The sequence below is a fragment of the Chiloscyllium plagiosum genome, chromosome 6 (genome assembly GCF_004010195.1).
Source record: "Chiloscyllium plagiosum isolate BGI_BamShark_2017 chromosome 6, ASM401019v2, whole genome shotgun sequence".
Lineage (NCBI taxonomy): Eukaryota > Metazoa > Chordata > Chondrichthyes > Orectolobiformes > Hemiscylliidae > Chiloscyllium > Chiloscyllium plagiosum.
The window spans coordinates 14,796,953-14,941,131 of NC_057715.1; the positions used below are offsets into that span (position 1 = coordinate 14,796,953).

Sequence of the window (144,179 nt, forward strand, 5' to 3'; positions counted from 1 at the left end):
CACAAGAACCCCTCTGCAAATAGATGTAACCTTGTGTTCAGGTGAAATGCAACAACTTTCAGAACAAACATGGTTACTTTTATGGTAGAAAAATCAATTCAAAAAAGTGATGTCAAACTTTTGATTAATAGAGAATGATTTTCTTGATAAACACTGGACATAAACTTTCTGCAATAAAAAAAGGGCAACGCTAATGTATTATCCCCAATTTTGTGAAGCAGAACGCCTGAGCCATCACAATACTCATCCGTAACCAATCCTTACCAACTACTCATTGGCCAACAGTGAGATATTACTGCTTACTCAGAAATGCTTTTACTGTCCCGTATTGACTGCTTTGATCTCAGAATGCAGGTTATTTTGGATGTTTGTCTTATTTCTGTTAGTACCACAAAGGAACCACAAATCAATGGCCCTTTAATACTTTAAAGTGAATCAAACTTGACATCCTTCCATGATTGTGTTTTCTGCATCTTGTGCCCGAAATTTCTTATGCTGCTCAAAGTCTGGCCTCAAGCACATGTGATTTAAATAGCTGCTCCTATTTGTGGCTGTGCATTGAGCTGGGTCCAGAATTCCTTCCTTTAACTTTTTGGCATATCTTAAAATGCTCCTTAATCCTATTTGACCAAGCTGTAAACCTGGGTCCTATTACCTCTTTCTGTGATTTGTTTGATTCAGGCTACTGTAAAGCATCTTATTTCATTCAGGTAAGGCCACTATATAAATGCAAGGTGTTTTAATGAACATTAGCCTAACTTTTCATAGCTAAAAAAAGGAACATGGAGTCTGCTTCTTGACGTTTATGCCAATTTTGTGTACAACATCAGGATTTTATAGGTCATGAATTTCCAGTTGGAACTTGTCAATTGATTATGTTACAGGACACTCTGGGTCATTTGATCGCAAACCTGACATTTAATTGAAGTAATGTTGAGTGAGCACTAGAGGGCAATGTTTGTACATTTTTGCACTAGATGAAGGCTAACTATAGGTTTTGACCTGAAAAGGATCAGTCTGTTCAGAGATGTTATTACACACCTTTAGGTGGGATATGAACCTGGACCTCCTGACACTAACACTGTGGCACAAGAGCCCTTTGAATCTTTCATTTCTGTTTCTGGTTTGTCTTTTCCACGTATCCTCGGAATTTGCATTCACACTGAGAAATTAGAAAGAAGAATCATCAAATCTGAGACCCGTTCTTCCCCCAGCTGGGTGTAAAAAAAACTCCTATGGCATTGTTTCAGAGATGGGGAGTTTTCCTCAATGTCATATTGATCACTGAACCAACATAATAAAAAAGCACATTACATGGTCATTATCACATTTGTTGGAAATTGCTGCCAATGTGACTGATGATTTCAAAGAAACATGGGAAACATTTTGGCACAGTAACCCATTCTGTCCATCGCATTCTGACTAGTGGAAAATGCTATCTAGCCAAATTCCTTTTTTGACCTCTTGGTTACAACATCTCAAGTGCAGAGTCAAGTGTTTTTTTATAAGATGATGAGTTTATGTTTGTATCACCTTTTGAGTTCCAGACTGTCACCAACCTAAGGCTGGAGAAGTTACCTCTTTACCTCTATCCTTTTCATTTTGCCAATCACTTTAAACCATGCCCATTGGTTATTGACGTATGTGATGGTATTACATGCTCCTTTGTCCAGGTGGTGCACTGAATGACATCCCTGCCTCTGAGTTCAAAGCTCAGGGTTCAAGTCCCACCATAGGACTTGTTGTCCAAAGAAGGTACATGTTACAAATTGAGGACTGCAGATGCTGGAGATCAGAGTTGGGAGTATGCTACTGGAAAAGCACAGCTAGTCAGGCAACATCCGAGTAGCAGGAGAATCGATGTTTCGGGCATAAGCCCTTCATCAGGAGTACAGGAAAATTGATGAAGGGTTTATGCCTGAAGCATTGATTCTCCTGCTACTCAGATGCTGCCTGACCTGCTGTGCTTTTCCAACACCACACTCTCGACAAGGAAGGTACATCCATAATTTAAGCAAACAGATTGATTATCAATCTACAACCTCTTTCAACACGCACCAAAAGCAGGTGGTAGGAATGGGAGAGATTCCTGGTCAACCACATTAGATTAGATTAGATTACTTACAGTGTGGAAACAGGCCCTACGGCCCAACAAATCCACACCGACCTGCTGAAGCGCAACTCACCCCCGTACATTTTACCCCTGCACCTAACACTACGGGCAATTTAACATGGCCAATCCACCTAACCTGCACATTTTTGGACTGTGGGAGGAAACCGGAGCACCCGGAGGAAACTCACATGATGGAAATAAAGTGGAGCCTCTGCCATCATTATTCATTGGGAGGGTATTGTCACAGCAACTCAGATTTAGAGGCAGCTCCATCCAGTCCAGGATGTTTTTAAAATTTTACACATCACAATTAAAACTACCCTCAGCCTCTTTCATTCCATAAAAGTTATATACTTTGTACCAATAACTGCACTACAAAAACAAACTTAATTGGCTATAAAACAATTTGCAATGTCCTGAGATAGTAAATGGGTGCTACTATAAATGTTGTTCCTTTACTTTACACTAATGGTAGTGTCCATTCTACTTATTGACTTCTCTCCCTGTGATGAAAAATTTGTGAGTATGGGTCCTGAATATCCTCTTTATTTCTTTGAATCTGTGTCTCTCATTCTTTTCTCGCTTATAACTCAAACGTTTTGATTTACCTTTTCTACACTCCTCATTTTGGGAGATTGATGACCATTAACTTACAATATTTTAGTTCCATTTTCGAGCTCTCAAATCAATATCAATTTCTGGCTATGTAACCATGTTCGGCTGATCAGACTTATGGCGACATGCCAGCAGAGTAATGGCCTCAGAATGTGAAGTAAGTGCAAAAGATAGATTTTGAAGTTGCTTTACAATTTCATTGGTCTCAGCGTGAACTTTTCAAACAAGTTGGAGAGGTGCACTGCATGTAGGTATAAAATAAAGCAGACTTTTTATGAACATACAAAACTAAGGGCACTTTGAGGGGTCCCTATCCTTCACTCGTCTACAGCACATGATTCACAGCCTAAGTCTTTGGGATAAACTGCTTAAATGAACAGAATAGTGCTGGGATTTCTGAATAGTTACATATTCAACAACACTACCAAGACAATCTTAAATTACCGTTACGCCCAAGCATTTAGGAATGATATCAGGAAGCACTTTTTCATACTTAGGATGGTGGAAATCTGCTCCCAGAAAGCTGATGGAATAATTGGAACTTTGAAGGCTGAGAGTGCTGGTTAAGGGCTGTCAGGGAAATGGTACAATGCAGGACTAGATCAGCCAAGACCTAACTGAATGGCATGCTAATGTTCTTATGAAACAATTGAAATACAAAATTAATGAGAACCAGCAGCTAGACTTTATAGCCATCACATTCATAGGTCTCCGATAAACCCATCAGCTTCAAACCACTACAACTCCATGGCAGTATAAGACATTGTACTGAATTCAACCGACAGGCACCTGAACATGTTCATCTCTTGCATTGTAAGTTTAAATAAATGGTTATAGCAACATTTATATATCAAATGTTTAATTTGAACTAGTAATGTGGGTTAGGTGCTGTATATCCATTGACAGATATTATACAAACCACCTAAAATATTCAGCTCCAGGTGAGCAGGACTGCACCCCACATTTTGTCTGTCTATATTAGGGAGGACTTTGAGAATTCAAATTCCATTACTTTACTAAGAGCATTGGGATCAGAAAATGTTCTGGCAGATTGCTCCTGGTAAAATTGTTTTATTGGTTATACTATACCTACCCCATCCAACATTCACTGGCCTGTTCTCATAGATCTTTGAGCCAGGGGTAAAAATGTCACCCAATGAACAATTCTAGATCCAGAACTTGTTAAAACTCCCTGTAAAACTTCCTGATTGTGGCTGGAACAACTATTCCCAAACTAGTGATCACTGCTCGGAGGAAGTCAGGTCAGAAATGCACCAGGCCTAGGTTTGGGCAAAGACTAGGTAAGGTACTGGAAGGTGATCAGCATTTATGGAATTACCTATACCCAACGATCATCAGAGGAGTATGTCTTTCGAAAGTGGAATGCTTGCATGTTTGGTTACTGCGGTGAAAGAGGTGTTTTTTAACCTCTTATCATAGGAAGTGAGTAAGCTGATTGACCAACTAATACTTAGTGTAATGACCGTGTAAAGAGCCTGTTTAAGAATACTGTAGTTGGAGAAGGCCTATAAGTAATAAGTTCTAAAACTTTAAAGCAGATACCTGTAACAGTTATCTGTTTACATATTGAATGTACAAGTTTTGATTATGATTGAAGACACTTAATAAATACAGTAAAATTGTGACTAAGAGCGTTAATTAATTTTATATGGCTGATTAATTTAATGAATCACTTTTAATTCATTAGTGTTGTGTGGCAGCTGTGAGAGCCTCTGAACCTTGAAGTGATCCAGGATAGCCATATTTGTCTAAAACCAATAACACAGGATTATTGAATTGGAGATGGATTTGAAGAGATTATAACGTGCTAAGTTCGGCGGGGGTGGGGGAAGTTTATCATGCGAAGCTTGTTCGAAAAGGTGCTCACCTCCCTTAGGATAGGGCGACCTCATTTCTTCAATTGTAAGTGACAGGAAGGTGTGACCAAGAGTGAGGCAGGTGAGGGGCGGAGAATGTTGTGGTGTAACAACCTTAGCCCTTGCAATTATTGGACAAATATGAGGCACTCACCTGTGCAGAGTAAAGCAAGGTGTGTAGGGAGGAGGAGAAAACTCACCGGGGGCTCCTTGAATCAGGATGCCTTTTTAACGGGATGAATGAAAATGAATGTGGTGGAATAAGGGGATTGTACAGTAAAAGAAGCAGATATCGAAAACATAGAAAAGTACAGCACAGAACAGGCCCTTTGGCCCATGATGTTGTGCTGAAGATTAATCCTAATGTAAAATAACATAACTTAACCTACGCACCCCTCAACTCACTGTTATCCATGTGCATGTCCAGCAGTCGCTTAAATGTCTCTGCTTCCACCACCACCGCTGGCAACGCATTCCATGCATTCACAACTCTCTGTGTAAAGAACCTTCCTCTGACATCCCCTCTATACCTTTCTCCTAATATCTTAAAACTATGCCTTTTCGTGCCAGTCAATCATGCCCTGGGGAAAAGTCTCTGGCTATTGACTCTATCTGTGCCACTCAGTACCTTGTATACCTTGATCAGGTCACCTCTCTTCCTCCTTCTCTCCAGAGAGAAAAATCTGAGCTTAGTCAACCTCTCCTCATAAGGCAAGCCCTCCAGTCCAGGCAACATCCTGGTAAACCTTCTTTGCACCCTCTCCAAAGCCTCTGTATCTTTCCTATAGTAGGGCAACCAGATTGGACACAATATTCCAAGTGTGGTCTCATCAAGGACTTGTAGAGCTGTAGCAAAACCTCACTGTTCTTAAACTCGATCCCCCTATTAATGAAAGCCAAAACACCATATGCTTTCTGAACAATCCTATCCACTTAGGTGGCAACTTTGAGGGATCTATGTACTTGAACACCAAAATCCCTTGGTTTGTGCATCCATAATGTTCAGTCCAGAGGGCTACGTTACCATTGCGTACCAGGATGTGGGTCATCTGCTCAGGGCTGAACAGGAACTGGAGTGCGAAAGGGTGAATCCAGCTATCATGGCCTATAGGTAGAATGAGGAAAGGGATTTGGCTTAAACAATAGAGGGAACTAGGCATCAAACTGTAAAGTGAATCATCAAGACTGATAATCTTGGGATTATTGCGGCAGTCGATTGGCAGAAGACATATAGATTAGTGAAATGAATACATTGGCTCAAATATTGAGGTGAGAGAAGTGGGTTCTGGTTTATGGGGCACTGGGGTTAGTGCTGGGACCAGAGTTCTAGCACACTGCATAACTTGAGACATGGAGAAGGCTTCAAACTAAACAATGAGGAGTAAGATCAAGCTTGGGTAAATGTATCAAGGAGTAGAGGTAAGGTAGGAGAACAAAACAGTAATGTGGAAAATAGAAATCAGAGATTGACAGGAAAAGATGGAGAGAATAAACCTAGAAACACGTCAACAGATAAAATAGATGTTATACAGGTAATAAAACATAAAACTAAAGGCCCCATATTTGAATGTACGTAGCATTCATGCAAAGTAAATGAACTGATAGCACACATGTGACTGCAGGATGACAAGAATTAGATCCTGAATATTGGGAACATATGAGATGGAAGGGTGGCATTTGAAAACAAAGATGGAATTTGTGGCCAGGGCTCTGAAGGATTTGTTTGAGTGGTGCTGAGGGATACTAGGAGAAAGAGTGGGTATGATCATTAGGCCTCCTAACATTAACAGTGTGTGGGACAAGTAGACAAGAAGAAATGTTGGGTGCTTATGCTAAAGGGATAGTAATAATCATGGCTGATTTTGATCTACATATAACTGCAAAAATCGCATTGAAAATGTTAACTTGGATGAAGAATTTGTAGAATATTTTCATGGTATTTTCTTAGAGCAATACGCTCTGGAGCTAACCGGGGAGAAGGTTAAACTAGGCTCAGGTATTTTGTAATGCAGGAAGATTAATTCACAACCTTCGAATAAAGGCACCTCTATTACAATGCTATATAATTTTACATTTAGTTTGAAAGGGAGAAGGGTAGGTCCCAGATGAGTATTTTAAGCTTAAGTGAAGGCACCTATGTCACCATGAAATCTGAACAAGCTGAAGTGAACTGATTTACTAGGTTAGGGCCTAGATCAGTAGAGACAACGGCAGACATTTAAAGATTTATGTTAAAACACTCAGTTTCAGCTTATTCCTAATATAAAGACAAATTTTAAAGAAGGAACCATCATCAATCATTTACTGAAGAGTTTGCAGAAAGCGTCAAACCTAAAGAAAAAATTCATGACTGCATGTAGATAAGTGGCAGCTCAGAGATTGGTCAGAATATAAAGAACAGCAGAAAATGACAAGAACGTTAATCAAGAGGAAGAAATTGGAGTAGGTAGGAATATATAAACTGATAACAAAAGTTTTGATCCTTATTTAAAAAGCAAAAGGGTAAGCTAAGTGAGTATTGATTATCTAGAAAGGTGGGGGGGTTAATAGCCGATAGTAAGGAGATAATAATCTCCTGTAAATCAGGAGATGGAAGGGATAGAGGAACTTGATGAAATTACAAGCACCATGGATCCAGTGCTGTCTAAACTGATAACTTTCTGGGTTCTGGTAGACTTCATTCCCAGATCTTATGAGAGATGACAAATAAGAAAGTTAATGCATTGGTGCTAAGTTCCAAAAAACTTTGCCAGATTCTGGAACGTTTCCATCAGAATGGAAAGAAGCAAATATCATCCTTTTATTCTATAAGGGACTGTGGCAGGAAAAGAATGACAGTTAGCTTGATGTTTGTCATGAAGTAACTGTTAGCATTTATCATTAGGGATGTTATGGCTGGACACTTAGAAAAGCTCAAGGAAATTGGGAAGACTTGGTTGTTTTGTGTCCAATTTATTGCTATTGTTTGAATGAGTAACGCGCTGTGGATAAAGGGGAACCTAGAGGCCTGCTTTAATTGGATTTCCAGTGTCACGTCAAAGATTATTAGGGCTACCATATGGATAGAAGATCAACTGGCCAACAGAAAACAGAGGGTATGCATAAATGAGCCTTTTCCTGATTGGCTGGAAGCAATGATTTTAATGCTGTCAGAGTATATACTGGGGAGTCAGCATTTTGCAATTCATATCATTGATAAGGGAGCAAAGGCACAGTAGGATGTTGTGAAGAGAATGTAAGGAGGTTGGAGATTGATATAGATAGGTTGAATGAGTGGGTAAAAATCTGGCAGATGCTGTTTAATGTGGTTGCTCACTTTTGCAAGAGGAATGCAAACAAAAAAGCTAAATGCTATATTGCAGGTAAACTAAGTCCCCGCTTGCTCTCTCTGGTAGGCGTATGTCATTATTTCAAAGAAGAGCAGGAGAGTTAATCCTCAGCAGTCCTTCGATGGGTGTAAAGTGCTTTGGAACATCCTGACATTGGGGAAGGCTCTGCAGAAATATAAACTCTTCAGTCAAATATGGCCATTAATTCCAACAACATAACCGAACATTTCTAATTTTCACCGGTATTTATGATCAATCTCTGTCTGACCAGTTTAACCAAAATCTGTAAGAGTAAATTACTGCAGATGCTGGAATTTGTACTGAAAATGAAAAACTGTGGAGATCACAGCGCATCCATGGAGAAAGAGCAAGCTAACGTTTCGGGTCTGGATGACTCTTCATCAGTTTAATTATGTATCTCTAATTTCTCATATATTGCCTATCTTTTTGGAAAATAAGAACGAGGAGTGGGAGTAGGCAATTCAGAAACTATTCCACCATTCAGTAAGATCATGGATCTCACCTCAACCCCAACTCCTTACCTGCCCGCTCACCAACATCCTTCAATCCGTTATCAATTAAAAATCTCTCTCTCCTCCTTAAATGTACTCAATATCCTGGCATCCACTGCACTCTGGGATAGTGAATTCCACAGATTCATGACTCTTTGTGATAAGTATTTTCTCCTCATTTCTGTTTTAAACCTGCCACCCCTTATCCTAAAACTATGATCTCTTGTTTTAGCTTGCTTCCCCTCCATCAAGAATCAACTACACCAAATTAATTTCATTGTGATCATTTTAAAAAAAAGTAGGCATATTATTTCTATGGGAAAGAAATAATTTAACATTTCTAATGTTTAACATTGACAATTCCAGGAGTTCTCAAGTGTTTTGCACTTAAATAAAGCACTTCTTTAAAAAAAAAATGTGCTCATGGTTGTAAATGTTGAAAACACCACAAGTGATTTCTGCACAGCAAGCTCTCACAAATGGCAATGTGATGATGATAGGACTATCTTTTGGTGATGTTGTTCGAAGGATCAATATTGATGAGGACACCAAAGGACAATGCTCTGTTCTTTTTCAAAATGGGCTCCTTTAAGTTTACCAGAGAGTAGAAATGGAGTCTCAATTTATGAGCATAAAACAGAAGGGAAACATTCAGGTGCCGTGATGTTAGCCCAGAAAGGTGTTGACAGTGCTGCATTCCCCTAGCCTACATGTGTGCAGGCCTCTGGAATGGGTGGGTGTAGGTCTCGCATCCATGGGCTTCTACTTCAAAGGCAAATGTCCTAGCCACCAAACCACAGATGTAGCACAAATTAGCTGCTCTGCCATCAAAAAATAATTGCAAATATTGTGCTAAAATTGCAAATACACATGATATTCATGTTCAGTTTGAGTTGCCGCTGTGCAAACCTCAAGCAGATTGTGTGTTGAACTAAACTAACCACACGACACATTGTACCATGTGTTCATGCCTTGAAGCAAAGAAAAAAAGAAAATCCCCTTAAAAAGTCATACAACCTTTGACAGGCAGCCCAATCCTTGCGCCATTCATTTTGAAGCAAGAAGCTGGGCAATAAATCTGTTTACTGCATGGCCCTTAGTGAAACTGGCATTGCTACAGGTAGCACACACAAGTTTAACTTTATAACATTCACTATCCAATGCATTAAGGATTTCCTATCGCCTGCAATACTGCAACCTGACATACCCATGAGGGAAGAGATATGCAGTCAAGAGCACTGTTACCTATGCTGTTTGTTGGTAAAGCTGAAGTTGTAACCTTTGCAGACACCCCCTGCAATTTGTAAGATGCGAGGAAACAGGCATGTCAATGTTTAAGCAGGACGATTGAGCATCTTGTTAAAATATTGCAAGTAAAATCAGATTTGGAAGTTATACTAAATATTTATAAGTCACTGCTTCAGCACCAAATGGAATATTATGTCCAATCTGGGCTGCACTTAGAATCCCTATAGTTTGGAAGCAGGACATTCAGTCCATCAAGTCCACACTGATCCTCTGAAGACCATCCTACCCAGACGAACCTCCTACCCTGTCCCTGTAATCCTGCATACCCCTTAGCTAATCCACCTAACCTACACATCCCTTGACACTCGGGATAATTCAGCACGGCCAATTCCTGATGAAGGGCTTTTGCCCGAAACATCAATTCTCCTGCTCCTTGGATGCTGCCTGACCTGCTGTGCTTTTCCAGCACCACTCCAATCTTGAATCCACCTGACCTGTACATCCTTGGACTGTGGGAGGAAACCCACGCAGACACGGGGAGAATGTGCAAACTCCACTTGCTGTGAGGCAGCAGTGCTGACCACTGAGCCACCGTGCTATTTCAAAAGGATTGGAAGGATTTCAAGGCCTAGGAGAGGGTTTACAGGAGAAATATTAAAATGACACCAGGGAGGTGAGCTGAAGGGAGATCTGAGAAACTGGGAGTCTTTTCCTTTGTGTAGACAAAGTTAAAAGAAAATTTAACAGAGATTTTCAAAATCATGTGTAAATACAGAGAGACTGCTTCCAGTGACAGGAGATCAGCAGTCAGAGGGATACAGATTGAAGGACATTGGCAAAAAAAAAAGAGGTGGAGCTGAGGATTTTATTTAATGCAGGAGTTTTTTTGATCTGAAATGGCATCCCTGAACAAACAGGGAGCAGGTTCAATGCTGTGGTAACTTTCACAAAGGAATTGGACAAACATTTGGAAAGGCAATATTTTCAGGGTTATGAGGAAAGAAAAGGGTGTGTGAGAGCAATAGCATAGCTCTTTGTAAAAAGCTAGTCCAGACACAATGGGCTAGCTGGCCTCCTGTGCTGTAATGGTTCATTTTGTCAAAATCGGCACCACATTTTAGCCACGAGGGATCTGATATCTCACTGGCCAACAAACAAAAAGTGTGAACTATTTTCAGGTTCAGCGCTTTCAGAGAGTTCCATAAGCATCAAGAATTCTGGGGATGCACAAAACCTTGATTTCACATTTAAATTCCTCTCTTACCTCTGTTCCAGTTCTAAAGGAGACTGATATAAACAAGCTGAATAGGGAAGGGAAAAATGGTGGTTCCAATCCTGAATGAGCCTCTGCTATCCCTTCCTCACTTTACTCCCATTTTGCACTAAGAAGGGATATTTACCGATCATTTCTGATGATCTCCATCCGAATTATTCCTCTCAGTGTGACGATCGTGCAATTTGAAAACATGAGCATTGAAAGTAAGCATCTAGTGGAGGCAGGGAGAAAATATAAGATCGGGAAATCCCAAGCCAGCAATGTATCCTGACTTAGATGCAGAAGAATCTTCGAAGTATAGATTGACATTATTGGTCACCTATGTGTCCACTAAAACCCGACCAAATACCCCAAATGACCAAAATGTTCATCTTCGGCTCAAAGGACAAATTAAAATACAGTTTACAGGACTGAGTCCTAGATAACTACAGAAATCTGGAAATGTTCAGTCATTGTTTGGAGGTGGCTGTAGACATCTCTCTCTGTCAGAGACAGGTTAGGGCAGGCAATGACCTACTGGTTTTATTGTTAGATTGTTAATCTAAAGACCCAGGTAATGTTCTGGGTACCTGGGTTCAAATCCAGCCACGGCAGATGGTGGAACTTGGATTCAATAAAAATCTGGAATTAAGATTCTAACGATTACCTTGAAACCATTGTCAATTGTTTGGAAAACAAAACATCTGGTTCACTTATGTCCATTGGGAAAGGCAAGTGGCATCCTTATCTGGTCTGGTCTATATGTGACTCAGACCCTCGATAATGTGGTTGACTCTGGGCAATTAGGGATGGGCAATAAATGCTGGCTTAGCCAGCGATGCCCTCGTCTTGTGAATTAATTAAACAAAAGACAAGTGGCTATGTCTTGATAGTCACAGTTCCAGATTAACTATTGAACATGGTTGTGCAGGACCTTCTCCTGCTCATATTGCCTGCCATTCAAAGCAGGTTAATTATCAACCAGCAGGAGGCGACTAACTTGAAACTAACTGCTGGGTCTCAAGCTAGTTTATTTATAGATGCCAGGTGTCTTGGCTTGCAGCCCAAAGGAACTCAGATTCTGTTACTGAACCAGTAAAGTTAGTAGGTGGTTGAAGAAATTACTGAGCGGATTGTAAAAGCCGTGTTAACCAGGATATTCTCAGTTGTTCTTTCATCCAGTTCCCAATACGTTAAGTGTAAGGTTGCCAACTCTGTTTGCCTGTAATCCTTTCTCAAGGTTTCTCAAAAAGAACCCCCCACTCCCAAATGATCCCAATTAAACTGCCTGTTCCCCCATAGCAGAGCATATTTATGTCAAACAAATAAAAAATACGCAAAGAAAATGAAATGGGGTGAAAGCTTTTATTAAACACTATTTTTTTTCCCCTGCGTTTTTCTCACAGCAGTGAGATTTAGTGACCCCTCAGATTAAAATAAAACAAAGAACTGCTGGTACTGGAAATCTGAAACAAAGACAGAAACTGCTGGAGAAACTCAGCAGGTCTGACAGCATCTTGTGGAGAGAGACAGCAGAGTTAACTCGGTGAGCCCAGTTCTGAAGAAGGGTCACTGGATTTGACACGCTAACGTTGTTTTCTCTCCACAGATGCTGCCACACCTTTTGAGTTTCTCCAGTAATTTCTGCTTTTGTCCTCAAGGTTAAATTTTAATTTCGGAAGATTCCAGAAGACTCTTGTCGATCTTGGAGGATTGGAAACGTACATTTGATGCTAAATCCGAAGAATTTTAAAAAACAGTTATACTGATAATTCCATGGCATATTTTAGAGAAGTATTTGTCTATGCTTATTTCAGATTTCCATCTTAACACCATTATGCGGTAGCTACTGCAAATGGTCTGAAGCAGTCAAAAAGGCAGCTTACCACCATCTTCTCAAGGAATGGCCAACAATTGCTGACACTGTTGACCATGTCTTCAGAGAGTCAGAGAGTCATACAGCACGGAAACAGACCCTGTGGTCAAACCAGTCCATGCATAATTCCAAACTAAACTAGTCTCACCTGACTGCTCCTGGCTCATATCCTTCCAAACCTTTACTATCCATGTACTTCTCTCAGTGTCTGTTAAACGTAACTGTGCCCGCATCCACCATTTCCTCAGGAAGTTCATTCCATCTGTAAACACCCTCTGTGTGAAACATTTGCTGCTCATGTCTTTTTTTAAATCTCTCTCCTCTCACCTTAAAAATATGCCCCCTTGTCTTGGAATCCTCTATTGTAGGGAAAAGACACTTACCATTCACCCTATCTATACCTTCATGGTTTTATAAATCTTTATAAGGTCACTTCTCAACCTCTGTGCTCCAGTGAAAAATTCTCAGCCCATCTAGCCTTTCTTTATAACTCAAGCCTTCCATGCCCAGTAACATTGTGGTAAATCTCTTCTGAACCCTTGCTGGCTTAATGATAACCTTCCTATAACAGGGAGACCAGAAACTGCATTTTTCTTGTCTATATTCTTTTAAATATTCTGAAAATTGCCTTTCTGCATTTCCAGTAGAACCCTACAGTAATCCATCTCTATTTAATCAGTGCAAATGTCACTTCTTTAACGTGTTAGAATGGTTCCTGTGATGGAAGACTTCAGACCTTAGGAGACACTGGGTAAGCTGGGATTGTTCTCCATGGAGGTTAGGGAAGAGTTAATGGAGGTATTCAAAAACCATGAAGGGTTTTAATAGTAAATAAAGAGAACCTGCTTCCATTGGAATGTGGGTGATGAGTTTTGGATGAGATGTTGGCTCAGAATTTCCTGTTCTTGTATTTTTCTCTGCCAATATCTCTTCATTTTTCAGTAGCACAGAGAACTTGGTTCAAAAATGGACAAAACCAGAGGTGAGGTTAGAGAGTGACTGCCTTTGACATCAAGGCCGTATTTGACTGAATGTGGCATCCGGAAGCCCTAACAAAACTGGTGTCAATGGGAATCAGGGGAACATTCTCCAATAGTTGGAGTCATATCTGGCATAAAGGAAGATGACTTTTGTTGTTGAAGGTCAATCATCCTTCCTCCGAGACATCTTTGCAGGACTTCCTCAGGGTAGTGTCCTAGGTCCAACCATCTTCAGCTGCTTCACCAATGTCCTTCCCCACCATCATAAGTTCAGAAGTGGGGATTTTTGCCGATGATCGCACAATGTTCAGCACCATTCGAGGCTCCTCAGATATTGAAGCTGTCCAAATTCAAATGCAACAAATCTGGACAATATCCAGGACTGGACTGATAAGTGACAAGTATCTTTCATGCCGCACAATTGCCAGGCAATGACCATCTCCAACAAATGGGAGTCTAACCGCTGCCCCTTAACATTCAATGATGTTACCACCATTGAACCCTCCATTATTAATATTTTGGGGATTACCATTGACCAGAAGTTGACCTGGACTAGCCATATAAACACTGTGGATAAAAAAAAGGTCAGAAACTAGGAATCCTGCAGTGACTAACTCACTTTTCCTGACTCCTTAAAGGCTGACTTATCTACTAACCATCACACTCCACAGAAGTGTGGTGGAAAACTCAAAACTTGCCTGGATGACCACAGCTCCAACAACACACAAGGAGCTTGACACTATCCAGAATAAAGTGGCTTATTTGATAGGCACCACATTCTCAACCATTTATTCCCTCCACCACTGATGCTCAGTAGAAGTAGTGTGTACCATCTCTAAGAGGCAGAAATTCAACCAAGCTCCCTGAATGGCACCTTTCAAACCCATGACCATTACAATTGAGAAGGACAAGAGCAGCAGATATGTGGGAATTTGAATTTAATTTATACAGAGATTGGTGCACATACCATCAAATGCTCTTCTCTATGAGGGCAAGACAAGGTTTTCCTGAGAGTTTAACAAGTTAATCCATTGAGACATTGCACTAAAGATTCTATGTTTGTTCCCAGACAGTATTGGGATATCATAGGGATTTCACAACTGGCTGCAGTACCCCTGTATTCGAGAGGGAAAATTGCATCATATTGAATCTTGCTGCAAGGACATGTGAAGAACAACAAGGCAATTTGTTTTTTCTGTGGCATAGCACAATAGTTTCCAATATATCATGTCAATGTTCATATGATTGAAAAGAGGAAGGGACTCATGTTTATTTCGCCCTTTAGCAACTTGAGGGCATACATTTTAAAACAATGAAGTATTCCTCACATTATAGTCACTACTGGGATAATGTAGGAAACTGGGCAGCCAATTTACTCAAAGCTACAAGTCACAATTAGCAATTGTTCAGATCATCTATTTAATTGATGCGATTGAATGATAAAAATATGACAATGGTGAGAAACCCTTTGTTCTCCTTTGAAATATTGTCAAGGGTAGGTTTACAACAGCTGTGAAGGCGGCTGGGGCAACAGGTTAAGATCTCATCTGAAAGACAACACCTCTGACAGTGCAGCACTCCCTTAACATAGCAGTGGGAGTGTCTGTCTGGATTATGTGGTCAATTGTGGGATTGAACCTATGACTCAGAGACACATTCATTCATCTTGCAAATGAAGTAATAATTTCTCTATGCGAGAATAATAATTTCTCTACTTCTGCCCACACAGTCAACTAGGCCAACACAGGTTTGGAACCTGCAAACAATACAGGCTTGGAGTATGCTTTTAAAATAAAGTGCAATGCTTTCCACAAAGGAACCATCTTGATTAATGTTCCTGCTTCCTGTTCCCACCTGAACAGTTTTCCCACTAGCATGATGACTGGCAGATAAACTGTGGTTTGTGCCTGCACCCACAGTCACTAAAGGCATCGTTTGAAGCTATTGTATGTAATATTTCCACTTTATACTCAAGGGTGGCATGGTGGCTCAGTGGTTAGCACTACTGCCTCACAGTAGATTCAAATCTAGCCTCGGGCAGCTGGCTGTATGGAGTTTGCACATTCTCCCTGTGTCTGTGTGGGTTTCCTCCCACAGTCTAAAGCTGTGCAGGTCAGTTGAATTGGCCATGCTAAATTGCGCATAGTGTTCATAGTGTAAGTTAGGTGCATTAGTCAGGGGTAAATGCAGAGGAATGAGTTTGGGTGGGATACTCCTTGGATCTGTTCGCCAAGCTGGGAATTTGTGTTGCAGACGTTTTGTCCCCTGTCTAGGTGACATCCTCAGTGCTTGGGAGCCTCCTGTGAAGCGCTTCTGTGATGTTTCCTCCGGCATTTATAGTGGCCTGTCCCTGCCGCTTCCGGTTGTCAGTTCCAGCTGTCCGCTGCAGTGGCCGGTATATTGGGTCCAGGTCGATGTATTTGTTGATAGAATCTGTGGATGAGTGCCCATGCCTCTAAGAATTCCCTGGCTGTTCTCTGTTTGGCTTGTCCTATAATAGTAGTGTTGTCCCAGTCGAACTCATGTTCCTTGTCATCTGCATGTGTGGCTACTAAGCATATCTGGTCGTGTCGTTTCGTGGCTAGTTGATGTTCATGGTTCTCTCACAAATCTTCTCACAAACTTCGAATATTCCTTGGAGGGTTGGTGTTGACTTGTTGGGCTGAAGGGCCTATTTCCATACTGTAGGGATTCTAAGGTATTAAGACCAGGCACTCTGACCGATATGGAGAAACATGAAACACAGTTAAAAGTTCACTTTTTACTTTCAAATCCATGAAGCTGCAAAGTGGAATCTGTGTCTTGGTGTGTCATGAAGAGAAAGGCAACTCGAAAAATATCCAGGCAGTAAGGCACCAGTAGGGTCAGGAGCAAACCATTCAGGCCCTCAGGTCTTTTCCATTCATGGTTTCAATCATAGCTGATCTGCACATTAATTGCACAGAATCAGACAGCACGAAACAAAAGGCTATTCAGCCCATCATGCCCGGTGCTGTCTCTTTGAAAGTGTGATCCAATTAGCCCCACTGCCCTGATCTTTCAGCATGGTTTTGTGAATGTTTTCCTTCTCCGCTACTTATCTCTTTCAAAAGTTACTATCGAATTTACTTCCATTGCCCTTTCAGGCAACCAATTCAAGATCTCTGTTCCGCCCACAGGCTCCATCTTGTCAAAAAGTTGCAGTTTTTGAAGTTAAACTCAACTAAAGTGTTAATTGAAAGTGCAAAAAAATGCATTTTGTTCCAGCAAAAGTGCTTCATGCCATGCAGGAAATCTCCACCCTTCATTCTGAAAAAAGGTGTGGCACGGTGGCTCAGTGGTTAGCACAGCTGCCTCATAGCACCAGGGTCCCAGGTTCAATTCCAGCCTCAGGCAGACTGTCTGTGTGGAGTTTGCCCATTCTCCCCATGTCTGCGTGGGTTTCCTTCCACAGTCCAAAGATGTGCAAGTCAGGTGGATTGACCATTCTAAATTGCCCATAGTGCTAGGTGCATTGGTCAGAGGGAAATGGGTCTGGGTGGGTTACTCGTCGGTGTGGACTGGTTGGGCCAAAGGGCCTGTTTTCACACTATAGGGAATCTAATCTAATCTTCACTGAGGACATCTGTGAGCCTTTACTCATCACGATGCTACTGCCATCCATTGTGGCTTTTGGTACATGTGCTGTACTAAGATCAAAATTTGAGCGACTGACTTGCTGTGTCTCAGGTGAATGTGAAACATGAAAGCTGATCTATCTGAAATGTCATCAACAGAATGAAGTCCCACAATATAATTACCCCATGAAAAATCAACACCAGGTTTCCATGGCTTGTTGGGGAATAATTTGTAGCTATAAAGAATTTTTCTGGTTAGGAAAGGGAACGGATGCAAGACACTGGGTAGTACAAATATGATCAACATAATTTCCTGGATTCATCATGTAAGCGTTAAAAATATAACAAGGGTGAGAAGCCCTTTGTTCTTCTTTGAAATAGTGTCAGGGGTAGGTTTACAAATAGCTCTGGAGTCATTGCTGAGGTATTAATTTTGATTTTCTTATTTGCTGGTGGGGAGATAGTGAAAAGTTAACAGAAAGAGTGAACGTGTCTTTCAATAGCATCTTTCACATCCTAAGAATGGCCCAAAGTGATTTACAACCATTGAGACACTCTATCTTTGGTAGTTACTGGTGTAAAGTAGGGAATGTACCAGGAAACTTGCACACAGAAAGATCACACAGGCATCAACGCAACAATGACCCGATACTACTTTTCTTCAGTAATGTTGATAAGGAATAAGTATTATCCAGGACAACGAGGTGAACTCCTTCTCCTGAACCCCACTCTTTATCAAACTGTGGAGCTGCCAGTATTGGAGTGGGTTGGACAAAGTCAGAAGTCACACCACATTAGGTTATAGTCCAACAGGTTTATTTGAAATCACAAGCTTTTGGAGCTCTGCCCCTTCATCAGTTGTTTTCACCTACTGAAGGAGCAGATGTCTGAAAGCTTATAGAGCTATAGAGTCAGAGATGTACAGCATGGACACAGATCCTTTGGTCCAACCCGTCCATGCCGACCAGATATCCAATCCAATCTAGTCCCACTTGCCAGCACCTGGCCCATATCCCTCCAAACCCTTCCAATTCATATACCCATCCAAATGCCTTTTAAATGTTGCAATTGTATCAGCCTCCACCACTTCTTCTGACAGCTCATTCCATACACGTACCACCCTCTGCATGAAAAAGCTGCCCCTTAGGTCTCCTTTCTATCTTTCCCCTCTAACCCTAAACATATGCCCTCTAGTTCTGGACTCATGACCCCAGGGAAAAGACTTTGTCTATTTATCCTATCCATGCCCCTCATAATTTGTAAGGTCACCCCTCAGCCTCTGACGCTCCAGGGAAAACAGCCCCAACCTATTTAGCCTCTCCCTATAGCTCAAATCCTCCAACCCTGGCAACATCCTTGTAAATCTTTTCTGAACCCTTTCAAGTTTCACAACATCTTTCTGATAAGAAGGAGACCAGAACTGCATGCAGTATTCCAACAGTGGTCTAACCAATGTCCTGTACAGCCGCAACCTGAACTCCCAACCCCTGTACTCAATACTCTGACCGATAAAGGAAAGCATACCAAATGCCTTCTTCACTATCCTATCTACCTGCAACTCCACTTTCAAGGAGCTATGAACTTGCACTCTAAGGTCTTTTTGTTCAGCAACAATCCCTAGGACCTTACCATTGCTTTCCCAAAATGCAGCACCTCGCATTTATCTGAATTAAACTCCACCTGCTACTTCTCAGCCCATTGGCCCATCTGATCAAGATCCTGTTGTAATCTGAGGAATCTTCTTTGCTGTCCATTACATGTCCAATTTTGGTGCCATATATTCCAGATAAACCTGTTGGACTATAACCTGGTGATATGTGACTTCTGACTTTATCGATCTGGAATCTTTTATATTTACCCGAGAGGATAGATTCAACTTCATTTTAGCATTTAGTTCACTCTAATTTACACAATGTAAATTCTTTCAGTATTCATGCATTTAATATTAATTAGTAAAAATATTTGCTTTAAACACATTTGTTAAATAATTATTATGTAAGAAATCCAAATTTAGCGCAGGTATCTGTAAATCATTCTTCATGTGACAAACGTTTTACAAAAACAATCAAAATCACGTTAAGTTCCATTCATTGTCTAATTTAGTTATAAAAACTTAAAATATACAAATAGCCACTTGACACAAGCCATTGTTCCTTTGAAAGCAGCATTCTGTGCTTTGAAAATAAGTCTCTTGTGTCAAGTATCCGAAACCAGTGCAATAAAATGTCCTTCTCTGGTTGAATGGTAGGATTAGTTGGAATGAGAGTAAGGTGACATTTGCACTCTTCATGGTTGCTACTGCTCATTGACAATGGGCTCATTAAGTGAATTGTAAGGGGGCACATCCTTTATAAATCCGGAACATCTCAGAATTAGTCAGATTATTTTGAAGATAGTACATGGAGCAAAGCACCTGTAAAGAGAGTTAGGATGACCAGGTCCAGCGTAAGTCTTAAAAACAATAACAGGAAAAGAGCTGTCCTTCACCTTTGGTGTCATCCTTCTTACAAAAAAGAAACATTGTTTAATTTTTAATATTTATGGCAGCATATTCCGTATCTTCTTCATTAGAGGCAGTGATAGATGACTTTCTGCATAACATGGACGTGTTCAATGAAGCATAAATAATTGTACAATTTGAATCAGTGTTGGAGCAGCCAGCATCATTTCTGTGATTTTCAGGAGAATTGCAATTATCAACAGTTAAGGAGTTTGGAAATGCAGAGCCAATGCCTTCAGAACATTCATTTGTGTTTTCATAGATTGTAGATTTGCCATTAGCTTCAGTCATAGCCTTAAAATGAGAAGAAAAAGAAGCAATAATTTTTTTAGAGGTTAATGAAACTGAGTGTGTAATGAGAACTGTCAACTTCGATTAATAAATATTTGCTTTTCAACAGAGTAATAAAAGTTTCGATATTAATTTTCAGTACTGACATCTATGTACTCAAAGTCCATGGTAAAACATAAACCTCAGGTAGTTCAGAAAATATGGAGGATTTTTCAATTAGAAACCATCTTTCTTTCTGTCAGGTGGCAGACATGAATTTAGGAGTAGGGGAAGGCCATTCAGCGTCTCAATCTGGTTCTATCATTTAATCAGTTGGTCTGCATTTTAACTCACTGAGATCCTGGGAGTGGAGGACTGCGCGTTGTGAAGGTGAGAGGTTGGAGTGGGTAAGAGGGGTAGGAAGGTTCAGGTGGTCAACGTCATGGCAGCAGTTGGAGATGAAGAGATTGAGGGCGGGTAACAGAAGGGCTTATGCCCAAAAGGTTGACTCTCCTGCTCCTTGGATGCTGCCTGACCTGCTTCTTTTTCCAGTGCCACACGTTTTGACTCTGCATTTTAACTCAACCTATGCACATTGTCTGTGTAATCCTTGATCACCTTACCTAACAAGAACCTATCAATCTCATTTTTGAAATTTTCAGTTGACCCAATTTAACCTCAACCCCTGGGAGACAGAATCTTAGACTGACATTCTTCTGGAGATGGTATGGAATATGGAGTGGATAGATACATTTCCCTCAGAGCAGGTACACACCATATTATGGACTTCCCCAAGCACTTATGCTAAAACTTTTAACAAAAAGCCAGAAAGCTCCTGGGGAAGGAAGTTAAGCAAAATTCGAAAGTAACCTAACAATTTCATTCAACACAATCAAGGGTCAACAGCAGACGATATTTTTTATTTAGGAAAGGAATACATATAGGCATAGACTGCGAATGATCTGTGTCCATTTCTAACCTGATAATGTTCCATCCCTTTTGGTGTGTGTATGTATGTATGTATATAGGAGATACGAGGTACAATTCTCCTGCTCATTCCTGAAGAAGGGCTTATGCCCGAAACGTCGATTCTCCTGTTCCCTGGATGCTGCCTGACCTGCTGCGCTTTTCCAGCAACACATTTTCAGCTCCTGCTCATTTCCCCCACCCTTCAACATCCCACTCCATTCTCACCTACTACTCCCTGGGGAGATGGTGGCATTGTCATGTCATTGGCCCTATGACTCAGGACCCCAGGTTAATGTTCTAGGGCCATATGTTCAAATCCCACTTTAGCAGATGGGAGAATTTGAATTCAACCTGAAAAAAACAAATTAGCCTCAGGATGGCTATGTTAGTTGCTGTACAAACCCATCTGGTTCACTGTGCACTTTATGTCATTCTTATCTAGTCTGGTCTACATGTGATTCCAGATACACAGCAACATGGCTGAATCTTCTGTGCCCTCTGGGCAATTAGGGATGCCTAAAAAACCTTGTATCCTTCACTCCCCATACCCTTTTATATCCCAGCTCATCAAATACCACTCTCTTCTCACTACCCATACAGTCAAAGATTCCATTTTCCAGACTGTTTCAGTTTCGTAGCTGAGATTTTTGTGTGTCTGTCCTGACCCTATATGGAAAGTATATTGGATGCCATGGTGGCACAATGGTTAGCACTGTTATCTCAGAGCTGGGATCCAGGTTTTATTCTAGCCTTAGGTGACTGTTTGCGTGGAGTTTGCATGTTCTTTCTGTGTCTATATGGGTTTTTGCTGGGTGCAGCAGTTTCCTCTTAAAGTCCAAAAGTGTGTGGGTTAATTGGATTGGCTAATGCTAAATTGCACTGTAGTATCCAGGGATGTGTAAGCTAGTGGATTAGCCATGTTAAACACAGGGATAGGGTAGGCTGCTTCTTGGAGAGTCAGCACAAACTTGATGGGCTGAATGGCCTCTATCTGCACTGTAGGAATTCTATAAAAAGGTCTTCTCAATTCTTATTGTGATTATGGTCAATTTGTACCTTCTTGTAATCATCTGTGGAAATGATTATAATTTGTCTATCAGAACTCTTCATAGTCAGTGAGCCTTCTATTAGATCACTCCATAACTTCCATTAATGAAAAATTGATTCAGATTTCACCACTCCTTCCTCAGCAGCTGCAGTGTGAATCAGTCTGATTTGTTTGTGGCTGTCTCAACAAAGGCGTAATCAGAACAACTAAACATATGAATACAGCTAAGTATCGTGTCTAAGTGGCTAACCACTATTATCAAAGACCTGATAGATGCATTGTGCTGAATCTCCCTCAATTCTGTGCCTCAGATTTACAGCGATGTAACTGGAAGTAAATTTCATAAGTATTATTATTTGTTTAACATATAAGTTTTCACAATATAGTTAAGCAATAATGAATAAGAATTTAACTTGGGAGCACTCTTATCTGCATACTGATTTAGGATAAAGGTCATTTGTAGCCTTCTAAACCTTTAATATTCTCACACTGACTTATTTCTCATTTTGTGATGGAAACGTAATGTTTTGTTCCATATAATGTGTGTTGCAAATCAATACAGAAGTGGGGTTTGGTGTGAATCGTCAATAAACTATTCAACAAGTCCAAGAGACTTGTTGAGCAGTTCAAAATGCACAGGTCATTGAAGGAGTCTGACAAGCAGAATTGTTTAGCTGGACTGCTGAAAAGGTGGTTAGAATATATTATACTTGTGTGGTTGGGAAGTCAATGAGAAGTTAAAGATAATTCTGTTGATAGAACTCAGGCATAAATTCTAAGAATTGGTAGGAAGCTAAGTGTTAAAATTATGGCTCTGGAAAATTCCTGGGGACTGTAGGGCGCAGAAGAAGCTGTTTGCCACTCAGAGTGAGGACAGCAGAGAGTGGGGTTGAAGGCCACCAGCAGTAATTGTTTGATGCAACTGAGCCAGTTTAGAGCTCACTGAAATCAATTAAAACGTCCAGGATCTGTATTGGGTTTGTGTAGCTCTTTGTTTGCATAAACTTGTGCCTGTGAGGATGTGTTAAAATGTGGTTTCCAATAATCCAAGTGAAGAAGGGCTTATGCCCGAAACGTCGATTCTCCTGTTCCCTGGATGCTGCCTGACCTGCTGCGCTTTTCCAGCAACACATTTTCAGCTCTGATCTCCAGCATCTGCAGACCTCACTTTCTCCTTAGTTTCAGCAAAGGCAAGGGTTAATCAGAACATGACTAGTCATCGAGACAGTTCATGATACAATGATGTTTGAGGGAATACTGCAGCAAGATCCTTGAAAGAAAAGGATTTGGAATCTCTGATGTTTAATGAGATGTGGTGAGCCACTAATACCTGAGGAATTGCTGAGAAAACTGTGGGTTATGGCTTGTCCACATTCACAATTTAATGGACTCTATACTGTGTTTGACCACAGTGTGTCTGCTATTCATATTTGCCTCAGGTTAATTCTGGATGTTAGAGTACAACTAGTATGTGTGGTAGATTATATGACAGGTCTAACTTTGTATAATAACGTTTATTGCTGTTTGTTCAAACGTTGGAACCTTATGACTCCATTCTCTTGGTGAGTACATGGGATCTCAGACTGTGTTTACTTTTTTTGAAACATTAGCCAGTTTGTAATATAGATTTGGATGAGTCTGTCTCAGTTCTAACAATTCCATCAAAGTGAAACTCCACTTTGTTAGAACCACAGTCTCACCGCGCCAGGGAGCTAGTTCAATTCCGGCCTTGGCTGACTGTCTGTGTGAGGTTTGAACATTCTCTCCATGTCTGCGTGGGTTTCCTCTGGGTGGTCTGGTTTCTTCCCACAGTCCAAAGATGTGCAAGTTCGGAGGATTGGCCATGCTAAATTGCCCATAGTGTCCAGGGATGTACAGGTTAGCCATGGGTAAAAGCCCTATGTGGGATGATGGGGTGGGAGTTGGGATGCTCTTCAGGGTGTCACTACAGACTTGATGGGCTGAATAGCCTCTTTCTGAACCGCAGTTTAGTTTTCTTTTTGGGTTTTTAAATCTATTTTATATTGACTGGTTCTTAACTTTGACCTCACCCACAAGTGAAAGCATCTCTACAATGGCCTAGTGAAACCTTTCATAACATTAAAGACCTCAAGCAAACCACTGCCTCCTGTCTTTTAATGAGAATGCTTCCACCCCCCAAACCAGTTTAATCTTTCCTGGAAGATCACCACTTATTAAAGGGCTGTGCTGCCTCTGGAGATGAGAGAAATAAGGGAGGGGAAAAAGCCTTACAGGGTTCTGAGGAATGAGAATTTGAACATCAAGGTTTTTCTCAGTGGAGAGCCAGCCAGTGAGCACACGGGATGCTGGTTGAATGGGATTGGCTGCAAGGACACAGCTCTTTGGTGAGCTGAAGCATCTGGAAGTTGGAGGGAGGGGAAGGGTACACCTTGGGTTGTGGGGCAGGGGCCTGGTGTTGGAGACAAACAAGAGAACATTATAATATTTTACCGTCGATGCATTAAGATAGTTTGATGTGTTTCATCAACAGATGACTGCAGTTGGGGTTGAGATGTATGTGGAAGACAACTTTTTTAAAGCAGGAAATTGTATCCAGACATCTTATAGGGCAACATGGTGGCTCAATGGTTAACACTGCTGCCTCACAGTGCTAGAAACCTGGGTTCAATTCCAGCTTTGGGTGACTGTCTGTGTGGAGTTTGCACATTCTCCCCGTGTCTGGGTGGGTTTCCTCCGGGTGCTCTGGTTTCCTCCCACAGTCCAAAGGTTAGGTGAATCGGCTGTGTTAAATTGCCCATAGAGTTCAGGGAGGTGTGGGCTGGTTGCATTAGTAGGAGAAATGGAGAGTATTAGGACAAAGGAATGGGTCTGAGTGGGTTATCCTTTGGAGGGTTGGTGTGGACTTGTTGGGCCAAATGGCCTGTTTCCACACTGTAGGGATTATATGATTCAGGAACAGAAGCCTATTTGCCCTAATCAGTTTCAGTCAAAATTTCAGCCTTGTGATTTCATTCAGACTTTTAAAGGATTAACTCGAAATGTTTATAACTCACTGTTTAGGCCTCAGCTGGTTAAAAACGGGCAGGAGCTCGAGGCCAGATTTGGAGGAAGACAGAGATTTCCAAGGGTTTGGGGATATGAGGAAACAGCAGGAGAGTGGAAGTAATTGCATCGCTCCTTCAAAGAGAGCAACCTCACTTCGATTTTCAATTCTAAATTATCTCCCTAACATAAATGAAACATTGAAAAAATCCAGACTTACATGACATTCACTTCTTTCACACTTGTCAGTAGGTTCTTTGGTTTCTTGAGAATCTAGAGAAATGATGAAAGGCCAGTTATGCATCAATGCCAGGGGAAGCGTGTTTGAAAATGAAATTGTTATCAAATGGAAATGGCAGTGATATTTACTGCACTGGTATTCTCACCATGAAAGTTTTTGATGCAGAAATATGTGATCAGTACAAGAAAGAGGACTGTGCCAAAAATTCCCATGACGATAATGCTGTAAAAGATCCAAATCGGAGTACCGAGAGGATTGTGTCCCTTCATTGTAGAGTTTGTGGCGGTCACTGTAAACACAAAACATAGACAATTTATACCAAGCTGACCACGTGTGACCCAAGCAGAGATATTTTGCAAGTCCCTACTCCCAGTCATATTTTAAAATGTGATCGCCAGGAAAGAATGTCTTGCATTTATATAGCACCTTTCATGGCCTCAGATCCCAACGAGTTTTGCAGCCAATTGACTGCTTTCAAAGTGCCGAAAAAGCACAGTATCCGAGGAACTGAAGAGTCGATGTTTCGATCATAAGCTCTTCATCAGTCCTCCTGCTTTTGAAGTGCTATTGTAATGTTGGAAATGTGATAGCCAATTTGCACACAAACAGCGATATGTTAATGACCAGATTATTGGTGTTGGGATATAGTTGAGAGATAAATGTTCATCAGGATTTCAAGGAGAAACTCTTCTTTGAAACGACAGCCGTGGATGTTGTCTGTCGGCTGAGATTGCCCCTGAGATATTGCTGGTGCTATTGAAAAAGAGAGGAATTGAGCAACAGCAGAATAGATACTGCAGAATTGAGATGAGATGCAATGTGTGAATAGATGGTCAATACAGTGCACTGTACAATGTATCAGTCTTGATGTGGTGCTTAGTGCATCAGAAGTTGGAATCAGTAATTGGATGTCCTTAAAACACAGGTAAGGTTCTCCACATCTCCCTTTGATAACTTGACATTCTAAAGGAGTTCGCAAATAGGAACTGGACAAGGCCATTCAGTTAGATCATGTCAGATCTAACTCCATCTCCCTTGGTACAGTAACCCTTAGTGCCCCATCCCAATTAACTCTCAGTCTCAGGCTTGAAATTTTCAAATTGATGGCCCCTGCAGCTTTTGGTTTGGGGGTTTTTGAGGGCAGAGTTCCAGAATTGTTCCAGAATCCTTATGACCTGGCTCTAATTTTAATGATTTCGCCCCTGCTCTGGACTCTCCCTCATCCGTGGAAATAATTTCATTTAATAATCCCAAACTACTAGATGACCCTGAAGCTTCTATATTCAAGAGAATATAATCCTAGTCAACGCAATCTTTTAGCCTGAGCATCATTCTGGCCCATCAATGATGAACTCCTTCTGCTGCCAATATTGTTCTTTCTGAGATGTCAATCTCAGAACTGTACATATTTACACCCAATTGGGATCTAATCAAAGCTTTGTATGAACTGTAGCACAACATTCATCCCTTTTTATTACAGCTCCTGTTGCAAAAAAAGGAGATTTCTGCTGTTTCTGGTACTGTGTCCTCAGGTTGCTAAGCAACAGAACAGCAAGCCAATAACAATGGAGACTGTGTCTAATGTGGATGACAATATTGATTGAAATAAGAATCAGTGGCTCAGATCATTCAGTCGCTAGGCTAGCGGAGACTCAATCTACAATCAGAAATATGTGTCAGGACAACACAGGAGTCCCGACACAGCAATGTCATGGGACTTTCCCAGGAAGCCCTGAGAGTCTCCAAGAAAATGACAACTCAGTTACTTAACTGAGTAATTAACTGGAAATATTAGACAAATTAAAACTATGACTAACTCCTGGGTAACTATATAATTGATGCCCCGCATCCATCCAGACTTCATCCATTGGCCATCCAATGCCAACCCCTGCCTGATCCAACCTGACCAGACCCAAATTTGACAACTCCTCCCAACCTTTCAACCATCCCGCCAACCCACTCAACAAACACCTTCCACCAGTCTACTTGCCACCCTGGCCGACTTGTTACCCTAACGCCTTTCCTTTCTACCTGCCCACCTCCCCTACACAGCTTTCCATTCCACCCAGTTATCTCACATCCCTACCCCTCTCTCACCTGCTTAGCCCACTCACATTCATTCACCGACACACTGAAGAGCTGTTAGAACATCTCAGTGCCTAGTGAATGAAGACCGAGCAGAATGTGAGAACAGAATGTGCGGGCTGGGAGCTTGGCTTGTCCTCCAGAAATGATCCTACACCAAAGGGAAGGCCTTTGATCTAACATGTGCTCAGCATTTCTGAAGAAATTAGGATTGGAAGATCTAGCTAGAAATGTGGAGCTCCACTTTTACGGAAAGAAACAGGAGCTAATGTGATCTGACAGTGTTCACCACTTAGTGATAGAGAGCTATACAGCAGGGAAGGGGCCCTTCGATCCGTTAAGTCTGTGCTGACCTGTCTGCACTAGTGCCACCTGCCCACACTAGGCCCGTAGACCTAAAGGTTCTGAGACTTCAAGTGCTCATCCAAGTACTTTTTGAAGATTATGAGGTGTTCTGCCTTGACTACCATCCCAGACAGTGTATTCCAGATTCTCACCACCCTCTGGATGAAAACATTTTTCCTCAAATCCTCTCAAAACTTCCCGCTTTTCACCTTAAAAATATGCCTGTTCCTGGTTGACCCTTCAACTAAGGAGAACAGCAGCTTGCTATCCTCCCTGTCCATACCCTTCCTGATCTTTTCCGTCTCTGTCAGGCTCCCCCCAACCTCAAACTTCTTCGTTCTAAAGAAAAGAGTTTATTCAGTCTCCCTTCATCACTGAAATGCTCCATCCCAGTCAACGTTCTGGTAAACCTCTTCTGCACCCCCTTCTTGTACAAGCATATCCTTCCTATAGTGTGGTGACCAGAACTGCACACGGTACTCCAGCTCTGGCCTGACCAAAACTTTGTACAACATAAGCTCCAACATAACCTCCCTGCTCTTAGGATCAATGCCGCAATCGATAAACATGATGTGGAGGAACCGTTGTTGAACTGGGCTGGACAGCATTAAAAATCACACACAACCAGGTTACAGTCCAACAGGTTTATCTGGAAGCACTAGCTTTTGGAATGCTGTTCCTTTGTCAGGTAGTTTTGGAAGAGGATGATTAGACATAGAATTTATAGTGAAAGATTACAGTGTCATGCAACTGACATGATATATTGAATAAACTTACATTGCTGTTAAGTCTTTCATCTTGAGAATTGGTTGCAGTTTTTGGTTCATTAATATGTAAACCCCAGAATTTCTTTTAAGTCAGATTATTGAGATAACTTAAGGTTTTATAAAAACAGGTGACATCTCAGCATAGACAATGCATTAAAGGTGTGAGGTTAGAGTCTGTTTGTATCTTGAGTCAGACTGGTTCTATTTCCAAAGTAGGAGTTTATAAAATATTACATGGATTGACTGCTTGCATTGACTGTCTGCAGGTTGTGTGCCTTTACAACAAATTAGAATGTATCTGCAAATACAAATACATCTCATAGACTTATATGTGTGTGTGCATGCATTATGTGTGAGAGAGAGTTTACATGTGTGCATGTGCATGAGTCTGAGTGTGCATGAAAGAGTGTGTATTTTGAGTGTGCATGCTGGTAAAGTGTGTGGGTCTGATGGTGTGTGGATGCGAGTGCGAGGGCTGTATGTGTGCATGTATGAGAGAGATCGTGTGTATGAGAGAGGGTCTATATGAGTGTGTGAGTATGTAAGTGTGTGTGTGCATGTGTGTGAGAGAGTGTATAGTGCAATGGGGTCACCTGTAGTGCGACATGAACCCAAGGTCCCGGTTGAGGCCATCCCCATGGGTACCGAACTTGGCCATCAGCCTCTGCTCAGCCTCTCTGCGTTATTGTGTATCCTGAAGTCCAGCTTGGGGGATGGTCACCTGAAGATCCGAGGCCGAATGTCCCTGTCCGCTGAAGTGTTCCCTGACTGGGAGTGTTCCCCAAATAAATGTGTTAGACTATAACCTGGTGTTGTGTGATTTTTAACAATTGATAAAATGTCCTGTATGCCTAACCACCCAATTAACCTGTCCTGCTACATTCAGGGATTTATGGACAAGTATCCCAAGATCCCCCTGTTCCCCTCAGAGATTCCTAGTGTTCTGCCACTCATTGAGTACTTCTTTGTTGGAAGATTTGAGCCATTGAAACCTGACTGATATGTCATTTCATGAGAATTTTGTGAGGTTTCAGAGTAAATACGGAATAGCTAAAAGATGCTGCTAATAAGAAACAATTAATTTGCTTTTATTACAAACACACCAAGGGTGTGTCAGATTAACATAGAAGTGAAACCAAAAGCATAAAACTCATCTTCCAATGTAAACTAAAACATTTAGCTTAGGACTCACCAGTGACATTGATCGTGTCATTCTGCTTTTTTGGTTCTAGAGAGACAAAGAAATGTAGTTTCAAAACAAATATCTGAAAATGCCAGATATAACACTCATTGCATTTATCATCTGTAACTCTACATGGGCTTATGTAACCTTATCATAGCTCCTGAGCACAAACCCTACCAAGCAGGTTCACAAATGTTACATTTACCCAGCCAAGCAACATTTGGAGTTAATCAGGAGCAAAGCAGGAATTAAGAAAGATGTCAATAAATTAAAAAGCTGATCCTGAGTTTACTTTAAAGTACCATTAGTATCCATCCAGCATCTTAATGCGCAGTAGCAGTAGTGTGCACAATCCACAAGATACATTACAGCAACTAACCAAAGCTCCTTAAACAGCACCTTCCAAACCTGCAATCTCTACCACCAAAAAGGACAAGGACAGCAGATACATGGGAATACCACCACTTCTACGTTTCTCTCCAAATAACACACCATCCTGGCTTGGAAATGCAAACTACTCCAACACTGTCACTGGGTCAAAACTCTAGAACTTGTTCCCTACCAGCCCTGTGGATGCCATTACACCTCACAGTCTGCACACCAACTTCTCAAAGTGTCACTGGACTTGGAAACAAATGCCAACTTGCCAGTAGTTCCCACATCCTGAATGAAAATAAACAACTTACCTTTGTAACAGGAATTTGGTTCAAAGTAAACAACATGAATATAGACACAACGTAATGACTTTGGCAGATGAGAATTAAAACTTCACATCTGTTGCACATCAATCTGAACCTTCAAGATTCTGAATTAATCTAAACCTTCACCCATGGTTGCTTTAATATTGTGTAGATATGGCTGGTTATTATGCATTAATTGTGATATCACCTGCCTTAGTGTCATGTGGAGAATGCATTCTGATGTAACAATAAAGGGAGTGGTGGAGACTCAGTAATGAAGCATTGCACTATTAGTGGGGGAGGGGTCAGTACTGAGGGAGTGCTGCACTGTCAGAGGGTCAGTGCTGAGGGAGTGCTGCACTGTCAGGGAGTCAGTACTGAGGCAGTGCTGCACTGTCATGGGGTCAGTACTGAGGGAGTGCTGCACTATCAGAGGATCAGTACTGAGGGAGTGCTGCACTGTCAAAGGATCAATACTGAGGAAGTGCTGCACTGTCAGAGGGTCAATACTGAGGGAGTGCTGCACTGTCAGGGGGTCAGTACTGAGGGAGTGCAGCACTGTCATGGGTCAACACTGAGGGAGTGCTGCACTGTCAGATGGTCAGTGCTGAGCGAGTGCTGCACTGTCAGAGGGTCAATACTGAGGGAGAGCTGCAATGTCAGGGGGTCAGTACTGAGGGAGAGCTGCACTGTCATGGGGTCAGTACAGAGGGAGAGCCGCACTGTCAGAGGATCAATACTGAGGGAGTGCTGCACTGTCAGAGGGTCAGTGCTGAGGGAGTGCTGCACTGTCATGGGTCAACACTGAGGGAGTGCTGCACTGTCAGAGGGTCAATACTGAGGGAGTGCTGCACTGTCAGGGGGTCAGTACTGAGGGAGTGCTGCACTGTCATGGGTCAACACTGAGGGAGTGCTGCACTGTCAGAGGGTCAGTGCTGAGGGAGTGCTGCACTGTAATGGGTCAACACTGAGGGAGTGCTGCACTGTCAGAGGATCAGTACTGAGTGAGTGCTGCACCGTCAGAGGGTCAATACTGAGGGAGAGCTGCACTGTCAGGGGGTCAGTACAGAGGGAGTGCGGCATTGTCAGAAGATCAATACTGAGGGAGTGCTGCACTGTCAGAGGGTCAATACTGAGGGAGAGCTGCACTGTCAGGGGGTCAGTACTGAGGGAGCGCTGCACTGTTATGGGGTCAGTACTGAGAGAGAGCTGCACTGTCAGAGGGTCAATACTGAGCATGTGTTACACTGCAGAGAGTTAGTACTGAGAGGATAGTGCAATTTTGGAGACTCAGTACTCAGGGAGTGCACCAGTGTTTGAGGGTTAGAACTGAGATGTACTGCAGTGTTTGAGGGTCAGTACTTGACAGACTGCTGTCCTGTAAGTAGGTCTGTACCTGAAGGCATGATTTACTCTCATGATCAAGGATCATGATATTTGACTGCTGACGGTCGTGTCAAACATTTAATTCCAACCCGTGATTCTTTTCTTTAGAAATGGACATTGAGCTAAAACAATGACTGTTGGGACTGTTGGGATTACCAGATCAAGAAAACTTGATTACATTGTCTCCTTTTAAAACATAAATTCTTTAGCCTGTGAGTAAATAATCCACAGGAGAGAGGATGTTTTGGAAATTAAATTTGCCACAACCAACTAAAGGGGAAGGTGAATAAAGAAGGCGAATTTATTCATCCCTCCTCATCCAAGAGATTATCCTGTGTGGAAGCGTAATAAAATGAGAATTTTATTCGCAGTCTCATTGTAACAAATTGGGAATTGGGACTGCTATTTGACCCATACATGAAACAAAAGAATTATTTATAGTTGCTAAATTGTTACTTTGAAACCATTTTAAAAAGCAAGTTGCAAAAGGCTTTCTCCTTTTACTTGTTCCAACATAATAATGTTCTCGCTCAATGATGGTGCATTTCCAGTATAATTAAAGGACGGTAGTTTTGAGGAATTAAAAGTTCTGTCTTTCAAACAGTTAAAATGTTTAATGCAGCATTCAGGATTGGAAATCTACTCAAACCCCCAAACCCTGAGATTTTAAAAGGGGCAGCCAGTAGTTCAAAGGTGGAAATTGATGACAGTGAACTGTTAGAGTATTGAGAGATTAAAATTGCAGAAGTGGAAATTAGAATTTCAAGAAAAAGGGAAGGAAAGACAAAGAGAGAGAGAAAGAGAGAGGAACAGAGTGCAGAGAGGAGAGTGGATAGAGAGATAAAAATGGCAAAGAGAGAACAAAGTGCAAGTAGTAAATAGAGAACATTTCAGGAAAAATATCAGGAAAGAGTTTTGAACTATACAGCTCTGGATGAGCAGCAGGAGCCTAGTGTGTCTCACAAAGACATGCCTGGCTCAAACTTAAGGGTGGAGGCAACTTGGTTTGCTCCTTGCATTGCTAAGTTTGGGAAGGTAGAGATGCCTCTTTAATCAGGTTTTGGTCAATGGTAACTCCAAGGATATTGAAAGTGGAAGATTTAGTGATGGTAATGCAATGCAATTGAATGTCAAGGAATGATGGTTAGATTCTTTCTTGATATCCCCTAATGTGTTTAGTATAATTTCTTCCTTTCCAACTTGCACTCCTCTAAAGCACTTTGAGACATCTCATAAGCTGAAGATGCTATATCTCATTACTATATCTCTATACCTCAATATAACCTTGGTTTAAACATAGACAAAAGAGTTGAATTCTGGGGTCACGTTCAAGTGATTGCCCTTGACATCAAGGCTGCATTTGACTGGGTGTGGCATCTAGCCGTCCTACCAGAACTGGAATCAGAGGGAATCAGGGACTCTCTGCCAATCCGACTCACACTAGACACAAAAGAAGATGGTTGTCATTGGTGGAAGTCAACCATCTCAAACAGGACATCCCTCCAGAAGTTTTCCAGGGTAGTGTCATAGATGCAACCATATTTAGCTGCTTCATCAATGATCTTCCCTCCATCATAAGGTCAGAAGTGGGGATGTTTCCTGATGATGGTATAATGTTCAGCACCATTCACATCTCCTGAGTCCATGTGCAAATGCAGCAAGATCAAGACAAACACCCAGACTTGGACTGTTAAGTGTCATGTAACCTTCACACCACAAAGGTGCCAGGCAATAAACATGTCCACTGATTGCCACTGATTCCAGTTCTGGTAGGACGGCTAGGTGCCACACGCAGTCAAATGCAGCCTTGATGTCAAGGGCAATCACTTGAACCTGACCCTAGAATTCAACTCTTTTGTCTATGTTTAAACCAAGGTTATATTGAGGTATAGAGATATAGTAATGAGATATAGCATCTTCAGCTTATGAGATGTCTCAAAGTGCTTTGGAGGAGTGCAAGTTGGAAAGGAAGAAATTATACTAAACACATTAGGGGATATCAAGAGAAATATGGTGAAAGTTTGGTCAGAGAGGCATGTTTTAAAAAATGCCTAAAAGGAGGAAAGGATGTAGGTTTGCTCGCTGAGCTGGAAAGTTTATTTCCAGATGTTTCATCACCCTACTAGGTATCATCTTCAGTGGGCCTCTGGGCAAAGCACTGCTAATAATTTTTGCTTGCTAATTATATGTTTGGGTTTCTTTGGTTTGGTGATGTCATTTCCTGTGGTGATGTCATTTCCGGTTCTTTTTCTCAGGTAGTTGGGGTCTAACTTGATGTGTTTATTGATAGATTTCTGGTTGGAATGCCATGCTTCTAGGAATTCTCATGCATGTCTCTATTTGGCTTGTCCTAGGATGGATATGTTGTCCCAGTCAAAGTGGTGTCCTTCCTTATCTGTATGAAAGGATACTAGTCAGAGAGGGTCATGTTGTTTTTGTGGCTTGTTGATGTTTATGTATCCTGGTGGCTAGTTTTCTGCATGTTTGTCCAATGTAGTTTTTGTTTCTCACAGTTCTTACAGTTCTTGCAAGGTATTTTGTAAATGACTAATACTGATTTTATACTGGCCAGCTCAGCGAGCAAACCTACATCCAGAACCTCAATCTGAGCTACAAACCTTCTCAAAATTTGCTTGGAGGAAAGAGAGCATAAAGGGTCAGAAAGATTTAAGAAGGGGTCACAGAGGCACCAATAGTTCTGCAATGCAATTTTGGGGGAGGTGTGCAGGAAAGGCCATATTTGAGGCATACGTAGATATTGGAGCAATATACGACTGGAGTAATGTCAGTGAGACCATGCAGAGCTTTGAAAAGAACAATGGGAAATGCTGGACTGGGAGCCAACATGGCTCAGCAAGCACAGGAGTTGAGGGGTAAACAGCCTCTGGTGTGGAGGGGGAGAGTTTTGGATGGGTTCCAGTTTACAGACAGTGGACAATAGAAGACCAGTCAGGAATGCATTGGAATAATTGAGTCTGGAGGTAACAAGGATGAGCTGTTTTGTTTGGTGTTGCTGAGGTTATGGGCTCAGCTGAACTGGCAACATTTCAATTCCTCGGGTTCCGCTTCATTGAATTTTCAGGCAACATGAAAAATGCAATTAAATTATTTTCCTTAAATGCAAAGGAAAAGTGTTTCAGTTGAAAAGTATTCTTAGTCACACAAGTATCAACACTTACCAAACACATTCACACTGATGGTGTTTCCCTTTGCTGTTATATTATTTTGATAAGCTTGACATCGGTAGGTGCCATTGTCAGTCAAGTTGATGGAAGAGATTGTGTAAACTACAAGCATTTGTTGCTCTGTAGCACTGGTATCCGTTAACTGGTATTTTGTTATTTTATTGATTGGCTGACAGCTATTTGAATGAATTTTACACCAGTGTGCAATCAATTTGATATCTTTACAATACACGACAGTACAGTTCAATGTCAGACGGTCTCCAGTAGAACAATTGAACTTCGCCCTTGGATATCCCACTCCTAATGAACACAAATGATTTTCTGTAAAAGAAAAATTCAGATGTTTTTCAGTTATGCTAATTTAAAATGTGAAAAACATGCTTGTTACAAACTGAGTGCATTGTTGTCACCACAATCACCCCTTGATTTTGTGCCGCTTGGTGTGACCAGGAGTAGATTTTCATCCTCTTTCTGTCCATTACCCCAGTACTGCTCCTCACATGGGGAAATGGCCCAGGATAACGGAGAAGGAAAGAGTAAAGAGAATGAGAGAGAAAGCAACAGGGGGAAAATGGAAAAAAAGAGTGATAAACAGCAGGGTCAGAGATAGAGCAAGATGAAATCAGGGAGAAGGTGAGAGTGGGGGAAGTGAAAACAATGAAAGGGAGACACAGACAATGACAGGAACAGAAGACAAAAGCAGTGAGAAAGTGATAGGCAAAAGCAGAAGAGACAAAGAAGTACCATTTCTCTTGGATTGGATATCAGGCAGTGACTGGGATGCAATATTGCCAAGTGTCCTGATTTGAAGATTGGATACTGGGGAATATCCTGTGAGTTGGAGATGGCACTGTAGCAGTAATGTCATAGAGTTATAGAGTCATACAACACAGAAACTGACCCCTCAGTCCAACCAGTCCATGCCGAAATTAATCCCAAACTAAACTAGTCCCATCTAGCTGTCCCTGGCCCAAACCTTTCCTACCATGTACTTACAGAAGTGTCTTGTAAATGTTGTAACTGTGACCCCATCCACTATTTGTCACTGAATTAGCAATATAGAGTTCCAGGTTAATGTTTTATATAGGATCAAATCTCATACAGGAATTTGAATCCAGTTAATAACTTTGAGAATTGAAACTAGTCCCAGTAATGATGTCCATGCATCTACCATCGACTGTTGTAAGAGCCTATTGGCTCACCAATGCTGTTAAGAGAGGAAATCTGTCTCCCTCACCTGGTCTGTTCTTAACTACCCTCTGAAATTGCCCAGCAAGTAACTCAATCTCTCATCTTTTACAAGAACATATTGGTTTCAGTTCTTTCATATGTAAATCGTAAAACTTTTTTTAAAAGTTACATTCTCAAGTGAACTTTAACAATTGGTGTCATGTCGGCCCAGATAAGGTATTGAAGGTGTTAGCTCCCTATGAGGGTGTCTGTGCCACAATGGTCAGACTGATTCTAATCTAAAAAATTGATTTATAGAATCTTACATGGATTCATGCAGTTTTTGAGCAAAGTAAAATGTAATTCACTTGAAGAATTGAACTGAAACCAACATGGTCATTCTAAAAGATGAGAGACTTAACAAACAATTCAGGTCTTTTTCAATATGTGATTTCAGTTACATCACACTGTAAATTCTGTGTCTTACAATCTTATTCTCCACAATCACCTGATGAAGGAGCAGTGCTCTGAAAGCTAGTGGTTCCAAATAAACCTATTGGGCTATAATCTGGTGTTGTGTGATTTTTAACTATGTTTTGAAGCAGCATCTGAACTGAAGTGATCCACAAGAAAACCTTTTTGCCGTATTAAAATGAGCAACTTCACTACTTTCAATCTTGAGGAGTACAGTTTTCCTCAGAACCCACAAATCTTCGATATTTTTCAATGAAAAAATTCATATATTTTATTTTTCTTGGTGATAACATTTGTCAACATATCTTATTTAAAGTCAGAAGAGGTACGATGGGACATGACACGATCTAGCTGAAAGGCAGAACAGGCTTGGTGAATGGGGGGCGGGGGGAGATGTTAAAGGTCTCCTCCTGTTCCTATTGTCTTCTGACAATTGATTTATTACGTCATGGTCAAAACATCATCAAGCAGATAAGCTAATGTATCAGTGGTGAAGGCTGTTAAGGAGAGAGATTGGTAAATAATAGATGGAAAATACTTTAAAAGTGGTGATTGTGGTGTGCAGTCCCTTGTGCAAATTGCTCAAGATGAAGAGCTCTGATAACCAGTGGTGGGGTGCGGTGGACTGGGTGTGGCTGTCAATGAAGTGGTCTCGGGTCAGTGGCAGGGACAAATAAAACAAGACAGAGTGAAATGCTTGAAATAAAAGTGCACAAGTACAGCTTTGTTGTCAAATTACAACTGCCAAGATAATTTTAAGGTTTATTTTAAATCTTTTAGCTTTATTTTCAAAACCCCCCCTTCCAACCCCTCTCTGTAATCTCATCCACAACACTCTAAGATCTCTGCAATTCTTCAAAGCTAACTTCTTTTGCATCCTCAATATTTATCACTCTATCACTGGTGGCTGGACATTCGCAACGCTGATTTTCTCTCCCATTCTCCAATTCACTGTTCTCCTTAAAGGCACACTTTATGATCTACCTCTTTGATCAATGGTCCTAGTATGTGGCTTGATATCAACTTTTTGAGCCTTTCCCCTGCCAAGTCTCTTGTGATGTTTTACAGCATTTAAGAAGCTATATAAATGCAAGCTATTGTTCAAAATCAACTACTCATAAATCAATAAAAGTTGAATCCTAACTATCCATATATTTTGTGCAATTTAGTGAGCTCATTGATCATTATGTCCGAGTTTTGATTTGGTACAGAAGAGTGTGTTAAAAATTATTACACGGTCAACCCTCAACCCTTGAATGTTTTTGCATTTATAATTATCAAAAGGAATTGAATAACTACTTGAAGAGGGAAATCTCTGTGGGTCTGGGAAGAAGGAGCAAGTGAGCCAGACTATTAGGATCACTTTTTGAAAGAGCTGGCATGGGAATAATGGCCTGAATGCTGTCCTTGTTGAACGGTACTATACCCTTCACACTGAATAAACTGTGTTGTTTAGCTGTATAAGCTCCTGTGAGTGAGGAAATGTTCAATGCAGTCTAAGAAAATTATTATTGAACACCACCCGAAACAATAAATTGAAGATTTGTATCTTTAAAACATTTGCTGCACTTTTTCTTTCCAGAAACAGATCCATTCCAGTAGGAAATGCAGACATTATTTTTCTTCTTAATTTGACTCCCAAGCCTCAACCTGAAGTGTGCAATCTGTGAGATGTATTTTCCAAATGTGCAATTTGAAAGTTGTGCCCTTTACCTCGTCTTTCTGTACTGAATTTGAACAGGATGTGGGAGGATGATGCTCATAGGTTGTTCTGAAACCACCCCACAACAATGTCCCACCAGCAAAGGTTTCACCACCTCAGTACTCTCTCCGATCTATTGTTTCCACTCAGCACTTCAGAACCTGTACCTTCGCACGGCTGCAGCTCAGTAATGGTTTTGCAAGCATTTCACATCCTTCATAACCTTGCTTCGCTTTCATCTTCTGTTGCATTCAGGCAAAAGAAAGTGGATTGATGAGAGGTAAAAGTCATAAAACAAACATGAAATGGAGATTGCGGTTGTTTGTTGTGTGATTAACAGGAGCTCAAAAGTGTAGGAGTGCTGAACTGGGCAGGGCCAGAACAGGTACACATGTCAGAAAAAGAGTGAGACAGGCTGAAGGTGATAAGTGGGATGTAAAAAGCAAATAGCATAAAAAGCAAGAGCAGGAGAAGGTCCTTCAAGCCCACCCTGCCATTCAACAAGGTCATTGGTTAGAGACAAAAAAATTGCAGAGGCTGGATTCCAAGGTAGACAAACAGGAGGCTGGAAGAATACAGCCAGCCAGGCAGCATCAGAAGGCTGGAGGAACATGGCCAGCCAGGCAGCATCAGAAGGCTGGAGGAACACAGCCAGCCAGGCAGCATCAGAAGGCTGGAGGAACACAGCCAGCCAGGCAGCATCAGGAGATGAAGAAGTCGATGTTTCGTGTGCAAGATGGATCAATAAGATCATGACTGATCTGCCTCAGACTTCAACTCTCTTTTCATGCCAGCTCCTCACAGATCTCAACTACTTGATATTTCAAAAATCTACTTCCTCTTTAAATACTTCCAGTGATCTAGCCTATGGAGCACTCTGTGTTAAAGGATACCAGGCGTTCAAAAGCCTCTGGGAAAAGAAATTCCTTTCCATCTCAATTTTCAATGAATTTCCCTTTATTCTTTAATTATGCCCCACCACCCCCCACACCCCAAGTTCAAAACTCCCCAAACATCTTCTCAATATCTATTCTCTAATGAGCAACCTGTTTAGCTGTTCTTGATAAGTCAACCTCTTCTTTCCTGCAATCAGGCTAGTGAGGTTCTTTTGAACTACCTCCAGTGCCAGTTCATCCCTTTTTAAAAATGGGAACCAAAACTGTACAGTGTTACAGGCGCAACCTTACCAACAACCTGCATAACTCCAACCCTCTAGCAATATAGGCTAAAATGCTATTTGTCTTCTTAACTACTTGCCTCACTGCATGCTAACCTTTTTGTGTTTCATACGCAAGAACACCCAGATCCCTTTGTGCTGCACTTTTTTGGATTCTCTCTCTATTTAAATAATAGGCTGCCTTTTGAATCTCCCTGCAAAAGTGCAAAACATCATACTTTCCAACATTAAACTCCACCTGCCAAGTTTTTTGCATACTCACTCAACCATTCTATATCCCCTTGCTGATTCCTCATGACCACTTCATAGCACATCTTATCACCTATATTTGTATCATCAGCAAATTTTGATACACTACTCTTTGCCTTTTAATATAGTAAATAACTGAAGTCACAGGACTTGATCTTATAGCAGTTCATTGGTTATGTCTTTCCTACCAGAAAATTACTCATTAGCCCCAACTCTGATTTTTGTGTGTTAACCAATCATCAATCCATTCTGATACATTATTCCAAAACCTTGAGCTCCTAACTCGGAAAATAACTTTTTGTGTGGCACCATAATAAACGCCTTCTGGAAATCTAAATTTACTGGTTTTCCTGTTACCAACTTCACTTGTTGCATCCTCATAAAACTCTAGTAAATTTGTCAAACATGATTTCTCTTCCATCAAACCATGCTGACTAAGTTTGATTGTGTTAAACCTTTCTAAATGTCCTGCTTTTTTTTCTTCCTTAATAATGGACTCTAGCGTATTCCCTATAAAAGATGTTAGGCTAACTGTCCTATAGTTTCCTGCTTTTCATCTCCCTGCTTTGTCGAATAGGGGTGTCACATTAGTGTTTGCTAATCCACTGAGACCCTCATTGACTCCAGTGAGTTCTGAAATGTTTCAACCAATGCCTCCACTATCTCAGCAGCTGTTTCCTTTAACATCCTTGAATACAGACAATCAGATCCTGGTGATTAGTTTGCCTTTACTCCCAATAGTTTTTCAAATATTTTGCCTCTTGAGACAGACTGCTTCCTCTCATTAGCAACTTGTTTACCTGATATATTTGAGATATTCATAAAGTTCTCCACTGTAAAGACTGATGCAAAATATTGATTTAAATTTACTACCTATTGCCAGTTCCACTTAATTAATTCCCCAATTAAATCCTTTAAGCGTCCCACACTTACTTTAGCAACTCTTGTTCTTTTTATGCATCCAAAGAAGCTTTTGCTGTTTGATTGTATATTTATTGCTAATTTACTTTCTTAATCAATTTTCTCTCTCTTCATTAGCTTTTTAGTCATCTGGTGCTGGACGCTAAATATTCCAAATCCTCTGGCCTGCCACTAGTTCTGGCTGCTTTGTGTGTCTTAGTTTTTTATGGGATATGCTCCTTGATTACTTTTGTGCACCATGGATGGTTTGTCCTTTGCATCAAGTTCTTCATTTTGACCAGAATTTATTTTGCAGAGCGTTACAAAATATTTGCCTACATATCTGCCACTGCTCATTAATTTATCTTCTCCTTCATCTAATTTTTGCAGTTTGCCTTAAAAATCGCTTTCCGTGCACCTCTGTAATTGCCCTTTTTTAATTTGAGGTAATTGCTTTGAGAGCTGAGTTGCTCTCCCTCAAACCGAATTTGAAATTTTGCTTTGTCATCGCCTCACCCTGGAGAATCCTTAAGTATAAGCTCTCTGATTAATTCTCCCTCATTTCACATCACTAGATTGAAAACAGTCTGGTCCTGGGTAGATTGATAGAATATGCTTTTCTAGGAAACAATCACTGATATCTGTTACAAATTTGTCTTTCATGTTATCTTTGCCCCCCGATTTGTCCAGTGAATGTGCAGATTAAAACTACCTGTGATAATTGCACTACTCTTCGTACATGTCTCCATTATCTTTTGAAACATTTCACTCTCTACAGGTGCTGCCAGACTTTATGAGCTTCTCCAGTATTTTGTTTTTATTTGTGTTGAAATGTTGTGAGAGGTGTTATCACACGACTTCCCACTGGCTGCCAGCCCTGTCCATTCTCATGATGCCCTGTCGTCCATGGATAATTGATGACCAACTTCACTCTCCATTCAACAGTAGGATGTTTCCTGACTGTCAATCAAAACTTCCTCCTCTCCAATTCTAAACGTTTTTATTTCAGCGTGGAAAGTGTTCAAATAAGTGCCTTTAATGCCCTAAGGTTCTTTCCCTGTATTTGCTCACAGCGGTGTTGGATAGTCCAGCGTCTGGCGACCCCATCTGTAAAGGTTGGGAATCCAAGGACGATGGATACATGCACACACACAAACTCATTAGTATTGAGTTTAGTTCAACAACCTGTCCTGTTGGGATTTAAACTCTTACTTTCCAAGTTTCCAGTCTAAGACCATTTCCACTAGACACTACTCATACAGTGCCACAAAATGGCATCCAAAAATACAAACAATAACTGGAAAGTTAACTGGGTTAGCCTTATAAATACTGCGCAGAAGTGGGTAGTGTAGATGCTGGAGATTAGAGTCAAGATTAGAGTGGTGCTGGAAAAGCACAGCAGGTCAGGCAACATCTGAGGAGCAGGAAACTCCTGATGAAGGTCTTTTGCATGAGTGAGTTCCCCTTCAAGTTACATGCCATAGTTTAAAATACTCAACATAGTTTTCAAATCTCACCGCTCCCTGTTTCTGTCTTCTGCTTCAATCCTAGAATCCTCTGTGATTACTATGATCCTGCAATTCTGGCTTCAAGCATCCCCATTACTTATCACTACCATTGGCGAGTGTGCCGTCTGGTGTCTGAACACTAAATTCTGAGATTCCCTCTTTGAATCCCTCGAATAACCTCTCTTCTGTTCGGATGCTCCTAAAATCTATCTCTTCAACCATACTTTCAGTCACATGTCTTTTTATCTGGTTCAATTTTGTTTGAAAATCACTCCTATAAAATAACTTGTGATAATTTTGCTACATTAAAAAAGCTGGATAGATACAAGGTATCAGTTGTTTGTCTCGTTAACAAATGTCATTCTCTGGCTGTCAATATAAAGGCATCAAACAGAGAGAAGCAAAAGTTCAACAAGAAATTGTGGTGAGATTACAGTGAGACATTGATTAACTGAGAGCTGAGCATTGACTCATTAAAAAGCGGAAAAGATGTTCAGACAATGGGATGTTTTTTTCCAATGTGTGCCAGCCATGACTCTGTGACTCACAGTCACTCTCACCTCTGACTCAGGTGTTTGTGTGCTATAAGCCCCTATTATAACCTCTTTATAAACCTCTACTCTACAAACTGACCATCTCATAATGACGGAGTGTGGCATTGCTAGAAGGTCAGTAATGAGAGAGCACTGCACTGTCAGAGGGTCAGTACTGAGGGAGTGCTGCACTGTCAGAGGGTCAGTACTGAGGGAGAGCTGCACTGTCAGGAGATCATAGAGTCATAGAGTCATAGAGTCATAGAGATGTACAGCACAGAAACAGACTCTTCAGTCTAACTTGTCCATGCCGACAAGATATCCCAACCCAATCTAGTCCCACCTACCAGCACCCGGCCAATATCCCCCCAAACCTTTCCTATTTACATACCCATCCAGATGTCTTTTAAATGTTTCAATTGTACTAGCCTCCACTACTTCCTCTGGCAGCTCATTCCATACACGTACCACCCTCTGTGCGAAAAAGTTGCTCCTTAGGTCTCTTTTTTATCTTTGCCCTCTCACCTTAAACCTATGCCCTCTACTTCTGGACTCCCTCATCCCAGGGAAAAGACCTTGTCTATTTATCCTATCCATGCCCTCATGATTTTATAAATCTCCATAAGGTCAACCTTCAGCCTCTGATGCTCCCGGGGAAAACAGCCTAACCTATTCACCCTCTCCCACGGTTAGACGGCCAGTACTGAGGGAGTTTGCACTGTCAGAGGGTCAGTACTGAGGGAGTAGTGCGCTGTCGGACGGTCAGTATTGAGGGAGAGCTGCACTGTCAGAGGGTTAGTAATGAGGGAGTGCTGCACTGTCAGAGAGTCGGTCCTGAGGGAGTGCTGCACTGTCAGAGGGTCAGTACTGAGGGAGTGCTGCACTGTCAGAGGGTCAGTACTGCGGTAGTGCCGCACTGTCAGAGGGTCAGTGCTGAGGGAGTGTTGCACTGTCAGAGGGTCAGTACTGAGGGAGTGCTGCACTGTCAGAGGGTTACTACTGAAGGAATGCTGCACTGTCAGAGGGTCAGTGCTGAGGGAGTGCTGCACTGTCAGAGGGTCAGTACTGAGGGAGTGCTGCACTGTCAAGAGGGTCAGTACTGAAGTTGAACTGCACTGTCAGAGGGTCAGTACTGAGGGATGCTGCACTGTCAGAAGGTCAGTACAGAGGGAGTGCTGCACTGTCAGAGGGTCAGTGCTGAGGGAATGCTGCACTGTCAGAGGGTCAGTGCTGAGGGAATGCTGCACTGTCAGAGGGTCAGTACTTCCGAATTACAGCAGTAAGTATAGTCCAAATGCATTTAATGGGCTATAAAACACTTTAGAGATCTGAATTCACAAAAGGCATTATAAAAATGCAAGTAAATATCCCTTTTGTAATGTTTTCTTCCTGCAATTGCCATCTAACATCAATTCAAATCCAGCACCTGCTCCATGTGCCATTGTGAGCAGGAAGAAACAGACTATGCAGAGGTCTATCAATGGATTCTTGTAACTCATAAATAGATGTCGATTCCTTTGAGGAGTCATTAAGATCACAAGATGTTGGAGCAGAAATAGGCCATTCAGCCCATCAAATTTGCTTCAACATTCAATGAGACGATGGTTGATCTGATAATCCTCAATTCTGCTCTCCAGCCTTTTCCCCATAGCCCTTGACTCTCTTACTTACTCTTCACAATCATATTAGTGTAGAACCCATGAAAATTCAGCTGGCCATTGTTTTAGTTTCACAATATGTTAAGGATATCGGACTGCTTCACTGACAGTGATGTTGCGGGTAGGGGAAGAGTCCAGAGCAAAGGTGGGGGGGGGGGGGGGGTGGTGGGGGGGAGTGTGCAGTTGCTATAAAATAACAGTGAGGCCATTCAGCAGTAATGTCAGGAAGCAGTTCTTAATGCAAAATGGGAGGGGGCATCTGGAACTTACCCTGCTGTCCCACCCAAAATTAAAACTCTTGGTGGCGGTTGGGAGTGAGGGGTTTAAATCTGATTGATTGATTTATGTGGGGTAAGGAGATTAAGAAGCATGGAACAGATCTGGGTGGAGGCAATTCTTCTTCTATTTGAATGGCAAAACAGGCTCAAACCTCTGAATGGCTTTTTCCTGCTTCCTAATGCTGCAATTGGATTGCAGGTAATTTCTCTTGTCTGAGGTTGATTGGCCATGCTAAATCGCCCCATAGCCCCCTGGATGTTAGGTGGATTAACCACGGTAAATGAGGGATTACAGGTTTAAGGGGGGAATGGAGGTGTGGGTGTGGGTGGGCTGCTTAATCGCCCCATAGCACCCAGAATGCTAGGTGGATTAGCCACGGTAAATGAGGGATTACAGGTATCCGATGGGGAATGAAGGTGTGAATTTGGGCGAGCTGCTTTTCAGAGGATCAGTGCACACTTAATGGGGCAAAATGGCTGCTATCTGCACTGTAGGGGTTCTATGATTCTATATGATTTGAGCTTCAATCACGAATATATCCTACCAGTGAACAACTGGAAACTCCACCCCATGCATTGCCTGAAAGTCCTAGTCACAAAATGCTCCCTAGGGTGGCTTTATCAAACATAGGATGTATAATGGATGTATCGTCACTGTATGAAAACCAGGACTGAGGTAGCCAGAAGCTTTTCCTAAAAAAGAGATCAATTTCTGACTAAGCAGGGTCAGTTCAAATTCTAATATTACTTACACTAAAATAATTCTGTTAAATTATTTTATTTTCATTTAAATTTAATGAGCAAAAGTAAGTATCTATCGTGCTAACAATTTGAGCAAACACCTGCTTGTTAACCTAAGAGAATACAGATAGAATGTGGAAGTATAGTTGGAAATGGTGAGCCATCCAGCCTTTCCTGCTTGAAGCACAGAGAGAGAGAGAGAGAGATGGTGATTGACAGTAAGATTTGCATTTCATTCACACCTTTCATAACCTCATGATCTCCAAAGCACTGGTTTTGAACCTGGTCACTGTCATATTTATATCGCAACTTGCACCCAATAGGTTCCACAAAACACAATTGGAAATTGAAGCTGTGAAAGGTGCTAAATAAATATAAAATAGTTGTTCTTTTTTTCTTTCCAGGCAATTTTACATTCTAAGGAAGGATTGGCTGGCATTGGAGGGGGTCTCCAGGAGGTTCACGAGAATGATCTCGGAGATGAAGTGCTTGGCAAGAGAGGCTGAGGATGTAATTAGTGGAGGTTAGAAGGATGAGGGGATTTCTCTCATTGAAACTTACAGAATACTGAGATGCCTGGATAGAATGTGTATATCTCTTAAGGATATGCTGCATACTAATTGTGAGACATAACACAACATAGAATCATAGAATGCCTACAGTGTGGAAACAGGCCATTTGGCCCAACAAGTCCACACTGACCCTCTGAAGAGTAACCCACCCACATTCATTCCCCTAACCTATTACTCTTTATTTACCCCTGACTAATGCAACTAACCCATACATCTCTGAATACAATGGGCAATTTAGCATGGCCGATTCATCTAACCTGCACATCTTTGGATTGTGGGAGGAAATCCACACAAACATGAGGAGAATGTGCAAATTCCACACAGACAGTCACCCGAGGCTGGAATTGAACCCAGATCCCTGGCACTGTGAGGCAGCAGTGCTAATCACTGAGCCACCATGCTTCCCCAGCCTGGCCACCATGCAGCTATGTTCTGATAGCAATGATACAACCAGCTATATTACAACCACCTGATGGAGTGGCACTCTGAAAGCTAGTGTGCTTCCAATTAAACCTGTTGGACTATAACGTGGTGTTGTGTGACTTTGAATTTTGTACACCCCAGTCCAACACCGGCATCTCCAAATCGATCTTCAGACATGATGAGATATTTCCACTAGTAGGAGAGATGAGGAACTGAGGGCACAGCCTCATAGTGAAGGAATGGCTCTTTAGAACTGAGATGAGGAAGAAGTTTTTATGCCAGAGGATGGTCAATCTGTGGAACTCATTGCCACTGAGGCAAACTCATTGAGTTTATTTAAGAGAGAGATAGACAGATTCTTGATTGGAAAGGGGTTCAAGGGTTACAAGGCAAAGACAGGAGAATGGGCCATTATATCCTGCCTTGCTGGATTTGGCACTATAATACTCCTTAATTGATCTCTCTGCCTTAATAGGCTAATGTAAGCTGCACATACACTTTCCTTTTTATGTATGGAAAATTCTGACTCATGGACACTGTTCAGAAAAGTTTCCAATGAGAGTAATTGTTTACGAATGGTTTCAAGAGGGGATTCTGACATATTTGCTTCTGTATTGGTGCTGAAATCATTGTTGGATCAGAATTACAGCCATTTGTCTGTGACCAGACATAACTCTCAGCTCCACAGCCAGTGGAGAACAAAGAAAATCAAATCTGGAATTAAAATGTACAATATTTTCAATTTGGTGAAATTGTCCAACATTGGATATATATTTGGTGTTGCTAACTTTGGTCATGTGTATTCCTAGAATTTTAATCTCTTGATCTTCTCCTTCATTTGCTGCTTTCCCACCCAATTTTTTCATCATTGGCCAGCCAACAGTTCCATCCTCATCATCCAGAAGCTAACTATCAGAAATCATCCAATCAGTGAAACCAAACTTTCTCCTTGTCTCCAATATTGTTATTGCGGTTGTGTTATGTCTGACGGTTAGTATGCAGTATACCCTTCAGAGATAGGCTCCTGATTTCACCACTATATCAGAGCATGTGACCCAATCTCGGACTCTATCTTAGCTAGGGCCACTCGAGACATGACGTGCTAAAGGAAATGAGCTACTATTTGTAACTGAATAGCTAAGTATTAACTGATGTGTCCATGACTACTATATACATATACCAGAAGCTGCAATGAACATCTGTTTTAGTAATTTGTTGCCCATGTCTTGTTTTAATATTATGGGAGCGAACCTAAGTATTACCTCATAAAGTAAAAATACCCTGTTGGAGGCAAAGCCAGCAATGAAAAAAAATTTTTTAAAAAACATCTCTACCTTATTATTTCTTTGTCCCCTGGTTCCACCTCCCCCCCTCCCCCTGCAGCATCCTGGAGATTAATCTTCAATCCCTGCAGGCTTCATGCTTACTTTGGATGGTTTCATCTTAAATCACCAGGACTGGAGTCCATTCTTTTCACTACTATATATGTCTTGCTCTACATTATTCATATCTAAACTAAGAAGTGTTAGCCTGGCGCAGGGGCTATAACATCACTAGATAAGCCAGGTGCTGTGTTTTCAGTAACATTGATTGAATAATATGAATTCAGTTTACTTGAAAAACGCAAGAATGTTTATTAACAATTTAGAGTACAGCTCGTAGTGACAGATTACAGCACGTGCAACATCCTGTTAGCATGGTTTCTGCTGGGCTGTTTATGGCAGTTGTTCATGTGGTTTACATACTTGTCCTTGGCTTATTAGCACTTCAAGCTCATAAATCAACACAGCTGCTAAAGCATCAACACACGAAGAACACTAACTCGGGTTACGAGTCACCTTCCCACCATCATGAGATCAGAAATGGGGAGTTTGCCAATGATTGCACAATTATCATTTGTGATTCCTTGGATATTGAAGCAGTCTATGTCCAAATGCAGTAAATTTTGGACAATATCCAGTCTTGGACAGACAAGTGACAAATATCATATCACATAAGTGCCAGGCAATGACCATCTCCAGCAAGAGAGAAGCATGACATTCAATGGCATTACCATCACTGAATCTCCCACTATCTACATCCTGGGGTTGCCATGAGCCAGAAACTGAACTGGACTAGCCATATAAATGCTATGGTTAGAAGAGGAGGTCAGATACTTGGAATTCTCCAGTGAGTAAGTCACTTTCTGGCTCCTGAAAACTGGTCCACCACCTACTGGGCACGTGTCAGGGGTATAATGGCATACTCTCCATTTTCCTGGATGAAAGCAGCCCTAACAACACACAAGAAGCTTGACAACATCCAGGAATGAGCAGGTGACTTGATTGGCACCACATTAATACACATTTATTCCCTCTGTATTGTTGCACAATAGCAGCAATGTGTACCATCAACAAGATGCACTGCAGAAATTTACCAAGGCTGCTTAGCCAAATTTTTCAACTCATAACTGCCACTATCTAGAAATACAAGGACAGCTGATACATGTGAATACTATCACTTGCAAGTTTCTCTCCAAGTCACTCACCATCCTGACATGGAAATATAGCACCATTCCTTCAGGGTCACTGGGTCAAAGTACTGGAACTCCCTATGACTGTTGGTGTATCTACACCAAATGGACTGTAGCAGTTGAAGAAGACAGGTCATCAACCTATCTTTTCCAGGGGAAGTTAGGCCATAATTAGGCCATAAATGCTAGACTAGCCAGCAGAGCCCACATTTCCTGGATTTTAAAAAAAACCCACAGCATTCCCTTTTACCAAAATAAAATTGCATGAGTTGAGCGAAAATATATTTACATTAGAGTAACTGCAAAACTATTTACACAGAAACAATAATTAAAATGTTTAAGTGTTTCAGAGTCTATGAATCTATACAATGTAAAGGTGTGTTGATAAGTAATGATGTCGCCAGAGATGGAGACTTCACACTTGGGTGTTCTCGACTCAAAGATGTGCTAGAGTCTTGTAATGTTAACATGTTGATTATTGTCCTGATGATACTCAGATCTTCATTACGCGAGCTTATTTTGCAATGTGCAATCGGAGTGTAGTACAGTTCTTTGAGTTGGCTTCTGTTTCTCCTCCATATTGCTATGTGGTGACTTTGTAGGATCTAGGTTCACTGCACAGTTTGGATATTTCAGCAGGAAACCAGCAGGTAATCTCTGCATGCGCTACATGCAGATTAGGCAGCTGCACACTATCTTTATTCCCTTTTATTTTGAGAAGTATATCTTGTACCTCTGAGAGCTGGGGGCAGGTGATGACTTAGTAGGGTTGTCTTAACTTGCTTTCCAAACATGCTCTGTGTTGGTCACATTAAGCCCATATCCTGAGGTGTAGCCATTTTAGTGCCAAGTTTGTAGCAGATGTTGAAGTCACATCCCTGTACTTTGATGAGAGGTCACTATAGTGCACCTGTCAGCAGTTTGTACCAAATTATTTTCAGTGGTTTGTGATTGAATGCCACTGTGAACTGGGAGAAAATCAGGACTGCAGATGCTGGAGATCAGAGTCAGAAAAGTGTGGCGCTGGAAAGGTACAGCAGGTCAGGCAGCATCTGAGGAGCAGGAGAATCGATGTTTCTTGATGAAGGGCTTTTGCCCGAAACGTCAATTTTCTTGCTCCTCAGATGCTGCCTGACCTGCTGTGCTTTTCCAACACCACACTTTTCAACTTCCACTGTGAACTGCTTATCGAACAAATAGGCAAGCAATTTTGTGACACTAACAACCAGAGCTTGTGTTTCATGTTCAATGTAGAAAAAATTGGATCTTGCATGAGATAGACTTTTGAATTAAATGCAACCGGTTGCATAATGCACAATCCAGCCTTTACAGGGATGCATTGACCCACAGGAGACCTTTTCCTTGGGTCATAATACTGTAGCACTCTTTTAACATCAACACTGTGCCAGAAAAGGTTGATATGTGTGGCACTAGGAAATTAAATATCCAAAGCATCTATGCAGATCCTCTTTGCCTTGTGGCGTAGGCATGTATCACACATCTTCGACCTTGCCCAGGAGGGTAGGCATTGCGGGTAGTGAGGGGAAGTGAGGGTGGGGGATGTGACTAAATTAAACCCATACCTTTAATAGATAGAACCAAAGGATGATCTGATATCTCTTGCTGTTGAGTACAAGACCTTCATGATGAGCTACTAACATTGGTAAATGTTAATTTTGAATTCTTCCAATTCCCATTGTGAATCAGGAGAAAATCAGGATTGCAGATGCTGGAGATCAGAGTCAAAAAGTGTGGCACTGGAAAAGTACAGCAGGTCAGGCAGCATCCAAGGAACAGGAGAATCGACATTTCCTGATGAAGGGCTTTTGCCTGAAACATAGATTTTCCTGCTCCTCGGATGCTGCCTGACCTGCTGTGCTTTTCCAGCACCACTCTAATCGAGACTCTGATTTCCAGATTCTGCAGTCCTCACTTTTGCCTAAATGTAGATTTTGGTCATCCTGTGTTTTGGTTCTGCCGAACATTGCAATACCATTGGCAACACATGGATATCCAGAAATATTTACTGTCGTTCTGTCCATATGCTGCCGTTATACATCCTGACTGACAGATAGACTGAAAGCTGGTCTCTGAAAGTGATATCTTCTAGCAGTAACTTTACAATGTGCTGTCCTAAATTAGTGATTTCTTGAGATTTCTTTGCCTAGTGATCCCGGGGATATGCCAAAATCCATGTTAGGCATTCAGCTCAGAGAGAAAAAGAAATCTTCTGAATTTGGCATTCAGTTCCTTCAATATTGGAATTTTCTGTTGGCGTCTCTTTTGAGACAGGCCTTGGGTCCGAACATATTCTGATTGTGCCATCTTTCTTTAGTGTACCCATATAGAACTGCACCAACCTGAGTTTTGATGTATACAATGGATTACACCACTACATTCCATAAAACCGAGTTCACGTTTAAGCTTCTCTTGTAAATGAACACTTCACCTTCTGGGAAATACAGAATTGCATCTTCACTGATGTGCAGTACAACATCCCCTTTGAAGTTTCTGATGGTGTTGAATCTGCCTGAGTATATTTACATTAGTCCCAGACTGACTCAATATGGCCATTTCTGCTACAATTGGCATTCGCAGGGATAGTCACAATATTGAGACCTGTGCATGCCTATACTCTTGGTATTGGTGGTATACTCACATCCACAATATAGAATGATTTTAGTCTTCATACAGAATTGTTACAGCTGCATTTCATGAATGTACCACTAGGAGGAATGAATGTCCCATTATATACAATTAATTTTGCCATCGTAGGTTGTAATATTGACTTCCAGTGGCCCAGATCCTTATTATTCTGGATTCTGGTTGGTAGAGTGACTACAATATTTTCCGTGCTAACTTCAGTCTTAGGAGATAACCCCTCTATTCAAGGAGGGAGGGAAACAGAAAACAGGAAACTATAGGCTTGATAATATGACAGCTGTCATGGGGAATGTGTTAGAATCGACCATTAAGAAGATAATAGCAGTGCACTTAGAAAAACTCAAGATAGTTAGGAAGATTCAGAATGAGTTCATCCAAGGGAAATCATTTTTAACCAATTTACTAGGGTTCTCTGAAGGAGTACCATTGGTTGTGGAGCCTGTTATCACACAATACTTGGATTTTCAGAAGGCTTTCACTAAGGTGCCCCTTCACAACCCATACAGAAAGCAAAAGCTTATGGTGTAGTGGTTAACATATTCATTTGGATAGAAGATTGGATAGCTGGCAGAAAACAGAGAATATGCATGAATAGATCTTTGTCTAGTTAGCGGAATGTGACAAATGGAGTCCCCAGGGGTCTGTACTGGGGCCTCAACCTTTTGCAATGAACAAAGGCATGGTAGCTAAATTTGTAGACAATGTCAAGATAGATAGAAACTTGTCCTGTGAAGGAGACATAAGACAGATGAGGATGGATCTAGACAGGTTAAGTGAGTTGACCGATAGAGTATAATATGGAAAAGTGTAAAGTTGCTCACTTCGGAAGGAAGAATAAAGAATCAGAGTGTTACTTAAATGGAGAACAGTTGTGGATTGTGTGGTGCAGAGGGATCTAGGATCTCTCATGCATGAGTCATAATACATTCATATACAGGTGCAGCACAAGGCTATCTCTTATTACGAGAGGAATTGAACATAAAAATAAGGATTTTATACTCCAATTTATAGGCAGTGGTGAGATCCATGTCTTGATTATTTAAATAAGATGTAAATGTCTTGGGTAGAGTTCAGAGAAAGTTTACTAGATCGATACCGGGAATGAGCAGGTGGTCTTATGAGAACAGGCTGGGCTTGTACCCAGTTCAGAAGGACGAAGGGTTCCTTTTTTGAAGTGTGTAACATCCTGAATGACCTTAACAAGATGGACATCAAAAGGATGTTTCCCTTGTGGCTGATTCCAAAATGAGGGGCCTGCCATTTTAGGACAGAGATGAGAAATAATTGCTTTCCCTCGGAGGATCTTGTGACTTTGGAACTCTTTGTTTCAGTAGGCATTGGTAGCTGGTTATCGAATGTTTTTAAAATACACGTGGATAAATTTTGTCAGGCAGTGGAATCAAGGATATTAAGGGCAGTGGGAACTTGAAACACAAACAGATGAGTCATGATCGACTGAAAGATAGTGCTGACTCAAAGGGCCAAATGGTGTATGCCTGCTCCTATTTTGAATGATCACAGGAATATGCACTTGCCAATTTTCTTAGCTAACTGTTTGATTTTGTTCATGCAATGTGCTATATGCACAATGTGGAAAGCCTGTTTGTCTTCTGCTTGAAGGTTTTTTCACTCTGAATCTTAACACTGGTTAGTCTTTTTGCTAACTTCATTTCCACACTTGTGTTTGTACTGGCCTGCTTCAGTAGTTTCTGCTGTTGCTGTCTGCATGCTCCACATGCTTTTTGTTTGGTTGCACCCCTTTGTAGCCTCTGTAGAACTAAATTTCTATACACAGTGTCTTTTTGCACTATCTGACACGCAAAGCTCTTGAAACACAGACAGCGTTGCGATTGGTGTAACAGACCCCATTTCCCACACAGCTTGGTTGGTGTCTATGTCCTGGCCACTGTCAATGTTAACGATTACTGAGGATGTTTGCAGTTGTCGTCCGTTTATAATACCTTCATATTTTCTACCATCTTTAAGCAATACGCTAATATAATTTTCTTCAAGCAATATCATTTTTTTTCTCTCTAACAGTCACTTTGGAACCTTTCAATGGGAGTTGAAGCTAAATTCAACTCAGACAGCTCGACTATCGAAAAATCACAATTATTGCCCATGTCGCAATGCCTAACGGCAAACTTATCAACTGATTCTTGTAGCTATTGGCTATATGACTTCAGGGCCAGACAGTAAATTCTGAAATGCACTTTTACGCAAAGCTGATTTTCCAGAATTTCCCACAAGTTAAGCTGATTTCTCCGCTCTCTTCAGACAGGACCGAGGTATTGACACGGTCCCTCATTCCCAATCGCTGTCTTTGTTTTCACCGTGTTCTTGTCCGGTTCTACAACAGCCGTATCGAAAAAGGAGAGCTCCATTCTTTCATTCAGATAAAGTGCCTGTGGCCTTCCAATTAATGCTAGGGAATCTGGGTGTCATCTTTTTGATGCACTCTGTCTTTTGCTGTGAATGTCTCGAGATTGCTTTCTAAAAAAAAACTCTGCTGAATGCTATTTTCAGCTGCAGCTTGAAATTCTATTTTCCACCACCAATTAAACAGTCACAGTTAATGTTGCAACTTTTTTCCGGGGTGTCCTGGTGTAGATGTAACGTCTGCGTTGCTTCAAGTCTTGTAGAAGTCTTTTCCTGTGGAATTAAAACTTGTGGAGTGGCTTTTTTTTTGTTTTTTTTAAAGAAAAATTACCAGTGCAGCACACTATATTGTTTCATTTTGTGCTTTCAGTTAGTAACAGATTGAGTAGCATGGATTCAGTTTACTTGAAAAGCTCAAACAGATTTATGAACACCTTAGTCACCTGCAACAGTAATTATAGTCTATGTATGCAACCACTGCCTGCGTTGCCTCTGCCAGATGGCACATGGCATTTGGGCATGTGGTTTATATTCTGGTCTTTGGCTCACAAACACATCAAATTCTTAAATCAACAGAGCTCTTAAAGCACTAACACCCGTGAAGAGTTTATGAAAAACCATATAAGCTGTGACTGAGATAGTAACATTCTCATCTCAGAGCCAGAAGCTTGTTAGCTCACTTTGAGTGGATAATCTAAGCAGGCACACCTCATGCCTTACTGACTGAGTGCTACACTGTCAAAGGTGCCCTTCTTTTTGGATGAGATGGTAAACTCTCTGCTGCCTCAGGTGAACATAAAGGTTCCCAGGCAAAAGGAGAGCTGAGACCTTCTTCCCTGTGTTTTGGCCAATATACACCTAGCAACCAACATCACTTAGACAGATGATCTGGTCAAGAACTTCAAGTGCGTATGAGAGCTTGCTGTACACAAATTGGATACCCCTGCATTTCCTACATCACCACAGTAACTGTACATCAAAAAAAAGCTTCACTGGTTACAAACTGACTTTGGAACATCCTGAGGTCCTAACAGCCGCAATAGAAATGCAACTTTGGCATTTTCCTTTTAGACATGGAGAGTTTGAAGTATCCTGGGAGGTAATTAATTCTGATGAAAAGTCAATGATCGACCTGAGATGTTAACTCTATTTTGCTTAACACTGATGCTGCCAAACCTTCTGAATATTCCGAGTACATTTTGCTTTGATTTCTGTAAACTAGATTCTGTTTAAGGTAAGTCCAACTCATTAGCTGGAACAGTGGGGTCAACACTCACTCAATTAGATGAATGAAAAAGCTTTTATCTAAAACAATCCCACTAAATTGTAAAAATGTTTCTGACCCATTTTATAAATAGAACACCACATGGTCAAGTGGGAGACCACATTTTAACTGATCATATAGTTGACCAGATAGATTAGATTTATGCTTCATGGCAAGTTGCCCATATGTTACTTGGTGTTATGTGGTCAGATAGCTCGTGTGTTATCTGTGTATAACCATCCACCAATCAGACCTCACTTTTATCAGGCTGCGCTAAGAAGCTAACACATTTTAGGAAGCTGCTCCTGTTACATCATAGAAACCACCACCAATTAACATTTGTTATTAATTATAATAGCCTGCTACTGTTCTGTTGGAATCCATTCCGGGAAAAGTCAGTGAAGGCAGATTCTACAATAACTTTCAAACATACTTGAGAAAGGACATATCTGCAGGGCTATCGTGAAAAAGTGAAGGGTATGGGATTAATTGGATAAAGAACTTTTAAAGAGCGATCGGAATAAATGGGCTGAATGGCCCTCTCCCTGCTGTCTGATTTTATGAAGCTGTCTCAGGTGATGGTGGTATACTAGGATGCATTGTGGATTGCAGTTAACCACACTTATAGCACCTGACTTTGGAGGCAAGCTCAGTGGGCCAGCTCTCTGCCCATCAGGACACCACACAGAATCTAAAAATAATCCAGCCTTGACGGAAGGCATTTGGCCAGTTCAGCCTGGGCCCGCTCTGTGTATGCACTGTCAAAACTAACCCCACTCCCCCTGCTGTTGCCTGACAAATAATTCCTCTTCAAATATTTACCCAATTCCTATTTAGATGTTACTAATAAATCTACCTTCTACCGACCTTCAGATAGTCCATTCCAGATCCTACTGACTTGTTGCAGAAAAATAATACTTCTCATCTCTGCCTCTGGTTCATTTGCCAATTATTTTTAAATTTATGTCTCTATGGTTAGCAACTTTTCTGCCAACGGAAGCATTTTCTCTCCATTCCTCTTATTGAAATTCTTCATCGTTGTGAACACCTCTATTAAATCTCCCCAAGCCTTCTCTCCCCTCAAGAGAACAACCCCAGTTTCTCTAGGCTATCTACATAATTGAATGTCTTTGGATTTGTAATCAGATGAAGGGCTCTGAGCCAATATCTCCGAGTACATAGCAACAAAGCCCACACAAGTAAAAAGAAATGTTGTTAAAATTAGAGTTATAAATTTTTTTTGTAACAATCTGATGCTGCAATGCGCTCTTTTTTTTGCAGCTGCACTTAACAGGTTCAATCAGATATGGCAAAACACTCAATCTATCGCTCATATTTCATTGGGTAATCATGATCTTCACTCAATCTAACTACAGGGTGTGCACAATAATCAGCAGCTTTAAAATGAAACTAACCCAGAGTCCCACTGCGAGAGCCATTTAATTCAGACAGTGTCAATGTTCACTATTGGTACAAATATAGAGGCTGGCATTCTGAATCTGCCACCTGGTAGACTCCCTGCCAGGCCTTCTTTCATAATGAAACACTTCAAATGTCAAATACTCTATTTGTGAAGCATTGCCAACTGTTGTATTCTGTGGAGCTTTATTTAAATTCTAAACTGCAGAGAGAGAGTGTCGTGAAGGGGCTCAGTACTCTGTTGGACAATCATAGTGACAGAGTGCTCCAATTCTTGGAGGGACAAGAGCTGCATGTATTGGAGAGGCAGAAATGAGGCACTGCCAGAGGTGTGCCACCATAGTCTTACCAAACCTGCTCTCTTACTAAAGAGAAGCAACTGGTGATGATTTAGCCTGAGGGCCAGCAAACCTGAGGCAAGGGAAGCAGCTGAGGAGAGTCTTTCATTGTAAATGCCAACCAGTGATGGGAATTGAACCCATACTGCTAGCATCACACTGCTGTACAAACCAACCATCCAACCAACTGAGCTAAACTGATTCCCCCTCCCAATGATAAACAACTATTGATGAACATTGATAAAACCTTTAATTATCTAGGGAACAAAGACTTGAAAGGAATCTGGATTTTGCATTTTAAATAGCAACCTAGTGTCTAACTGATTAAAGGATTCACCAAAGGCAGCTAGTTTCAAGTTGTTAACTTTTTGCTTATAAATAATGTGGCTTATACTTCTGTATCATGCCACACGTGAGGGAGGAGCTGAGCTCCAAAAGCTTGCAATTTCAAATAAACCTATAATCTAGTTTTGTTTGATTTTTGACCTTGTCCACCCCAGTCCAACTCCATCATCCCCTATTGTACTGAAAGGGTAGTATGAACCATCTCTCACAGGAGACAACATACAGAAGAATGTGGTCCCTGTGACGTGAACAGACATGACATCCCTGGCATGTGTGGAGCAAGCCTTATGGCCCACATGAACTTACCTTTTGTTTAGCTCCTTGGAAAAGCAGAGATACATTGGATGCAAAAATTGCCACAAACATAATTATGATTAGATTAGATTACTTGCAGTGTGGAAACAGGCCCTTCAGCCCAACAAGTCCACACCGACCCACAACCCACCCAGATCCATTCCCCTACATCTAACACTACAGGCAATTTAGCATGGCCAATTTACCTGACCTGCACATCTTTGGACTATGGGAGGAAACCAGAGCACCCAGAGGAAACCCACGCAGACACGGGGAGAATGTGCAAACTTCACACAGTCAGTCACCTGAGGCGGGAATTGAACCTGGGTCTCTAGCACTGTGAGGTAGCGGTGCTAACCACTGTGCCACCATGCCGCCCAAAATTACGATTGAAGCATTTAACAAGGCGGCAGGGAGAGACGTCAGGACTGGTTGAAAGTAGAATATTCTAAATGATTTTCATTTTTATGGCATCTTACCTGATCTCAGGAAGCCTCAGTGTGCTTTATAACCTATGAAGTACTTCTCGTGTGTAGTCACAGTTGCAATCTTTTATGACCTTGGAGGTTTTTTACTATTTGCAATTTTTTAATGACCATAGAGATTTGTTTGGGTGACCTGGGGGAGTGGGGAGGGGAGGGTGAGGGTCGGCGGTGGAAGGGTTCTATGTGTCTGAACCACCCAGACCTGCTGGGGTTCATTTTGCCAGAGACAAGTGGACCCTCCTCTACTTGAGCTACTAACGCTCAGAGGGCTGCAGGAAAGTTGAAGGTGGAGGGCACTGGCCATTTCTGGAGTATCTGGAGAGGAAACCTCTGAAGAGACTCTATATAAGGTGACTCCTCACATTGCCCAGTCTCCTAGTGAGGAATGGGCAACTGAAGTGGTGTCAAGCCTCCCCATTTCCCCGTCGTCATGCCTTTGTTCCTGAGGACTAATGACCGTGGCGATGACATTCGGGTATGTACACTTCTCCTTCAGACCTTGATGGTGCTGGACCCAGTTCTCCATGCAGCCCAATCTGTCCATGGAGGCAAACAGGCAATCGAAAGCTTGAGGCAGTTAGATTCTCCCATCGCCTAGCTGCTCTCCTTCAGCCTCTGGTCAATGATAACTATTGCCACTAACGCTCTTGCCTACTGCTCTGGTTCCTCTTTGTGCATATGGACAAAGTCTCTGAGTGCAGACACGACAGGGTCCTCTCCTACCTTGTGCTGACTGTGTGTGTGTGTGTGTGTGTGTGTGTGTGTATGTCTGTGTCTGTTGTTGTGCATGTGCGAGTGTGCATGTGTGTGTGTCTGTGTGTGTAAGTATATATGTGTGTAAGTGTGTTTATGTGTGTGTGCATGGCGTGTGTGTGTGTGTGTGTGAGTGAGATTGATTGATTGATTGATTTCAGGCATGCCTCCAAGTGCCAGCAACCTGAGGAGGTTCTTCCTTGACCACCTATGGAGCTGTCATAATGGTGTGCTCACCAGCTTGTGCTACCCCACTCTCTGAATCTGACATTCCCACTCAAATTCAGTATCTGAGCTGATTTTGGGAGGGCCAGGAGAGGTGTCATGGTTAGCACTGCTGCCTCACAGTGCCAGGGACCCAGGTTAAATTCCAGCCTCAAGCAACTGTCTGTGTGGAGTCTGCACATTCTCCCCATGTCTGTGTGGGTTTCCTCTCACAGTCCAAAGATGTGCAGGTGAGGGTCGGTGTGGACTAATTCGGCCAAATGGCCTGTTTCTACACTGTAGGGATTCTATTCTATGATAGTCAGCCTTGCCAATGCTTCCTCTGAGCTCTCTGAATTCTCTTCCTCAGTGGTCAACGTGGTGGCTCCTGGTAAGAGCTTGCTGTTTCTACACAGGGACGACAGACATCCCATTTGTACCTGCAAGACATGAGGGAGAGACGGTGTCACAGTCAGTGGTTACAAATGCTGTGCACTGAATGACACTGACAGTGGGGTTACTGAGAGTTGCAGTGGAATGATGGTGGGAAATAGGTGCCTCAGCACTCCCATAGCTGTTGGTGTTGTGCAGATGGTTGAAAGGTGGTGAGGTGTCCCAAGTGAATGAGTAGGCTGTGTAGAGAGCAAGTGAGGGAAGAGTTGCAAGCAAGAGTGAAAGTGGTACAGCATGACTCTAGCTGGGAGGTGGGTGCAAAAGCAGAGATTGCGTGCGCATGAAGTAACAGAGAGAAGATGGGGGAGCACTTTCCCCGATGGAACAGAGAAGGACATTGACCTTCTTTCAGCACTGTGGGCCATCCCACTGAACAGTGGATATGTCAATGACCCAAATGGTGACCTCAGGCCTTGCTGCTAGGGTTAGTGCCTCCTCTAGGTTCCATTAGGAAAATGACAGCTCTATTTTCCCCTTCTCCAACATTTTTGGAAAAACTGCCCTTTGACGAGCAGGGCATCTGCGGAAAGCTTCAGGTGCACAGTGACCTGTGAACTATGACACAGGCTCTGAGGATGCCAATCTTTCAGCAGAAATCCCGTGAGTTACAAGTTGTTCTGGGAATTGACATGTTGCAGGATGGAGCTAGCATTGGACGAGAAGAGCACCACAGCGATAAGGAGCTAATGACGTCACTTTGGTGAGATAATGGCAAGAGATGTTGCTAGATCTCGGGCAGAGAAGTACTCATGAATTTCAACTTAGCCAGATAAATATCCAACTCTCCACAGTACCTTGATTAGAACGGCACCCCCATCTTTAGTATCAGCCTGAATTATTCAATCATAGCTCTGGAGTGAGAGATGAGCGTACAGCTTTCAGATTCAGAGACAAGAGTATTAAGCTTGACATTGGTGTAAATATTATGTTGCTTTGTTTGTGAAACCACAGGAAACGCATTACAGATCCCCCAAAATTGAGTAGGGTGATATTTCATTAAATAGACTCTCAAACCCCTTGGTCAAGTTCTCAATCTTTATTTTTCATGGAATTCCTATAGTGTGGAAGCAGGCCATTCGGCCCATTGACTCCACACCAACTCTCTGAAGAGCATCCCCCTCAGACCCACCCACCCCTTGTAATCCTGCATTTCCCACTTCAAAGCCACCTAACTGGGCGGCATAGTGGCTCAGTGGTTAGCACTGCTGCCTTACAGCGCCAGGGACCTGGGTTCGATTCCAGCCTCATGCAACTACCTGTGTGGAGTTCAGGTAGTATGTCGATAAGGTGCATTAGTCAGGGGAAATGTAGAGTAATAGGATTGGGGAATGGGTCTGGGTGGGATAATCTTCAGCGGGTCGGTGTGGACTTGTTGGACCAAAGGGCCTGTTCCCACACTGTAGGGATTCTATGATCCTAACCGAGACATCCATGTAGCTGAAGTCCCCATCCCTGTAACTATTCCTGGAATTAGATTAGATTACCTACAGTGTGGAAACAGGCCCTTCGGCCCAACAAGTCCACACCGCCCCGCCGAAGCGCAACCCACCCATACCCCTACATTTACCCCTTACCTAACACTACGGGCAATTTAGCATGGCCAATTCACCTGACCTGCACATCTTTGGACTGTGGGAGGAAACCGGAGCACCCGGAGGAAACCCACGCAGACACGGGGAGAACGTGCAAACTCCACACAGTCAGTCCCCTGAGGCGGGATTTGAACCCGGGTCTCTGGTGCTGTGAGGCAGCAGTGCTAACCACTGTGCCACCGTGCCGCCCTGGATACTATGGGTAATTTAGCACAGCCAATCCACCCAAGCTGCACATCATTGGACTGTGGGAGGAAACCAGAACATGCAGACACAGGCACAATGTGGAAACTCCACATAGATAATAGCCAAAGGCTGGAATCAGACCAAGGTCCCTGCTGCTGTGAGGCAGCAGTGCTAACTACTGAGTCACCATGCCAATCATTCATCAACTTGCTTGCCTTTATTTTGTGAATGAGCTGAAGCTTATTAATGGGGAAACAGGTCGGGATAATGTTTCAATATAAAGCCTGACACAACTTCTCCAAATGGGTGATTGCTTAAATTCCTTGTATTTTACTAAAAAAATAGACAATAAAGAGAAATTTAATTTGTCAAGTAGTTGCATTAACAAGCCTCATTTGAACAATATCTCAGTCTACATGGGCATAATTTAAAAGTTTCAATTTATTACTTCTCATTTCTGAATATTTTCTGATATTTGGTCAGCATGCTGTCTAGTATACACACAAACCCAAATGTAAGAAGAAAAAAAATTAGACAAGCAATTAGAACAAGGTTCTGTCTGCACTTTTGGAAGAAAAGAAAGATCCCACAGCCACTATTTCCAAGAAGAAATAGGAGTTATTGATCCCTCAAACAACTTCTGTTAAAACAAGTTAACTGGTCATTGCTGTTAGTGGAACTTTGCAGTGTACAAATTAGCTGCAGTATTTCCTATAGCACAACAGTGAACACATTAAAAAAAGTACGCTGTTCATTGTAATCATCTTTGGGATGTTCTGTGTGAAAGGCGCTATATGAATGCAAATCCTATTTTATGGGTAAATTGCTGGGTGCTATCTCAGATTTCTGTTGTTACCCAGAATTGTGGCAGCTATTAAATGAATCTTTTGGGCACGGTAATATTTATGGTCATGGGTGCTAATTGCAGCACATTATCCCAGTGTAGAATCATTCCAGCGCAAAAGGACAGCATTCAGCCAATTGAGACCATGCTTTTTGGAGGAACAGCTTCAGTTAGTCTGACACCCTGCCCTTTCCCAGAAAGGAACTTAAAAAGAAGAAACTCATCCACCCAGTCAACCGAGACGAGTTGTCAATCTGAGGTTGATAACGCTGCTCAGTGTGGGCTGGTGATGACCACGGAAACAGTTGGCTCATCATTTCATTCATATCTTTCAGGGCAGTGAACCCTCTGAGTGTTGCATTTATGTGCTTCCAGAAGATCATGGTTGAACCTAATTGTGATTTCACAAACCATTCAGGTAAGCTCTGAATTAGGGGTTTGGGCACCATACAAATGCAACCTTTTCAGCTTTACCCAGATCCCAAATATAAGAAAACATTATTACTAAATAATTTAGCTACCAATAGCAATTTGAATAAATTGGAAATCCCAATCAGTCTTCAAGTCGAAACGTAACACAGAAGAGGAACTAAACTCCCACATCACTTTCACTAACCCACTGTGTGGTTGAAAAGAAACAAGATGTACTTTTACATGAAAAATCCCAACAAATGCCTGGCTGAGGTGTTGGTTATCATAACCATAAAAAAATTTTGGTGAGGGCACACAACTAGAGTATTGAGCACAGCAGGTCAGGCAGCATTCGAGGAGCAGGATAATCGATGTTTCAGGCATACGCTCTTCATTGGGAATGAGGCTTCTGGGTCGGTCTGAGAGATAAATGGGCTTTTGAGGGAAAGTAGCTCAGAAAGCGATAGGTGGATGAAGGTGAGGGAGAAGGTGGTAGGTCAGAGAGGGAAGTGATGGACAGGTCTGGAGGGTGGTGCCGAGTTGGAGGCTTGGGACTGGGATAATGTAAGGGGAGGGGAAATGAAGAAGCTGTTGAAATCCACATTTATCCCGTGTGGTTGCAGGGTCCCAAGGTGGAATATGAGGCGTTCCTCCTCCAGGCGTCAGGTGGTAACGGTTTGGCAGTGGAGGCCCAGGATCTAGGACATGCAGGATTTGCTGCCTGACCTGTTGTGCTTTTCCGGCACTACACTCTCGACTCTGATCTCCAGCATCTGCAGTCCTCACTGTCTCCACAGCTAGAGTATTGTGCTACATATTATAGGAGGGGTGTGATTGCACTGGAGAGGGTGCAGAGGAGATTTACCAGGATATTTCCCGAGCTGGAGAGTTTGAGTTATGAAGAGAGATTGGTTGGACTGGTGCTGTTTTCCTTGAAGCAGAGGAGACTGAGTGTGGCAGGGACTTTTTTTTAGATTAGAATCCCTACAGTGTGGAAACAGGCCCTTCAGCCCAACAAGTCCACATCGACCCTCTGAAGAGTAACCCACCCAGACTCATTCCCCTACATTTACCCTTGACTAACGCACCTAACACTATGGACAATTTAGCATGGCCAATTCACCTGACCTGCTCGTCTTTGGATTGTGATACATAATTGTGATGTATAAAATTATGAGGGGCATAGATGGGCTAGACAGGAAGGAACTTGGCAGAGGGATCAATGATCGGTGATTTAAGGTAATGGCAGGAGGTTTATAAGAGGTGTGAGGGAAAAGTTTTTCACCCAGAGGGTGGTGGGAATCTGGAACTCATTGCCTGTGAGTGTGGTAGAGGCAGAAACCCTCATTATGTTCAATAAATATTTAGATGTGCACTTGCAATGCCAAGGCATATAGGCTATGGGCCAAGTTCTAGAAAATGGGATTAGAATAATTAGCTGCTTGTTTTTGACTGGCACAGACTCAATGGGCCGAAGAGCATTTTACTGTGCTGTAGACCTCTCTAACTTTATGCCTCTTAACAAGGATTATGTAAGGAAGTATCGTAAGTCAAATGATTGGATTTATTGGTAACAGATTGCTAATCCCTTTCACTAATTTAGGCTGATCCAAAGCAATCAATTGAACCTTGGAAAAGTGGTCACATTTATTTGTGGACCAAAACAGTGGTTGGCTAATCTGTTTGTCAAATGTGTGTTCTGCTCACTGAGAGATTTCCTGTTCTCCTCTTTGAATAATGCACAAGAGAATCTTTATGCCTAGCTCAGGGCAAATGCAATCTCAGTTCAGTGGCTGATCTGAAAACTGGCAGTGGTCCCCTCTATGGCTCTGCTTTCAACATGTCCTCAATAATGACCTTCCAACAGTGTAGTGTTCCCTCCAGAAAGAATAAAGGAAAGTCTGTTCTTCAACAACAATGTACATGAAATAAAAGATCTACACCTTAATACAGGACAATTGAAACAACTGCAAATAGGCGTAACCCTGTATTTGTCTTCATGGGAAAGATTGAATAAGGCTGAACCTGTTCATTCAGATGTACACAGAAGATCCCAAGGTTTTGTTTGTGCAGTGTTTGTGAGAAAGAGTGTGTGTGAGGTGTGTGTATGTGAGTGTGAGGTATGTGAGTGTGAGGTCTGTGTGCACGCACTCATTAGTTCTTCAAAACAAGATGACCACTTGTTTATAATAACAAACCGTATGTTCAGATTTTTACCATGGGGAGGCAGTTCCACTGCAATATCACATGGTTCTGGCAACCCAGAAGTTCTCCCACTCTTACAATCTGTCATGGGTATATTGGAAGGACTTCCAGATTAGTGATCAATGTGTTTAGCCATCCAGTCCTGAGATGAGACTTCAATCTGAGGTGTCAAGCCCAGAAGTATGAACCATACTCATTGCATCACAGGATCTCCTCCCAGACCATTAGTCCAAGAAGCACAGGGGAGATGTCCTCAGAATCCTGACCAATATTTGTTCCTCATTTTCCATCACTTAAACAGATGATCTGATCATTGTAATGTCCCTGTTTATGGGAGCTTACTGGAAAGAAATGGACTGCCTTGTCTCTTATTTTGCAATAGTGATCAAAAATTAATTAATTGTTTGTGAGAGCTTTAGGGAGTGATAAGGTTGTGAGAATAGTGCTGTAAAAACTCAAGGCTTTCTTCCTTTAGTGAGAACCAGAGGGCAACCTTTGGGGCAGTTTTACTAAAGGGCAGTCATTGGATACCAACATAGTTTATCTAATCAGTATTAGATACTGCTCTGTTCTGTAATACACTACGCAAAAACTGTATGCACTAGTTTTGTTTCTCAATTTCAAATGAGACATTGAAATTAGTCACAACGTTTTCAGTTCCCTGATCAGCATCCTTTCAACAACTAATTCCGCATTTATATAGCGAAGTCAAGAAAAGATTTAAAAACAAAGATATGGCACAATTTAACCTGGGGTAGTTTAAACAACACCAGTGATGCAAATAGTTGAACAGTTCAAGAAACGAACCATCACCATGTACACAGGACATTTAGGAATGAGCAATATATGTCAGTTTTATCAGCAATCCATTACTCAAGAAGAAATATACACAGTACAGTTTATCTTCTCCATTGCTTTTGACACACCTTATTCAGAGACCTATTCAGGACACAGGTTGGGAGTGTGATGGAATATTCCCTGCTTGCCTGAATGGATGCAATTCCAACGACATTCAAGAAGCTCATCACCATACAGGAAAAAGCAGCCTGCTTGATTGAGGTCCCCCTGTATCTTCAAGATTCACACTCTTCACCACTGGCGCAGAGTGGCAGCAGTTGTACCAGATGCCAGCTACTCACCAAGGCTCCTTAGACAAACTTGTTACTCAACAAGTGCATGGGGATCACCACCTACAAGTCCCCCTCCAACACAAGTACCATCCAAACTTGGGACTATGTCACTGTTCCTTCATTGTCACGGGACAAAACCCTGAAACTTCCTATCATATGGCACTTTAGGCATACCCACACTAAGTGTACTGGAGTGTCCAAGGAGGCAGATCATCATCACCTTCTTCTCAAGGGCAATGAGTAAAGCTGGCCCTCACCTGTGACACTCACATTTAAAGAAAGAAACTTTAATAAACTTCTTTAAAAATCACACAACACCAGGTTATAATCCAACAGTTAAAAATCACACAACACCAGGTTATAGTCCACCAGGTTTAATTGGAAGCACACTAGCTTTCGGAGCGACGCTCCTTCATCAGGTGATTGTCAGGAGTGGTGCTCCGAAAGCTAGTGCTTCCAATTAAACCTGTTGGACTATAACCTGGGTGTTGTGTGATTTTTAACTTTGTACACCCCAGTCCAACACCGGCATCTCCAAATCATAGTCCAACAGATTTAATTGGAAGCACTAGCTTTCAGAGCGCTGGTCCTTCATCAGGTGGTTGTGGAGTGTAAGATTGTAAGACACAGAATATATAGCAAAAGTTTACAGTGTGATGTAACTGAAATTATCTATTGACAAAGACCTGGATTGTTTGTTAAGTCTCTCATTTGTTAGAATGACCATGTTGGTTTCAGTTCTTCCAACTTTTAAAACGTTTTTAAAAGTTACATTCTCAAGTGAACTTTAACAATTGGTGTCATGTTGGCCCAGATAATGCATTTAAGGAGTGAACTTCCCTGTGTGAGTCTATCTGTGCCACAATGGTCAGACTGATTCTAATCTAAGAAACAGATTTACAGAATCTTACATGAACTGTAAAGTGTTGGATTGACCTGCCCCACACCATATGCAATGGAACCAAGCCTGACACTTTCCTATATCTAGTGTCCTCCACTTCACTAAAACTCAGTTTGCAAGATATTCATTTGGCAGCAAGACTGACTGAGGCAGAGCACGATATCAGCTTAACTGCTTCTTCCTCAAGCTAGGGCAAACAGAATTGATGTTGCAGTGCGGCCCTGAGGAAACATTGTGGTGTTTACTATCCCATCTTTCAGACTAGTGGTCCCAGCTTGTGTGGTGGACTCCAGGTTTGTTCTGATCAATCTTTAGAAGGAGATAGATTGTGCTCCAGTTAAATAGATTAAGAGAATCAGGTGCCAAAATTTTAAGTTGTCTGAAGCTAGATCCAGGTTTGATGTCAGGAGTTGGTTACGGGATACCATCCTGATTCACCAAAGGTCTTCGAGAGAGAGAGATGGAGAGAGACAGAGACAGGGAGGGAGAGAGAGCTGCATCTTTTCACACCTGAGACAGAATGCAACTCCTTAGGCTCTTTAGGCATTTCAGAGTTAGATTAATTTCCTTTGCTGAAGAGGGTAAGAATTGCCAGGCAATAAAAAAAGAGGTGATACGAGGAAACTCTTTGTTGTATGCAGCAAGCAGTTACAACTTAGAATGTCTTGCCTAGTGAGGTGGTGAAAGTAGATTCGATTGGAGTGAATTAGGTAATTATCTGAAGAGAAAAAGGTTCCAGGTTGCGGGGAAAAGACAACGGAGTGAGACTAGGGGAGTTGCTCTTATAGACCACTGTATGGACACTGTGGGCTCCCTAATATGCACTGGCCATTCTATGGTTTTTGATTTCTTTTTCCTCTGGTTTTAGCCTCTTCCAGGATATCATGTGATCTTTGATCTGTGTTTGTGTTAGAAAAGTGTTAGAAATATGTGAGACATGTTAGATTACCTGCAGGGTGGTTTTCCGGTTTTATGCATGTGATAGAGTCATAGAGATCTACAGCACAGGCAAAGGCACTTCGGCCCATTGTGAATGCATCAGTCAAAAACCAACCACCAACTATACTGATCGCATTTTCCAGCAATTGGCCTATACCTTTGAATGTCTTGGCATTGCAAGTGCACATCTAAGTACTAATAGAGTCAGAGTCTATGCCTCCTACAGCATGGAAACAGTCTCTTAGGTCCAACCAGGTCCATGCTGAACATAATCCCAAACTAAACTAGTCCCACCTGCCTGCTCCTGGCCCATATCCCTCCAAACCTTTCCTATTCATGTACTTATCCAAATGTCTTTTAAACACTGTAACTGTGCCCTTCTTGAACATTATGAGATCATCTTCCACCCTCAGAGACAGTGCGTTCCAAATATGTTTATATCTATGGTGAAATATCCCAGAGTACTATTTGTAGAGAAGATGATAATTCTTATGGATTCATCTGAACAGAAGGAGAGTTGACTCATTGGTTCTGCGCCAGTTCTTTGAAAGAGATAGCCAAAGAATACTTGCATTTTTTTCTCCTTCAAGCATTTCTCAAATTCCCTTTTGAAGGGGATCAATTGGATGTATGTCTTCTCCAGTTGGAGTGCACATTCAATATCCAACCCTTCTGTTGCAGAAAAAAAGTTTCTGGTTCTTTTGCCAAACATTTTAAGTCATGATTTTAAGGCATATATGTAATTATTATGAACAGCAATATTTTTTGTGAAATGGTTGGTGAAAATTGTCATTATCTGCTTCATTACTATGAAAGTTAATTAATGCCTTTGAATACCCATTGTTTTGTTGAATCAGTTATAATGTGTGTTTTGCTGCATGGCCAGCATGTTACAGATAGTGAGGGATCCTGCCTGTTATGATGTAAAATATGTACATTAATAATCTCAAACATTCATTTGCAAATAGTGGGAACACAGATATGGGTGCTTATGTGCACAAGTCTTCAAAGGTGACAATACTATTTGGACCATAACTGACCTCTCAGTTAACGTCATAAATAAGCTGATTAACCTGCTATTCATCTCATTGATCAAATATAAGACCATAAGATATAGGAGCAGAATTAGAGCTTCCAGCTTATCAAGTCTACTCCGCCATTTGATCATGGCTGATGTGTTTCTCAACCCCATTTTCTTGGCTTCTCCCCATAATCTTTGATCCCCTTACCAATCAGGAACCTATCTAATTCTGTCTTAAGTATACTCAATGACATGGTCTCACAGCCTTCTGCAGCAATGAGATCCACAGCTTCACCATCCACCTCTGGCTGAAGAAATTCCTCCTCATTTAAGTTCTAAAGGGTCATCTCTTCACTCGAAGTTGTGCCTCTTGCCCTAGTCTCCTCAGCCACTCTACCCAGGCCTCTCAGTAATCTGTAATTTCAATGAGATCCTCCTCTTAATCCTTCTAAACTCCAGAGTCCTCAAGCTCTCCTCATACAACAAGCCCTTCATCCCGGAGATAATTCCTACAAACCTCCTTTTGGATCCATCCTTGGATACAGGGCTCAAAACTGCTCACAATATTCCAAATGCCTTCAGACCAGAGCTTTATAGAGCCTCAGCAGTACATCCCTGCTCTTGTTTTACAACTCTGTCAAAATGAATGCTAACATTGTATATGCTTTCCAAACTGTGATCTAGCTGATGGAATCATGACCCACATAATGATGGCCTCCATTTTTGGCTGTGGTTCTGTGAATAGCTCTATTTCTGCTAAGACTGATGGTTAAGTCCCATTCTGATAATGTTCAATAATGTTCTAAGTTGACACTCCTCCAGTAAAGAGGTATTACTGACTTTCAGATGAGGTCTTAAACCCTGTGTGCCCTGATAGATGGATGCAAGAAGAGCAGGAGAGCTTGCTTTGATATCTCGATCAATATTTATCACTTTGCCAACATCATACAATAAAAGCACAGAGACTTGTTCATTATGACATTTTTGTTTGTGGAAGATTGCAATGTGCAAATTAATTAATTTTCTACAAAATATATTTTTTCCCCGTGTATCACAGACAAGGCCAACATCATCTCCTTGACTGTGTGAGTTACTGGTTCATTTCAGAGAGTGGTTAAGAGGCAACTGCTCTGCTGTGAGCCTGGAGCCATTTTCCTTCTTCAGAACATTTATAAATCAGACAGGTTTAATGACAGTTTAATGGAAACCATTATTGAAACTAGATTTTCAATTAATCAGATTATTAATTGTTACACCAGCAGCTATAGTGGGATTTGAACCCAAAACCCCAAAGTATTAGCCTGGATGTCAGGATTATTAGTCCAGTAACATTATGCTATCATCTCCCACAGTAGTATGGTGTATTTCTGCATTGCGGTGATTAAGCAGCCTCTTAGGTTCAATATGAATCTTGGTGTAATGTCAAAAAAAAAGACCAATATTAAAAATGAGACACGTGAAACCCTAAACTACTGTTCTGAATTGAGAACAAAAGTCCATTTCACGCTAATTGAACTTTCAACTTTCAACTCTGCAGCATTATTTTATACTTAATGGATTAATCAGCATTTTAACTGAGCAGGTTTTTAAGAGGGAAGGTTCACCTGCTGCAATAACTAGAAGATAACAGGTTTGGAAATTCATTTTTACCAGAATAATTCTGTCAATAACATTTCTCAGAAACAACTACTTAAGTGATTTTTTTTGGAATCTTAAACATTGCTATCTTAAACTTTAGAGCAGCAACTTTCCAACATTCACATCAGACTTCGTAAGATAATACCTGCTGTAGCTGAGGCACTGTTTACAAGGAAGTGTTAAATAGCTGATCAAAATAAACAAATCATTGATAACATTGAGTGTAGGGACTATGATCTTGACATTTGCAGTTGCTGTAAAAGTTGACAGCGTGGTTGATAGTGCAGAAGACTGCAGAAAGCTGAATTGTCTGCTCAGGTGCAAAGGCTGGTGTAGCTCTCTTTGGAGAGAAATGGGCTAAGGGGAATTCTAACATTTATTTCAAAATCCTGAGATGTGGGTGATAGTGACAAACTGTTCCCACTCATAAAGAATCGAGAATAAGAGGGCACAGACTTGAGACAGTTTGCAAAAGTAGCAAATGTGAGGTGAGAAAACAACGCTGATTATTTTCAGTCTGGAAAATTATTGCCTGGAAATATAATGAAAGCAGAGTCACTTGAGACATTCAAGGGGCATTAAACCATTATTTGAAGAGAAGCAATGTGCTAGGGTATGGTGAATAGGCAGGAGAACGGCACTAACTCAGTATGCTCATTTGAAGAGCCAGTTATTACACAATGTGCTGAGTGGCTTTTTCTGTGTGTAATATTTCTGTTATTCAATGATTCTAAGGTGAGCAGAAGAGTGGCAAATGAAATTCAATCCAGTAAATGGGAGGTATTACAGTTGTGGAAGACTAACCAGGTGAAAACTGCATAAAATATTTATTTGGTCACGGCAGATGAACTGCTGCTTTCACCGCATTAAAGGAAGAATCTAGTCTAAATGGAAAGAGTACAGAGGAGAAATACATGGACAAGAATAAAGACAAGGGCATTGAGAACTGCAAAATTTCAGTTTGGAGGAAAAATTGAATAGTCTTGATATAGTCTTTTTTGGATCAGAGGAGACTGAATGGAGACTTAATTGAAATTTTAAAATGATGAGCGGCCTAAGTAGATTGGATATGAAGGACATTTTCCCCCAGCAATGAGTTCAATAACATACAAACATACCAACAACTAAATTCAGAACGGAACTAGACTGATCGAATTGTGGACTCAACTCCAGTTTCCTGCTCACTTCTGATATCTTTGTTCGTTAAAAACCTGTCTATCTCTGTCTTAGAAGTAGTCAATGTTTCTGCTTCCATTGCTTTCTGGAGAAGGGCATTCCATGGACTCGCAGCTCCTGTTAAGAGATAATATTCTCTTCAGGCTGAGTCTTATACTTTTTGGCTCAGTGTCGGTTGTGTCTTTGGAGAGTTTCTCGCTGTGAAGCCTAGTGATATCTCTCACTGTATTTCACCAAATGCCTACATACTTCATGCCCTGTGACTAGCCGTCCTCTAATTCTAGCCTCATCATAGCACATGGCATTCTCAGAACAACTCAGCACTGCAAAGGTATCCTACAGTGGACTGGCATTCCTGGTGCAAGCACTATCTTTAAAAATCTGTTGTGCATTGTCAGCTCCCCCACATGGTTCCTAACACCTTTCCCAGACATGATAGACAAAGGTAATTTCATACCCCATTTTGTGAGAAGGTCCTGGTCGATCAGATGGCTTAGAGGCAGGATGATTCTTATTTGATTTGATCTATAGTTGTTGCATGTACTGAGATACAGTGAAAAGTACTGTTTTGCTCATTTTCCAGGCAAAACATACCTAAATAAGTACATCAGGATAATAAAATAGAATGCAGAGTAACTACAGAGAAGATGCAGAGAAATATCAATTATAATATATGAGAAGTCCATTCAAAAGTCTGATTACGGCTTCACAGAGTCTTCTATAGCAATCTTCCCAGGAGACTAGGCAGAGGAGACTAGCTCATCTCACCAGACAATGTTATCCTGGTCAAAGGCTGGATTAATGCAGCCTCAGCTATCTGGACAATTACCTCAGACTCACTCTGCCTCTGCCACTGTACCTACCAAGGCTCATGGTCTACCACCCTTATTACTGCCTGCTACATTTTCCCCCACTTGCTGTCATCCACCCCACCAACACCAACACCAACACCAACACCAACACCAACACCACCCAATGGAGGAAAGTGTCCTTGCAGTAGCCTGACAATGATTGCGGCCAGTGCAGCCTGAGAGTGCAGCGGTGAAACGTGGCCAGTGCCCACAGAAGATGCAATGAGTGTCCAACATGGAGCTCCTTTGGAGCAAGTGCAATACTGAAATTGGCACAGTAGCTCAGTGGTTAGCATTGCTGCCTCTCAGCACCAGGGACCTCGGTTCAATTCCAGCCTCAGGCGACTGTCTGTGTGGAGTTTGCACATTCTCCCTGTGTCTGTGTGGGTTTCTTTTGGGTGCTCCGGTTTCCTCCCACAGTCCAAAGAAGTGCAGGTTAGGTGAATTGGTCAAGCTTAATTGCTCATAGCGTCCAGGAATATGTAGTGATGGGGTCATAATAGGGTAGGGGAATTGGTCTGGGTGGGATACTCTTCGGAGGGTCAGCATGGGTTTGTTGGGCCAAAGGGCCTGTTTCCACACTGTAGGGATTCTATGACAATACATTGCTCATTGGATATTCTATGACAATTGCTCAGCTATCCACACCAAGATTTTCAGCATCTAGTTTATTTGGCATGTTCAGTAAGATGGAAAGCTGCATATTAATGAGGTGAGACATGTCATTAATCAGGTTACGGAAAATCCCCTTTATAGGCACCTCATTGATGTCCATTAAGAAACTCGCTTCAATGCTTAGCACATGTATAAAGGATGCAGTGAGATGCTCCCCCCGATTGAGATAGGCCACAGTGGACACAAACCTTTTCATAGCACTCGTCATTGAGGCCTTGGTAAGATTTGTCCCTTCATCTCTGCCTTAAATAGGAATCCTTTATTTTTAACTGTGTCACCAGTTCCAGTCTCTCTCACAAGGGGAAACATTCTCTCAGCATCCATCCTGTTAACTCCCCCATGATCTTCAAGAAGATCATTACTCTTGAGTCTAAATGATACAGAGCCAACTTGTCCATAAAATAGCACCCTCATTTTGGGAATCTGGAACCTTCTGTTAAGTCCCTGTAAATTAATCATATCATTTCTTAACTAAGGCACCAACATTATATACAGTACTTTAGATGTGGCCTTACTTTATGCTCAGAAAAGTATTAAAAACCCTTCTTTTTATATGTCATTCTTCTTGCAGTAAATGACAACATTCATTTGCTGTCCTTCTAGGCTAACATTTTCTGATTCATACCAGAAAGCCCAGGTCCCTCTCTACCACAGAGTTCTGGGATCTCTGAAAAAAAATGCTGCTTTTCTATTTGCCCGGCCAAAGTAGGTAGGTTCAATTTGTCCACATTGTATATCAGGATTTAAGCTATCTATATCCCTTTGCAGATTCCTTATGTTTCTTTACAGCTTATTTTCCTAATAATCTTTGTGTCATCTGCAATTTTAACAACCATACATTTAGTCTCTTCATCTAAGTCATTGATATAGATTGTAAACATTTAAGGCCTAATACCTGCAGCACTCCATTCAGCACATATTGCCAACCTGACAATGACCCATTTATATCTGCATTCTGTTTCCTTTCAGCTAACCAAATATCTATCCTTATCAATGCCTCTATTCTTTGAGTTCCCATCTTCTGTAGTAACTTTTGATGTCGCACCTTGCTAAGTGCCTTTTGGAAATTGAAATACACCACATCCACAAGACCTTTCATCCACATTGCTTCTGTCCAAACACAATTCCCCTCTCACAAAGCCCTGTCTGATTGAATTGAGATTTTCTAGGTGCTACAAACACCTTAACAATAGATCCTAGCATATTTCCTGTGACAGATATTAAGCTAACTGGCCGATAGCTTGTGATTTCCCTTTTTTTCTTGATTATCTGATATTCACTATTTTTCAATCTGATGGGGACTTTCTAAAATCGAGGGGATTTTGGAAATTTAACCAAGCAAAACTATGAGTTCATCAGGCACATCATTTAATACTCTTTGCTGATGTCCTTTAGGAATTGGAGACTTGCCAGGTTTTAATTTTAATGATTCTCTCAAAACCCATTCCTGCTGATTTGCAATTGTTTTAAGTTCCTCTTTCAAAGTTCACAATTCTTTCTGGCATGCTAAATATTTGTTCAGTTTGTTTGAAATTATGCGTAAGAGCACTTCTGAATAAAAAAACCATAAAATTTAAATAAAACAAATCAAAAATAAAGGGAGTGGCTCTTATGGTGCACTGACAGTGTTCCCACCTCTGAGCCAGGAAGCTTGATTTCAAGTCCCACTTATTCCAGAGGTGTGTAATAACATCTATGACCAGGTTGATGAGAAAATATCTAAAAGTAGGGAACAGGTCTGACACTGGGTATTGGGTAGCAATCAATAAACTCCCCTGAAATGGAAAAGGTATTTATGTCTTGGTTTATAATCTATTAACAAAGCCAGCTCTTTTGCTGGATCAGTCAGTTCTGATCTCATTTACCTTCGCCTTCCCTGTATAATTTATGTTTTCATATTAAGTACCAATCCATATCCTCTTAAAATTAGGTTGCAAGTGCCTCCATTCCAATTGTCCACTTTATGATACTTTTCTTCCATCTGTCCCTTTAGTCTTGAGTGATATCCCTCAGACTGATTGAATGAGCTGAGTTTTTTTTCCTGATAACCAGTCTGAGATGAATGATTCTAGTGAAGGATTTGATTTGCAATCAATACTTTGAGGAGTGTATAGAGGGGATTCACTGGGATGGCTGTACGGATTTCACATATGTGGACAGATTAGAAAAGCAGGAATTGTTTTCCTTCTTGCAAAGAATGCCAAGAGGGGACTTAATGTTCAAAATTACAGAGGGGATTGATAGAATAAATAACGAGAAACTGTTTCCACTAGCAGGGTGGACATTAAATAGAGAATGCAGATTTAACTTGAAAAACTGACAGGAAGAAAGTAGAAGAATGTTTTATGTTGCCATTTATGTTGTGGAATGTATTGTCTGAAAGATTGGGAGAAGTAGATTCAACAGCAAAGTTCAAAAGGGAGTTGGGCACAGACTTGAAAAGGAAAGGTTCGTGGGGCTATGAGGGAAGACCACGTGGACTTCGACTAACTGGACAGCTTGTTCAAAGAGCCAGCGCAGACCCAATGGGCTGATTCACTTTGTTCCGAGCTCTGTTGAAAGTCTAGAGCTTCTGAAGACCTGCTTTCTGTTTATTTGATAAAGAGTTTTTTAGTAGTCTTCTCCTAGATTAGAATTACTCTATACTGAATCCTTTCATCTTCTACCATAAAACAGTCATTAAAAATTATAATAATCTAAAATGATATTGAGCACAATCTACCGAAGAATGAATAGTGTATAAGATACATTGTTGATACATTTAAATTGCGAACAGCATTTACTTGCAAATAATCTCCAACTAGTGTTAACAGTATATGCCAACTGTCTGTCTAACAAAAACATGGATAATTGAACTATCTATGACATTAAACCATTCTCGAAATATTAAGTGCACATTAAAATTTAACACATTCCTGTCTTAACTGTGATCAGAGCTGAAAAATGTGTTGCTGGAAAAGCGCAGCAGGTCAGGCAGCATCCAGGGAGCAGGAGAATCGACGTTTCGGGCATAAGCCCTTCTTCAGGATCAGTTCAGGTTGTGATTGATGGCGCATGTTTCAATAGAAAAAGTTCCTTACTAAACTACTCGATAATTTGTAGTACCACGCTGTACAGCAATTCGATGTCTCTCTTACCTTCTGAATATACGGCAACAGAAAGAAAGGCAGCTAGGACAAAAAACGTTTGAGTTCTTGTACACCGCGTCATTCTCCACTGAGTAGTCATTTACCCATCAAAACAAGTGACTTGGACAAGGTAAAGAAACACGCTCGGCTCTCAATGTTTATCATAAAGTGTTCAAGGAATACAAATGACATCCTGTGAAAGCAGTTCTGATCTTGTGTCTGTCACAATTCTAACATCATGTGAGTGAGCCGCCTGGCAACCATTCTACCGAACCAGAAGTGACGTAACTCTGTGGTTAGTTATGTGAACAGATGTGCTTCAGATTTTACTGATAACATTACAATTATATTCAGAGTGTTCATTCTGGTTAGGATTTATTTGTTCATGAGCTGGCAAACTCTTCATCTCTTTCTTGCTGACTTTTATCTCCAAAATTATACTTTATTCAAAAAATTGATGTTGGATATGACCCCATTCAAAGCTGACATTACATGAGGTGCCAAAACACATCTGTTCTTTTCAATGTTGTATGTTACTCATTACACTTACAAATACCGTCAATATTTATAATTTTTATTATGGGCAAACATACAGCCTGAGGTATTTTACTCATTTTTCAAAACCCTCTGTGCACAGGGCCTTTCTAAGTGACCTTTCCCAATGTGCCAATGCATTGGCTGCCCCAAGCTTCAAGTGAGTCCCTCAGCATTCCTGTTGGAATGCGCAAAGCTGCAATCCTTGGTTGTGGACAAATCTTTGCGCTGGAAGATCAGTAAGTTTCAAACAGACCAAAAATAGTCTTCCAGCAAGCTGATAACTCTCCAGCACAGTTGGTGTTGTTCTCCATGTGTGGCCCTGGGAACAGCCCACAGAATGCAGAGTCCTGAGCTGCTGAGCTGATCAGAATAAAACATGACAGAAACTGTGGCATTTCTCTAAAACACATCCCAGAAGGAAATAGGCAATAGTCTCATCTCCAGCACAGTTCCCTTCAGAGGGTGAATGGAGATAGCTTAGATCTCTCTAGCCTTTAATCCCTTGTCTAAAACAAATTGATTGACCTGGGATTTTAAATTATTAATTGACCAACTATGCGTGAAGATGTGTTTCCTTGCATCTCTCTAGTAATGTCCTGGCTCCAGTTTAAAATTTATGCCCTCTTGTTTTCCAATTCTCCACCAGCACAAGGGTTTTTTATTTTCTGCATCTACCCTATTAATTCCTTTCCAAATATTAAGCACCTTAATCAAATCTGCCCTTAGTCTTCTATATTCCAGAGAATTACAAACTTTATAGAGTTTCTCATCATAATCTGAAGCCCAAAACCCTGATTGCATTCTCTGTAAGACGATAAGACCATGAGATATATGAGCAGAATTAGGCCATTCGGCTCATTTTGTCTGTTCCACTAATAGATCGTGCCAGATACATTTCTCAGTCCCATTCCCCTGTTGTTTCCCCTTAATCCTTGATGTCCTTGCAAATTAACTGTCTATCTCTGTCTTAAATACACTCAATGACCTGATCTCCACAGCATTCTGCAGCAATGAGTTCCACAGATTAACCACCATCTGCCTGAAGAAATTCATCCTCATCTCTGTCTAAAGGGTCATCCCTTCACTCTGAAACTGTGCTCTCAGATCTTAGTCTTTTCTATTAGTGGGAACATCTTCTCCGTGTCCACTTTATCCAGCCTCCCAGTACTCTACAAGTGGAAAGTTTGCCCCTTTCTAAACTTCATCAAGTATACAGCCAGAGTCCTCAACTGTTCCTCATATGAAAAACTCTTCTTCCCCAGCATCATTTTGTTAACTCTCATGTGGACCCCCATCGAAGGCCAGTACATCCTTCATTAGTTACAGGGCCCAAAACGGCTCACAATATTCCAAATGCAGTCTAACCAGAGCTTCAAAGAACCTAGTGGTATTATCCCCAATGTGGAATGAAATGGGAAAAGGACTGTTTAAAAATCAAGGATTATGTGCAGCACTATTTACAAGGAAATTATTGACAATCATTTGAGTCATGTTTACATTGCTGCTTTGTTCAAGCAGTAGCGGAGTCTGTTTGTAGACAGATCAGCACCGGGGGCTGTTCACAGGTAACAGCTGGCTTGATCAATCATATTTTGATTTGTTTTGGTTTTAACAAAATGGTCTCCATCTGAAGCTTATGTATATAATGCTGCAGATTTTGCTTTAACAATAAAATAGAAGTTTATCATCAAACAAATGAAGATAGATTGAATTAAACCTAACTATCTACTGAGAATAGAATTTCAAAGATTTGTAGTACTCACACCCCATGGTCTTACACCTTGGTAGATTTAGGTCACGTTAATGTCAACTTTTTGACTGGATCTACAGATAGCTTCTTCATGGAGCTACACTCAATCTAAAAGGTACTGAAGTTCAAGTAATCTCTTCAGGGTTGAATCCCAACATTTCTGGTCTGGGACTAAGACTAACTCTTCTCACTAAGTCACCCTAGTTTACTAAATATCTTTCCCTTCTCAGGAGTACTGGTCTTTACAGCCATCCTCACATAAGATCTTAACAATGCTATTCAGAACTCCAAATGAAACTGTAAGCAAATGACTCCCTCTCTAAGCTAAGTGTGTTTCCCTTAAGCTTAAAAAGAAACAATTTCCAGAAGTTTCTCACAAACATTGAGACCGTGTTATTTACCTTGCCGGGTCAGAAAACCCATTCACTCTAAAGTCAGGCCTCAAAATCTGTTTTCAAATAAATCACCATGACTACAGGAATACTTATAAGTTCTTCAAACACACAAAATGGATAATAACTCAAAAGCCAGAAACCCAATCATTTGCATCATAAAAAAGAGGTTCAGCTGGCAACAAGTAGCTGATTGGTTGATTGAGTTATGACCAGTTGTGGATGACAAAGGCCATTCTCTTATCTATCAACATCTGGTCATTTTATGCTCCTAACTGTATTACTTACTGTACCACCAATCTTTGTGTCAATGGCAAGGTGCTCCCATGCACTCACTGCCCTTGCCTTTGTAGTGTAGGACACTGTTGCATTGCTGACTTCTAGTCCATGAAGATGATTTGTCTGAATTCATTCTCCCATTATTAAGTATTATAATCGACACAGTGAATGTAGCCCTATGGTTTAATAGCTGCATCCATATTCCCAATACACAATCTCATCTCATAAAGCTCTGTGGTGGGAGTACAGGAGTAAATAGTGGTAAATGTTTAAAACTCTGAACCATACCTTTGTCATCTGTAGATTTGACTGTTCCAGTTGACACTTGGCTAGTCACTTATATTTTACCCTCTATTGACTAATCCAAATCTCTGCTACCTATTTCCCTTCCTTATGTTCCGTATCACTATGTGCACTCTGAACTCATTTGGCATGTGATCAAAGAAAACCTTGATGTTAAAATTGTCATCCTTGATTTCAAATTGCTCCCTTACCTCACTACACCCTCTCTCTTTCACCTCCCCTACCCTCACAATCCTTGGAGATTCTGCACTTGTCAGATTCTGGCCTCTCGAGGCATCCCTAATTTTAATTGCTTTACAGTTGACAGCCATATCATCAACTGCCTGGACCCTAAGCCCCTCCTCCTCTGTATCTCTAAGACCCTCATTCTTTGACAAAGCTTAAGGACAAAAGTTCTAATGTTATTAGATTTAGATTCCCTACAGTATGGAAACAGGCCCTTCAGCCCAACAAGTCCACACTGACCATCCAAAGAGTAACCACCCAGACCCATTCCCCTACCCTATATTTACCCCTGACTAATGCACCTAACAATATGGGTAACTTAGCATGGCCAATTCACCTGACCTGCACATATTTGACTTGTGGGAGGAAACCCATGTGGACACAGGGAGAATGTGCAAACTCCACACAGACAGTCACCTGAGGCAGGAATTGAACCTGGGTCCCTGGTGCTCTGAGGCAGCTGTGCTAACCACTGAGCCACTCAAATCAGCGCTATCATAGTTCGGCTTTATAGTCCTTCTGTGAAGCACCCTGAGCTATTTCCTGATATTAAAGTTGTTTTTTAAACATGAAATATTATTGTTGTTACGTGTCGATGTGTTCTTAGCCCAGGCTGCACTTGCAGTGCCATTAAAACCTTACTTCTGTTAAGATTCTTGAGCACCTCTATCTGATCAAAAAGGATAAACTGGTAAAACAATTTTGAGATGTAAACATTTCTACACACAGCATGGATCAAAGTGAAAACCACAATAAAGTGCAATAGTTTGCAAAAGGACACAATGATGTTTAAGAGCTGCAATGATATGAAAATAGGCCTGTTATTGTGTATGAACCATTTGTCAGGTTGCGATCTCAGCAGCACATCTGTCAAATTACAGGCACAGGGCAGTTACTGAGGTGCACATCACATCCATTCAAAAGAAGCCATGCTTTTTGTTTATAGTCTACCTCCTACACATTTTCCACTAACCCATAGCTAATAGTCGGGAAAGTTATACACAATGTTCACCTGTTACCACACCCTTATCATTTAAATCACACATTGTAAACTTGCTGTGGAACACCCCACTTTCCTCAGAACACCTACACACATGTTTGTGGAGGCAAGTCACTCACTCAGACACACACACAAACAAATATTGATACAAGCAAATAAACACACTGAGACACAACCACAGACACATCACATATCATGGGGCATTTATAATGTTCTTGTCCATCTTCAAACTTTAATAATTGTGCAAACTAATGTCACAAATTTTAATTTAAGCAAGAGAGTATCATTCATAATGTTGTTTAAAGTTATTGCATTCAGTTGCACATGCATGCATACACAAATACACACATGTGTTGATACACATATGAACACACATATTCACATTCACACTTAAATATACTCAAACATTCACAACAGGCTGAGAGATACAATGTGTTGGTACCTTATCAAAAGTCTCTTGGAAATGCAAATCTATAACATCTACTGGTTCTGTCTTATCTATTCTGCTTGTTACCTCCCTAAAGAATTCTAGTAAATTTGTCAGGTGTGATTTTCCCCTTCATGAAGCCACACCCACAGTACTGCAATTACATCTTTTTATAATTTTCCCAATAACAGAGGAGAAACTAATGGCCTACAATTACTTATTTTGGTCTCCTTCCTCATTTTGAATATAGATATTATATTACACTTTTCCAATCTGCTGCAATTTCTCCAGAATGTAAGGATTCTTGGAAGATTATTATCAGTGTATCCACTACCACTATAACTACTTCCTTTAAAGTCCTAGGATACTTCCAGGGGACTTATTGGCTTTAGGTCATATTAGTTGTCTGAGTTTATTTGTTGTCTTGGCATTGCCATATAAGCAGACATGGTCCTTTGCTGCAAGGGGACAATTGTCCACCACACCATCACCTGCAAGGAACAAAGGAATGGATTAAGATATAAGCGGCTTGTTCAGCTGTTAGTGCTGGTGGAGGAAAGGTGCACCAAGTGAGTGAGTGGGAAGTGCAAAGAATGCTTAATAGTCTGGGGGCGGGGTGGCGTAATGGGATAGGTGAGAGTCATTGAGGGAAGATGCTGCATACAGTAGTGAGTCTCAATGGAAGCTGGGCGCAATGCCAGGGTTAGTGAAGGTGAGGTAGGAGCAGAGGTGAAGGTGTTGGCATTTACCTTCTGGAGCACAGAAGGTCATTGACCTTCCTGCACTGCTGGATGTCTTCCAGACTGTGGAAAGTTCCCAAATGGTAACTTTGGATCAGGTGGTCAGGGTACTGGTCTCATTATGGTGGCCCTGGGGAAGAGGATGGCCCTTTTCCCACCATCCACCACCCAGCAGGTTCCTCTCCACGTACTCGGATGCCAGTTTGCTTCTGTTGGCCATTTCCTGTGGACTTTATGCATTCAAACTGTGTCTGGTGATTCTTGGTGGGGAGCATTTGAAATGGTATGCAGCTGGGGTTTGAACATGGTGCCTGCAGCGTGACTGCCATATGTGTCCAGCACCAGTGACCCGCTCTACTTCCGCTGAGAGTAAGAGTGTGTGAGAGGCGGTGCTGTGGGGGCATGGTACAGACTTAGTGAAGTGAGCAGCATGCAATAGTGTGAAAAAATACGCAAGAGCTCATGGAATCAAACCCTCCATTAAACTCCCCAAAATTGACACGTTGCCAAATTTTAGCCCATTCTTTCCACATCTACCTTGTCAAGGTCATATAAGATCTGATTCATCAATCAAATCACCCCAGTGCTGTTCTAAACTCCAGTGAAAACAACCTTGGCCCGTCCAATCTTTCTTCACCAGACTACCTGCTCTTTCTAGGTATCAATCTAGTAAACTGTTGAACCATCTTCAATGCATTTACTTCCTTCCTTGAATAAGGAGACCAAAACTCTACGCAGTATGCAAGATATGGTCTCACCAATGTCCTGTATAACCAAAACATTACAGTCTTTATTTTATATTCAATGCCTCTTGTAATAAAGGATTGAGTTCCGTTAGCCTTCTTGATTCCTTTCTGTACCTGCATAATAACTTTTAACAACTTATACTCTAGAAGGTCTCAATCCTTCTGCACCTCAGAATTCTGTATACATTCTCCATTTGATTCATACTTTGCTTTTTTTATTCTTCCTGCTGAAAGGAAAAGCTTCAAGTTTTCCCACATTATGCTCTATACGCTAGATTTTTGCCTAGTCACTCATTCTACCTGCATCCATTTTTGCTATATCATCTTCATGACAGAATTTCCTACCTATCTTTCCAGACCTTTACCATGTCCTTAATCTCCTCACCTTAGTCATTGATATAAATTGCAAAACGTTGAATAGATCCCTGCAGGATCCCACTCATCACATCTTGCCAATCTGAAAAAAGGCTCACTTATACACACTCTCAGTTTTCTGCCAGCCAGACTATCTTCTATTCATACTTACATGTTACTTCACTCCCCCTACATCATGAACTCCTAATTTGCACAATAACCTTTTATGTTTGTTATGGACTAGGTCAGACCACTCAAAACATTCTTAAGCAGGCAGTCCAGACCATAACTTTGCAATTTGTTTCGGTAAGTGTACAGTGAAAATTACCCGGATTAAGTTAGCGAGGTTAACTATCAGGTTTAAAACAGACAAAAAATTTATTCACAAAATTACACAATGCAACACGAAGAACAGAATAAGGAACCCCTACAGAACTCAGTCTATCCAAACTAGACTTAAGTATGTTGTTCTGAACATACACAACAGTCCCAATAAACAAACCCCCTTTAACACACAGTACGAAAAAGGGTCAGATGTTCACAGGTTGAAGTTAGAAGGGCAGAGAGAGAGAGTTTCCACACAGCTCAGTGTTGAACTCCCAACCAGTTCTGAACTGAACTAAACTGCTCATCTAGAGAGCTGACCACTCCCCTTTCATTATACAGGTCGATTCGAAAACATTACCACTTTGACCTGAAGTCTCATCTGTTTACATATAAACAAAAGGCCTCTCAAAATCCTTTTCATCTCTGTACCAATCTGGTCTGATCGAAGCCCGGCCTGGTTTATAACCCCTATGAATAAAATCAAGGACAGAGTCTCCTTGATCCAAGGAACAGCTTATAGGAATAAAAAGGACTAGCTTTGTGACACCTTTCCCCTTAAAAAAAAGAACCATTAATATGAAAAGATGGCTTCATTTTTAACCCTTCAAAAACCCAGTTAGTGGTCTAAAACACACACATACACTACTACCTATAAAAATACAAACATGCATAATCACATGCAAATTCAGGCCATGGCACACCCAACACCAAACGCCCTTATATCTCAGTCGAGTCTCAATAATGCATCAGCAATCACGTTTTCACGACCTGCCACCTGCACAATTGTCAAATTGAGTAGCTGCAACAACAAGCTCCATCTAAGCAGTCTGTCATTTTTGTCCTTAAATGTTTCCACAAATGTCAATGGGTTATGATCAGTGTATATGATTGTCTCAGATGCATTGCTGGTAATATAAACACTGAAATCTTATAATGCCAACACCAAGCTTAAAGTCTCTTTCACAACCGTTAAATATTTCTGTTGATGATTGTTCAAATTCCTGGAAAAATACCCAATGGGTCTTTCTAATCCCTCATCCTCCTCCTGCTGGAGCACCACACTCATACCCACATCACTGGCATCGATAGCCACCTTGAAAGGATTCGTGTAATCCGGTCTGGCTAATACTGGGGCAGTGGTTAACACAGTGTTAAGGCTGTCAAATGTCTTTTGACAGTCCACTGTCCACTGAAACTTCTTGTCCTTGTTTAACAATTCAGTGAATGGAGCAGCCACACTGCTAAAGTTTGGCAGAAACTTTTGGTAAAATCCATTCAATCCCAGGAATTGTAGCTCTGCTTCTTTCATCAATGGTGTGGAAAATTTCTCAATTACTTTCATTTTTGCATCTTGTGAGACTATTTGTCCATGTCCAATAACATGGCTCAGGAAGGTGACTTGGGCTTTGGCAAATTCACTTTTAGCTGCGTTCACCACAAAGTCAATCGAACAAATCCGATAAATCCTTCCATGGGTGACTAAAAATCACTAGGTCATCAATTGACACCACACAGTTGGGCAATCCGGCAATGACCTTATTAGTCAGTCTCTGAAATGTGGCTGGAGAGTTTTTCACACCAAATGGCATGGCTTTGAACAGACATAGTCCATTTGGTGTTACGAAAGCTGAAATTGCCTTTGCTCTCTCTGACAGAGGTACTGGCCAGTAGCCTCTAAGCAAGTCCAACTTAGAAATGTAAGTTGCTTGTCCCACTTTTTTGACACAGTTCTCCAACCGTGGAATTGGATATGCATTAGTCTTTGCAATGGCGTTGACTTTGTGATAACAGTTGGGTACCACCTGGCTTTGGCACCATGACTATGGTGTGCTCCAGTCACTGTAACTCACTTTGATTATGCCATCTTGGAACATGCGCTCTATCTCCTTCTGAAACTGTACTAACTTTAGAGGGTAATGCCTATAAGAAGAAAGTGAGGACTGCAGAAGCTGGAGATCAGAGCTGAAAATGTGTTGCTGGAAAAGCGCAGCAGGTCAGGCAGCATCCAAGGAGCAGAAGAATCGACGTTTCGGGCATGAGCCCTTGTTCCTGAAGAAGGGCTCATGCCCAAAATGTCGATTCTCCTGCTCCTTGGATGCTGCCTGACCTGCTGCGCTTTTCCAGCAACACATTTTCATCTATGCCTATAAGGATGTTGCTTCATTGAAACAACATCTCCTATCTCTACATCATGCACAATGAGATTAGTAATTCCCAGTTTATTTCCGCATATCTCCCCATGTGATAGTAATAACTCTTTCAGGTCATTTTGATTTTCTTGTCGAAGGTAACTCAATAATTTATCCCAATTTTTGACAACTTCCTCATTGTCCAATTTGATTTGAGGAATGTCCAATTCCGAATTCTCTAAACTTGGTTCTTCCTTAATCAGTAACACCTGTGAGATTTCTTCCTGTCTGGAATCCTTATCAAGTGGTTCACCTCACTCAATTTCCTCTCAATTTGATAAGGTTGACTAAACCTGGCTTTTAAAGGCTCACCTGTCATTGGAAGTAACACCAATACCTTATCCCCAATTGCAAAATTGTGAATTTGTGATTTCTTATCTGCTTGCTGTTTCATTGTATGCTGTGATATTTTTAAATGCTGTCTTGCCAACTCTCTGACTTTATTTAATTGTTCTCTATAATTTGACACATAGTTCAAATGGGTGGTCTTTGAATTCTAACTTATTAATTTCTCCTTAAACAATTTTAACAGTCCTTCACTTCATGCCCAAAAATTAATTCAAATGGACTGAATTTGGTTGATTCATTCAGTGCACTTCTGATCGCATAAAATATAAATGGAACTCCCTTATCTCAATCATCTGGATAATTCTGACCATAAGTCTCAACATGGTCGCTACATTCTACCTTTGGTGCTATCTCTCTAGTGCTCTCTGTGATTTTGGATGGTACACAGTAGATTTGAATTGCTTTATTCCCAAGTTATCTGTAACGTCCTTGAATAGTATGGATGTGAAGTTTTATCCTTGATCTAACTGGATTTCTATTGGTAGTCCATATCTAGTAAATAATTTAAGTAGTTCTTCTACAACCCTTTTAGCTATAATGTTGCATAATGGGATTGCCTCTAGAAATCTAGTCGACACATCCATTATTGTTAATAAATACTTAATCCCACTTCTTGCTTGAGGTAGGGGATCTATGCAATCAATCAAGACTCTTGTGAAAGGTTCCTCAAAAGCTGGTATAGGTATTAATGCTGCAGGTTTTATTACTGCCTGTGGTTGTCTGATTAGCTGACATGTATGACATGTCTGGCAAAATTCAACTATATCCTTGTGTAGTCCAGGCCAGTAAAAATGTCTTTGTATTTTAGCCGGTGCTTTCTTCACACCTAAATGACCTCCAAGTGGTGGCTGATGCGCCACTCGCAGCACCTCCTTTCTATACTCTACTAGCAAAAGAATTTGATGAAGCTCTGCCCATTTTTCATCTGCTTGAATATGTGGTGGTCTCCATTTCCTCATTAAGACATCATTTATTAAGTAATAACACACAGGGATGCATTCACTCTCCTTCTCTGTAAATGCCTTTTGATATAACTGCTTTAAGTTCTCATCTTTCTGCTGTAATTCTGGAAGCCAAACCATGTTTTATGGACCAGCTCATAATCATCAGCCACTTCAGCAGAGCTGAAGATACTTGCATGTTCATCTATTTGTTCTTCCTCTGTTCCACTTATCTGATTGAAGAAAATTTCTGATAGAGCTATGTCAGCTTCCTTATCTGTGCCTTTTGATCTCTCCTGCTTCAACTTATGCCTCTGTGGTGTTGTGATCACAAAATCAGGGAAAATTCCTGGATAAACATCCTTCATTTCTTCAGTTGCCTGTGTCTCCACTGGCTTTTCAACTAGAGTAGGTAGCATGTCTACTGGCGAATCAGCTATATCATTTTCAAGGACAATTTGTATTCCTGGAGTTGAGAGCTTGTCCAGTAATCCTACCACAAATTCTCCACTCTTCTCTGGACTCTCTAGCCTCACTTTACATAATTGAGCACTTTTTGTCTCACTGTGAATTCCTGTTACCAGTACCTTTTCTGGCAATAGTCCCTCAGAAGTACATATCTCCTCATCCTTCAGCATTATAGACTGAGAGGATCCTGTGTCCCTTAATATTGTAACATCTTTACCTGCTACGCCTGGCCTATATGAATAAATATTACCCTTGTATGTATATTTTTTAAGCAGATCTGGCTCTTCCTCCTTAATCAACATCTGATCATCTTGTACACTCTGAGGCAGTTGTCTAACTTCCCTTGTGCTTTTTGTTACTAGTCCAACAAAACTCCCAGGCTTGTCTGGTTTTCCTACATCTACCTTTCTCCTAGCCCACCAACACTGTGATTTAGTTGGCCCACTTTATTACAATGAAAACACTGGAGCTTTTTAACGTCTTTGTCCCCCTCAAGGATTTCGTTTTTACCCTGGGATAAGTTATCCTTATGATCCTCACTGAGATATACCTTTCCCTTTCTATGTGAGGATTTCTCCTTGCCCCAGTCTCTATCCCTCATGGACTGAAATTGATTCTGGAAGCCAAACCGTGTTTTATGGACCAGCTCATAATCATCAGCCACTTCAGCTGCTAACCTTGTTATTTAACTCTCTGCACTTCCACATGAGTTGACACTACTTCCTCACTAAGGTCACCTTCCAGCCTTTATCTCCAGCCTTTTAAGCTGACTTTCCTTTTTAAGTGTCAGTTTTTGAAGTTCAAAAGCTCTCTCTTTTACTTTCTCTGCTCTCTCTTTTTCCCACTCTTCTGCTGCTCTCGCTTTTTCCCTCTCTTCTGCTTTTAAGCGTAACTCAAACTGTTTCATTTCTACTGCTCTTTCCTTATCTCTCGTCTCTAACTCAAGCTGCTTCATTTGCAATTGAATTCTTGCCATCTCTACAGATTCTGATGGTTTCTCCAGCAAGTTTAAATGCTGAGCTACTGCTGTAATTATCTCCCCTTTCCTCACAGAAGCAGACAGTTCCAATTGCAGCTTCTCTGCTAATTCCTGCAGCTTGGTCTTATTTACCTTTTGCAAAATTTCCAAAGTCACCGCATCCACTTCCAGAAAATGTTTGGTGACTGAAAGAGCCATTACTATCCCAAGCTTTGTCTACTCAACCAAACCAACACCTGAAATAAAGACACGAGCACCTACCCCTCACTGTTTAAAATCCCACAATCTGTTATGGACTAGGACAGACCACTCAAAACATTTTTAAGCAGGCAGCCCAGATCATATCTTAGCAATTTGTTTTGGCAAGTGTACAGTGAAAATTACCTGGATTAAGTTAGCTGGGTTGACTACCAGATTTAAAACAAACAAAAGATTTGTTCACAAAATTACACAATGAAACATGAAGAACAGAATAAAGAACCCCTACAGAACTCAGTCTATCCAAACTAGACTTAAGTATGCTGTTTGAATATACACAACAGTTCCAATAAGCAAATCCCTTTTAAAACACAGTACAAAAAAGGGTCAGATGCTTCAGGTTGAAGTTAGAAGGGCAGAAGAGAGAGAGTTTCCATACAGCTCACTGTTGAACTCCCAACCAGTTCTGGACTGAATTAAACTGCTCCGCTCAGCTAGAGAGCTGACCATTCTCCTTTCATTATACAGGTCACTTCTAAAACATGACCACTTCGGCCTGAAGTCTCAGCTGTTTACATATAAACAAAAGGCCTCTCAAAATCCTTTTCACCTCTTTACCAAACCAGTCTGATCACAGCCCGGCCTGGTTTATTGCCCCTCTGAATAAAATCAAGGACAGAGCCTCCTTAAGCCAAGGAACAGCTTTTAGTTAAAAAAGGACTGGCTTTGTGACATATTGGAATTTTGTTAAAATCCCTCTGGAAATGCAAGTGCAGTACATTAATGGGCTCTCCTTTAATCACAGCATATGTTACTCCTTCAAAGAAACCTGATAAATAGGTGAAGCAAGACAGGCCACTATAAATGCCGAAGGAAACACCACAGAAGCGCTTCACAGGAGGCTCCCAAGCACTGAGGATGTCACCTCGGCACGGCCGAAACGTTTGCAACAAAAATTTCCAGCTCGGCGAACAGAACCACAACAAGACTTCCCTTTCCCAGAATCATACTGCCTCTTTCTGATTGTCTTGGATTTCTCCAAGCGTACAGTTACAATCTACTCAAACATCTTCCCCATTACAGACACCAAGCCAACCGAACTACAGTTTCGTGCTTTCTGCCACCTCATTCCTTCAACAGAAAGTTACATTTGCTACCTTCCACTCTGATGAAATGTCACTTTAAACATGGGTGCCTTATTGAGGTCTTTATTCCTTTGAATGAATAATATATGCTGTGAATAAAGGAGGGAATGCTTTGTTCACTTGTCAATTTGTCAGGAAATGAGTTGTGTAAAAGCTTTATTGGTCCACACCTTGGAATATTCATGAACAGTCTAAAGCATCACACCTTAGGCAGGGCATATTGGCCTTGGAAGGATTGATAAATGGATCCCACAGTTTAAATGATATGGGGAGATTACACAAATTGAGATTGTATCCCCAGGAATTTAGAAGGCTTTCAATACATTAATGCGAACTGATAGAAAGAAACAATTTCTACATGGCAGTTTAGTGTAGTGTCTGTTCAGGTTAATGCAGTAACTTTGCAGATGACACCAAAATTGGAGGTGTAATGGACAACGAAGAAGGTGACCTCAGAGTACAATGGGATCTTGGTCAGATGGGTCAATCCAATGGGCTGAGGAGTGGCAGATGGAGTTTAATTTAGACTAATGTGAGGTGCTGAATTTTGGAAGAGCAAATCAGAGCAGGACTTATACACTTAATGGTAAGGTCCTGAGGAGTGTTGCTAAACAAAGAGACCTTGGAGTGCAGGTTCATAGCTCCTTGAAAGTGGACTGACGGGTATATAGGATAGTGAAGAAGGCATTTGGTATGTTTTCCTTTATTGGTCAGAGCATTGAGTATAGGAGTTAGGAGGTCATGTTGCAGCTGTACAGGACATTGGTTAGGCCACTGTTGGAATATTGCGTGCAATTCTGGTCTCCTTCCTATCAGAAAGATGTTGTGAAACTTGAAAGGGTTCAGAAAAGATTTACAAGGATGTTGCCAGTGTTGGAGGATTTGAGCTATAGGGAGAGGCTGAATAGACTGGGGCTGTTTTCCCTGGAGTGTCGGAGGCTGAGGGGTGACCTTATAGAGGTTTATAAAAATCATGAGGGGGCAACTTTTTCACGCAGTCGGTGGTGTGTATGGAATGAGCTGCCAGAAGAAGTGGTGGAGGCTGGTACAATTACAACGTTTAAAAGGCACCTGGATGGGTATATGAATAGAAAGGGTTTGGAGGGATATGGGCCTGGAGGTTTATAAAAATCATGAGGGGGCAACTTTTTCACGCAGTGGGTGGTGTGTATATGGAATGAGCTGCCAGAAGAAGTGGTGGAGGCTGGTACAATTACAACGTTTAAAAGGCATCTGGAGGGTTTATGAATAGAAAGGGTTTGGAGGGATATGGGCCAAGTGCTGCCAAATGCGACTAGATTAGGTTGGAATATCTGGTCGGCATGGATGAGTTGGACCAAAGGGTCTGTTTCTGTGCTGTACATCTCTATGACTCTATGACTCTATGACTCTAATCTCTACAGTCACCTGTGCATGTATAACCAATGTCCATGATGTTGTGTTTGCCTCAATCTGGCCCCTGCTGTGAACTTATGGTGGATTTGGTTCTCCAAGTCAGACTGAAGTGAAACGATTTGGTGTTGGTTTCAATGCAGTGCTCTATGTGCCTACAGGCTTGCAATAGTGCTGTTTTTTTCCATCACAGCTGCCCCATCTCAATGCACCTGACTCTGATAGATCCCTATTGCTGCTAATGATCATCTTCCTCCACTTTCTGGGTCTCACTTTAAATTATTTTAATGGTCACTGCCATTGCAGCTCGTGAGCACACTGGTGCGTGTGTGTGCTTGATGCTCATTGGCCATAAATGCAGGCAATCCAAAAATTAGAGTCTTTGTTGCAAATGGCAAATCATACTGAATCAATTCTAAATTTAAATGAGTTTGGTAGATGCCTGTTGGCCAATATTAGTGGCAACATGGCGAAGATAGCTATCTGGGATTGAGCATCAATCAGCCATAATCTTATTGAATGTATACATACTCAAGAGGTTGAATATTCCCTGTCCCACTCCAGTTAATAGTTTTGAGTTTCCTGCTTTTAAGATGATTTTAGGTAGAAAGGATCCACAGTTCATCATTTTTAAAAAATTGTAACTTTTTTCATTGAGATATGTGACATACAGAAAGAAATGACAGATTACAGGAAAGAGCTGGATTAATTTTTATAACTGAGAGTTGGCTATGAACATCAAACTAGACCAGAACTGGATTTCAGCTGATACACCTTGTCAAATACCTACTCAAGGGCAAACAGAAACAGGGCAATACATGCTGGCCCAGCTGGTAACACCCATATCCCATGAATGTTTAAAAATTAATTTTACTCAGCAGGTCTAGCAACAGCTGTGGAGATCAAAACAGCGTTCGTGGGCTGAACCTAACGTCTTTTTGGTTGTGTCCATTTCATTGAGCTTCATGGATAGTTTCTCTCCACATGGCTGAACAAGTTTTCCTACACCACCATCTCCTTATCAATGATCTACAGACAAATTCTGTCTGACCTGCTAAGCACTTGCAAAGTTTCTATTTCTACCTCAGATTACCAGCATTTGAAGCTTTTTGCATGTGTTTTCAATGTTTTAAATAACAATTTAATAGATATTTTTGATATTTCTGCAAAACTAAATTACATAGATTTATGTTTTCCTTTGTGCACAATTTAAAAGCGACTGCAGAAGAGTAAACTTCCATCAGTTGTAAACTCTGTCAATCTCTAGTGACAGGTTCAAAGCTTTTCATCAAGTTTCTGCTAAGTGACGCTGCCACTTTATTACTGGAAGTGACCTGTCATGAAACAAATATCAGAGTATTACAGATCCCAATCCCCAAAAAAATCATTAAACAAACACAAATCTGTGACAAAGCTGCAGACACAAGTGAAAATCATGCAAGACCCACTCTAGAAACTAGCAGAACATGCAGCCTGACGTGTGATGCAGTACTCAGGGAACACTGCAATCAGATGGATCTTTGTTCAGCTGAGACATTAAAGCGAGATCTCATCTACCTGCTGGGTCACGTTAAAACAAAATCTTGTGTTATTCGGAAGAAGTGTCGGGAAGCTATCTCTCCCTTTACCTTGGCGAATATTTATCCCTCAATCAAAAACACAGATGATTTGGTTGTTTTGTCACAATTTGGATTAGAATTAGCAATCTGATTCCTGTGAACAGACTAATAAGGGTTAGTTAGGCTGAATAGATTATGGTGAATGCAGTTGACAGTGCCCTATGCATCATCAGTTGTCCCTCAATTTGATGACGTGTGTACTCAAGATGATGGTTTTCTGCATTGGGACTCCATGTGACTGAACAGGCTGATTATTAATCTGCAGATATTGGGACATGTAGGACAGGATGTGTGTTGTGGTTGTAAGGTCCCCAGAGCAGGATTTACTTCCTTTCCCTCTTTGCTGCTACATCACCTCATCATTAAGGCTTTTAGATTCAAAGCAAGATGCAGCTAGATAGACAAGCTGATACCATTTTGAACAATTGGTAGCTGGAGTGATTGTACCAAGGTTACCTAGATGGACCTCATAGAAGATGAGTTCATTGATTGGGGCTGTGAATCAGGGAGCCCTGGCTGACAGATATAAACAGGAGTATTACAGGGTTCTGGGAGCTGGCTCTGAGGAAGCCAGACCAGTGTCAAGGACTCTTCAAATGTAAATAAAGGGTGACTCGGTAAAGGGATACCTACCTCTGTGGAGTTATTTAGGTAGCAAACTCTTCCCTGTCAGTAATGCCATTACTTCTGCTCTTCAAGGAGAGCTTCAGAGTGTCTTTGCAGTGATTTATTTGTCCTCATGGATCATTGATTATTTCATAGTTGAGAGAACATGTCCAGGGGAGATGCTTTACAGCTATTTGGGCAGTATCCAGTCATTGGTTTTACAAGAGTTTTGGCTGAATGCTGGAGACTTGGCTTCATTCAATCCACAGAATGTGGTGGAGGCATCCAGCACTTTTATGTCTTGTTAATACAGATTAACTGAAGTCAGGGGACAACAACTGACATGTACATTAGCAGTTTAGAATGGGATTGTGAGGTTGGATAACTTAGTTGCTTTATGTTTTATTTAAGTACCAATTTCATGGAATCTTGCCTCCTCGTTTGCCCCAAACTTATAGAATGGTGTCCCTCTAGCTAAATCCAACCGAATCTCTCTCCCTCTGTCTCTTTAGCATTTTGTAAGCTGTGACTAATAACCTTCCTATCTCTTTGTGTAACTATGATTTACAATTGGCTATTTCATTAGGAGATGTTTCGTTATCTTTCAGTCTCTACATAGAAAAATAGAAATTGGGAGCAAGAATAGACCATTTGGTCCTTCAAGCCTGCTCCCCCATGCAATATGCTCATGGCTGATACTGTGTCACAATGCCATATTTCTGCTCTCTCCCTATCCTGCCTTGATGCCTTTAGAATCTAAACATTTATCCATCTCTTTCATTAATATATTCAGTAACACCCTCCACAGCCTTCTGCCATAGCAAATTCCACAGGTTCACAACCTTTAGAGTGGAGAGATGTTCCCTGAGATCAATCCAAAATGGTATCCCCAGTATCCTGCATTCACTCCTGGACTCCTATTCAGCTCCAGTGAATTTGATGTCTGTATATTTGTACTTATAACTAAGAAAGGAAAAAAATTGCATTTATATCATTTGATTCATAACCTCAAGACATCAATGCAACAACATCAGATAAAATCCTTCATGTTTCTGCATTGGAGGGCATAGGTTTATGGTGAGAGGAGAATAACTGAAAAGGAATCTAAGGACCAACCTTTTCACGCAGATGGTGTTGCATGTATGGAATGAGCTGTCAGAAGAAGTGATGGATGCTGGTACACTTACAACATTTAAAAGGCATCTGGATGGGCATATGAATACAAAGTGTTTTGAGGGATACGGGCCAAGTGCTGGCAAATGGGACTGGATTAAGGTAGCGAATCTGGTCAGCATGGACAAGTTGGACTGAAAGGTCTGTTTCTGTGTTGTACATCTCTATAACTCTATGACTGGATCCGAAATGTTAACTCTGCTTTCTTTCCACAGATGGTGCCACAATCCAGCTGAATTTCTCCATCAATTTCTGCTTTTGTTTCAGATTTTCAGCATCTGAGGTTCTTTGTTTTATTTTATTACAATAACTGATCGACTTTTAAAGTCTAGTCTCTGTTAGAACTTGGGAAACATGACAGCCATTTTTTTTAACAACAGAATTCTGCATAACAGCAACCTAATGAGGACCAAATAATTGCTTTTATTTTGATATTGGCTGAGTTAATAACATTAAACAACCAAAAAATATTGACCACGGCAGCAGGGACAACCCAATTGTTCTTTTAGGTGGATGACAGTTTACAATGGCAACAAGTAAATCAGATATTAACAAGTTGTGTGATTATTCATTGCAAATATAGTTTTAATATCTCCTCCAAAGCTATGAAATTGACCACCTAGAAAGTCAAAGGCCATGGGCAATTTGGAACACCGATATCTGCAAGTTCCATTTTGGTTCATTCCACTTTGGAAATCCCAAGTCATTGAAAACCTCAGAACTCTTATCCCAACAGCACTCGCAGTGTTCCTGCAACACAATCACGTCAGTCATTTAAAAAGGCAGCTCACCACCATCTTCTCAAAGTCAATTTGGAATGGCCTAAAAACACTGGCCTAGCCAGTGACACACACATCCTGATATTGCGTACATTAAATAGACATCATTGGGTGAACTGATACAGCAAAAGCATAGCCATGATTGAGATATTGTGAAGAAAATCTTCCACTTAAATGTTGAAAAATTGAATGCAGTGACCCATTGCAGAAGGAGCATTAAACATCCAGAGTTTACCACAGAAACCTTGAAGCGTTTATCCCAATGTTTTTGGCACATCTATCTCATCTTGAAGTTTTCCTGTAATATTTGGCAAAGTGAAGAATTAATTCTGCTGATACTTGGGAATCAAATGTGAAAAGATCATCCAGACAGGCACACCTTGAGGTGAATTAAGGGCTTGTATTCTCTCAGGTATTAGGGATTGGAGGATGATCAGATGGAAGTGTTTAGGATGGTTGAAGGGGTTGAAAGGTTAGGTAGAGAGAAACTATTTCCTCGAGGTGTGGGATAGCCCAGAACAAGAGGGAGAACTCTCAGCCTAAAGCCAGGCAGCTTGGGTGATGTGAGGGAAATTGATAACTTAGTGGCATCATCAGGAGTCTATTAATCCAGAGGTCGGGGTAATGTGCTCCCAGGACATGGGTTCACACCCAACCTGGCCAGATGGTGGAATTTGATCTCAGTAAGAATCTGGATTTAAAAGTCTAAGAATAACCATGAAACTATTGTTATGTGGGGAAAACCCATCTGGTTCAATAAAGACCTTGAGGGGTGGAAACTGTTGTCCTTACCTGGTCTGGCCCACATGCAAAGTGGGTGACTCTTAACTGCCCTCTGGGTAATTCGGGATGGGCAATAAATGCTAACTAGCCAGTGATATCCTCACAATACAGAAAGAGAGGCACTTCTTCGTATGAATGTGCCTGAAAATCTGGAACTCCCTTCCTGAGAAAATTGCTAAAGCTAGGAGTCAATAGAAAATTTCAAAATAGAGAATGATAGATTCCTTCCCTCTGAGTAAACTCAACTAAGAGGAAACAACTCACTATCTATTTTGGATTGATATTATATGTATTTTGAACCAAACGCTGTTGTGTTTTCTAAATCTAGCAAAGTTTAGAAACATTGTAATGAAAGGAATCCTTTTGGATCATTAGGGCTGATGAATATTCCTCTATAGGTATTGATGTTCTGGGAACGATTGTGACTGTGCAAAGTACTAACAACACAGGAGCTGGTCATTCAGCTCAACTTGTCCATTGTGTTTATGCTCTACATGAACTTCCTCCTCTTCATCTTATGTGACCTCATCAAAACATCGTTCTCTTCCTTTTTCCTCCATCCAGCTTCCCCTTAATGGTATCTACTCTACTCACCATGACCACTCTCAGTGATATTGTGTTCCAAATTCTTATTACTTTCTGGCTAAAGAAGTTTGGTTTGAATTCCCGATCAGACGTATTAGCATCTGACCTTTATTTATGGTTCCCAGTGTTGGCCTCCTTCACAAATAGAAACACCTTCATTATGTTCACCCTACTGAATTCCTTCCTTGTTTGAAGATCTTTGTTAGGTTGCCTGTCTGTTTGTCCTTTGTTACAGTCAAGAGCTCCAACCTGGAAAGTCTTTCTTAGCGCAAGGACAGAAAGTAGAATCTTGTTCATACATCTCTCTGGTTGAATATACAATTATAGGTGATGCATCTGAATTTCCAACATTGTCAGAATACCTACAATCAAGGTGACGAGGTGCCCATGTGCTGTTATTGTAATGGTGCCAGTTGTATGGCCTGGCACTCATACTGTCCACTATCTGGTTGATGTCGCTTTAAAAACTGAAGCATGCCATTCATTGCAAAGCTCCCACCTTCATATTGTTTCAATTCTGTGAAGTCAACTTCTTATTTGCTGGTAGGTACAAAATAGAATATTTAGCTTCACAACCCAATCTCTTACACTAATGAACCTGAGGCCTTTCATTCCTCAAAGTGTTGTATTTCACAGTGCAATTCAGTGTTCACCTGTCTCCTTCACAGACCTCAATGCAAGCTGATCCATACAGTGGTTCATGACACGCTGCAAAAAATAGGAAAGAAAGGTTAAGTGTTTTAGTACAACTCAACACTGACAAGAACATGCTCCCAACTTGGATTCATACTGGATGGCAGCACAGCACAGTATTAAGGCCTTTGGGTGGTAGGTTTTACACGAATTGACTCCTCAATACAAAAGCTCTGAGGAAGGGTCACTTGACCTGAAATGTTAACTCTGATTTCCCTCCACAGATGCTGCCAGACCTGCTGAGCTTTTCCATCAATTTCTATTTTTGTTTCTGATTTACAGCATCCGCAGTTCTTTTGGTTTTTACTTAAGAGCATTACGTCATTGGTTCTGTCATAATATTCAACTATAATATTCTCAGCCATTAAACTATGGGACAGAGCACAACTGTCCGACAGTTATTTAGTACAAACATCACTTCTGTGAGCTTGAAATTTATGAACAACAACCAGATGTATCAGAATAATCACTGACAGCAAGCGAGAAACAGAATAAAATGTAAAGGAAAAGTTATGGATGGATCAAAATGATAAGAGATGGATTCCACATCATCATTAAATGTTAGATTAGGCTGCCTCTATGTTGTTTCAGTTTCCTTTCTATATCTTTACGTAACTGACTCTACTCTTGAGCAACTTCATCATTTATATAAATGATTTGGATGTGAGCGTAAGAAGTATAGTTAGTAAGTTTGCAGATGACACCAAAACTGAAGGTATAGTGGACAGTGAATAAGGTTACCTCAGATTACAACGGGATCTTGATCAGATGGGCTAATGGGCTGAGAAGTGGCAGATGGAGCTTAATTTAGATATATGTGAGGTGCTGCATTTTGGGAAAGCAAATCTTAGCAGTACTTATACACTTAATGGTAAGGTCCTAGGGAGTGTTGCTGAACAAAGAGACCTTGGAGTTCAAGTTCATAGCTCTTTGAAAGTGGAGTCGCAGGTAGATAGGATAGTGAAGAAGGTGTTTGGTATGCTTTCCTTTATTGGTCAGAGTACAGGATTTGGGAGGTCATGTTATGCCTGTACAAGATATTGGTTAGGCCACTGTTGGAATATTGCATGCAATTCTGGTCTCCTTCCTATTGGAAAATTGTTGTGAAACTTGAAAGTGTTCAGAAAAGACTTACAAGGATGTTGCCAGGGTTGGAGGCTTTGAGCTACAGGGAGAGGTTGAATAGGTTGGGGCTGTTTTCCCTGGAGCGTCAGAGACTGAGGGGTGACCTTATCGAGGTTTATAAAATTATGAGGGGTATGGATAGGATAAATAGACAAAATCTTTTCCCTGAGATGGGGGAGTCCAGATCTAGAGGGCATAGGTTTAGGGTGAGAGGGGAAAGATATAAAAGAGACCTAAGGTTCAACCTTTTCACGCAGAGGGTTGTGCGTGTATGAAATGAGCTGCCAGAGGAAGTGGTGGAGGCTGGTATAATTGCAACATTTGAAAGGCATTTTGATGGGTATATGAATAGGAAGAGTTTGGAAGGATATGGGCCAGGTGCTGGCAGGTGGGACTAGATTGGGTTGGGATATCTATGCTGTCCATCTCTATGACTCTATAACTGTGAATAAATACAATTACATGTTGCATACAGGAATGTGTTGCTGACTGTCCAGGATTGTCCTGGAGTCTCCAGAAATTATGAATTAATCTTATTCAAGCGATTTGGAGGAAAAATAATAGGTACATTAAAAAGATTTTTTAAATTCCATTGACTTTCTGTATTAAACATATGGAAATGGTTGCCAAAAAGATGGCAAAAGCAGATTCAATATTAACTTTCAGAAAAAAAGTGGATAAGAATTTGAAACAGGAAAGATGTACAGGTCTTGAGAAAGAGAAGGAAATGAGACTAATTGGATGGTTTTTGCAAAAAGCCAGCACAGATACAATGGGCAAATGGCCTCCTTCAGTGTGGAAACATCTATGGACTAAATATTGCGATAGCATCACTTCCAGCTGCTGTAGATTGTGAAAAGCATTTATCAAAGACAACTGTGTTGGTCATCTTCTTAAAAGAAGTGTTTTGAGGATGGCAGTGATCGTGGTCAGGTGGTATTTCCATCTCTGGGTCTAAATCCCATTCTAGGGACTTGAGAACAAAATCTGGTCACTTCAGTTTTCTGAGGATTGTAGGGCTGAAGGAGGATACTGAAATAGGGAGGGTGAGGATTTTAAATCTAATGCCTTGGCAGACCTGGAGAGACAGCTGCTGTGGACAGGTTAGGCCAAATGGCCAATTTGGATAGCCAAATGTAACTATTTTATGATTCTGTGGGAGCAGCAAGCACAGAAGGTGATAGGGTTCTCGGGATTTGGTGAGTCAGGAAACGGACAGTATAGGTGATAGGAAAAATGTTGATAAAGCGTTTCTATGGCTGTGAACTGATCTTGAGGTTGAAAGAACGGTGATAAATGACTCAAACTTTGGTCTTTGAGTTTATGAAATGATTATAATGACTCTATGATAAGATTATTCAGTCAGATATTGAGTTCACTCTGATAGACAAAACCACATGAAGTGCAAATTATAACTGGATTTCTAAATGATTCAATTATAATTTTATCCAAATCAAGTGCATAAAATATTGTGAAAAGTAAAATTTTCTGCCATTCATTGTCACTGATCTAAGTAAATCCACTGATTGCGTAAAAGTTAAAAACTGGATCAAAATAAGACAGTCACTCTGGGTGGAATTTTATCGGGGCTTGGACAATTTGTTGAAGAATTTGGCTGAATCATGCAAGACACCCAATAAGAATCATGCAAGACCATGGTCACTGGGAACAACTTGCTGCATCTTTCAGGATGTTGAGATGACATTTTGCATGGCAGTATCGAGTTACCTATTAAGGGGGATTATTGCTTGTCAAAGACCTTGTTAACAGTAGTTCTCATTAGCATGCAGTTTCCTATCCTTCTACCTGCCGTGAGCAACTGGGATGCCAAGAATTCTGAGCACAGATGACAGAGGCACTACTTAGCATCTTCAGCTTGTGACTCCCTCCAAAGAATCTCCCTCTTGGAACACGATCTCAGGACACACTCTACTGGCCACACACACACACACACACACCTCACATTCACAGGCATTGAAATCCGACAAGAGTCAGCCTTTAAGAACCCCCACAACAGATCTCCAACCCACTTACTGGATGCTTCAACATGTCAAGGCTTCACCTCTGGGCACAATGGTAACTATCTTTGAAATATTGCAGCAAAATCACTTTGTGCTCAAGGTCACACACCCAGCTCAAAGACTACATTCCTGACAAAGGGTTTATGCCTGAAAAGTTGATTCTCCTGCTCCTCAGATGCTGCCTGACCTGCTGTGCTTTTCCAGTGCCACACCTTTTGACTCTGATCTCCAGCATGTACAGTTCTCACTTTCTCCCAGCTCAAAGACTGGACCAGGTTGTACCTCGAGGCTGTCCACACTCAGGCCAACCTAGATGCTCATACTGTCCCTGTCTTATCCTGCCTTTCTGCATCTTGCCCCCTCAGCTGGCGATAGCAGCATCATAGTACCACAGTATTGCTTCACGGTTAAGTGCTGACACAAAGCCAGGAAACTCGTCATGGCTGTCAGCAGTCCTCAGTCAAGGGAGACAGTTCAGGGGATCGGAGCACAATTTGTCAAGGCAGACTGCAAAGTCAGTCTAGGGTCTTGGTCACCATTGGTCAGCGATTCAGAGCAGTCAGACTCGGGGATGAAGAGCTGAATGCCAGGCAGCCTAGCACCCAGCCTGGCTCTTTCTACCCTATTGGAGGCTGCTTTCCTCCTGGAATGAGAGTGTGCCAGGTATTCCGGGAGGTGAACGTGGGTGGCGTAGCTGTTACTGTTGGTGCAGGTACGGAGGTGCCCCAAGAAAGTGAGTAGGCAGCACAGGAGCAATACAGGATTACTGCTGTTGGGAATGGGGATGGGTGACAGTAAGTGAGGAAAAATGTAGCAGGCGATAGTGAGAGTGATAGAACATGAGCCTTAGTGAGAGGTGGATACAGAAGCAGAGATAGAGTGAGTGGAGAAAGTCATAGGCTCTTTTACTTCTGAGGCATGATTTTGTGTTCACTTCCAGGTCCCTGCCTACCATCAGACACCAGTTTCCCCCGCAGAGATCTGATGAAGGGTCATTTGGACTCGAAGCATTAGCTTGCTTTCTCTCCACGGATGCTGAGTTGAAAAGTGTGACACTGGAAAAGCACAGCCAGTCAGGCAGCATCCGAGGAGCAGAAGAATCAACGTTTCTGGCGTAAGCCCTTCATCAGGTCATTGCTGATGAAGAGCTTATGCTCGAAATGTCAACTCTCCAGCTCCTTGGATGCTGTCTGACCTGCTGTGCTTTTCCAGGGACACACTTTTCCACTCTGATCTCCAGCATCTGCAGTCCTCACTTTCTCCATGGACGCTGCCTGACCTGCTGTGATCTCCAGCACTTTTTGTTTTCAGTTCAGATTCCAGATGACACAGTAATTTGCTCGTACCAGTTTTCCTTCCTCTTCCGTATCTCAAGCAAAGGTCAGGAACTGTGCAGGGCAGCTCTGGGCTGACAGCATGTTTGCCTGGGTGCACAATGGCCTTTTACAGATAGTGCCAAAACTAGGGAAACCAGTCAATTCCAGGCTCTCAGGAAGTGACGATTTCTCCAGGTACAGCCAGTGGTGGAATGGGACCAGAATTGGACAAGAGGCTGTGGGATAAATAGGTAACGAGTCATGTTTGTAAGGATACAGTGAGAAAATTCACTAGACCTCACAGAGATAAACCCTCTGTGAAAGTCACCCAAGCTGACACTTAGCTAGTAAATGTTAGATTTCTGCCTGCGTTATCATGGTGGTGGGTCTTGGAAGATGTTGGTCCCAGGAAAAGGTTTGGATTGACTGCTTATTTAACATTCTGCAAACTATTTGCATCGTTCGGTTTTGAATGAAGTTATGCACAGAATGATCTCTCTCCAGAGTCTACTTTAGTGGGACCAAACACTCCTGACATAAGCTGACGACATACTTAATTGAGTAGTAACCCTTGCTCAACAGTCACTCATGAATCCAGTAAGAGAGTCAGGAGAAATTTATTCGACCTGGAGAATGTGGAAACATTTAAGAGGAAGCTGGATGCACTCATGAGGGAGAAAGGACTGTAAGGATATACTGATAGGATGAGATGGGGCAATAGATGCAGGAAAGTTGTGGATTGTAAACAATAACACAGATCACTTGAGCTGAGTGGCTTTTTTCTGTGCTCCAAATTCTATGAATTGCTCCTGACACCCAGGGATTACACAAGTGGGAATGATAATTTGGTATTTAGAAGACCACCCTGCATTTTAACAGCACCGTTAATGCTCAAAGACATCATAAGGTGTTTCCTGAGAATGATTGCCAAACAAAATGGGACATTGGAATCAATAACCAAAAGCTAGAGTCAGAAAGGTGAGAGTAAGGAGGATGGGAGAGGGGAGAAGAGGGAAGAGGAGATGAGAGGAGGGACAAGGAGGAGAGCAGAGAGGAGAGAGAATAGGAGAGGGGAATAGTGAGAAGGGGAGATGAGGTGGAGGAGGAGTCAGGAGGGGATAAGAGAGAAGAGGAGGTGTGAATAGTGAGAAGGGAAGAGGAGAGGAAGGGAGAGGAGGAGAGCAGAGGAGGAGAAGGGAGGGCAGAGAGGAGGAGAGGTGTTTGGATGGATAGGCTGAGGTTTGAGGAAGGAAAGAAGAAACAGAGAAACTAAGTGGTGGGGAGGGGGGAGATTGAGATGCTCAGGGAGAAAAAGGCAGAGAGGCTTACACCGAGACAGGTTATTGAGGCTCACTAGGCTTCCTGCCATTTAGAAGCTGCTGCTGAATGAAGAGTTGGAAAATACAGTGTTGGTCTCACCGGGGGTGTTCTGTTTTTGTGTTCCCCTGATTGGGAAGCATTGATAGGGTATCATAGAACCATAGATCCTTATTCCTCACCTATTTCAGAAACTGGAGGTGCAGCAGTGCGGAGACAGACAATATTATATGGCGGCAGTCTTTGAGTTATATCTCTGGACTGTCCACCCATAACCCAATCCAAATGATTACCAACTGGAATGCTATAATCAACCCCTTCTTGAACTAGTAACAAGGATAAAACAGTTAAGCACAATGTGAAATATGAGAATTATTGGAAATAATTAGCTATGTATTATTGAAGAACAAAGCATAAAAGTCTGAGCAAGTTATGGCAAATTTGAAATAAAGCCAGAAAGCCTGGAAATATTCTGGCAACATCTATGGAGAGAGGAACAGGTATAATGTTTCAGGCCAATGAACCTTTATCAAAATCTGGAAGAAATTGAAGTGTTAATATTTATTTATCAGAGGCACAGAAAGGGGAGGGGTACATTTTGGTTGGGAGGCAGGGAAAGAATTGCTAAAGTGGAGACCAGGAGTGAATAAATTATAAAAGTATATGTTATCTCTATCTAACAATGATATAAGAATGACACAATATCTTACGTCGCCTGAACTCTGCTAAACAATAGTACAGCTGATTAAGATATCAGGTTAGCTCTCAGCAGTTATCTGTGCAGGAGTGCTTAGCGTGAGGAACCTGCCAGCTGGCAGTTTTACTCAGGTGCAATTGCTGGTGGCCTGATTTGACCTCAGAATCGCTGACTAATGCACAAGGAATTGTTGATGTCTCCTCTTCACTGAAATGCCACGGTGTTTGCAGACTGACAACGATATCAACCAGCACTTTTATTGAGCCTCTCGCACAATAGCATATCCTGACGGACCTCATTGGAGTGTTAGCAAACCGAATTCGATTTGGAGCTGCTCAAGGAGCTATTATGATAGGTAGCTAAAAGCCTCAACAATGAGGTTTGGGTTAAGGAGCATCTTAAAGTAGGACAGAGAGAGACAGAGAGATTTAGGAAGGGATCTCTGGAGCCTAGGGCCGAAGGATGTGGCCATCAATGATGAAGCAATTCAAATCTGGGATTTTCACATTGGAGGACTACACAAGGTGGTGAGGTTGGTGGAGATCGTGGAGGTTGGAAAGGGTTGAGGCCATGGAGGGATTTGAAAACTAGGATGAGAATTTTAAATTTTAGATGGTGCTTCTGTGGGGGGCAGTGTAGGTCAGTGAGCACTGGGGTGACAGAAAGATTGTGAGTTAGGGCACAGACTGTGGAGTTTTGGATGGCCCTAGGCTTAGGAAGGATAATATATGGGAAACCAGTCAGGAGAACATTGGAATAGTGAAGTCCATATAAGTAAAGGTATGAGTAAAGGTTTTAAGCTAGAGATGAACTGAGACAGAAGCAGAGCTGAGTGATTTTACAGAGATAGATACATGAAGTCTGAACAATAGCATAGGTATACACCTGAATACATGAAATTTCATCTTGGGGTCAAATGTGACAGGGACAAGAAATCTGATTCAACATCTCAGATAGTGGACACATATGGGTGAGAAAGCTGAAACTCTTTCCAATATTTAAATTGAAGAATTTCACCTCATCCAATACCTTAGATGGACAGGCTGATCATTTAGAGATTGAGCAGCAGTGTACTGAGTGGAAACTGGTCACTGTGAAATCCACTTAGTCATAGCTTGTAACTCAGACTCTGAAAGGTCTATAATTAGAAGGAAAGTCACAGTTTATAGCTAATAAAATGTTAGCATGTAATGTAACTCAAAAAAACCACACTTGGTTATTGTGGGTGAAACTCGAGTTCCCCAAACATAACCTATTCGTCATATTTTCCAGTAATAAAATCTTGTCTGAAAAGCTTTTGATCAATAATGTGGTCAGTGTTTACATTTGCAGTTAGAGTCGCCTGCATCTTCACAATTTCAAGCTTACAGCGCGATGGGTTTGAATGTAAGGGGTTCCCTCAAACTTGGAAAAGTAAATTGCAGAAATAGGCCATTCAGTCCAATTAATCAATGCTGGCCTTTATGCTCCACACAAAACCCTCTCACTCCTGTGCATCTCACCCCAAATATTTTATTCCTTTCTCCATCATTTATTTATCCAGCATGTTCTTAAATACATCTATGCTACCAAATGTGGTGGTGTGTCCCAAATTCTCACCACTCTCAAAATAAAGATGTTTCTCCCGAATTCCCCTTTGAATTTATTTGTCTTTATCTTATATATTACCTTATTAATATATTATTTTTATTTATAACCCCTAGATTTGATCTCCTCCCCAAGAGGACTTTTCTTTTCTCTACATCTAACCAAACAACTTAGTTTTGAAGATCTCTATGAGGTCACTCTTTATTAGTCTGAAAGACTGCAATGTGAGACCTGGGACCACCCAAACTCAGCATAAAATTCCATAGTGTTCTGACATCAGTGTATGATTTAACATGTTATAGGCCTGATTTTGGCTGTATAAATCAACTCTGACAATTTCACTGTTGCACTGAAGTGTTAAGTACAATGGCTTAGACATTGATCAGCCTTGATTTACAACCCTAGAGATTCCTGCCTGTCATATTATTAAGGACTACTGTGCCTTCAAAAAGGGTTTGGGCCCTTTATAAATCACTGAATAGCTGCTTCAATCTCCCCTTCTACAAAAAAATGTTAATGGCTGATAGCACAGAGTCGCTAATCTCTTGGCAGCCAAATCAGTGATTGTTAAAGGGGTGCTGGAGACTGACTCTCAAAATGTTCAGCTTTTAGTTCTTTCACTTAATGAACTTTGGAGCCAAAATGAAAATGAAAGAAAGTTCGAGCTCAATATGAAATTGTGTTTGGAGGAACACTCCATGTTTTGGAATTTATTTTATAGCCTGGGCTGGAGTTTGAGTTGACTGAACTTTGTGGACTGACTGAGATCTCTGTGCCCCACCAATTCTGGCTGCTTGTGCATTCCTTATTTTAGCACCAAATGCCTTCAGCTGTCTGAGCCCTAACTCTGGAATTAATTCCCCATATCTGGAATACTGTGTTGAGTTCTGGTAGTTCTATTATAGGAAAGATATTATTAAGCTGGAGAAGGTTCAGAAGAGATTTACCAGGATGTTGCCAGATATGGAAGGTTTGAGTTATAAAGAGAGGCTGAATAAGCTGGGACTTCTTTCACTGGATGTAAGAGGTTGAGAGGCGACCTCATAGACATTTATAAAATAATAATAGATAGAGTTAATGGTAGTTTACTTTTCTCCAGGATGTGGGATTTCAAGACAAGGGGGCACATTTTTAAGATGAGACGAGAGAGATTTAAAGAAGACAATGGGCAAATTTTTATACACAGAGGGTGCTTCGCATGTGAAATGATCGCCCTGATGTAGTGCTGGATGTGGGTACAATTACAGTGCTTAAAAGACATTTGGATAAATACATGAATAGGAAAGGTTTGGAGTGATATGGGCCAGGAGCAGGCAGGTGGGACTAGTTTAGTTTGGGATTATGTTTGATGTGGACTGGCTGGACTGTAGGGTCTGTGTCCATGTTGTATGACTATATGACTCACTGACTCTATGACATCGCTCTCCTTTAAAACCTACACCTTGGACAATATCTCTTCGTGTTTGGTGACAAAATGTAATTTGTAATGCTCTTGCAAACTCAGTTAAAAATGCTAAGTATACTCAAGTTGTTTTTGATCTGCTGGTTGATACCAAATTCTACCCTGATACCAAATTCCTACATCACATCAGCAATAAAACTTCATCAGTTTTCCATTGGCTTTAAGTGCTTTGAGATGTCTGGTGCAAAATGTTATATGCAAGTCTTTCCTTCTTTCTTTTTCTTTCGTGACAATTTCTGTGATTTTTCTCATTTTTAGAAACCACAAAACTCAAGCTGCAAATTGCTAATAATAGCAAAGCATTTGAGTGAAAATTAGTGTTACCTAATGGAACCACGACTATAGGTGCACTCGGTTCTATTATATGCAGGAAGCCTTTGGAACAAAGGCATAAAAAGCATTTTTATTAAGCACAACTAACACTCAACTCTTCCTATTTGCAAAACTATGGAGAGATAGGGGCTGTGGTTTAATTTAAAAGGAGCCTTAAGCTATCGGCTGCACTTCGAAATAACTTGCTCATTCTTCAAAGCTCCGAGCTACTATATTTTCTGTTAATTGTTTTTGGCTGTTAATTCACATTGCAACAGACAATCTGAGATTGACAGAACTTGTAAGGCAGAGGTAGGAAAGGCACATAATTGGAGTTAAGGTAAAGTTTGGCCAGGGTTTACTAATGGAATTCTGGACCAACTACATAATGGCACATTGTAACTAAGTTTGCTAAAGGAAATGCATCTATCAACCTTGAACATTATAATCATCTTTGAATGTCTCTTTCTTTCTTATTTGTCTACGTCCATAACCTATCTTTAAATTTAACTGTGCCTCCGCACATCACATTTTGTTGCATATACACATAGGAAAAGAAAGAGGTCATTTTTCTCTTGAGCTATTCCAGCCGTCCAGTGAGATCATGGCTGATATGTGACCTTACCCACTTTATCCATCTTTGCCCTTATGCCTTAAGATCTTCGAATAACAGAAGTCGATCAAACTCAAATCTAAATTAATAAGTGATCTACCATCAACTGCCATTTGCAGAAAGGCATTCCAAAGTTCAACCGCCTTTTGTATTTTGTAATCTCACTTTTGAAAGTTCTGGCTCTACTTTTTTGACTATAGTCCCCAGTCTTAGACTGACCAAGTATTGAAATTGTTTTTCTCTTTATGTCCCACCGGCTGCGCTAATATCTCAAAAACTTTCAAGGGCATAGAGTCATGGAGATGTACAGCACGGAAACAGACCCTTCGATCCAACCCGTCCATGCCGACCAGATATCCCAAACCAATCTAGTCCCACCTGCCAGCACCCGGCCCATATCCCTCCAAACTCTTCCTATTCATATACCATCCAAATGCCTTTTAAATGTTGAGGAGGTGCCGGTGTTGGGCTGGTCCTCTGGCAGCTCATTCCATATATGTACCACCCTCTTTGTGAAAAGGTTGCCCCGAACCCTTTCAAGTTTCACAACATCTTTCCAATAGGAAGGAGACCAGAATTGCATGCAATATTCCAACAGTGGCCTAACCAATGTCCTGTACAGCCGCAACATGACCTCCCAAACGCTGTACTCAATACTCTGACCAATAAAGGAAAGCATACCAAACACCTTCTTCACTATCTTATCTACCTGCGACTCCAATTTCAAGGAGCTATGAACCCGCACTCCAAGGTCTCTTTGTTCAACGACACTCCCTTGGACCTTACCATTATGTGTATAAGTCCTGCTAAGATTTGCTTTCCCAAAATGCAGCACCTCGCATTTACCTGAATTAAACTCCATCTGCCACTTCTCAGCCTGTTGGCCCATCTGGTCAAGATCCTGTTGTAATCTGAGGTAACCCTCTTCGCTGTCCACTACACCTCCAATTTTGGTGTCATCTGCAAAATTACGAAATGTACCTCTTATACTCACATCCAAATCATTTATATAAATGACAAAAATTAGAGGTCCCAGCGCCAATCCTTGAGTCACTCCACTGATCACAGGCCTCCAGTCTGAAAAAAAACCCTCCACCACCATCCTCTGTCTTCTACCTTTGAGCCAGTTCTGTATCCAAATGGCTAGTTCTCCCTGCATCCCGTGAGATCTAACCTTCTAATCAGTCTCCCATGGGGAACCTTGTCGAACGCCTTACAGAAGTCCGTATCGATCACATCCACTGCTCTGCCCTCATCAATCCTCTTTGTTACTTCCTCAAAAAACTCAATCAACTCTGTGAGACATGATTTCCCACGCACAAAGCCATATTGACTACCTCTAATCAGTCCTTGCCTTTCTAAATACATGTACATCCTGTCCCTTAGGATTCCCTCCAACAACTTGCTCACCACCAATGCCAGGCTCACTGGTCTATAGTTCCCTGGCTTGTCCTTACCACCATTCTTAAACAGTGGCACCACGTTAGCCAACCTCCAGTCTTCTGGCACATCACCTGTGACTATCCATGATACAAATATCTCAGCAAGAAGCCCAGCAATCACTTCTCTACCTTCCCCCAGAGTTCTCGGGTACACCTAATCAGGTCCTGGGGATTTATTTACCTTTATCCACATTTTAAAGACATCCAGCACTTCTTCCTCCATAATATGGACATTTTGCAAGATGTCACCATCTATTTCCCTACAGTCTATGTCTTCCATATCCTTTTCCACAGTAAATACTGATGCAAAATACTCATTGAGTATCTCCCCCATTTTCTGTGGCTCCACACAAAGGCCGCCTTGCTGATCTTTGAGGGGCCTATTCTCTCCCAAGTTACCCTTTTGTCCTTAATGTATTTGTATAAACTCTTTGGATTGTCCTTAATTCTATTTGCCAAAGCTATCTCATGTTCCCTTTTTGCCCTCCTGATTTCCCTCTTATGTATACTCCTACTTCCTTAATACTCTTCTAAGATTCACTCGATCTATCCTGTCGAAACCTGACATATGCTTCCTTCTTTTTCTTAACCCTCAATTTCTTTAGTCATCCAGCATTCCCTATGCCTACCAGTCTTTCCTTTCACCCTGACAGGAATATACTTTCTCTGGATTCTCGTTATCTCATTTCTGAAGGCTTCCCATTTTTCAGCTGTCCCTTTACCTGTGAACATCTGCCCCCAATCAGCTTTCGAAAGTTCTTGCCTAATACCGTCAAAATTGGCCTTTTTCCAATTTAGAACTTCAATTTTTAGATCTGGTCTATCCTTTTCCATCACTATTTTAAACCTAATAGAATTATGGTCGTTGGCCCCAAAGTGCTCCCCCACAGACACCTCAGTCACCTGCCCTGCCTTATTTTCCAAGAGTAGGTCAGGTTTTGCACCTTCTCTAGTTGGTACGTCCACATACTGAATCAGAAAATTGTCTTGTACACACTTAACAAATTCCTCTCCATCTAAACCCTTAACACTATGGCAGTCCCAGACTATGTTTGGAAAGTTAAAATCCCCTACCATAACCACCCTGTAATTCTTACAGATAGCTGAGAACTCCTTACAAATTTGTTTTTCAATTTCCCTCTGACTATTTGGGGGTCTATAATACAATCCCAATAAGGTTATTATCCCTTTCTTATTTCTCAGTTCCACCCAAATAACTTCCCTGGATGTATTTCCGGGAATTAGATTACTTACAGTGTGGAAACAGACCCTTCGGCCCAACAAGTCCACACCGACCCTCTGAATAGCAACCCACCCACACCCATTCCCCTACATTTACTCCTTCACCTAACACTATGGGCAATTTAGCATGGCCAATTCACCTAATCTGCACATCTTTGGACTGTGGGAGGAAACCGGAGCACCCAGAGGAAACCCGCGCAGACACGGGGAGAATGTGCAAACTCCACACAGACAGTTGCCCGAGATGGGCATTGAACCTGGGTTTCTGGCGCTGTGGGGCAGCAGTGCTAACCACTGTGCCACCGTGCCACCGACAGAATATCCTCCCTCAGCACAGCTGTAATGCTATCCTTTATCAAAAATGCCACTCCCCCTCCTCTCTTGCCTCCCTTTCTGTCCTTCCTGTAGCATTTGTATCCTGGAACATTAAGCTGCCAGTCCTGCCCATCCCTGAGCCATGTTTCTGTAGTTGCTATGATATCCCAGTCCCATGTTCCTAACCATGCCCTGAGTTCATCTGCCTTCCCTGTTAGGCCCCTTGCATTGAAATAAATGCAATTTAATTTATTAGTCCTAACTTGTCCCTGCCTGCCTTGATTGTTTGACTCGCTTCTGTTCTCAACTGTACCAGTCTCAGACTGATCTCTTTCCTCACTATCTCCCTGGGTCCCACCCCCCTGCCCCCCACCTCACTAGTTTAAATCCTCCCAAGCAGTTTTAGCAAATCTCCCTGCCAGTATATTAGTCCCCTTCCAATTTAAGTGCAATCCGTCCTTCTTGTACAGGTCACTTCTACCCCAAAAGAGATTCCAATAATCCAAAATTGTGAATCCTTCCCCCATACACCAGCTCCTCAGCCATACATTCATCTGCTCTATCCTCCTATTCTTGCCCTCACTAGCTTGTAGCACCAGGAGTAATCCAGATATTACTACTCTCGAGGACTTCCTTTTTAAATTTCTGCCTAGCTCTCTATAATCTCCCTTCAGAATCTCAACCTTTTCCCTTCCTGTATCGTTGGTTCCAATGCGGACAATGACCTCTTGCTGGCCCCTCTCACCTATAAGAACATTCTGCACCCTCTCTGAGACATCCTTGATCCTGGTACCAGGGAAGCAATACACCATTCTGCTTTTTCGCTGCTGACCACAGAAACATCTGTCTGTACCTTGAACTAGAGAATCCCCTAACATAATTGATCTCTTGGAACCTGACATACCCCTCGTTGCATTAGAGTCAGTCTCCATACCAGAAACTTGACTGTTCGTGCTACGTTCCCCTGAGAATCCATCACCCTCTACATTTTCCAAAACAGCATACCTGATTGAAATGGGTATATCCACAAAAGACTCCTGCACTAACTTCCTACTTCTCTTACCTTTCCTGGAGTTAACCCATCTATGTGACTGTATCTGAGACTTTCCCCCCTTCCTATAACTGCCATCCATCACATACTGTTGCTGTTGCAAATTCCTCATTGCTTCTCACTGTCTCTCCAACCGATCAATTCAATCTGATAAGATTCGCAGCCAGCAGCATTTATGGCAGATATAATCCGCAGTAACCCTTAAACACTCTTTAAACTCCCACATCACTCTATTAAAGGCCATTTTTGCTCCTTCACAATCTACAGCAAATAACACCATCTTACTCCTCTACAAATACTGCCCCAGGTTAAATTAGTAGTTATATTTTAAATTTAATCAAGAGACATATCTCCAAAAACATATAATCAAGAAAGAACCCACTGTACTCACTACTGCAGATTCTCTGTAGGCCACACTTAAAACAACAATTAACTTATCTGATCCTGTGCTGTGAACTTAGCCCAACAGTTCCTCCAAGATCAGTTGTGAATTTCACTGTTTGTTAGTTTTCCCAGATGCACTCCAATGTCCAGCGATACATGAATTCAAACAGCAAAGGCAGTAATTGTGCAGGTTCTCTCTCTCTCTCTCTCCTGCCCGCACCATGTACTTCCTTTGTCTGCTCTTTTCCCTTTTAAAACTGCTGTTGTTTCGACTTTTTTTTCCAAAGTTCCAAAACAATGCAACAGCATATAAAACAGTAATTGCTGCTCCTGCAATTCGAGGAAATCACCTCCAACACCTAAATTACCTCAAAAAAAGGAGGACCTCTTACAGCCAGAGATTTTTCCCGTCCTGCGAATAAAATCCTAGTTTGTGAGATATATTTTAATAATCTAAAGCTTGGAATCCAGAATTCCTTCCAGTAAATGTACAATTCACTCCGTCCATGATCAATATGTCCTTCCTGAAGTTCAAAGTCCAGAACAAAGGTTACTCCTTTGTCGTCTAACCAAAGCCTTGCACAGTGATAGCATGATTTCTATCCTCCTGTACCTGAGCCCTCTAGAATGCATTCCTTACAGAGTTAAAGCAGTTTTATAAAGCTGGCAATTTCAGAGCTGCTGTTCCTCCCAAACCACAAAACTCCTTAACCACTATTTTAACACGATTGTAATTTATTCACCTAAATTGTGAGCAGTAAATAAATAATGTCTGTAAAACATGCAAAGTTGTGAGGCTAACGGAAAGTACAGCAGTGAGAAAATAGCATAAGATCCAAATATGCAAATATAACTCACCTGATAGCCATTAATGTACTGGTTACACTAGGGCCAATGCTAAGAGTCTTAAGTATGTGAATAGTTTAACCATAAATATTGATGCATTTTATTACACACAATCTTAATTATTTTGTGCTGACAATGTTCAGCAAGTAGCTCTCTCCCATCTTATGCAGAACAACATTGGGTCAAAACCCACACCAAAGATTTGAACACAGATTCCGGACAAACATTCCCAATGCAGTACTGAGATGGTATTGTAGTTTCAGAGGGTCGGTTTTGAGGGAGCGCTGCACAGTCAGACAGTTATTTTTGATGAGTGCTGCAGTGTTGGAGGGTCAGTACTGAGGAAACACTGTCCTATCAAAGAGTCAGTACTGATGGAGCGCTGCACAATTGGAGAAACAATACTGTAAAAATGCCACACTGTCAGAGAGACAATAACAAAGGATCACCACACTATCAGAGAGACAATACTGATGAAGTGCCACACTGTAGGAAAGACAATACTGAAGGAACGCCACACTGTCGGAGGTGTCATGTTTTAGCTAAGCTATTAAACCTAATACTTCCCCACTCTTTTTAGGTAGATACAAAAGGTCAAATGGCAATGTTCATAGTGTGCATAGTAAATTAGAAAAGTCATGAAAGCCACAGAGGGCCACTCTCTCAGTGAAGAGAAAGAGAGAGACACTGTTGGTGGGTTTAATCTGAGGATCACCACAGCACAGAAACCAGCCATTTCGAAAGTAATTTGCATGACACAAGTCTCCCCAATTCTTTCTCACCTCATTTTGTAAGAGCATGCTTCTATCCTTTTTTCAATTTAACCTATTTTTCGCATCCACTTGTTCAGAGATATTATTACACACCTCTGGAATAGGTGGACCTGAACCTGGGTCTCCTGGCTCATGGGTAGGGACACTACCATTGTACCACAACTTTACCTTTCATGTATCAATGTCATTCCCTATGTTATAGCAAGTTCCACATTCTCATCACAGTCTTGGTGAAGAAATCTTTCTTGAATTTCTTATCGAGCTTTTTAGTGACACCCTTTTAATTATATCCCTCAGTTATCCTTCACAAGTGGAAACATTTTATCTACTTGTACCCTATCAAAGCTCTCCATTACTTCAAGAAGGTCACCCCTCAACCTGTTCATTTCAAGAGCCTGTGCCAACTCGGGTATAATCTCTCAATTCTGATATAATTCTTATCAATATTCTTAGCTGATGTATCATTTTAAACTCTTTGAAGTAAAACCAGAGCTTGCTCAGAAATTCAATGTGAAACAGGAATTTTCTTTCTTAAAGTGATATCTAATGTTAGTAAAGATCATTGGAGAGACAGTTCACTGATAATTATGCAAATGTCATTGCAGCAATAATTATAACAAAACATTCAATATTTTACTATTCTACAGCCACCAGAACATTCAAGCATTACAACTTGCAATGACCACACGTAACACAAATTAAATTAGATTTAATCAATACAAAACTTTCAATTAGTCTGCAGAAAGCTGAACTCTTCACTTTTTAACTGAGTTTCTTTTACGATGCTGAGTTCTTACCTTGCATTTGCACCATCCGTAACGATAACCACACCATATAAATGCATCTGATGTTTCCACGCTCATGCATATTGATCACCCTGCTTAATCTAAACAAAGAAAACAGTTTACAGTTAATATTCTGTTCTAATGAGTACGGCTTGGGGTATTAAATGACACTTGACATCTAAACCAATTGAGTTTTAGTGTCCATTGAAGATATAAATTGTGTTACCTTCGAATGAACATTAATAGCACACTGCTTTTGTTGAATTGTACTGTTAAATCTGATGGCTGCAAAAACTTAGCAGACAGAGACACTTTCTTGCACATTGCCACGGCAACCAAATAGTTTCCATTCACCTTGATCTCCTAGCATATGAGACCCTAAGACGGTTGCTGCTTCTGGTCCATACACCACTAACTTGGAACAGCACATCATCTATCACTGAAGGGCCAGACAATGTGGCTTGTAAATGGTGAGTGGAAAAACCTCACAATCTTGTCACAAGGAAAGAAAGCTGGGCACAGTATGACTTCTCATTGGCTTCCTGGTAGCTCAAAATAGCATTTGTGAGAAAAAGGGCTACACAGTCGTCAAGGGGCAGAGACTTACAGAATCATAGCGGCCTGGAGGAGGCCATTCAGCCCATTGTATATGGAGAACAGTCTCTGGACCCAAAACATTAACTCTCCACAGATACTGCCAGACCTGCTAAGTTTCTCCAGCAGCCACTGTTTTTGTTTCTGAAATTAATTTAATTGTGTTTCTCATTTGATGTGACAGTAATTGCAACTAAAACACTTTTGACTGGACGGAAAATTAAGTCTCCTGCTTCTTACATTACAGTGACTGAATCCCAAAAGTGCAACATTGGCTGTAAACCAATTTAAGGCACTTAGTGCTTTTGAAAGACATTGCATAAATTCAAACCTCCTTTTCTTTCTTCTCATTTCAATCCTGGACGAAATAGCTCTGATTTTTCAATTACATTTGCTTGTTCTGGATACTGTCATCGGGGAAACAAGTTAACTGTATGTGCACCATTGAACCTCTATTATTTTAACACTTTAATTAAATCACTCCTCAACATTATAAACGTAAGAGAACACACGTCAATTTTATTTAACCTGTCTTCATAATTTAAATCTTTTAATCCTGGAATCTTTCTGGTCAAACCATGCTGTGCCCTCCACTCATATCCTTCCTGAGGTACAGGACCAGGACTGAAAGCAATGCTGTAAGTGGAGTCTAGTCAAGACAATGTACATCTGGGTCTTTATGTGAAGCCATGGTGTCTGCCTAAGCCATAGACTCAGCAAGAGAGAGCTTAGGTGAATATTATATAATAAAGTGGCGTCTTGGAGGGTCTTAAAAACGAGAAAGGAATTATCAAAATGGTTACAGGGATAAGGCACTTTAGAAGCTGTGATTTGTTCTTTTCAGAGAAAAATGGTTGAGTGGGGATTTGATAGATGTGCTCAAAATCATGAGGCCTCTGGATGGAACAGATAAGCAAAAGCCATTCCTACTGGAGAGGTCAATTGCTCAAACCTTTGAGTATAGGAGTTGGGATGTTATGTTGAGGTTGCACAAGACATTGGTGAGGCCTCTTCTGCAATACAGCATCTAGTTCTAGTCGCCCTGTTATAAGTAGGATATTATTAAGCTGGAAAGGTTTACCAGGATGTTGCCGGAAATGGAGGGTTGGAGTTAAAAGGAGAGGCTGGATAGACTGGGACATTTTTAGCTTGAACATAGGAGATTGTGGCATGACCTCATAGAGGTTTATAAAACAATGAGGGATGTAGATAAGGTGAATGGCAGGTATCTTTTTGCTAAAGTGGGGGATTTCAAGGATACAGTTTTAAGGTGAGAGGAGAAAGAATTTAAAAAAGACTTGAGGGACAATTTTTTTTACACAGAGAGTGGTTCGTGTGTGGAAGGAACTTCTAGAGGAAGTGGTAGATATGGTACAGTTACAACATTTAACAGATATTTAGGTAAGTACACGAATAAGAACTAGTTGGAGGGATTTGGTCCAAGTACGATCAGTTTAGTTTGGGAATATGTTCACCATGGGCTGGTTGGACAGAAGGGTCTGTTTTTGTGCTGTTTGACTCTACGACTCATAACCAGAGGACACAGCTTTCAAGTGAATAACAAAAGAAGCAACCATGCCTAGAGGAAAAATATTTCTTATGTAGCAATTGATTAGGAACTGAAAAGCACTGTCTGAAAGTGGAGTCTGATTCAATCATGGCTTTCAAACACAAACTGGATAACTTATCCAAAGAGAAAAAAATATTGGAAGGTATGGGAAAGAGCAGGGAGAGGAGGGGACTTGTTTCTTGAGAAAGAGCCTGCACAGGCACAAGTGGCTGAATGGCCTCCTCCCTTTCTTTAACCATCTTCTACAAGCATACAAAGCTAAAATCGGAGGTTTTAGGCAGCCAGGGTCAATGTAGGCCAAATAGAAAATCATTATAGCAACAACCTGCATTTACCTGCACTTTCAATGAAGTTAACTACCCAATGTGCTTTATAGAACTAAAAAAAATGACAAGGAGAAAGTGAGGGCTGCAGATGCTGGAGATCAGAGCTGAAAATGTGTTGCTGGAAAAGCACAGCAGGTCAGGCAGCATCCAAGGAACAGGAGAATCGACGTTTCGGGCATAAGCCCTTCTTCAGGCTAATGCCCGAAACGTCGATTCTCCTGTTCCCTGGATGCTGACTGACCTGCTGTGCTTTTCCAGCAACACATTTTCAGTTTAAAAAAATGACACCAAGGTACAGAAAACTTTTTAAAAAGTGACTAAAGGCATGCTCACAGATGTGTGTTTGAAGGAATGTCTTGAAGAAACAGAGAGAGAAGGCAAGATTTGGGGAGGGAATTCAGAGCTTAGAACCCACAGAGGAGGTGACATGCCCAATAAAAGTAGTAGTTAAAATCAGGTGTCACAGGTGGAGTTTAATCCAGAGAAGTGTGAGGTGATGCATTTTGAGAGGTCAAATGCGAAAGGAAGGTATACAGTAAATGGCAGGACCCTTAGGAGCACTGATATACAGAGAGGTCTTGGGGTGCAAGTCTATAGCTCCCTGAAAGTGGCAACGCAAGTGGACAAGGTGGTAAAGAAGGCATATGGCCTGCTTGCCTTCACTGGTTGGGGCACTGAATATAAGAATTTGCAAGTCATGTTGCAGCTGGATGAAACTTTAGTTAAGCCAGTTCTGGTCACTACACTATAGGAAGGATGTGAAGGCTTTGGAGAAGGTGCAGAAGAGACTTACCAGTGGATTAGAGAGTATTAGCTATAAGGAGAAGTTGGACAAAATTGACTTGTTTTTGATAGTGCATTGGAGGCTCAGGGCAACATGATAGAAGGAAATAAAATGATGAGAGGCATGCAAAGGGTGGATAATCAGAGTCTTTTTATGAAGAATGGGAATGTCAAATACTTGGGGGCACTGGTTTACGGTTAAAAGGGGCAAGTTTAAAGGAGGTGTGCAAGGAAGGTTTTTACACACAGGGTAGTAGGGGCCTGGAATGCACTGCCGGGGAGGTGTTGGAAGCTGACACGATAGCAATGTCTAAGGGGCATTTAGACAGACACATGAACAAATAGGGAACAGAGGGATATAGACAAGTACAGGTGGATGGGATTTGTTCAGAATGACATCATGGTCATCACAGACATAGTGGGCTGAAGTGCCTGTTCTATGTTCACAAAAAGCCAGCATTAGAAAGTTGGGCAAAATGGGATTCCGGTGGCCTGGTTTTGAATGGATTGAACTTTATTGAATGCTGGATAATTGTCGCAATGAGAATTGTTTTCACTAGACAGTTGAAGGACTTAAGGGGAGAAACGTTGTGGAATTTGAGTTGATATATTAATTAATTTCTTGTTATAGAAAATAATACTTTCTAAATACTGGAACTAAATTGTTGCCTTTCTATTTCTGAAGAATCTCAGACAACAGCTCTGTTTCTATCCAATTTATTCCATTTAACTTCTTTATTCTAATTTGCTGCACACTTTTTTTTGCAAACACAATGCGTTATTCGATTTATATTATTCACTAACTGGCTGTAAATGATTAACAGCATTTATTTTTGGAAACAAAATTGGACTTTATTCAAACTGAAGAGATTCTGAATGAAGTGATATGGAATAAACTCTGGTGGGAGGTCTTCGAAACCTGATATCAATCACTGTGCCTAACTTACACACATGATTTGGAGATGCCAGTGTTGGACTGGGGTGTACAAAGTTAAAAATCACACAACACCAGGTTATAGTCCAACAGGTTTAATTGGAAGCACACTAGCTTTCAGAGCGACGCTCCTTCAATAGGTGATAGTGGAGGCCTCCACTATCACCTGATGAAGGAGCGTCGCTCCGAAAGCTAATGTGCTTCCAATTAAACCTGTTGGACTATAACCTGGTGTTGTGTGATTTTTAACTTACACACAGCACCTTTCTAATTCTGTCTTTAATGCATGGTGGCTCAGTGGTTAGCACTGCTGCCTCACAGTGCCAGAGACCTGAGTTCGATTTCATCCTTGGGCGATATCTATGTGGAATTCACACATTCTTCCTGCGTCTGCGTGGGTTTCCTCCCACAGTCCAAAGATGCGCAGGTTAGGGGGATTGATTGTGCTAAATTGCCCATAGTGTCCAGGGATGTGTGGGCTGGGTGGATTAATCATGGGAAATAGGGTAAGCTGGGTGGGATGATCTTCAGAGGGTTGGTGTGGACTTGATGGGATGAATAGCCTGCTCCCATACTGTAAGGATTCTTTAATTCATGTTGTCATATTGAAAGAGAACTTTGAATACTTCCTAATCTGGCTTTGCTGAAGTTTTTTTTAATCAAATCCCTAAAGTGTGGAAACAGGCCCTTCAGCCCAACAAATCCACGCTGACCCTCCGAAAAGTAGCCCACCCAGACCCATTCCCCTATATTTACCCCTGATTAATGCATCTAACCTAGGTAATCCTGAAAACTATGGACAATTTAGCATGGCCAATTCACCTATCCTGCATATCTTTGGATTGTGGGAGGAAACTGGAGCACCTGGAGGAAACCCACACAGACACAGGGAGAATGTGCAAACTCCACACAGACAGTCACCCAAGGCTGGAATCGAACCCGGGCACCTGGCGCTGTGAGGCAGCAGTGCTAAGGAGTTATAGGAGTGTTATAACTTTTAAGGTACCAGAGTAGAGAGAAATTTTGCTTTACACATGTTTGGAAATTAAGGAATTTTGTTAAGAAGGCATGAAATATGAACTAATCTGGATGGGTCAACTAGATAGATTTAACTATTAGAGGATTACTGCCCATCCTAGCCCAGTTGAAGGAAGGTTGTCGAAAATTCTATAAAAGGAGATCAGAAGGTCTCAATAAACTCATTTTGTCATATTGATTAATCAATTCACTGCAAATTTGCTGAAACTTCAGCAACAAAATGCTTAGAAATGTAAATATGGAACTGGATTAGTTGTGAATTCACTGAAGAGGCTTTCCTTACTACACTGAGATGTTATTTGGTTGATGTACTGATGTATGTGTCCAGTATTGAGACAATGTATCCTACAGAACTGCATTAGTCAACTGTACATTAGTCCCTAAATTCTGCCTGTCCGATTGTACAGAATTTCCTAGATACAGATACTCATAAATTGTTGTACTTGCTCAGTACTGCCCCTCTGATAGTGTAGCAATCGTTAAGTACTGACCCTCTGACAATGCAGCACTCCCTCACGACTGACTCTCTGACAGTGTAGCAATCCCTCAGCACAGACCCTCTGCCTATGCAGCACTCCCTCACTACTGACCATCTGACAGCGCAGCGCTCCCTAAGTACTGACCCTCTGACAGTGCAGTACTCCCTCAGTACTGACCCTCTGACAGTGCAGCACTCCGACAACACAGACCCTCTGACAATACAGCACTCCCTCAGCACTGACCCTCTGTAGGTGCAGCACTATCTCAGCACTGACCCTTTGGCAGAGCAGCAATCCCTTAGTACTGACCCTCTGATAGTGTAGCACTCCCTTAATACTGATCCTCTGGCAGTGCCACACTCCCTCAGTGCTGACCCAAGAAACAAGCTGGTGCTCCTGCTAATTTGTGGAAGGTGGTTTTTAATTCTGCCGGCCGAAAGAGATTGTCCAGGATGCCCATAGTTTTTGATGGTGCCCTGCTCAAAGAACAGGTGAGCGGTAGAAAGAAAAATGCACCTCCCTCTGCTCAGTATTGCATACTATTACAAATATCTGAAATTGCAATTCACGTGTTTTGGAGGTACAACTTCTAAATTAGGAATTGAAGTTTTAGATGTAAGATTAGTGAAACCATCTGATTGAGAAACCATGTTGAATTAAATGCAATTCAAATATATCTGGATAGTCACAGTTTCATAGGAGGCCTATAAGTATTTCAGTCAGGGATTTAAATTATTTGTGTAGTTCCCAGATCGAAGAATCCAAAAATACTTTGTAAACAATTGGGTTCCTTGACTGAACCAGCAAGTCTACAGAAAAGGGTTATTCAGTCCATCAGACAGACAAATCATTCACGAGGGTGCCAGAACGTAAGGGGTTTTTTTGAAAATTAAAAGTTAACTAGTTTGTCTTTCAGTTTGGAACATCCCAATATGTCACATTGCCATTTTGATATTCTGTGGGGCTGAGAGATAGTTGTTAGATTATTTTCTGGTGAGTTTGCGCAAAGACGAAGACAATCAACAAATCAGTCTGTAAACAGAAGCACACAATGCAAGTTACCGGGGAAAGGAGCCAACTTTAACAGGAGAAAATAGAACTTATCATCCACCATGTGGAATGCAAATTGGAGCTTCTGCTGAATTGGGAAGCACAGTTCATGAGGGAGAGGAAAGATTTGCCTACTAAATGAAGAAATTGATATTTGTCCTCACAGTAGTTAGCTTGAAGAAGGCCGAGAGTATATTAAAGAGAGAGGGTCTGTAATAGGGTTAGGGGTTGGAAAATGGAACCAAGAGCTACACAGGTGTTTAGAGGCCACCAGGAACCAAGGGTGTTCCTGATTTTTAAAATCTTGAGTATGTATGCAGTGGATGCAAAGTGCAGAGGCCTCAGCTGAGCTGTGAAGTTTACAATAATGAGGTTACGAAGAAATGCTGGAGGGTCTCTTGGACAAAACCTAATGGAAGAATCCCTACGAAATCTCATACCTTGAAAAATGCTGGAGTACTGAGAAGAAATTAATGTCAATTCTGTTGAGCTGTGACGTACTTTCGTTTGAATTTCAAAGGAGAAGTAAATGAATCCACAAGATCACATAATGTATAACGAAATTCACGTATGGTATCAGGAAGCAAGGGGAACTGTGTTGCCTTCACAAAATAGAGATCCAAATAAGTTGTGTTTGCATTATATGACCTTTATACATGTGGAGTAAAGTTTACTATGAAATCTTGCATCTTGTTTCTGTCAGTCAATCACTGAATGTTTGAATTTTTCTTTAAACATTAACGGTCTCTATGGAGATTGTAACATTGCTCAGATAAATTTGCTAACTATAATAGAATGAGGCAGAAGAGCAAATCAGCAACAGCATTTCTATATGGATCGGTGCAGGGAGAAGTCTCATGACCTCAACAGAACTACAAATGTGAGACTCCCCTTCAATGTTTCCCCTAACTTCCTTCTTTGCTTCAGCAACAGGAGTTTTTCTCTTCCATCTCTCCCCTACACTATCCATTTCTGCCCATCGGTTATGATGGATTCTTCACTGTCTGTACTTGCATATTCCACGACTCACAACTATTCCCCTCATGTTAATACTTGGTGTCCTTTTCTCTCATCATCTTGATTACGTGAAATGAAAGAATGAATGCTGTCTCTGAATAAATGCTGTATTCTGAGGCATGCAGTCCTGGGCAACTTTTATGCTGCCTAATATATTCAAAACTCCTTCAGCAGGTTACAGACTAACCCAGTAGAAGAAACTTTGTTAACTTAGTCACTTAGCTGTGACAGTAAACAGTAAAGAGCTTTACAAAGTTGCCAAGTGGGAGCTTTATATTCACATTAATTAGTAGAGGTTTATGATTATTAGAATTTCATAAATAAACATTGCCTTGTTAAAGGTTCATGGAAGCAGTCATGTCAGATAAATATTGGACACTTAGATAAAGGGAATGTATCGACATTCCACAATATGTCGAGTGCCCTGCTGAATTGTTCAACCTTTTAACCAAACCTTGATCAAAGTCCATAGGAATAGATTGCACCTAGAAAAGAGAACATTCATAGATTCACTAGCAACTGAACCGGCCAGAGTTTGGTAAGCACTTTTTCTGAGCAATATTTTGGCCAGAATTAATTTTGGATATTAATATGGCTTTAATTTAACTGTCAGCTGCAAACATTGGTATGTAACTAATGTCTCTGGGTTCCCCTGTGTCTGTTTTAACCATTTATCATGTTGATAATCTGTATCTTGAATTTCACTGCTGTTCAAATATTGACTGCAAAAGTCGAATGTTCAGGATTAATCAAATAAGCAGGTAAATAACTTTTCATTACAAATTATACTCTTTCTGTGAAACTTAAGCAAAGCAAAAAAACTACAGCCACTTTGGAATTCTCAGTGAATAGACTTCGTATCGCAATGACTTTGCTATAGTAATGTCCTAAAGTCTTGGTTCAATTTTACAAACTAATTTAATGCAACACTATTTGTTTAACTGCAAATTGGATGATTAACCATTACAAAATGTTTGTTCATTACTTAAGGTATCCTATGTAGCGATATCGTATTACTTATCTGGGGACAGGCGTAGACATAATGGACCGAATGGCCTCCTTGTGTGTTGTTATAATTTTGTGATTAGGAGATGTTAGCTAAAATATTTTTATATTAACTGTGCTCTTAGTCCTGAGCCAAAGGCAATATCTAAACACAAAGGTTTTCTACGTTGTTTTTGCTTACATCAATAATGCTGTTTCCATTAGAGATAACAGTAGTACATTGGAGGATTGACATATGATCAGGAAACCAGAACGTAGAAGCGGTTTGGGTGGAGGTGGCACATGATAAAGAGAAGAAGCAACTTGTAGGAATGATTTACAGACCTCCTAATAGTAAATACACATAAGATGGAATATATAGGAAGCAACCATATGAGTTTGTCAGCAATAATCACGGGGAATTTTAACATAGGTATTGACTGGAAAATTGAATGAGCAGAGGCAGCCTTGACGAGAATTTCATGAAGAGTTTTTGGGGAGGTTTCTTTGAGCCAAGCAAACAGCAAGTAATACTCGATCTGGTATTGTGCAATAAGATACGATTACTTAATAACCTTGAAGTAAAGGTCCCTCTAGTTATCAGAGACCATAATATGAATTTTACATTCAGTTTGAGAGAGAGAGACAGGAATGGGTCAAAGACTAATACTTTGGACTCAAATAAGGGCAATTATGTTGGCATGAAAGTAGAGCTAACTAAAGTGAACTGATTAAGAGACAGGTAAATAAAGATGCAGTGGCAGGCTTCAAGGGAATATTTTAAAAGATATAATGTAAATACAGTTCCACCAAGAAAGAAAAAAAATCTCAGGAGAGGGCTCATCAGCTGTGTGGCTAACTAGAAAATTTCAAGATACTATCAACCATAAATACAAAGCACAAAATTGAACAAAGATGGATGACAAGATCAGAAGATTGGATAGAATATTAAAAACAACAAAGAATAACTGCAAGAATAATAAGGGGAAAAAAACAGTATAAGAGAAAGGTAGCTAGAAATATAAAAACAGACAGCAAGAATTTCTATAGCTATTTTGAAATGAGAGGAGTGAACAATGTGAGCATTGGTCCTACATCAAGTGAGTCTTGAAATTAATGATAGAAAATAAGTAGACTACAGATTAATTGCAAGTAGTTTGCATTGATCTTCATTATAGAATATACAATTAACTTGCAAGAAGTAGCTATATATCAAGAAATGAAAAGATGGGAAGAACTCAGAAAAATTATAGCTGCCAGGAAAATGGTACTGAGCAAATTGTTGGAGCTGTGGGTGACAAGTTCCAGGCTCCAGATAGACTTTTTCCTAGGGCCTTGAGATAAATTGATTTGTTAATTTTCCAAAATTCCCTAGACTTGGGTATAGTTCTGTTAGGTTGGAAAAAAGCAAATGTAACTCCTTCATTCAATAAAAGTAGAGAAACCGAAACCAGGAAAATATATTGCCATTACTTTAACATCTAGGAAAGATGTTAGGAGCTATAATTTAAGATGTTAGAACAATCAGGCAGAGTCAATCTGGTTTATGAGAGGGAAATCATGTTTAATCAATGTATTGGAGATCTTTAAGGAAGAAACATGTGTTGTGGATAAAAGGGAACTGATTGATGTATCAGACTTAGATTTCCAGTGCAACTCAGAGAGACATAGCTGAAACTGAAGGAAGTCTCTTCCAAATGGGAATTTGCCTGTTTTCAGTGATATTAGTGAAGACAGGTACACTGAGTGATGTTGAACTGGTTTGGACTCTGCAAGTATCCAAGACCATGACACCATGCTAAGAATTAAACTTAATATTTATTATAGATTGACCTCTTGCTTGGAGAGATGTAAGATCCATTAGTGGACTTGTGAGGGGAAGGTGGAAGTAAAGCTGTTTTCTAGGAGCACTGCCCCACATTTATAGCAGCTGTAGGCTTCCACCAGGAGCAGCTATGATCACATGGGTTTCAAAAGCTTGGCAAAGCCTGCCCTCCATTTAGAAATCTTCTTAAAACCAACCACACTTGTTCTAATGCATTGTATATGATTCAGGTGTTAAATATTAGTTGGTAATTACTCCTATGAAGCACCTTGGGACTATTTATAGCCTTTTGATAATGATCAAATGTGAACTGTTGTTGTACTCCTCAAAAATGTTGTGGGGCCATCATTGCAGACTACCAGGTGATACCGGCAGTGATCCTGAGTCAAGCTTTGTCAAATAAACACATATTCTCTATTGTCATGTGATGATCTTCATTTGAAAGACCATTCCTCAATGTCCATGTGACCTCAGTGTGGATTGGTTTTGCTAACCCTCAAAATTGGACTGGAGTCTCCAGGAATTGAAGGATAATCTCTAGATTACTGCTGGTAGCAAAAGCCCAGAGCAAAATCCCTGGAATGTGTGAAAAAAAACATTGTGCTTTTATTCACCCAAATGTGATCCTTTTCATTCGGCTATTGTTGGAGACAGGAGAAAATGAACAGCTATTTGACTGAGAGCCAAGCATCAACCAATCAGATTACACCGGAGTCTGTTCACACTCTGATTGGCTGGTGGAAGGATGTTGTATCAGGTGACCGACTGGCCAATGACAATACTATGGGGTGGGAAAGAAAAGCATTTTTAATCAACCTATTCAGAGTTGCTATCACACACCTCTGCAGCAGGTGTGCCTTGAACCTAGGCTTCCTGGTCTAGGGGTAGGGACACTACCACTACACCATAAGACATTTTTAAGATTACATTGGCAAACCCCAGTATGGATTGGGAATTTCAGCTCACTGGGTCTGGTAGCCATCACATCATGAGTGTAAATAGTATGATAAAATATATTTATTCAATTCACGAGGGTCAAATTAAACATCTTTCTGCCATGCAGATTTTAGGGTGCAATCTGGTTTCCTGAGTGAACAGAGTTTCTGACAAAGTTACAATGATCAAGATGTGGGGCAATTTATCCCTCAACATCCAGTCATGTGTGAGGTGCATTCACTACTCGGGATGATAAAACATGATTTGGTGTGTATTGAAATAGAGTATGTATGTTATTACAAAAGTAGCTTGCATTTATACTGCATTTTTAATATATTAAAACATCTTGTCTGCAAAGGAGCAAATATTAAATGAAATTTGATACAGAACCATTAAAGAGATACTAGGCAGATGATCGATAAATTGATCAAACATGTAAATTATAAGGAGAAGTGAGACAGAGGGGCTGGGAAGTTTAGGGAAGCAATTCCAGAGCTTAGGACCCAAGCAGCTTGAAAACAGAACCGCCCAATTGTTGAAAAGCTCACATATACAGAAGGCAGAGTTGGAAGAACACAGAGGCCTCAAAGGGTTAGGCACTAGAGTAGGTCACAGGAATGGGGACGGTGAGACTTTGAAGAGATTTTGAAATAGAACGAAGGTTTTAAACATTGAAGCATTTCTGGACCAGGAACCTATGTAGAGGGTGATAGATGAATGGGACTTGCTGTGTCTTAGGATAAGGCAACTTGTGTTTTGAATGAGTTTAAATTTACTCTACTTGTGCTGGAACTGGGCCAGGTTCCAGGCTGCCTGAAGCTGTCCCCAAAGACGGTGTGTGAGATGAACTCTCCTTACTTCCTGCTGTGTATTTGAACAGACTGCAAGTCCAACCATACACAGACCTTTTACATTGGGTAATCATTGTCGATGCTACCAAGTTAATCATGAACATGACAGAAAGTTTAGCAATGCTGTTACTGCTCTCAGTGCGTAACAGAAGTGGCTTGTCAGCAGAATTCCTGTGCACATGCTGCATGTAACCTTGAAGTAGATTAGATTAGATTCCCTACAGTGTGGAAACAGGCCCTTCGGCCCAATCCACATTGACCCTCCGAAGAGTAACCCACCCAGACCCTTTTCCCTCTGACTAATGCACCTAACACTAAGGGCAATTTAGCATGGCCAATTCACCTGACCTGCACATCTCTGGACTGGGGGAGGAAACCAGAGCACCCGGAGAAAACCCACACAGACACGGGGAGAATGTGCAAACTCCGCAAAGACAGTCACCCGAGGCTGGAATCAAACTTGGGTCCCTGGTGCTGTGAGGCAGCAGTGCTAACCACTGGGCCACCGTGCCACCCCTAAACAGACCTTTGCTCCACCTGTTGTGGCATTAATAAATCATGAGAAATATTGCAACTTAATGTGAAGCCTCAGCACTTAAAACGTATTTGGCAAACGTTAATTACCTTCTTGGAAAATCCTTTTGCTAGAAACTGCTAGTAATTTTCCAACTTAGAAGGTGGAACTTTCTGCTTAATAGAGGTGGAAAATCCCCAATATAATTTTCACCTCAAACCAGTCGGACAGCAGTATGGAACACTGATTGGTTCATATACAAATAAAGATCCCTCCACTCCTGTTAGCTTAACATCTGTCACAAGGAAGATGTTAAAAGGTTATACTGAAGAAGTTATAGTGTCACACTTCAATAAGTTTGAAGCATCAGGCAAAGTCAACATGTTTTTGTGAAAAGGAAATCAAGTTTAACTAATGTTTTGGAGGAGTTAACACATACTGTAGAAAAAAGGAGTACCAGATATTTCTGGAAGATTTTGATAAGGTGTTACATTAAACGTTTTGCACATAGTAACAGTTCATGGTGTAGAGGATAGCATATTGTCAAAGAAATAACATTGGTTAGCTAAGAGGAAACAAAAAGTAGGCATAAATGGATCTTTTTCAGGTTGGCAAGCTATAACGAGTAATGTGCCTGAGGGTTTGTACTGGGATCTCAACTGTTTACAACTCTTATAAATGATATAGATAAAGAAATGGAAGCTATGGTTGCCAAATTTGTGGATGGCACAAAGATAGATGGGGAAGTAAATTGTAAAGAGTACATAATAAGGTAATAGATATAGATGGGTTCAGTGAGTGGGCAATTATGTAGCAAATGTAAATATGCTTTTGATGGTACAATCAGCCATGATTTTATTGGTTGCTAGCATGGGCTGGGGGACAAAACCCGGCTTCTATATCCAAAGCTCTGGTTGAATCCATCATTGGTTTTGAAATCTAATTGCTGCTCATCCACAGCTACTCACACATCCTGTAAAGATGTTTGTCATCAGAAATCTCCCATCAGAGATCCTGCCATCAGAAATCTCCCATCAGAGATCTGCCATCATAAACTTCCAATCAGAGATCTGCCATCAGAAATCTCCCATCAGGGACGTGCCATCAGAAATCGCCCATCAGAGATCCTGCCATCAGAAATCGCCCATTAGAGATTCTAACATCGGAAATCTGACATCTCCTTCAACAGCACCTTCCAAACTTGCAATCTCGAACACTTAGGAGGATATGAGACCATCACCACCTCCAAGTTACCCCCAAGACACATACCATTCTGACTGGGAAATATATCACTGTTCCTTTAACGTTGCTGGGTCTAAACCCTGAAAATTCCTCCCTAACAACACTGTTGATGTACTTACAGAATATAGACTGTCCATGATTCAAGAAAGTGGCTCATCATCAGTTTCCCGAGATGGGCAGTAAATACCGGCCAGAAACATATCCCTTGAACAAATATTTAAAAAACCTGCATCAACAGATATATTGGGGACTGGTTTCAAGTCCATAGCCATTTCCTTCCTCTAGTTCTTCTTTTAGCACCACTTTTGTTCAGAATCTACTCTCAGTCAGCAGAAATATGGTTTCATGCCCAATATTGAAACCTGCGTTCATGGCCTCATATGTTGACATATTAGTGCTTAAAAGGACTTGGAAGAATTGGAGTTTAGAGACCATTGGAATCTTAGAATGCATACAGCCCATTCCAAAAAGCAATTGCTCACATCCTGATTGCTGCTACTCAGCTAATGTTCTATCAACAATACCATTGACCATAATACCATTCCCTCTTATAAGTTCTTTAGAGTCCTATCCTTTATTGCATATTGCTTTCCTTGTTTTTCCTATCAAAATGCATCACTTCACATTACTCCGTAATAAATTTCATTAGCTACACTTTTACCCATTCTATCACCGTGTCTAAAACATTTAAAGATGATTTTTTTTAAATGTAGTCTCTTTATAAAGTGCTTTTTACACCTCACGACATACCAAAACGGTTTTACAAATGATGAAATTAAGTCACTGTTGTAATTTAGGAAATACCGTGGACAATTTGCTGACAGCAAATCCCACAAAAAGCAATGACTGGATAATGACCCGATTGCCTGTTTGTTTTGTTGGTTAGGGGATAAATACTGCTCAGTCCTCCGGAGGCAATTACTAATATGTAAAGTTAAACTGTATTGCATTTATAGCTAAAACACAGACACTCATTTACATAAAGGTCAGACAGAAAAATAAAAACAAGACAAGCTGGCATTTTAGGAATAATGCGGATTAAAAGAAATATAGGCAAAAATTCTATAGACAAGTGTCTAAAACAAAAGGGGGATTGTGGTAACTTTCTCAAATTTATTTTATGTTTTTGGTGATTATCTCACATTATTGTCAACTGCAATTCCATAGCGGATCAGTTGGAGGTTGGCCTTGGCTTGAATTAGACGTTTCCTTTCATTTAGTAAATCCTTTGAGTGTTACATCTTTTCCACTTAAAGGAAAGATTTAAGAAGGAGATACTTTGCTTGCTGGTAGGGTTGAAAGTCTGAGTCCCAACTGCTCTCACTCCTCTCAGTACTGTGTTAAAAAAAACACTTACACCAATCCAAACCTTATTTCTGAGCAGTTACTTGGCAGTTTAAAAATATTAAATCAAGTTCCAGCAAAAAAATATATGTTCACTTTTTCAAAACTAATAATCCAAACATTCATTTTCCATTTCCATTTCCATTTCCAAAGAAAATATGTGCAATTCATACAATGAGTTGCTGCACTACATCTCCTAGATGCACCAACAGTGATGAGAGTGAATGTTTAAGCTGGTGTTACAATGTTCCTAAATTCTTTGTTGTCCTATTCCTCCATTGGTAACGTCAAATTTAAATTTGTCATTTGGCGGCACAGAACTTGAGTACTTTGAAAAGACATATTTTGCCAAACTTTTTCACCTTACACATATTAAGTTAATTTGTATGAATACCAATTTAAGGCGAAAAGCAACATATTAATTGTTTCGGTTGGCAAGTGCGCACTGATTGCTGATAGCATTGCCATGGAGAAGATACCATTTAATGATAACTGACAGTTAACTGCCTATAAGTTTTAAGCCAGATTAGTTGGGTCCAATTTATCAAAGTATTGCCCTGATAAATGAACTGGCAAATGGTTGTCACATACTTTGTGGGATTGGAATAGGAATTTTTTTTTTGCACATGTTTTTGTTTAGAGGACCCAATGTATTAATGTAGGTAGTTTCCAGTCCAGACTGCACCAATACATGAAGCCAGTGCCAGAACAGATGGCTGAACACTGTGATAAAATACAATTGGATACAAAACAGATAAGAGCATTACAGTAAACAAAGGGTACACATCATATATCACAAACTGCATATCCAAAAAAAGATGAGCAAGACTGCAAACTTGGATAATGAGATGGCCAGTGCAATAACATATACAGTAAGGAGGCATTCCATATAGTCAACATCATAGACCATAATGTGGGAAAATGTGAAGTTATTCACTTTGACCTAAAGAATAAAAAATTATTAATTAAATAGTGAATGATTACTGAATTCTGAGGGCAGAGGGACCTGGGTGTTCTAACATGTAAGACATAAGATGTTGCTATGTGACATAAGTAATTAGGAAGGCCAATGAAATACTATCATCTATTACAAGAAATAGAAATATGGAGATTATTCAGGGCATTGTTGAGACTAGAACATGAATACTGTCTGCAACTTTATATAAAGAATTATATAAAGACATAGATGAAAGTTCAAATGAGATTTATTAGATGTATAGCTGCAATCTTACAAAGAAAAGTTGGAAAGATTTGGATTGTTTCCACTGAAGTTCAGAAAAGTGAGTGATGACTTGATTTAAAGTATATATGGTCGTGACAAGGTGAATATGGAAAGGACGTTTCCTCTTGAGACCAGATAAAGGGGGCAATGCTTAAAGGTAAGGGAGCCATCCTTTTAGTGTGGAGATACTTTTTCTTTCAGAAGGTCTTGGAGGTCAGTGTGACTTAGAAAATCTGCCTCAGAAGTTGATGGAAGCAGGATCTTTGAATATTTTGAAGGGAGAGAGAGACTGATTCTTTTTCGGGAAGTGTTTTAAAGGTTATCAGGGTTTGGGAATGTGGAATTCAAAACACAAGTCAGCCATGATCTTACTGAATCCAAGAACAGGCTCATGGGGCTGAATGGCCTACTACTGCTACTAACTTTTCCTGAAGAAGGGCTTATGCCCGAAACATCGATTCTCCTGTTCCTTGAATGACCTGCTGCGCTTTTCCAGCAACACATTTTCAGCTAACATGTTGACACCACTGCACTATACAAAGCTTTAGCCATTATTCACATTGTAGTGGCCCAGGACATACATACTGTGAACAAAAATCGATACTGTGCAAGCACTGACATTCTTCCTCATATTAAAAATACTTACTGGCAGATGTGGAAAGTAATGGCTTAAAAAATGGGAAATAATGGCTGAAACAACTAATGGCTGATAAACCCTCAGCCAAACACATCTCAAAGATTCTGTCCTGGGAGCCACCACTAAGTGTTCTTTATTAGGAGAGTCCTTAAGAATTATTAGTCATCAAAACCATAGTTATCTCATTTGTGGACTCACAATTTTGGGAAATGAGACAACTGCTGCCTTAATAGAAATTAGGGACATGCTTTCAGAATTGCGCCTATTTGCCAACAAAATCAATTACGTACTTGCGAAGGAAGGTGGATTTTGTGCTATTGTTAAAGGAAAATGCATTATGAGGGCCACTGATCTTTTCGAAAACATTACTAGACATATTGATAATATTCACGCTTTTGTCAACCAAATGAACGAAGGTGCGGGATGGGAAGATTGGGGTTTTGGCTCATGGTACAACTAATTAATTAATATGTCTTTGTATGGTGCTACTGTTTTAATTGGTCTTTTTGTTGGTATTGCTGTAGTTAAGCGTATTATTGCTAAAATATTAACTTCTATTGACAATATTGGTTCCACCCAGAAAATGCTTCTTCTTTGCTTAAATCATGATGCGGAAACATCATTGCCTGCCCTTGATCCCCCTTCGGAGGAAGAGGACGTATGGCAGTCTTTTGCTGCCATTGAATTGGATTAATTTGATCCATGCCTTTATGGTCATAGAATGACCAAAGGGGGGAATGAGGATCTAAAATTTGAATTTAAGCAACTAAAATATGTAGATTTTATTATAACAAAATAGTTTTTCGATTTAAAAGAATACTATAAAATGGCCTGTGACCAAGAGCTGCATATGCCAATGAGTGTGTTTTACTTCTTGATATGGTCTTTGGATTCCTCAACTTCAACAAGTCACCATGGTCAAACCAAATATTCAATATTGTGTACACCATAAGTCATGTGATTGTAAGTGTACAGGTGATTGGCATCAACAAGACAATGGTTGAAATAACTTCACAGAGACTGATATCCCATCACCAAGTCACCCTCCATCCACACATGGAAAGTCCTTGACACTGATCTAGCTCCTTCAGAGCCAGCTCTCAGAGTTAACAGGATGTTGGACACTCCTGTTCTTAACTGTCAGCCTGGACTCCCTGATTAGACCCGATTAACAGCCCCAATCAGGGAAACCATATTCTATGAGGTCCACCTGGCTGACCTCATTACAATGGTAAAGATCACAAAGATAACTCCATCATTTTCATAACTGATCCAACATCATTCTATGGATTTGTGAGATTAGATGTTGAATGTTAGATGGTTTGCGAATTTGGATTCCTGTCACCAATCCTTTGCATTACTGTAGCATCCATAACAAGGGTAAGCTGTAAGTAGAACTGGATCAAATAGAATGATATGGCAGAATCCATAAAGTACAACACATCACTTGTTGGTGTAGCACGATCTCATGCATCATCAAAAAATATCTCTCTATTCAAGATTATTAAGACCCAAAACATTTTAATGTGGCACTCAGATAATGTCCAGATAAAAAGTCTTATATATGAGGCATCAAATTTTCAACAAACCTGACATTAAAAGTGGATGATAGTCGGTGCATTTAGAAAAGACTTTTCAGGAGCCAACACTATTCGATACTGAATTCAGGAGCTAGCATTTTCAAAGAATATTACCATAAGCCAAAGTGTTTTCCAACATGACTGTGAATTTCCTGGCTTTAGTGAATAGCACTGCTACTCTTGGCCAAGCAATTCAGGAACATGATTAAAGTTTGCATCCCCTCATGGAGGTAGAACATTGACGCTATTTTGTTTATTCATTCACAGGATGAGGGCATCACTAACTGGGCCAGCGTTTAATGCTCATCCCTAATTGCCCAGAGGGCAATTAAGACTCAACCCCCTTGCTGTGGCTCTGGAATCACATGAAGTCCAGACCAGGTAAGGATGGTAGTTTCCTTCCCTAAAGGACATTAGTGAACCAGGTGGGTTTTTCTGACAATCGCCAATGGATTCATGGTCATCATTAGACTCTTAACTCAGTTTTTAAAAATTGAATTCAACTTCCACCACCTGCAGAGGCAGGATTCAAACCTGGGTCCCCAAACCATTACCTGGGTCTCTGGATCAACAGTCCAATGCTACTATCAATAGGCTATCATCTCCCCAAAAGATTTGGGTTTAATAGTCAAAAATATAACACTAACATAGGACAGGTCAACTTGTTTCAAGCTAATCTATTCAGACAATGGCATCATTCCTGATCCTAGCTAACTGGAGGACATATAGCATAATGATCAAACTGAAAGACAAAAGTGACCTTCAATGTTGTTTTGGTCCATTCAGTTTCTTCGCCATACATGTTAACTTTAACCTCTTCAAATAAACTAGCCCTCTAACTAATACATCAATTATCTTGCATTAGTTGTGTGTTTGTGTAAAGTAGGAAAGACTAAACCTGGCCCTTGTGTAGTATTAGGATTACTTCCCATTTATGAGCCCAAACCTATTAAAATCAGATGGGATACGAACTCAGTGTCTAGATTAGAGTGGTGCTGGAAAAGCACAGCAGGTCAGGCAGCATCCGAGGAGCAGGAAAATCGACGTTTCGGGCAAAAGCCCTTCATCAGCCTTTACCTATGAACTTAATGCTGCACCCAAACCAGGCAATCTCCTGACACACACGTTGGCTCAAATTTGGCTGGAAAATGCAATTATAGCTTCATCTATATCCCATTCACACGAACAAGATTCTCTGTATCTATTGTTAACATGGTGGTCGGGTTTCCAAACTTTCCAATCCAGAAGCAAAACACTCAAGAAATTGTGTTTTATTTTCCAAAACATTTTTTGTTCAAGCATATTTGCGTAATCACAAATGTGAGATTTTACATCGACTAACCCAATCAGGTAGTATTGTTTTACTTTCAAACATATATTTGAAGTAGCCACCTGTTGCAGTTTTATGACAACAGGTGAAAGTGGATCTATCAAGAAATATTAGTCCAGCAATTCATGGAATAGAATCCCTACAGTGTGGAAGCAGGCCATTCAGCCCATTGAGTCCACCTTCTGAAGAACATCCCACCCAATCCCTGTAACCCTGCATTTTGCATGGCTAATCCACCTAAACTATACATCCCTGGACCCTACGGGAAATTTAGTATGGTCCATCCACCTAACCTACACGTTTGGACTATAGGAAGAAACCAGAGCACCCAGAGAAACCCATACAAAAGGTGGGGGTGGGGGGGGGGGGAGTGTGCAGACTCTACACAGATGGTCACCTGAGGGTGGGACTGACCCCAGGTCCCTGGTGCTGTGAGGCAGTAGGGCTAACCACTGAGCCACCATGCCACCCTTGTGATCAACTTGATTTGAAACATCAGTAAATGACTTTTAAAGACTATACTGCTGAAAGAATTAGTTTCCTTGGTATGTATACCAGCTAACTTCTCACAAAATGTACTGATATTTTCAAAACTATTAACAAATATTTGTTATTGTTTTTAAGACTAAATAAAAGTTTAATCTTAAGAGCCTCCTGGAAGATTCACGGGAAATAGGTGCATTAATGTGATTGTTTGCTGTTAGATATTTTGCTGCTTTAGGTCATTCAAACACCAAGTGATGGCAGCTGAAATTCAGCCTCGGCTTTGCAAACTGTCCAAAAAGGAAGGTGAAAGCTTTGGCTTTTACTTAAGGATAGAGAAAGACATAGAGGGCCACCTGATCCGTTCTGTGGTGACAGGAAGTCCAGCTGACAATGTTGGACTGAAAGATGGAGATCGAGTCATCAGGGTCAACACGGTTTTTGTGGATGGTGAAGAACATCAAAAGGTATGAGCTGTACGTACTGAAAGTTGATTGTTAGATATCTCAGTTGTGCACAGACATACATATGGGACTAGGATAATACAAACAGAAAGTGCTAAGGAAAGTCAACATCTGTGGAGAGAGAGAAACAGAGTTAGTGTTTTGAGTCTGCAATGACTCATCACAGAATTGTTATAGTGTGGAAAGTAGGATATATGGCCCATCAATTCCGCACTGACCCTCCAAACAGCATCCCACCCCCACCCCATAACCCTGCATTTCCCACGGATAATCCTTAGACACTATGGGCAATTTAGCATGGCCAATCCACCTGACCTGCACATTTTGGACTGTGAGATGAAACTGGAACACCCAGAGGAAACTCATGCAGACACAGAAAGAATGTGCAAACTCCACATGGACAGTTGCCTGAGGGTGGAATCAAACCTGGCTCCCTGACACTGTGCTGACCACTGACTCATCATGCTGCCCCTGGTTGGAACTCAAGATTCACTTCAGATTTCTCGCAACCGCAGTACTTTATTTCTATTTATGTGGGTCTATGGTTTGAAGTAAGCAGGTATAATTTACTGTTTATTGTTTTTTACTCAATTAAATGGTGAAAAGTTGCTTACTCCTAGGATGCTGTGAGGTTCTGTGTATCAGGGTATAATTTGACTCAGTTTGAGCTGTTTGCTGAAATTATAGAATTTGTGTGCTTTCATGGCAACATTGGGAACTTGGCAACACAGTTTAGGGAGATAGCAGTAACATAATGGAAGTAAAATGAAAATAGTTAACATCCATTATCTTGAAGGAAATACATTTCTTTTGGGCTCATGTTCATAATAACACTTATCATATCTTAATTAGCTATCACTGATTACTATGTTCATGAAGAATAGACAGGCCCTAATCTTTTCTTAAGAAATTACAGAGAGAGTTGGATTTAAAAAAAGAACAACAACAGAGTTATATTTCTACCTGGGGGAAACCAATGGAAAGTTATCACTTAGGTTTCTAAGGGTTGACTGTTGAAAACCATTGTGTTTTTCTGGTGAGGTTCAATCCAATAAGCAGCGAGTTGCAAACTTATATTCAGGTGTCAGAAATTAAACCAATTAGATGGTCCAATTTTACTTTTACTGCCCAGCACTCCAACCCATCTTCCCTCTAATCTGACCACACATGGGAACAGACATTGGAGAAACTCCTTTTTAATTGAATTGAGATGCTCACAATAAGCCAAAACATAACAATGTACATAAGAACATATAAACATAACATCTAAATGTACAAATTAGAAGCAGGGGTAAGACAGTCAGGCCCTGCTTCCTCCTGTTCCATTCAATGAGATCATGGTTTCTCTGACTATTGCCTCAACGTCACCTTCTATCTACCCCCAATATCATTTGATTCCGTTGCCAATCAAGAATCAAGAACTCAGCCTTACAAACAGACAAGGACCCTGCCTTCACTGGTCTCTAAGGCAGAGAATTGCACAGACCAAAGATTCTGAGAGGAAATTTATCCTCCATCTCCAAAATATCTCCAAACAGTGTCCTCTTGTTCTAGTCTCTCTCACAAAGGGAAATAAATATTCTTTCAACATCCCCCTTTTCAATTTCCCTCAGTGTGTTGACATAACTTTGCCAAAAGAAGAGGCATTGAGTACAAAAGCAACAATGTTGTGCCAACCCTTAATTCAGTTTTCAAATCATTTCATGTTAGATCTCAAATGGAGATGGTGTTCAGTCCTGGACTTCACACTTTACGAGGGAAGTCAAGGCCTTGGAGAAGGTGCAGAGGAGATTTAGTCAAATGCTCTCAGTGACTTCAGTTATGTGGAGAGATTCAAGAGGTTGCTGTTGATTTCCTTAAAGAAGTTTAGGGAGAAATTTAATAAAGGTGTTCAAAATGTGAAGGTTTTTAATAGAGTAATTGATGAGAAACTGTTAGGTGTGGAATGAAGATTATTAACAAGAGGAGCCATGTTGCAAACAACTGATAAAAGAACCGGGAGGAGGGGATGATGAGAATTTTTTTGTTTTACAGAAGTTGTTGTGATCGGGAATGCACCTGAAAGGTCATGGAAGCAGTTTCAATGGTAACTTGCAAATTAGAATTGTATAAACACTTGAAGGGTTACAAGGAAAGGGCAAGTGAGTGGAACTATCAAAGAAGCATTGGCACAATGGGATGAAGGAAAGGTAGAGGTAGAGAATTAAGCTTGCAATAACCAATTGCAGACACTTTACAATTGTAGAGGAACCTGGCAAAACCCCATGCTTAATGCCATTCTCTGTTTCAGGTGGTAGATTTGATTAAAACGTCTGGAAATTGTGTTACCTTTCTGATACTGGATGACACCACTTACACACATGCCAAAAAGCAAGGTATTAATCTGTCTCAAGTGAACATTCCTAATCCCACCCCAGTCCAGCCCGTGCTGAATGGAGTCAGCGGAAAAACGCCACGGCCCAAGCTGTGCTACTTGGTGAAACAAGGTTCAAGCTTTGGATTTTCATTGAAGACCGTCGAAGGTAAAACTGCAAAATTATTTGGTACACAATGATTAGTTAATAAGGATAGGACATGGGGTGAGTCTGCATGGGGTTGGTGCAGAAGCAATGGGCCGAGTGGCCTATGTCTGCACTGTAGGAATTTTATGATTCTATATTGCAATTTAAAAAGCAAATGGTATGTTAGAGCTTATTGCACAAAGGTTATTGTATAAAAGTAAGAAATTCTTGCTGCATGCATGCAGGATTTGATGATGGTTGGTTAGCCATAATCTTACCAGACCATAGGAACTGCTCTCTCATTAGAGAGAGAAGCAACTGGTGGTGATTTAACCTGAGGTTCGCCAGACCTCAGGCAAGTGAAGAGGTTGAGAAGGAGAAGCCTTCATAGTAACTCAAACTGGTGATGGGAATTAGATCCATGCTGTTGGCATCACACTGCATGGTAAACCAACGATCCAGCCAAATGAGCTAAACCAATTCCCAGAGCTTTGATGAGACCACATCAGAAGGAATGCGTAGGATTTGGCATCCTTATGTAAAGAAAATATATATTTGCTTTAGAGGATGGTTCTATGGTCTACCAGATCAATTTCGGGCTGGTAAGTCTGCTCTCTGAGGAGATCTTGAACAAAATGGACTTGTATTATCAGGTCAGAGAAACTCAAGCTAATGTTATTGAAGTATATGAAATTCTGGGAAGGTTTGAGATGGGATATGCCGAGAGGCTGCATACACAACTGAAGAGCCTACAACAAGGAGCTGGTGTCTCAGATTAAAAGTTTGGTCATTTGTGATGGAGACAATGTGATTCTTTTTTCACTTAGAGGGCTATGTACCTTTGTATCACAGAATCCTACAGTGTGGAAACAGGCCCTTTGGTCAAACAAGTCCACACCGACCCTCTGAAAAGTAACCTACCCAGACCCAATGTCTTATCCTATTATCCTGTATTAACCCCTGACTAAGCACCTAACCTACACATCCCTGAACACCATGGGCAATTTAGCATGGCCAATTCACGTAACCTGCACATTTTTGGACTGTGGGAGGAAACCAGAGCATCCAAAGGAAACCCACGCAGGCACAGAAAGAATGTGCAAACCCCACACAGACAGTCACCTGAGGCTGGACTCGAACCAGGGTCCCTGGCGCTGTGAGACAGCAGTGCTAACCACTGAGCCACTGTGCCACCCCACAATTCTGTAATTCTGTGCCCAGAAGGCAGTGTATGCTCAATTATTGAGCATGTTTAAGACTGAAAACATTAGATTTTTAGGCACTAATGGAATTCAGTGACATGAGAATAGGGCAGGAAAGTGAAGTCAATGTAGATCAGTTATGATGCTACTGATTTTGCAAACACGCTCTAAGGTCTACATGGCCTACTCTTCTTCAAGTTTCTTGTAATTTTATGTTTTTCACAATATTAAAACTCAAGATAAAAGTGGATATTAATAATTATCAAATCCACAACACATGAATGAAGCTAGAAGTTCAGACTGCAGAAAAAAGCAATACTTCTATGTCAGCAAGAATGTGCATTGTGTTGAATAAAATAATAACTCATTGTTTGATTATATTACATACAGTTCGTAAACCTACCAGAAACGTGAAAAGAAAGGGTTATCTGGAAAAATCTATACTAGTTAGAACACAGACGGCATAGGTTTAGGATGAGAGGGGAAAGATATAAAAGGGACCTAAAGGTCAACTTTTTCACGCAGAGGGTGGTGCAGGAAATGAGCATGTTATTTCCCATCGATTCTTGTGGATCTAGAATCTGAATGAATTAGCCTAGGAATCTCTTGCCATTAGTATTTACTCAAATCTTCCATTTCGCAGGAGTCCCTGGTCTGTTCATGACTGAGATCACCCCTGTTGGTGCTGCTTTCAATGCTGGAGTTGAACCCAATGACCGAATAATTGAACTAAATGGAGAAAATGTTGAAAATGTCTCTCATCCACAAATGATTACTAAGGTACTCATACCATATCTTGACACATTCCCTGAATATATAATAGCAATTGTTATATATAGGTCTGAAAGGATCTGAAAGACTTTGTACAGAGGAGTCTAATAAGCACCACCCACTATGGTGATATTATAGTTCCTCAATCAAGAATTCTCACACTTGAGTAAGAATGTGTGTTTTGATCTCAAACTTCCTCAAATAAGAGTTAAACTAGTTAAAGGGAAGGAATGGCCAGTCAAGGACCAACTTGCCAAGGAACATCTGTTCAAAGAAAAACTCAAAGAAGATTTCGTAGGCTCCCTAGACTCATGGTGGAATCCAAACAGAAAGTGGAATTCATTGAGAGTATCTAAAAATTGCTTCATACTGGCAATGAAATGGGAACTTGTGACTATACTGGTTTGGCAGGAAAGAGTTCTACTGTTATCACTACAAAAGGGAATTTAGACTGCAAGAATCAGCAAGGTCTCTGAGGAATGATATACAGTGAAACAGACAATGAACAAGGCACCCACTTGAGTCAATTGATATACCTCAGCGTGCAACACAGGCCGGTGAACTAACAGGTATGATAGGTTGAAGTTTGGTGTTAGACATCCTGTGACTTGGAAGAGATGTTCAAGCAAATATATTTGACATCCTTATCTTCACAGGACTAATACTAAATAAAAGTGACAGAGATCATGCCAAGAAAGAAGCAATTCTTAAATAGCAGAACTGAGGAGAGGAACATGTTGATTTCAGCAATAATGTTGTCTCTGAGGGTGATTGAGAATGTCTAAACCAATCAAATAGTTGAATCAATGAGCCTACATATTTCAGTACACATATTCAGGCACATTGAGAATAAACATCTGCTGAAGCTGATTGAAGATGCAATGCATATGATTCATGGAAGCCACCACTAAGAAAGGCTGACAAATATCCAACCATTTGAGATAATGCAAAGAAGAAAACAAGTCATCCACTGTGAAAGTTTAAGGTGGGAATTCCAGAGTTCAGCTTTGGAAGGTGAAGCAAAGGAAATCAGAAATGAATAAGAAATTACTATTGGTCAGTTTGAAATCAGAATTAAGACACAACATACAACAGGAAGATACCTTAGGCCTGATGATGTTTTAGCAAGTTTTGAGAAGGTTTGTAGCTCAGGTTGAGGTTCTGGATGTAGGTTTGCTCACTGAGCTGCAAGGTTCATTTCCAGAGGTTTCATCACCCTACTAGGTGACATCTTCAATGGGCCTCCAGGCAAAGCATCACTGCTGATTCCTGCTTTCTATTTATATTTTTGGGTTTCTTTGGGTTGGTGATGTAATTTCCTGTTCTTTTTCTCAGGAGGTGGTAGATGGGGTCCAACCCGATGTGTTTGTTGATAGAGTTCTGGTTGGAATGCCATGCTTCTAGGAATTCTTATGTGTCTCTGTTTGGCTTGTCCTTCCTTACCTGTATGTGAGGATACTAGTGAGATAGGGTCATGTCGTTTTGTGGCTAGTTGATGTCCATGTATGCTGGTGGCTAGTTTTCTGCCTGTTTGTCCAATGTAGTGTTTGTGGCAGTCCTTGCACGATATTTTGTAAATGACATTAGTTTTGCTTGTTGTCTGTATAGGGTCTTTCAAGTCCATTAGCTGCTGTTTAGTGTGTTGGTAGGTTTGTGGGCTACCATGATGCCAAGGGGTCTGAGTCATCTGGCAGTCATTTCCGAGATGTCTTTGACGTTGGAGATACTGGCTAGGGTTTCTGCCTTTTGTCTGCTTGCTTGGGTTTGTTGCTGAGAAATCAGCGGACTATGTTCATTGGGTATCCATTCTTTTTGAATATATGGCATAGGTGATTTTCCTGTGCTCTTTGTAGTTCCTCCGTGTTGCAGTGTGTGTTCGCTTGTTAAAAAAAGTCTTCTGATACAGCTTCTTTTGCGGGTGTTGGAATGATTGCTTCTGTAGTCCAATATTTGGTCCTGATGATGTTTATTTGTCAATGTGGATTATTCTAATCCTGTGACAGAATTTTTATCTGGGTGTTTATGCTTTAATCACCCCATTTCACAGCCAAATCATGGAATCATTATAAATATTCTGAAGTTGACCTTTGATGTGGAATAAAACACTAACAGGTGGCAATCAATATCCAAGAGATTAAAGTTTTCCAGTCTAAAAGGACCTACAAAGCTCAGGTTATCAAGAGAGTCAAAGACAATAGTCTTCCACCCCAAAAAACTATCAGTCTTCCAAGTCTGAAGAGAACATGATCTGGGGAAAAAAATGAAATCGCCAGGGAGGTTGAACCTATAGAGTCTTATAGGGGAGGTGGGGAGTGGTAAGTGAAATTAAATACATTGATGTCTGATATTAATAAGGGGAAAAAGAGCTTGGGTGAGATGTATATCGGTCTGAAAAATACTGAGGAATATCATAATCACCCCCTGTTCAATACAAGAACCTTTTCTAGTTAGTGGTTTTCCTTTTACACAAACCAAGTAGACCCCATAGACTCTTGAAATGAATGGTGACAGCAAACCTACTCCACGATGAGGTGCAGGGCTCTGTTTAGCTACACATATATAATTTGAATTTATGCATCACCTTTAATGCAGTAAAATGCTCATAGAAGCAATTATAAAGCATTGAGCTAAAGAAGATGATAATAAGACAGATGACCAAAGCTCAAACAATTAAGTAGGTTTTAAATAAAGTTTTTAAGGATTAAAGGTAGAGAGGTTCGGGAGGAAATTCTTGCTAGACATTGAAAGTTTGTAAAACTTTCCAGAATAGTTACAACGACTTAAATCTAGTGAGTAAACTAATACTTGGTCAGTTGCTAACATTGAAACTATGTCAATACTTGCTACAGAGAACTTCTCACATCCCTCTGCTACCGACAGCAAGTCTCATTTTTTTCCATCACCTTGTGCTCATTGGATTAATACATCTCATTTGACACTTCATCCTTGTGTTCAAATTCTTCCATCACCTCATCCTGACCCATCATTTCTGTAACCCCTTCAAAACCTACAAGCTTCTGAGATCTCAGCCAATGCTCATCTCTTATCCAGATGTCACATGTCACAAGGTTATAGTCCAACAGGTTTATTTGAAATCTCAAGCTTTTGGAGCGTTGGCCCTTCTTCAGTTGAAGTCACTTCAGCTGATTAAGGAGCAGCGCTCCAAAAGCTTATGATTTCAAATAAAACTGTTGGGACTATAACCTGGTGTCGTGTGACCTCTGACTTTTTTCATCCCAGTTCATCACTGGCAGCTCCACATCATCCCTTATCCATTTCTGATTCCCTTTGCTGTATCTTCAACAGCTGAAATCTGGAATTCCCATTCTAAACATTTCTACCTCCCTATCACTTTCTCTCTGTTAAAAGCCTACCTTTCAGAGAAAGATTTCAGGATTCAGTCCTCAGGACTCCTTATGTGAGGGAATCAGAATTTTTCAAAATATTATTTGTACTCTATAAATGCAGTGCTTACTGGGACAGTCAGTTTGAAGTTGGAATGAAAACACGTTGTACAGCAGAAGGTCACCTGAGGCCTGATGATGTTTGTTTGTCAAGATAAATTATTCCAGTCCGGGCACAGAAACTGAATCTAGTGTTTGTGTTTTAAACACTCCATTTTACAGCCAAATCACGGAATCACCTTAATTATCCTGAAGTTGACCATTGGTGCGCAATAAAATAATAACGATAATGTTGGCAATAGTATTCTGTCAAATCTGTAGTTTATTTCTTTATTCAATCATATAGAGCGAAGGAGACCATTTCATCCATTGTGGCCAAGCCAGTTCTTTGAAAACATTATCCAATTTGTTCTCTCTCTCTCTCCTGGCCAATTATAATTGATTCTGCTTCCAAACCGCCCTTTCAGTGAACATGCTATAATGGGTCACTTAATAAAAATTTCCTCATCTCACCTTACTTGTTTCACTTTATTAATACAATCTTACCAGCAGAACT

The 144,179-nt window shown here is 41.0% G+C and overlaps 2 protein-coding genes across 3 annotated transcripts in view; one reads left to right on the plus strand and one right to left on the minus strand.

The window, feature by feature from the left end:
• Positions 1 to 19,323: 19,323 nt before the first annotated feature.
• On the minus strand, positions 19,324 to 76,494 carry si:ch211-214p13.8 (B- and T-lymphocyte attenuator). Its single transcript, XM_043691264.1, has 6 exons — positions 76,286 to 76,494; positions 35,079 to 35,405; positions 29,843 to 29,878; positions 25,599 to 25,742; positions 25,433 to 25,485; positions 19,324 to 20,195 (listed from the first exon to the last, which is right to left on the minus strand). The coding sequence occupies exons 1-6, from the start codon at positions 76,374 to 76,376 to the stop codon at positions 19,926 to 19,928; spliced, it is 921 nt and encodes a 306-aa protein (XP_043547199.1). The 5' UTR covers positions 76,377 to 76,494; the 3' UTR covers positions 19,324 to 19,925.
• Positions 76,495 to 122,727: 46,233 nt separating this feature from the next.
• The window catches only part of pdzk1 (PDZ domain containing 1), a 34,209-nt gene continuing 12,757 nt past the window's right edge, over positions 122,728 to 144,179 (plus strand). The window contains exons 1-4 of one of the 2 annotated variants that reach the window (XM_043691265.1): positions 122,728 to 122,871; positions 135,503 to 135,748; positions 138,036 to 138,267; positions 140,092 to 140,228. In XM_043691265.1, coding sequence (XP_043547200.1) covers positions 135,539 to 135,748; positions 138,036 to 138,267; positions 140,092 to 140,228 — 579 coding nt within the window. In that variant the 5' untranslated portion in view covers positions 122,728 to 122,871; positions 135,503 to 135,538. Of the gene's footprint in view, positions 122,872 to 133,795; positions 133,850 to 135,502; positions 135,749 to 138,035; positions 138,268 to 140,091; positions 140,229 to 144,179 lie in introns of those variants that run through there. The other variant, XM_043691266.1, reaches the window with a different exon arrangement.

What these genes read in the sequence shown, in the direction of transcription:
- si:ch211-214p13.8 (XM_043691264.1), bottom strand. Translation starts at nt 76,376, where the DNA reads ATGACTACTCAGTGGAGAATGACGCGGTGTACAAGAACTCAAACGTTT. An exon ending in CATCAGTGTGAATGTGTTTG is followed by an intron (nt 29,879 to 35,078) that starts GTAAGTGTTGAT and finishes TTGTCTCTCTAG; the next exon opens with AACCAAAAAAGCAGAATGAC. An exon ending in TGACACGATCAATGTCACTG is followed by an intron (nt 25,743 to 29,842) that starts GTGAGTCCTAAG and finishes TTGTGTTTACAG; the next exon opens with TGACCGCCACAAACTCTACA.